Consider the following 120,758-nt stretch of genomic DNA (forward strand, 5'->3'; position numbering starts at 1 on the left):
TTCGAATTTTGAAATATTAGAAATATATATATGAATGAATTGATGTTCTTACACGACACTTAAGTATATAATAATAACTTAAAAAATATATTTTCTGACTACTATTTTTGATATTGTCTGTATTATTAATGTTATAACAAACTTTAAGAGGTGACGCAAATATTTCACTGGATTCTTACTCTGGGTTACCCTCACTCTTTCCCCTCCAGCTCACAGCCCAATGAACTGTAAGGTTTCAGAGAAAATTAATAGTAAACTTTACCCAAATTTGAATATTTTCAACTTTGAGCTGAGCCAATGCAGCGTCGATCCTCTTCAGTTTGCTTACCAGCCTTGTGGAAGTGCAGCATGCTGAAACAGGTAGATAACTCTGACAACACTGCATTGGTTGGGTGTATTGAGGGTGGGCGGAAATCAGAGCACAGGAATCTGGTAAGGAACTTTGTTGAATGGTCCGGATGAAATCACCTCCTCCATCTGAATGTCAGAGATGTTGGCTGACTTCCGAAGGAAAAAAACTGGGACTATGCCCATCAACATCATGGTCGTGGAGGTCGAAACACTGGACAGATACAGGTACTCTAGCACTCACCTGAATGACAGATTAGACTGAAAGACCAGCAGTCTGGCACAAATCATGTGACAACTTGATAAAAATGTACTTAGACGAATGGAAACTTCAAAATGCTTCTCAAATGTTAAGAGTTTTCCAAAAATATAAATGTAATGGCAATCTGAGAAGAAAAATGAGTACTTTGTATGTTCTTTTCTGATTACAAGCAATGGAGTACTTCACTGTCCTAAAGTTAGTGCACCGAAGCAAAAGATCAGAATGCTTCTCCCAGCGCTGCTTTTGTGGCGTCTTTGGAGACCCATGAATCCAATATGGGAAACTCAGCTCAAGACAGATGCAATTATGTTGTGAAAATACCCGCAACTTCCCTAGAGCCTGCAGCATGCCAACAACAGCATCCACATAACAAACAAGACACAAATAGCATGTTCTCTGTTTGGCTTTTCCTTTACTGTCTTCACAACAACAAATATCCTGCAACACAACACAGCTTATAGTCAGACATGCTTAAAATAAAAATACAAAAGACTGAACAAAAGCAAGTTAGCTTTACCGCAAGAAAACAGATGCAACATTATTGCACATTTCTGTACATGGCCTGGTGTACAATTTGGCAAACTGGAGGTCTGTAAAGTCAGGCCTCAATGTTCTATATTTCCCCGTGTGACCCCTGCGATCGGGAACGGCCCTGTGTTAAGACTGTGTGATGAAACACAGGCAAACGGGTTTCAAAAAAATAAAACATAAGGCAGATTATCTGAACTTAAAAGATAATCCTCTTAGAAGAGTCAAGCCAGGAAACGTAACCATCAGCTAAACAAAGGCTCTGAAATACTCTGAGTTACATATTTGGCTAAATCTTTTTTAGGTAAATCTATGACATTGTCCTTTCTCTTGTCCTTTATAGCGATGAAGTATAGCCACTCTTATGTAAGACGAGTCCTGATGAGAACAAATATGAGTTTTGGTGCACACAAAATTGTCAACCAAATCCAACATCATTTAAGGCAATGTACTAGATGGTAGCGCACGCAGAAACCTAAATGCTGTTAAACTGGTAAAAACGTGTACACTGAAAGCAGTTTTTCCCATGCTGTAGGGAGCCTGCTATCAAAGATTGAGGACAAAATCCACAGTGTTCATATGATGCAGAAAGGCTACGAGCCTTCATTGCTCAATCATCCAAATAAGAGGATGACTTCAAGAGTTACAGCGTTTTTCTCCCCAGGCAGCGTTTCTGTGCTACTCAACAGTGAAGGTCCAATATCAAAAAAGCCATTTTCAAACATGCATTGCAGCGTGGGGCTTTTCTGGGACTTAAGACTGTGTGTGATGCACGCTAATAGCAAACTGGCTGGTCTTTAAACTGCCAGTTCCCTGGTACAAAAAGTGATGTCAGATTGCAGCAATGTGTGAATAATGCAGATAAAATTGTGAGTGGGCATCATGTGTGCTGCCGCCTGCACGCTCTAACCTGGCAGCACGCTCGCTGAAATCAAATAGTATTTCTAGTACTGCGAACAAACCTGAAGCAGACCATTTCAATACTGTAGAAAGCATCCCAGCCTAAGACTCCTGAAGCTTTTAAGTTCATATGTGAGGATATCTCCATGTGGAATGTGAATTAAAGAGAGGAACATTGGAAGACAACCTATAATTGTCAACTAAATGTATCAATCCAACCACTTTCTTTACTGCATTTCAAATTCACAGGAGTTGCAGGGTTGCAGAGAGGGTTGGAGATTGCTCCAACTGACTTTGGCAATACATGCACAGGGAGAATATTAAACCCCTTAATATTAAACAAGGTTTGAACCTGGAGAGTCTTTTGCCAATGTGAAACAGTGCTGACCACTGCACCACCCTAGCTAAACACAAAAGGAGGACTGTGGATTTGGTCCCCGATCTTAAAATAGGATTTTAGAGAAATGGCAAGCAACACTGATCCTTATACAACCGTTGCAAGAGCTTGGTTCGCCTAGCCGGCAATAAGTCATTCCCAGTGGGTGATGGGCTTCGCCAGGGCTGCCCTTTGTCACCGATTCTATTCATAATTTTTATGGACAGAATTTCTAGGCATAGCCAAGTGGCGGAGGGTTTTCACCTGGGTGGTATCATCATCTCTGCTTTTTGCAGATGATGCAGTTCTGTTGGCTTCATCGGGTGATGGCCTCCAGCTTGCACTGGAACGATTCGCAGCCGAGTGTGAAGCGGCGGGAATGAGAATCAGCAGCTCCAAATCTGAGGCAATGGTCCTCAGCCAGAAAAGAATGGAGTGCCGAACTCCAGGTCAGGGACGAGTTCGTACCCCAAGTGGAGGAGATTATGTGTCTTGGGGGTTTGTTCACAAGTGATGGGAGAAGGGAGCGAGAGATCGACAGACGGATTGGTGCTGCGGCTGCAGTGATGCAGATGCTGTACCGGTCTGTTGTGCTGAAGAGAGAGCTGAGTGTAAAAGCAAAGCTCCCAATTTACCGGTTGATCTACGTCCCTACCCTCACATATGGTCACGAGCTGTGGGTAGTGACCGAAAGAACAAGATCGCAGATACAAGTGGCAGAAATGAGCTTCCTCCGAAGGGTGGCTGGCGTCTCCCTTAGAGATAGGGTGAGAAGTTCAGCCATCCGGGAGGGGCTCAGAGTAGAGCCGCTGCTCCTCCACATCGAAAGGAGACAGTTGAGGTGGTTCGGGCATCTGACAAGGATGCCTCCTGGGTGAGGTGTTCTGGGCATGTCCTACTGGGAGGAGGCCCCGGGGCAGACCCAGGACACGCTGGAGAGATATCTCTTGGCTGGCCTGGAAATGCCTTGGTGTTCCCATGGACAAGCTGGAGGAGGTGGATGGGGAGAGGAAGGTCTGGGCTTCTCTGCTTAAGCTGCTGCCCCCGCGACCCGGCCCCGGATAAGCAGAAAAAGATGGATGGATGGCAAGAAAAATCTGTTGTGAACCAATATTATAAACCCCACCGATAATCAGTTCTTAGAGGTCATCAATATTGGCTGAACATGCATCAATGTATGAAAAAAAAAAGCATCTTAACCAGTACCTGGAGCTGCCTTAGATGAATGATTGAATGCTGGGCCACATGTGAACAACAGTAGACTATACCACCTAAGTGCTGCTTACTTAGTAAAATAAATCATGTATAATATTGGCAACTTGCCCTGTAAAAGTCTACACACGTGTTTCTTAAATGAAACAGAAAATGTCCTCTCAGTGATGGGAGCTCTGCGACTACAGCGAACATCAGTAACAGTAGTAAAGCTGAGAGCGCAGCCCCCTGAAGGTGTCGTCATCATGCCCGCTGGCCTGCTCTCCTTCAAAGAGCATGGACTCTGGAAGCACCACGCCCTCTAGTGGATCCGGCTGGCAGAACTCCACTACAAATTCCTCCTCGCAGTCCAGCAGCAGTCTTGACCACGCACTCATGTCCAGCTGGCCCGCGGTGCCGCCGTATTCCTCTGGCAGGACCGATCGTGGGATGTTCCGGTGCAGGGAGCGCAGGTCTGAACCGTGGAGGATGTACTGTGTAAGAAGACGACAAAGACTTGTCAGCGACCTGCAGCTTTAATATTTAATGTGATGAATGTAATTTTAGATTTATCAGGTAACTGCCTTCAACTTTCACCTTCCTACAAAGCTTCACCTTTGCCATTTTCATACTTGAGATGTTTTATGAAAAAGGTTCAGGAATTAAAATCAACCTCACATTCAAGAACACCTTCTCGTGCACCTCTGTTCGTTTGTTTTCAGCCCAGCTTTTTTATTTTTTTTACATCCCTCAGAGGAAGTCTACTTCTGTCCCTTTGTACTTCTGCATCTGCAATGCATGCTGAGCCTCCTGCAGTGTTAACTTGACTCTGATTTTATGGAAGTGTATGAAGCTTCAGTGAGCCAAATCTGGCAAGCAGGACAGGTGGTGAGAAAAGATTGTGTTGGTTCAGGCCAAAATAACTCCTGTGTTTTTAATGTGCTCTATGTTGGCACCGGATAACGTGCTGGCACGCACAACAGTATAGGTCGATTCTATTGGATGTTCGCCCTCACATGCCTCAGGACATCACACAACCCAGTCACTGTTGAAATAAAAATCACGAGAACGCTCCCGGTCTCATTTCTCACTTGACATTCTGCTTTTGAGCTTAGAAACTGAGGATATTTTGTCTGAGAACAGCATGGTCCTAGAAGGAGACTTTCAGACTCACCAGTGACAGTGAAAGTGGTCAAAAAAGGGCGTCCACTGAGCAAACTAAAAATGGCACTCACACTGCAAGCTGCCTGCACATGCCCAAGAAGAAGACTTGGAATGGGGGCTGGCCATGTGTAAATGTGATAAGTGTTGCTGACCACCCTTTGTATGCCAAGAAGCCACTCTTGTGAGCAAAAATGTGAAAAATGAAATAATCTGACCACTAAATGCCATGCACAGAATCAAATTTGAACACAGAGGTGCATTTACTATATCCAAACTAGTATCTATTTATTTTGACTGTACCTGCTGATTTTCTGTTGTTTTTGCTTATATATTAACATAAAAACAGATAATATGCCACTGTTGCATTTACAGCTTGTTTTTGTTGACCCCAGTGTTAATTACAGATGTGTTACTATGCGTTTTAATGAACACAACACAAGGCTTACCATACCATTTTGAAAAATTGTTGTTCGGTTTGACCATTTTGGTTTATTTCTCTGAAAAGGAAACATGCTTAGCTTTTCAGTTTCACAGATGAAAAAGACTATCGGTTTGAAACACAGGCTACAGAATAAAATGAGGGGCACGATTCAAAGCGGGCCTTTGTTCCAAACAAAAGAGTCAGAGACAGTACAAGAATAGTTACCCTCTCTGCCATCTTCTCCTTGAGAAACGGCTTAATTATAGCAAAGATCCCTTTGAAAATCCGCGGCTCATTAATTATGTTAACGGCCTTGATTCTGATTGGAAACCCATCCTGTGAATTAGAAGAGAAAACAGTCACAGCTGGGCCTTGTCAAATGATTCACACATGCTTTGTGTACTTATGTAAATATCAGACACTCTGCAGTCACGACAAAACACCACAGGCAGCGTTCAGGAGCTGCTGTGACTGACAAGTTTTTTTCTCAAGTGTTGCACTAATTCCATTTTTTACTGCTATATCATCAAAAATAAGAATCATTTTGAGATAGTGATTCATTAAGTAACCATCTCAAGGTGAAACTAGCAGAGTTAATCCCCTCTGACATAAGAATATCATCATCAGATAGTGGCTTTATCAAATAATACTCATTATTGCTAACATTCGATTTTTGATGTCATACCTGGAGGATGCTCACAACTTTTTTGGCGAGGAACGGGCCTGGATTGGATGCTTGTGACATGCCCACTCCGGTGTAGTCTGCTAAAATAACAATGCCGTTCACCTGCGTTTCCTCCGGCTGAATCAGCTTCTCCAGAGTCAAATAAATCGCTCTAACATTGTCAACAAATGGGTAATCATTTGGTTTCCATTTTCCTGTAAAACAGTTAGAAATGAGTAATCGTGCATCGTGAGCGAACGAATAATGCGTCAGATAAATCGAGTATTGCGTGAATTTTCCAGTGACGATGAAGCCGACACCAACCTGGGCGCAGACAGAGGATGTATCTTCCATTGGGGTCCGGCCGTGGCAGCACTGTGAGAAAGCCCAGGTCGAGGACGTGTTTCACTGTGGATGGCTTCAGGTCCTGGAACACCTCTGGCCAAGCCTTACGTCCTGCATGGTAATTGAGGAGCAGCTGCAGGGCACGGTCATAGTCGAACTTCCTAGCCCGCAGGAAGCGCAGCAGGAAGGCATCATCAAGTCGTGTCCTGAGATTGGGCTGTTCCTGCAGAGCCAAGAGGGGGAAAAAAGTTAACTGAAAAAAAAAAGAAAAGAGGGAAGGTCATGAATGGCAACAACTAGAATAAACAAAATACGGCTTCTGACTAAACAAAATAAAACACTGAGAAAAATGGCTAAATTAAGCTTGGTTAGCATCCATCTGTCCATTCTTTACTACTTCTCCAGGCCTGGGTTTCACTGGCAGCAGTCTAAGCAGAGATCCCCAGTACTACTCCTCCCTGTCCACTTCCTCTAACTTTTCAAGGGGAGCACTGAGGTGTTTCCAAAGCCAGCCGAGAGATAATCCAGCATCTCCTGGGTCTACCCTGGGGTGTTCTCCCAGAAGGATATGACTGGAAAACCCCACTTAGAGGCACCTGGGAGGCAGCCTGGTCAGATGTCCAAGCCACCTCAACTAGCTCCTTTTCAGCCTGTCTCTAAGGGAGGGCTCACCCCATACTGTACCTATCGGACCAATCCCCAGCTGGCATAAGTGGAACTAATAAATCATTACAAAAGAATCTGGTTAAAATAATCTTTTAAAAAGTTTTCAGAATAATTGTATCAATGTAACTGCTTGAATGTCAATGCTATTACTAAACTCTAAACTATTAGAAATTCAGCATTTAGCCACCAGTAAAAGGATCCTTTATTCTGATAACATGGGCACTTCAGTTTATTTTTAGTGAACCTTCTTTGTTCAAAGGACCAAACCTTTGAGACTTTTCCTTCACTAATAAAGAACATGTACCACCGTTTTAGGGGAAAAAAACAAAACCTTATTTTTAAAATGATTTACGTCCATCACACATTTTATAATAAATTTACTTTGAGCCTTCAGTGCTATAGGCTGAAGAGGAAAGAAAGAATTCAGAGGTGGACCACCTCATTGCTGGAAATAACAAAACTACAGATCATATTTCTATGAGACTCTATTTCTATGAGACTCCAACCACTGTCAAAAAATGTCTGCAAGACAAACAAAGATAATTCACATGGAATTCAGTGCTGCTGAAATGCAACAAATAAGAAAAAATATTTTAATTGACAAACAATTGAAATTTGGCCTTGTTCAATAATACCTTTATTCACTGCTTTTTAATGCTATCAAAACACTACAGCAGAAAAACACAGGACCTGTGCAGTTAAAATCCATACTCATTTGTCACAGGTCATAGTGTCATTGGAATATTGGACATTTGTCACAGGTCATAGTGTCATTGGAATATTGGACAGTGCAATCACACACTGTATTTTTTCCTAAACGTCATGTAGGAGAGTTACAAATACATAAAAAAATTAAAATAAAGGATGTGAAACGGGACAACGTGGAATCAGATCCCCACATCCACCTTCAAGAACAACCTTAAATCTGAATTCTGAACATCTAAAGCTTTGTGATATATTTGGGACAGCACTGACAAAATCTGTCCTCAGAGAAAAACAGAAACACCTGCCAAAGTTCTCAAAGTACCATTGTAATGGCTATGGCAGGTGTTCCCAAGTTCAAAAACACAAATAATACAATATTACATCAGCTTTATATTTTTAGGGTATTAAAAGTTAATATACTATCCTAAAAACAAATGGAAGTTTGTGTTTTAAGGAGAGTTTATAGACCAAGACCATAATATATGTATATACAGGCTATTTTATGGGACATATAACCTCCTTTGGATGCAACACAGGCAGCTATCCATCTCCAAATGGACCGGATAAGAGTCAGGAAATTGTTGCTGAGGAATTGCTCTCTATTCCTGCATGAATGTGGCCTGGAGCTGTGAACTGGTTACTGGCTCTGATGAACATAATGACCCAAGCAAGCAAGTTCAATAGGAGGCAAGCTGGCAAATAAAGTGTCTGGGTTTTCTTCTGTTCCAGAAAGGCTTGTTCTACTCTGACAGTGTCAGGCCATATGTCAAGCAGACACTGTCCTGCTGAAAAAGCCGCAGGGCGCTGCTGCAGGAGTAATACAAGTTCAGGTTAGAGCACCTCAACTCGGTACCTCAGTCTGGTCAGAATTTCACCAAGAACAATACGATCAGATGCTCTCATGGACACGCAAAGCTGCAGCAACAGGATCCAGAATGCCAAAAGCCTGGCCCCAGTCAACGTCAGTCAGTCGTGGCATGGTGTCACTCATAACAATGCTGTGCATACACTGTTTTATTGTGCCCTGATTCCACTGGCAAGAGAATACAGCAAACTGAACCAGTTCTCGGTTGTACAAGTGAGTTCATTTGTGTTAAACAAATTAACAAATCACCAATCTTGCCACTGACTAAAACCAAACAACTGGAACTAAAAACTACTTCACAATATAAAACTTGCATTTCTTTTTTTGAGTACCATATTAAGTTTTATCACAGTGGTTCTCAAATGGTGAGCTGAGGCACACTGGGATGCCTTGAGATTTTGCATAAACCACACACTGCAGATGTACCAAAAGTAATGAATGAGATTTAAATTCACTATTTTAGTGCTAAAGGATCTATTTCAAAGTGAGGAGATAAAACGGATCACTTTCCTGTGTAGAAAAAATTAACACCTATAGATTGTAGGTGAAATTTAGGCCCCAGTGCTGCAAACATGCCCTGAAAAGTGCCTAATAAAAGAACTGATTATTTTTCCGATCGCATGTAGGCTATTTTTGGCATATATGAATACACTTACATTTCATACTGAAAATTCCTTCCTGTATTTCCTTACTCACACTTCTCAAATTCTTCCCAAAGGTCCAGTTGAATGTTACTCAAAAGCTTTCCAATTTTTGCCCTCTTTTTTTTGCCGCTTGGTAAGGCATCATTGTTCTGCCCTACCTTAAGTATCATGTCCCTCAGTGCTTGGACATCCCGTAGACGCCATTCTGGCTTCTCTTGGAGCTCCTCACGTGCCTTGGCCACCAGTTCAGGGGTCAGGGTACAGGAATAGATGGGTGGTGGAGGACTGGGGAACCAGCTGTGCACTGCAGCTGCTGACGAGTCCACTGTAGGACCACCGAGATCGATGGACTCATGCTGATCGGCCATGGAATGACTGGGTGAAGCTGTTGGGAAATAAGCACGGGTGAGGAGAATTAACTTTTAAATACCATAGCTTTACTTCAAATAAGAACAGCGATACCCCACGGCCTGACACCTTCATTATCAATAATTAAAAGTCATTATCATATTTTGTACCAGTAAGCTGCCTCTGCACAGTAAATGTACAGCAGCACAAAATAAAAACTGTTAAGTGCCTGAACATTACAGTAAGTGTCAGGTACACTCACAAACTGCGCAGTTTTAGTAAGTAGCTCAATTTCAGCTAAGTTTAGCAATAGATGTGGGAACACGATGTTCCCAGATACACAAGAGCGGGATGCTCTCCAGTAACTACCCAAGACTGCAAACACTGCATGCATTCACTCAGTAATGAGTCACAGCGCCAGAGATTCTCAGCTAATACAGCCTGAGCCTAAACAGAGCATATGTCCGGATAATGACTGAATACTGACCAGAAAATGGGTCTAACGGTAGCCTTCAATGGCAGACATAGAGTGCTAAAAGGCTGCTGGTAAGTGATATATAAATTCAGAAAACATCCGCAAAGATCAAAGCTACAAAAACCACTGTCAAAAAAATCACAACGGACCTGTCAGGAAAATCCCTCTTCCGGGTACAGAGCCGGCGTTAGCTCATTGGTGCTTTTGTAACACGTGATGCACTGCGCCGATGAATCGTGCGTCTTTTGTTTTGATGCCGATGCTGCGTTCAAGTTTAATCGGAAATTAGGCAAACCTATATGTCAAAAAATTAATAGCGTGACTGTTATGTGAGCCTGTTGTGTTTCAAATTCAAATGCGATCTTGAAATATCCAGCTCTTTTTCTTTTAACAAATTACAAACTAATCCGTTTCAAGATTTACTAACATAAACACGCACCTGGGTACCTGAACCTCACATCTCTAAATCCAACAGTAACAGAAACGCACACTTTTCAAACACTGTTGTTTGATTCAAGCACCAGGCAGGTAATTTTATAGCTCTGGGGTTTTATAGCTGTAGGCTAACGTAATGATCTCATACTTGTACGCAGGTTATACCATCCTTGTATTGCATTTCAAAGCAGTAGATGGCAGAATTTACCTTCATGTTTCCGCGGCTGCTTCCTTGGCACTGTAGGCTTCATGTCGTCTCGGAGGCTATGTAGGTAGACAATTTTTTTTAATACAAATTTTATATTTGGGATTCGTTTCACTACAGGATTGGTCGTACAACAAGGGGTTGGTGTTTTGTTCTTTAAAAAATGCAAGCAATTGACTAAATGTCTAATTAAAGGGGACGAAAAAGAAAGAAAATATGGATATGAGCTTTAGGCTAATGTCCAGTACTTGTGTCAAACCAATTTAACGATGATGTATTGTGATGTACATCCAGGATATGTTAGGTATTGTGCTAAAGAGAGAACCAAGAACAAGACGGGGGGGTCCATGTAGGCCGAGAATAACTGATTAAAAATAAATATGTTGTAGGAAAGTGGTGTATAAAAGATGATTTTCATGGTGACAAGGCAAGAGAAATGGTTTGTGGACACCACATGTAAAACCATTTCATTTGTGAATGTTGGCTTTTTGTTGCCTGTCCAGTGCACTTGTCATCACTTTCATTTGCACAAATCCAAGTAAAATAGTTTACACAATAGTTAGGCAACAGTTAACAACAGTTCAGCCTTCCTAACCAGACAAACGCCTGCAGTTTAAGTGTAACTAAAACTTAAAATTAAAGGGTCTTGAGAACAAAGTACAATATATGCATTGTGATAGAGTGGATGTGGAAAGCATCAAAACATTAAACATAAAACAGCAAACATTAGACTTCAGTAAAGCGCAAGCACCTTAAAGCTGCACTTAAGATGTTGCAGATATGTGACTGCTATGTGACATTAGCTTTTCTTTCATTTTGGACACTTTGGAATGGTGACAGTGTACAGTCAATTGAATGATACCCCAGTCAGACAAGCTTAGAGACCAGCCGGTGACCATCTGGCAATCACTGTTCATGAGAGGAAAATCAGTGTTCCCCAACCAGTTGCAAGAGGTCACCAGCAGTTGCTGGGAAAATATTTGCTAAAGCCCCTAAAGGCCTAGAGACCAATCAGTGACTCTCATATTTCCCCAGCATCACACCTGTTGCTAGGGAAAAATGTGTATTCCCTAGCTGGTTGGAAAAACCTCTTTCTGATTGCTTTGCTTGCTAGCATATTGCTGTGGTCCCCCATAGTTTTCATGGGAGTGACAGAGTTGTCTACAAATATTGCCCAGTTGCTCTTAGAGCTGTGGTGAAACTGTGGCAAGTGCAGTATAAACTGGAAACCAGGACCATTCACCTTCAGAGTTAAAAGCTGCACCTTTTAAAACATGTTGACTACATCGCTGATGAACAACTTTTAATTGGAAGGCAAAAGTCTCAATTTCTAGTTTGCATCACACCCTTTTCACAAGTTGTACTACAATTTTTTGCATAGTTAGCAAAAATTGTGGGAATCTGCTTGCAACCAAAGCAATCAATATGTTTTTGTTGCAGGATCTTGTTTGCAACAGATTTCACCCAGCAAGAGCCAACAATCTCCAGAAAGTACAATTTTGTTTCCTAGAAATCTCAATAGTTATGTCTCACCAATGGTCCTGTTGATGCTCTCATTATGGGCAGTAATATTAAAAGTAATCCTCCTCTAGATACTTCTATTTTTGTACTTGTTTTGAATGTAATGCTTTGTTTCCATTGCAAAAAGTAAAATGAGCTTAACAATAGCACACACAGCATTCATTGTTTTCTAGATGCAGTGCACAAATATATCTGCATCTCTCTATCTGGAGTCAGCGCTATCTGTAATGATTTTATGGCAGCTTATCAGCCTGAAGTTGCAGTAGTCTATCAGGGACCAAAAAGCACTGCCACGTTGGACCTAATTTTTTTTTTTCCACCATTTACCTTTGAAAGAATGTGTAATGCAAATGCAGTGAATTCATTGGTGGCCACTTCTCTTGTGACCGTAGTATAAATACGTAGCAGAAAAAGCAATGTAAAAATAAACCGTAAGATTTATTAACTCAACTTCACATTGTAAGGCAAAACATTACCTGGTTTTGTAAGGCAGTACAGGTTAAAAGGCACAATTTATTCCATCAGTTAAACCATGACAAAGTACTAAACAAAACAAAACAAACAAAAAAACAAACAAACAACATACAATATACTTTTAAAACCGAGCACAACATATTATTGGGAAACTTCTTTAGCATGTCTGCCTGTGACTTTTTAAAAGTCTCTGTGTATACAGCCTGCCAAACTTGGTTATACTGGAGTAAATTTTAAAACTTGAAATTTCACTCCTGTAAATATGCATATCCCAGTGTATAAAACAAACCCCATATATTTTAGTTTTGCCACAAAATATTTGAGAGCAACTCGAAGGAAAAGCTGAACTCTTTAGAGGAATTATATTTAGCTTTTTTTCTGAGTTCATTTTATTGTTAAGAAACATAAAATAAAAAAATAAAAAGTTAAACACTAAATATATGACAGTGTAAGGCCTGTTGTAACATTCATGAAATACTGACATGATTACTTTGCCATTTCTAACATAAGCCTTACTGCACACACTGAGGACATGCATAGGACACAATGGAATTGAAGTTACCCAATAATGAGCTATAATATATACAGCAGTGTACTTCTAAGTGTCAGTCTTACAGAAAGGCAGTAAGCCTAGAAGATCACAATGCTTATGGTTTTATCTGGCCTTCACTGAACCATGAAGCTCAGCTGCAGCTGCATACATGTACAAAGTGATGCCTGAAAACTCAGGCTATCAATCTGTAAAGACCACACCTGCAGATTTTTATTATAGATATATATACAGTATTCAGCTACTTTAGGGTTCCAGTCAAGTTAACAGCTTCAATGCTGATTGTGTATAAACATACATGTAAAGACCCTGGTTTAATTAGAAAAAAAAACTGAAGGAATAAAGATTTAAGGGGTTGTTAAATGGCCTCCTGTTTTGTAATAGTTGGTTGAGGGATGGAGGTTGGCTGCTTGGGAACAGTGGCTATGACCCCCTGAACCATTTTATAATGTTCTGAGCTGGAGGCAGCGGGTGGAGATGGAATTGGGGTTTCAGGAGTGGCTGAAAAGTAGAACAGAGAGAGCAGTTACTAATGTGGAGAAACTACAGCACAAGCAGGTGAATATTTATTATCTTACAGTGTGACGCAGGGGTAACACAAGATTCCAATAAGGAATAAGCACTTTTGTGAAATTTGTCAGAGCATTAAATATGCTCAGAAAGAATAACAGAAGTTTTCTTTTACAAAATAAGCCAGATTAGTTTCTGTGAACAACTTAGGGGATTATTTTACCAAGCTTATTTGGTCTTCCAGCTACCTGACTTGGCTGCACATGGAGCTGCGTGAGGAAAATTTGATGGGCTCTCTTCATTAAAATACAACTGATTAATGATTGTGATCACCTTCATTAGACTTGAAGTTTTTACCATATGTAGCAATAAAAAACCCTGACAGTTTTAAGCTAATTACAGACACCAAATCTTAAATGTAGCAATGCATTAATGTATTTTGTGCTTACAGATTTGACCATTATGGATTGGCGTTGGCATATTGCTGGTCACTATAACATTGGTGCTGAGGTGCTCCTGAACCAGGTGAGGATGCAGAGAGTGAGGTGCATGTGGTGCTTCATTAGCAGAACCTGGAAGAAAACCCCCAACAATTGTCAGTTAATCATAATTTATTACTGAATAGTGGTTTGATGCAGTTCTGTCCACTTAATGCAATGCCTACTGTTTCAGAATTCATGCTATAGTAAATTTTGCTAAACCTATCTGTACTGACAACCATTTCTCACCTCCAAGAAGCATTTCTTGAAGCAGATTGTCAATCTTGGCCATGCCGAAGAGTTTCACAAACTGGATCTGTTCAATCATTTGCCAAGTGATGCTCTGTAGTGTCGGCAGGAGCAGGAGAAGCTCTCCAAAACGGCCTCGAGAGTCATATTGCCTGTCGTTGATGTAGTCCTCCAGGCTCACCTGGACCTGGTATCGCATCCGCTTGATCTTTCCAGGGTCACTCAGACCTTTAGCATCTATGGGCAAATGTTAGCAAAGAGAAATGTTTTGATGACCAACATCTGTATATAATGTGGTCTAGCTGAGTTTTTCAAGTTTTCACTCAAGTTAATGGCTTGGAAAGAAGCTCAAGAATCTGAAATGTTTGTCAGCACTAATACCTGGGTCAAAGAAAACTATGGCTTTTAAGCAGGCATATTCATTGTCATCTATCTGAAGCTCTTGGAAAGGAAGCACCAGCTCATCCAGGATTCTCACTGCTACTCTGCCCACCTCCAACTCTGGGCAGTTTCTGGGAATGATGTGGTCATTTCCTGCAGGAGAAACACATTGAAAACGCACCATTGGAATAGGGAAAGAGCATGATTATATGCAATATGAGTGCAGTATCACACTGCCTTGTGTGTCAGTTTTACCTAATAAGAGGATGTCTTTGTAAAGCATGGACCTCTTTGCAGCACCGAGAAGGAGATGTTCTCCTGCATGAGCTCGAAGCAATGCCACCTGCAATGAAAGTGAATTAAAAGACAGTTTGCTATGAAATAATAACTCCTTTATGTTATACGTGTTTATATTATAAAGTTCTGTCTGGGGTTTTTTAAACTCCCCTTGCATGAATCTCACTGGTTGAACTAAAATTGGCAAAGAAGGCCATCTCACTGCATCAGCAAATCAGTTACTAAGGCTCGGTGATCACACTGTTAATGATTCTGCAGTTTTGTTTTGTTTTTTTCAAGAAGCAGTGTGACATTAAAACCAGCTCATCATGTTCCAACTGAGGATTAAAACACATTAACCATTCTGGTTGAAAATTTTAAGAGAGAGTGATGAAAAACCCCGTCATCCTTAGAGACTGGAAAACTATTTTCTCCTCTTTTCTTTTTTCTTTTTTTTTTACTGCAGTGTTATTTGATTAAGGAAGAACATAGTCAGTGACAGTCCCACAGCCACGTGTCCCTCAACCCTCGTTATGGTTTTGAGTATACTGGTTGATGAATGACTAGAGTGTCTATATCACTGTGTGCACTCTGTCTGTGTATGGGTCTCACCTGGTCATCCAAGGGCAGGTCACAGAAGGCTGGGATGTACTTGGCCCACTCCACTAAGACCAACAGCTGCTGTTTCATAGACTCACACACATCTGTGATGGTGGCGATCTTTTTAGTCCGTATGTCACCATTGAGTATAGGAGCAGGGGATGTGATCTACACAGGAAAATGCATTTATGAAGTCATTTGAGGTCTTGTTACAGTTACAGTAGATATGAGCCCCAAACATGATGTACGGCCACCTTACCTGTCTTGACAGTACGTCTGCCTGGATGAGTGCGTTGATGGATGGTAAACTGCTGTCTTCATAGCTGGATCTCCTGGTGCTGATTCTGTCTCGTTCGTTCTGTACAGCTAAAAAAAAAGAACATTCACAGATTTATAATGTGGCAGCAAGATGTAGGTTGCATTTGCAAAGCAAAAGATAAAAGTGGAACTTTCATGCAGTTATATTTTTGTAAATGCAAGAAAAGTGTTGAATTTTCTCATTTCCTTTGTTGCACAAACACGGAACACAGAGTGATTTGAAAGAAAAATATGTCTTCCAAGGTTGTCATGTTTATCAGTATATGGCTGTTATTGCTTGGAAATGTTTGCTCAGCATAAGCTGGTCAGAGACTTAAGCACTCCGTGGAGTGAACATTAACAAAGTAGTCCCCTCCTGGGTGTTGCAACACATTTAGACAAGTCATATCAATTTAGTGGAGACAGCTCAAGCTCTGGTAGTGATTTGCTGATTAAATTCTCTTTTGTTTTGAGAGGCAATAGATTCTATTGTTTTGAGAGGCAATAGATTCTATTGTTTTAACACTAAAAAATTCACATAGATTGACTTTTTTGACTGGTTTAGTGAAGAGATAAAAGTCATCTACCTTCTTTCTTCATGCCAGCTCTGAAGCACTTCTTCAGTCGGCAATACCTGCATTGATTTCTCTTGTCTTTGTCCACAATGCATTGTCTGTTAAACCTGTAAAAGTGAGTGGATTAAGTTTGTTTGTGCTATCACGGATTTAAAAAGGAAACTTAATGAAGGAATCAATACAAAGTGAAGCAATTGGATACAAATTGAAATAGATGAAGTAAAAATTCCAGATGCTTTCTTTTTCAAGTAGCTTAAGCATGAAGAATATATACATATATATATGTAATGATTGCATCCATCAACATTTAATCACGAGACTGTAATCAGAAGATTGCAATCTTTGCTTGTCTACACAGTGGCACATAACTGAGAATTAATTGCATTGGCTAGATGTCCATTGCTTTTTCATTGTCACACAAACAGTAGCAGTATTTTTTAGTTGAAGAGCTTCACTCACCTGCATGAATACATGTGGTTTTTCCGGACGCTGCGTCTGAAGAAGCCCTTGCAGCCATCACAGCTGGAGGCACCATAGTGTTTACCTGTAGCTCTGTCTCCACATATGGCACACAAACTGCCTGCAGCCAGGTGGCTCGCGGCGTTCATGTTAGTGCTTTCAGCTGGTGAGGAGTCTGACATGAGAGAGAGAGAAAGGGAAAAAAAGGCTCATCAGGCCAACAGGCTTTTAGGTGATTAGCTTTAAATCACCGGAACAAGATGACCTGAAACTCGAAGAAGCGTCTTTTTATTTTTTTTTAATATGACTTTATTTCTAATCATATGCCAGACAGCAAACTTGAACTGCCAGGTTGGTTTAATTCTAGGCGTGAAAGACCGAAGTGAAGACACTCATCAGCTCCACTGACAGCTGATCAAAAGCAGCCCTCCAGAGAACTGCAGGGATCTGTTAGCAGCCTGAGTAGCTCAGATAGCGTCAACAGAGCTCAATTGATGTAGGTTTGATTACCTATGAAAGGCAATCGATGGAGACAGTTTTTGTGTAAGCCACTCTCACAGTCACCAGAACAAAGCTGATTATCATAGAGTTTGCCATGACACATGCTAAAGAAATGTACAATATATAAAAGTGGTAGGCTGGTTCTTGGAGAGTCACTTTTACATATTTGTTCAATGACAGAATATAATTGTGTAAATTATTTAAAAAAAAGTTTTGTGCTTGGATAGGTCCCCATTAGGCTTTCTTTTTTTTGCTTCTTTGGAAATTTTAGAATCAGGATCAGAGCCAGATGTCATGGGAGACTGCATATACAAATAGGTTGGTGTCACTGTAAGCGCATATCCAAAAACGACATCCATTCTCCTCAGTTTAGACTCTGTGGGAACAGACCGTTTGTAACAAGAGAAGGGTGATCATGATACTAAAGCTACTGCTTCATCACTGAATGAAGATCAATCCCCTGTAATCAGTCTGACACCACATCCCTGTACAAGCTGGAACAGGTTAAAATTGGTTGGGCCAAATGACCCAAGTGCACTGAGAATACATCAGTCTCGTAAAACAAAATCTCTTAATGTTTTATCACACCCAAGGTGATAAAAGAAGACCACTGAACAGGATCATCTCTCTACGAGCAGGAGCAGATGGACAAATGACCCCTTTTATCACTTCACGCCAGAACTCGCGCTCTCCTCTCCCGACCAAAGTTTTAAATCAGTAAAAGTTTCAAAGTTCAAAGGCAGCGCTGCTTATATGACACTCACCTGCACCCAAGGGGAGCACTTGCATGTTTTCGAACTCTAGCGTGGTATAGGCTGGGTCCAGAGCTTCGCTGTAGTCTGCCATGTCCATGTCTGCTAGTTCTTTAGGCCAACAAATTCTCAACTACTTGACTGTGGGACAGAAAGACTTGTCCAAGAAAGTAGAGTGCCCCCCTCCTTCTCCACCTTCCTTTCTCACACCCCCACACACCTCAGCAAACCCCCCTCCTTCTTTCTGGGTCTAGCTCCGCCCAGTGACAGGACAGCTCCTTGGCCCAGTTGAGTGGTATATGGACCTACTGGTGTTAGAGAGGTGAACAGTGACTGACAGCAGAGCTGGTGTCCTTCTCTTCCTTCCCTCATACCACTAACCAGAGAAGAGGTGGAGTGTCAGTCCGGTTGATGGTTAACCAGAGTGTTCACTGGTGAATCACAGGGTTGTTTTTTTTTAAGAGATAGCACAGCTTTGATATCTGCCATCGCTGCATGTCAGTAATGGATAAACATTTCCTCAACCTGAGCTATGTCAGTTCACTCCTACTACATCATTTGACACCATTTTGAACTTTTCATTTTATAGCTGACACTTTCCTTGCATGCCCATATCACATGCACACCAATTAAAGCTTGGATATTGGTACAAACGAAAGTGCCTGCAAAAAGACCTGGAATTAGGCGGAAAGTAACTAATTCCAATTTTTATGAAATTTTATAAATTTTGAAAGCACTTCTGTTTGATGCTACTTTACATTTCTGCTCCACTGTGGAAAAACATTACAACTTTTTTCTTGCCTTTTAGCTCAGCAGCCCCCCTTGTCTCCCCTCTGCAGGTCAGCTAAAACACTCAGAGGCTGCCTTTTGTTGCTTAAATATTCAGAAAGCTTGTATGACTCCAGGTCCAAAGCTTCCAACCGATCCTCACAGATGCTCCTCTGCACAGATAGAATAAAAAATATCGAAACATTCCTCTGGTTTTGTTTTTGATATTTAATATTAACTGAGGCTTATTCAGGAATCACTCCATGACAACAGACATAGTTTGCACATCAATATATTACGGAAGTTATTAATTATTATTTTAAACAGAGGATAAATCATTATATCGCCTAACTGCTTATAAAGCAGTTTAACTTTAGAGCCAGCTTGATTACCTTGACCTTGAATAATTGCACTGTACTTTAATGAGATAAAAAGTAGAGGAAAAATACTTTTACCACCACAAGATAACCACAATCAAATAAAATTAACCACTATATTAAAAACATACTTCCATGTGTATTACATTGCTCGGAAATCTGAGTTAATTCTGCCATAATTAGCGGGGGAAAGCACAAATGATGCCTTTATGTAAAAGCCGTCATTGTTTGTGCAAGGTTCACGTGAGGCTTTTTCAAAAGCTCCAAGCTTGTTGTAAAGGCGGCTGCTCCTCTGAGAGACAGCTTAGATGACTCAGAGGAGCCTAAAGAAGCCTTTTAGAAAAATAAAAAGAGTAATGGTGGGTCAATTAATCATTCTTTACAGAAATTTTACATTTAATGCCACAAAATATGCAATAAAATGCAGTGAAGTGACACCGGCTTGTTTTACAGTTTACAAGGTTACAGATTTATTAGTTGTGGGTAACATAAGTGGGTATAAAAAAAAAGCATGAGCAGACAGAGTGAATCTTTTAGAAATGCACAAACATACGCAATTCTGAAACTGAGATTTTTAAAGGTAAACAGTGACCAGAGTTAATCAAACATCTGGCCCCCTCTGCCCCCGAGGATGGAAAATAGTTCAATCAAAACCTGAGTTACAGAGTAGAGAGGCCAGCTTGATGCCTAGATTAAAATCTTTCATCCAAGCCACCAACTTTTGCTCCTATCCAGTTGTCTCTTACAGGAAAAGGCCTTATTCATGACAGCAATACAATGCCAAAGCACAGTCTGCACACATTACAGCAGCATGTCTCCCCAGTAAAAGAGTCCATGCTAAACTATCCAGTCAGCAGTCCACATATGTATTATGAAGCAAAAACTAACACAGAGGAACCTATTAAGGAGTTCATTTAAAAAAGTAAAGCATTTAATCTCCTCAGTTGTTTTCTATTTACAGTTATTAAAAGAGGTGATGATAAGTAGCATTAATTATGCCTAGTGCAAGCTTTGTTTTTTTGTCAGGTTTCAACATTTGATATATTCACTTTGTTCAGTTTTTTAAGTTATAAGGTAAATCATTTGAAAATCATTGAATTTTTCTTTTTTTTACATTTTACAAAGTATCCTAAATCAGAACTGCTGTTTACTAGATAATTTCTCTTTTTTGGTCCATAAATATAGAAGAAGTATTACGAAGCCATTTCTAAGGCTCTGGGACTCCAGTGAACCATAGTGAGAACCTTTATCCACAAAGGGAAAAAACTTGGAACAGTGATGAACCTTCCCGGGAGTGGCCGGCCTACCAAGAAAAGCATCAACGACTCATCCAGGAGGTCACAAAAGAACCCAAAAACCTGCAGGATTCACTTATCCATGTTAGGGTCGGGATTCATGATTCAACAATAAGACAACAATAAGAGACCAGGCAGAAATGGCATCAATGGGAGAGCTTCAAGCAGAAAACTGCTGCTGACCAAAAGGAACACAAAGGCTCGTCTCACATTTGGCAAAAAACATCTTGATGAACCACAAGACTTTTGGGAGAATCTGGACTGATCTGGAAAGTTTGAATCCTGTTACATCAGGCGTAAAACTAACACTTTCATAAAAGAACATCATACCAACGATGTGATGGTCGGGGCTGCTTAAGAACCTGGACGACTTGTTGTAACTGACGGAACCATACTTTCTGCTTTCTACCAGAAAACCTGAAAGGTCATGCATGCTTGAGTTATGCAGCAGGACAATGATCTGAAACACTCTACCGTTCACCCTCCAATGTGGCTGAATTACAACAATTCTGCAAAAAAAGAATGGTCCAAAATTCCTCCACAGTGATGTGGAGGAATGTGTGGATATACAGTGGGGCAAAAAAGTATTTAGTCAGCCACCGATTGTGCAAGTTCCCCCACCTAAAATGATGACAGAGGTCAGTAATTTGCACCAGAGGTACACTTCAACTGTGAGAGACAGAATGTGAAAAAAATAAAATAAAATAAAATCCATGAATCCACATGGTAGGATTTGTAAAGAATTTATTCGTAAATTAGGGTGGAAAATAAGTATTTGGTCAATAACAAAAATACAACTCAATACTTTGTAACATAACCTTTGTTGGCAATAACAGAGGTTAAACGTTTACTATAGGTCTATACCAGGTTTGCACACACAGTAGCTGGTATTTTGGCCCATTCCTCCATGCAGATCTTCTCGAGAGCAGTGATGTTTTGGGGCTGTCGCCGAGCAACACGGACTTTCAACTCCCGCCACAGATTTTCTATGGGGTTGAGGTCTGGAGACTGGCTAGGCCACTCCAGGACTTTCAAATGCTTCTTACGGAGCCACTCCTTTGTTGCCCGGGCGGTGTGTTTTGGATCATTGTCATGTTGGAAGACCCAGCCTCATTTCATCTTCAAAGTTCTCACTGATGGAAGGAGGTTTTGGCTCAAAATCTCACGATACATGGCCCCATTCATTCTGTCCTTAACACGGATCAGTCGTCCTGTCCCCTTGGCAGAAAAACAGCCCCATAGCATGATGTTTCCACCCCCATGCTTCACAGTAGGTATGGTGTTCTTGGGATGCAACTCAGTATTCTTCTTCCTCCAAACACGACGAGTTTATACCAAAAAGTTCTACTTTGGTTTCATCTGACCACATGACATTCTCCCAATCCTCTGCTGTATCATCCATGTGCTCTCTGGCAAACTTCAGACGGGCCTGGACATGCACTGGCTTCAGCAGCGGAAGACGTCTGGCACTGCGGGATGTGATTCCCTGCCGTTGTAGTGTGTTACTGATGGTGACCTTTGTTACTTTGGTCCCAGCTCTCTGCAGGTCATTCACCAGGTCCCCCCGTGTGGTTCTGGGATCTTTGCTCACCGTTCTCATGATCATTTTGACCCCACGGGATGAGATCTTGCGTGGAGCCCCAGATCCAGGGAGATTATCAGTGGTCTTGTATGTCTTCCATTTTCTGATGATTGCTCCCACAGTTGATTTTTTCACACCAAGCTGCTTGCCTATTGTAGATTCACTCTTCCCAGTCTGGTGCAGGTCTACAATACTTTTCCTGGTGTCCTTCGAAAGCTCTTTGGTCTTGGCCATGGCGGAGTTTGGAGTCTGACTGTTTGAGGCTGTGGACAGGTGTCTTTTATACAGATGATGAGTTCAAACAGGTGCCATTCATACAGGTAACGAGTGGGGGACAGAAAAGCTTCTTACAGAAGACGTTACAGGTCTGTGAGAGCCAGAGATTTTCCTTGTTTGAGGTGACCAAATACTTATTTTCCACCCTAATTTACGAATAAATTCTTTACAAATCCTACCATGTGAATTCATGGATTTTTTTTTCACATTCTGTCTCTCACAGTTGAAGTGTACCTCTGGTGCAAATTACTGACCTCTGTCATCATTTTAAGTGGGGGAACTTGCACAATCGGTGGCTGACTAAATACTTTTTTGCCCCACTGTAAGTAGTAAGTAAGTAACATTTATTTAACTCTCCTCTGCAGCTGTGCACTGTCATTACTCTGGCAGCTTCACTTTATATCCTACTTTATTTATATAGCACCTTTCGAGACAAACAAAGTGCTTCACGAAGAAACACCAGAGCATTTCAAACAAAAACAAACAAAAAGTTAACCAAACACAATTCCATTGCATGGATCTTAATAAAGGAAATCATCATCTTAAAACTGCATTTTGTATTTAGTCAGGCTATTTTTGATCTAAGATTAACATTAGTTTAACGATCTGAAACATTTGAGCGTGACATATATACAAAACCTAAGAAATCAAGAAGGGGGCAAATACATTAAACACTAAGTGTAGTAAATCTCATGGTTTCCCTGTACAGTGTAAAGACCAGATGAGTAGAAGTTGACGGTAATTTAAAAACTGTTCATGAGTATTTTATTTAAGCCTCATATACAAAAATATTTACTGTATAATTTAACAGTTTTCATTGAATGTAGCTACACTTTAAATTACATGTGAAGGTAAATGTGCCACTTTTAAACTGAAAATAATGCAGCATTGGTCATTAGGCACACGTGCACTCAGTGAATGATTTTCATGCCCAGAATCTGATTGTTTACATAAATAACTTTTGTGTTTGCGCAAAGCAGAAAGCAGGCTCATCCTGCATGTCACACAGCAAACAAGAGCCTTGTATTTGCAGAAAAAGTACCTAGTACATAGCAATAGGTCAACGATCTCAGGTTCAGACGGACCTCAAAAGCACTAAACCCCATGTAGGTGAAGTTGTTTGTCATGTACTCAAATTATACGGTGGGCTCATAAAATTATTTTTCTTCATGCAGGCAAACATCCATGCCTGTAGGCTTCTGTGTGTGACTGAGAGATGATTTGCTTAATGATTGATAAAAACCCCTCTTACTAAGAGCCAATCAGAAAGGAAAATGGAAGCAATCAAGTTCTGATTAAACTACTGTTTTTCTGAATGTCAGGAAAGGTCACAGATTCATTTACAGTTAAGCTTTCATGGTAATTAGACACTATAAACAATGCAATTAACGTAGACCAATTATCAAAAAATGATTAGCAGCTTTGTGCACACTCCTACAGTGTGCACAGGTGATTGTTCTGTATCAGACTGGAGCATGTTGTTTCACTTGTGTGTGCAGAGGTCATCCATTACAACATTGCTTCATGTTCGATCCATGCTGCTCTTCTGCAATGCCCATATTTGCTCAAGAAGTGTGCTGATTATTTCAAAGCAGTCAGCGAGCGGGGGGAGAGGGAAGAACTGATGATTGGAGAATCAGTGTGGAGCTTTGAATGAGTCACTGCAGCAAATCTTATCTCCCCCTATCATTAAAGTACTTGTATCATTGCTGCTATCTTAAGTTTCTGTGAACTCCTCAAGGAACAGTCATATATGGGACTATAAAATATAATCTGCATGGTTATAGCTTTCTTAATCATAAACCCACAAACTGTTTTGATATGTTAGAAAGGGCAGGCTGAAATTCTTCCGTGACTTATCTGTGATTTGTGTGTGTGTGTGTGGGGGGGGGGGTTAACATACTGTACATTTCCTCAAACTGGACTGACACGTGCAGGCTCTCTGGGCAGCTCACGTTCTTGCTGATGCCAAATTCTAATGTAGCCACTATATTTAAATTAATTAATTAAAGACTACAACTCATCTTAGGCAACATTTTTCTAAAGGTATAGTTTAATATGACTGTAAATGTCAGTTTAGCTTGTTTAGTGTAGCATAAAGACGGCAATATAAGGAGAAGCAGCTAACGCGTGTAGTTAAAACAGCTCCAGTAGCTATGCTAATGTGTTACTAATTTTATTTCATATTGCTCATACAGTCATTCAGTCTAATGCTAAGAAGTAAATCATTCATTATTCATTAATACTGGTGGTAAGAAAATGTTATATAGCTGTGATAAAACAGCTCAGTGTGTCAGTGTTCCTGGACACAAATTTCCTGTTCTTGTTTTCGTGTCCCTGAAAATAATGTTTAGTTATTTTTTTTATTAATTTAGAAAATAATAATAAATTTCACTTTCTTTTTTTCTTTGTCCATCTAAATGAAAACACAAAAACAATGTCAAACACAGCAACAGGTGGCGGTATAACCCTAACTGTATAGAAATGTTTGCAAAAATAAATGATTCGATGGTAAACAGCCTGACTGTAAACAAGGAAATGAAGATGCAATGATGAGTTTCTGAAAATCTTAAACCTGGACAAAGTTTTTCAAAAGCTTACATTTCTGGTTCAAAATGGCAATATACATAGAAAACCTATATTTACCAAGATATATGTGTACGTGAGAAAAGGGGCTCAATTTATAGGCTAATGTAGTGAAGTATGAAGTCATACAGCATGACAATTCATTGTTTCCATGAACTTGAATAAATACACATCTTTTAGGTAACTATTTGACGTTTTTCCACTTGTATTATTTTTCAGTGTTTTTTCTTTTTTTTTTTTGGTTTGTATATTTTGTTATAGTTAGCATGGTGATGCAGTAAAGAAACTGTGCATTCACATGCTTCTCAGATGGTCATGTTTCCGTAGTTTGGGAACATTCTTCTGACTTTGTTGTATGTTTTTAAGTGATAAAAACACACGTGTTAAAAGAAGATGTGTTATTGTGTGTTTTATTGCTGTTTTATTACACTGAGCATTCAAAATACATACTGTTGGCTGTTTACAGTAAAATATTGCACTGACCTGACCTGTAGGATTATTGCAACTAATCTAGGTCACTTAACTCGGACAGCAACTGTTGTACTAAAACTGGCTACATTTCCTCTCCAGAGCACTCATATGATCCTTTATAAATAGGAGCAAAACCACCAAGGTCAGATTGTGTAGTGTTCTGAGAAATTACAAAAAACCAAGAGCATCGCAGACTCTGCAGGCCTCAGTTCATGACAGTACAGTTAGGGAAATGTTGAACAAGTGTGGCTTGTTTCTAAGCCGTACTTGTGCAGGAAAAATGCAACGCTGCATCTGAACACACATTTGGTGAAAACACATCATATCATCACAAACATTTCATACTAGCTGTCAAACACAGTGGTGTAGTAGTAATGATTTGATTTGGAGCCACAGAATTTGGGCACCTTGCAGACACTGAGCCTACTACGAATTCTTGTGCATACCAAAGTATTCAAATTAGAGGTCTCCTGTGCATAGAGACAGTAATTGCAGGTACACCTGTTGTAAACAGAAGAAATCAAGGTATTGCCATCCTGACTTTACCCTAACTGAAATGTTATGGTAGGACTTTAGGAGAGCAGTGTGAACCAGTTCCTGCACAGAGCAATGAAGCAACATTATAAAAAGGGTGAGCCACAATTCTTCTACACTTCTGCAGTTATAAATATTATAGTTATACAGAAAATTATTACTTTAAGTTATTGCTGCTAAAGGTGGTTGTGCAAGCCATTGAATACTTATTGTATGCTTAATTTTCACTTTCTTTTTCTTTTCTCAATGTTAGAGCATAGATAAGCCGCAATGGAAACTTGTGTGCATGTGTACTGCATACAAAACAACTACTATCAGGTAAGTGCCAGAACTTTAAAGCCCAGGGTCAGGTCATAATGCTTGTGGTGCTGTAATACTCAAAAAAAATCTTTATGACAATTCGAACCCCCCAAAAATACAATCAGTGACTTCTATTTAAAATATAATCAAGAATGCAAGATGTGTAGTCAGTGATAACATGATAACTTTACTAGTTATTTTCCAAATTGCTGAACTCCATTTTCCAATAATGTTCACATGAAATGGCAAGCAATAGAACTGCCAAACACCTCATGAAGCAGTCAGTGATTGAGTTAGCATGCTAACATTGTACCTTTCTATGTAGAGATGCTAACATATTTGAAGACTCTTTTTTTTAATCGTGGCAACAAATCTCATTCTTAAGGCTGTTACACAACCAGGTTCCCAAGACAACAAGCCTATAACTCGGATTATACATGTGATTTTGATTAGGTTTTTATTACCATGTTATTGCCTCTTTAAATATAGGAAATTTTAAAACCATAAAAAAGTTAAACATTACTAGTTGGGTTCAGTATGTAGCTGTCATGTGTATTAAATCCTGACCAGACATGGCTACAATGACAGTTACAATAACACACCACTGTTGTCATTTGTTTCTATTGGTACTTTAGTACTGGAGTTGTGTTGATGTGCGGGGACCAGATTTACTTGGCAATTGTGATGCAGCAGTTAACAAAACCACTCAAAACAGTCATTCATCAACAGTAATCACATTTACATGTGACAGCTTAAGCTTATCAGCAAGTCAATAGTGTGTGATTCAGCTCCATGGGGGCAGAATATGCATACAATTAATGATTTTTTTTAATTTATTTGTCTTGTAGCAGCTTTTTCTCTGGTTGTATTAAATGCCGTTAAAGGATGATTGTCTTGCTTTGTTTTTTAAAGTAGTCAAATGCAGGGATTGTTTGAGTGCTATTTATAACAAAATATAATGAAATAAAGTGAAATAAGTAAGGATTTTTTTCTTTTTTTAATGTAGTGAACAGAATATAAATAGAGTCTTAAGCCAAAACTGAATTTTGATAAAAGCTGCAGCTCAGCTGGCAATGGCCATTTGACTTTTAAATGAAGTGGGAGGCTGCCATGTTAAAATGTGATGGGCTAGACTGAGCTGTCTTATAATCAGTCACCCAAACTCTTGCCCCGAGGCTAAAAGTCAAAGGATCGCTGAGACCTGATGTAATACATGTGTGATTCTCCCCTTTGAAATTTCAAACTCCAGTTTGTGAACAAAGTCCTGTCTATCTTCTGAATAGGAATCTCCGACCACTGACCAAACTCCATTTGTAACCACTGCCTATTTGTACCTTCTCCTCAATGACTACATTTCATTTCCCCAAGTCCGATCTCAAAGGCAGGCGGCAGGGAAGCAGCATAATAAAATCAAAATGCAGAAACCAGCAGCTGGGAGGAAAAAAGACGAACGTGGTGGCCTGGAAGAGTTAATAAGATGTGGAATATAAACTCTCCGGGGACTTATTTTGCTTCTTTCAAAGAGAGCTTCACCTTAGTGGAAAAGCAAGGCATAACCAGGAATGTGTTGATGTTGATAAGAGGAAAACAGAAGGAAACAATGTGCTGGCTGCAGCAGATTTAAGGCCGGCAGAAAAAGCCTGCTGCAGTAGATGGAGGAGATAGGTGAGTAGAGTGTCATGGCAAAGACCTTGTCAACAGATAGCTATCTGCAAATAACACAGCTTATGCAAGCCCGTGTGGTTGAGTGGGGGAATATCATATTTTCTGGGCTAGTGGAATATTCTGTTCCTATAATAATGCAGATTTATCATTTAAGAAGATTGAATTACTGTCTTGCATCATTTTCTGATGGTTTTATGTGAGCATGTTTATTCAGTAAAATTGTGTTATGCGTTACTCCCGCCTCTGTAGTGGAAATTACTTTGACAAAGCTCATATAAATATCTTATTTTTCCTGTCAAATATTAGCATTCTACTTACACAGAGAAGATAATGCAATCTCAGAGGCCCACGAAGCCTTACTCATTAAAAGCCAGTTTGTCACCTTTATTTACACAGTTTTTAAAGTTTTGTGCTAAAATGACAAATCGGATTGCCAAAGAAATCCTCAAAGAGCCGTCTTCATGTTAATTAAAACGATTTCAAAGTTTTATCATTTAATGTTTACAACCACTCTCAGTTTACTTTTAAATTAGCTTTCTGAAGATGATTTTCACCGCGGCTGAAATAAAATCTTTTCAGTGAAAGAGCAGGCAAGTTGTCAAATCGCCCTCATGATTACTGTTTGCTCTCATGTAATGATAAACCAAGAGCGTCTATTAGTTGTGTCATGATATTATAAGAGGTTAAAGATTTAGCTAATAAATTAGATAGGCTGATGGAAAATTATATTACAACACCCTTTTCCAGTTTCTCTTTGTGACTTCTACCCACTTAGCAGACCACACTGTATTTCTGTTTAAAGGCACTTTACTAAGGTGTATTTCTTTACAGATATTAACTTGGGCCACCAGTATTTCTTTATCTCAAAGATTTATTAGGCCATTCAACCTTTCGGTACGTCTTTCATAAATATAAAACTGAAAGCGACACACTTTACAGAAAAACAAATTCACAAAAACATGTTTATACTTCAGTCAGACTGAAAACCTCAAGTAGCCCCTGTGCACTAAATAAGTAAACAATTACATCAATAAACATGAAGACCTATGCACTACGTAAATCAATCACAGCATGTGATAAGGGTCTGTAATAATTAACCCTGTTTTGCTGAAGATTCATTTTGACTGCTTTTCCAATCCACTCTGTCAGCAGCTCTGCTCGGAGCACCTTTATCTCTCTAATTCTCTATAGGTCCTTCAGTGAGCAGCAAATCAATAGACATTTAACCTAGACAGCTCGAATAACAAGACGTGAAGTATTCAACGCTGCCCTGTCAACGTTAAGTCAAGAGTGCTTTTTGTCCAGCATCTTAACTTGAATTGTAATGAACACAATACACACAGAGTGTTGTCTTTATTTAGCAAGACGTTATCATCACAGCATCTGTAACATCAAATATTTTTTTTATTGTTAAGTGAATTAACTCAGTGAGCTCATTTTTCTCACTCATGTTCTCATTTTAGTCCTTCTGCCTGTCACTGAGGTGACCTGATGTTCTCATTTTATGCAGCACCTTAACAGGTCTGTCAGGGGTGGTGAGCAAAGTACTGAAAGTTTGGAGTAACAGTACCCTCACCAAGTGAAACAATACTCCACTCTCGTTATGTTTGAGAAAATTCTCCGCTTTTTAATTTCAGTAAAAGTAGCCACTCTACGGTGGAGAAATACTTTGTAACAAATTGCTACTATGGTGCAGTAGAGGATTACTTGGTAACAGTTTGTTAGAATGGTACACTGGAGAATTACTTTTTAACAAGGCGTCACAATATAGCACAGTGCACTCACCTTGTTATAAGTGAAAGTACTGTATGAAGTGCACAGGAATAAGTATCAGCATAGTTTATTCTATAATAATACATTACATGTTTTCTTTTTGATAATCTCAGTAAGTAAACTGTAACCGCAACTAGCAAATAAATGTAGTGTCGTAGAAAGTGTAGTGGAGTAGAGGGAAAGCAGCATAAAATATGGAAACAATGTAACCTCATCGGGTATTTTGCTAAATGAATCTGCTAAACTATGTGAAATGCAGTCAAGTGGAAAGTACAGTATTCCCATCTGAAATTGAGAAGAGAAGAAGTCATATGTAGAATTAAATGAAAAATTCTCAATTGAGGTTAAACTGGAAGGAAGTCCAGTTGGTGGTTAAGCATGGTTTGCTTCTTTCCATCACTAGGCCCTCTACTTATAGTCCAGTGTTTGTGTCAGTGCTGTTGCTTTCATCAGTGTCAGGTAATATGAAATCATTGCTTATCACTGCCATCTTGTGGACATTCAGCAAATCAACACTCAATCCACTTCTCTGTTAACCAGGTTCTTACTACAGTAGTTGTTTAATGCACAAACTGTTGAAGCTCTGAAACGTCCAAAATATTCATGATAGAGTCAACTTATTGTAACACATGTTCAAAGAAGCAGCTCTGGTAGGAATTAAAATACCCTTTTTTGTCAAAGCAGCTTTGCAACATGTTTCTTTTGAAAGCCTCGAGCAACAACAGAATATACAACAGAATATTGTGTTCATTTTCACAGTACTGTCTTCAATCTTCCAGGGGCTTTACCTCAAAGATTTTAACACACACACAGCAAGAAAAAAAACAAACTACAACTAAGTTTATGTGTCTTTTACCTTTACCCGGGTTGGTAAAGTGGAGGATTCCATCCTGGCCATACATCCCTGGGAAAGCTGAGCTCTGACAGTGCGCCGACCAGCTGTGTGAAGGCCCATGAGCCTCGTCGCCTCTCCCAGGCCCGGCCAGGCTGAGGCAGGCTGGGAGGAAAAGCAGCTACTGGATAGTGTTGTTTGCTGGGGCCACCAGGCCGACTGTAAGGGCCCAAGGCACATGGGGATAATCCCCTAATGCCTGTCACAATGAGATTTGATTGGAGACTTGAACACTCGGATTATTAGTGTCAAGAGAACAGTGTGTAATACCTGCTCTCCAAACAGGTTGCTAATTGGGCTTTCTGCCTCTGTTAAATACCCAAGAGGCACACTGAGATTTGTTAAATGTCACATTTGATGTCAGCACAGATTAAGTTTCATTTCATTAGCTGAGTGGTTCCTTTACCCACTAATGTAACTTTAACATAATGCAAGCTTCTGCTATTTATATTATTTCACCATACAAAGGGTCATGTCCCAGCATAAGGAAAAACCCTTACAAGCTAGCTAAAGGGAAAGATCAACACAAAGTTATAAAATGAGGTAACTGATTTATCAAAGTGATAAAAGGAATGGAAAAGAAAACAAATATTTCATGGTGGCAAAAGTGGACATTAGATAAGCCTTGCTAAAAAGGACTTTTCATTTCATCACACTATGGCTCCTTATGGAGAAAGCCCACAATAACTCAATAATAGCTGAGTGATTTTATCTGTCATTTGAGTCATAATCTGACTCAGACCTCATAAGTCTTCCTGTGCTGTTAAATCTTGCACTTATTACATAATATGCAAATGCTGCAGCTTATTTCTTGGTTATGTCTGACTGAAGCTGTGAGGAACATTAAAGTCAAAGTGACACATGTCTTGATTTGACCAAGAGCACTTCAATTTATGTAATTTAGTTTGATTCCTCCAGACAGTCTTACCACATGGGCAAAGTGGGCATGATTTTTGATTTTTAAGAGTGTGTGAGTATCTGTAAAAGCCCTACATTTGCAAGTGAGAAGGCCTAGATGTAAATAAAAATGGACAGAGGTGGAGCCAGAGAGTTTTTATAGGGGTGGCCAGGCAAACAAGTTAATGATTTTTTTCCCCCTAGGCAAGTCACCGTGGGCCAAATGTTCAGGTTTGGTCACTTATTTTGACCATATTTCTGGACATACTATAAACTATTTCTTGTTTTTGGGTATTCATATTTTTTTTTTATGTGACAATAATCTAAATAGTGGCTGGTTCTTGTTAATATGTGCGAGACCATCAGCTAGAGAAATTGTAACACAGTTTGTAACAATATGATGTAACTTGATGTAACTGTTAACATGAATGTAGCTACAGTACAAGACAATACTAATCTTCTAGTGTTTTGAGAGTGTACATTAGCTGTACATGTATAAACTGTTAAAATGATTGCTTCAAACAATACTTTCACTTTGAAATAAATACTGACCAGTAAATGCATCTGTTTCTGTATTTGCTCTTTTTTTAAGTGTTTCCTTCATTTTAGCTTTGCTCTTTAGCTCTAGACATAGTTAAATTATATAGGATTATATAGATTTAACTCTTCAGTAGCTGCTTTTCCACCAGCTCACTGATTGCTTTCACTTTTAGAAGTAGGCTAACGCAGCCAGAGGACCCAGGTGAAATCCATGCAGGTACAGAGAGAATAATTGAACTTCAAACAGGCCACAGCCAGTTGCTGAACCAGGAGGCAGCAGTGTTAATTACCAGTAGCCTGTTTTGTTAGGAGGACATCTCCTCAGTGTACTAATTTTTTTAATTTTACTGCAAGAGATTGAACAATTACAAACTCTGCTGCACATTGCAGTATTAAAACTTTTCATAGAAAAGTTCATTTTTGACCTAGAAACATTATCTTGAAGTTGCCAAAGCAACGGCCACATCAATAAACACCAAAAGCAACAAAAAAAATGTCATTTCCCTGTCCATACTAACTCCATCTACAATGATATTTATAATCCAATCCAGAGCTGCAACAAAGCTGTAAATGAACTTGACCTGTTTATAACCTAGACTTTATGACATTGCTTCACCTGAAACATTAAATGCATGACTGAAGCAACGAAAGTGGCTGTTCTGCCACCAACATTTGAAAAATGTGACACATTTTTTGACAAAATTACTTCTTTAGCGACCTATCAGTAACAACCTCTGCCTGTAACAGAAAGTTTCATTATTTAATTTGTAATAATAATAATTGATAATTGTATAAATTTGAACTTTGTAAGCATTACTTTGTTTATGGTTCATGCAGAAGTTATGAGAAGGTTAAACCTTTGCATTGCAATGTGTCAGTGTTTAGAAGTACTATTTTTTTTTTTAAAGATGCCATTATCATGAGAAATCCTCATCTACATGCCAGTATGATGACAAAAAAAAAGAGTGCCTTGAAAAATATTTTGTGTGCATAGCTTGATGTGTCTAATGTAGAATGTGCCCTGCTGTCAAGTCTTTCAGCTTTTTAGGCAAACAGATATCTGCTGAGGGTCTGTTCAACGGCTGTTGTCATGTTTGCATTCACCAAGTGTCTCTGCCCCTCTGCAGGGCTTGGGAGTTTGTCCAGGCTGCGACCGTTAAGCAATTAATCCCATGTGTCTGACACAAACTATGTGTGTTCTATGAGCTATAAGTCACCTTGCTAAGAAGGTTTGTCAGCTTGTGCCCACAGCTGAGTGTGAAGGAGTGAGAAACCTGCTAAAAAAATACATAATTTATCATAATATATTTTATCATCTTGATAAAATCTCAGTAGGAAGCAGACTATTTTCAGGATGTGGAATTATACGGTTTTGCAATAGAAGTAACATGAGCAGAGGTTTGTAGCTTGCTTGGACAAAGAAGCATAGTTTAACCTGAGCTAGGCCAAAAAGAAGCTTAAACTACGCAACTGCCAAAGAATGTATTTACAACATAAATGTCCTGGTTTTGGAAGATTTGTCAAGCATATACTGTAAACAAGTCCTCCAAGAAAAGCTTACTATTGTATTCATTAGAAGTCAGTACTCCAAACAAAAAGAAAAGAAAAAAAAGAAAAGAAAAGAAAAGGTTTTCTGCTTTTAATGTTTGCTAGTTCTGTAAATTAGCAACCAAGATTATAGTCTGCATTGACTCGATAGGGTGTAGCTTAAAGAATCACTTTTCATAGTTTTGCTTTTGTCAACAAATCATATGAAAACTAAAACTGTATTTCTTAGTAATTCAGCCCCTCCCCAGCCTGTCTGTGCTGCTTAGTCACTAGAGACTTGGTGGAAACTTTAGAATAAGCACATTCATAAATTTTAACTAAGTAAAATATAAGATCTCTGTGCTGTATTTTTCTTCTTATTTTACTTTTTTTGAATAAAACTTGGGGTTTAATGTACATTTGGTGAGTATTTAGGCAGCAAATTCACATTCAGTTTGCATTTGCAACAGCATTGATACCAGCACTGCCGTCTTCACCTGCTCCAGATGACACACACCTTTACTAAGTAAAGGTGCACAACCTTTCCCCCCTTACTAGAAGCTGGACACATGAACAGTAGCACTACAAACACGATGAAGCATCTTAAAGACTGATGCCTTGGTCGTTATTACGACTGTTGGGAGGTCAGTAAGTCTCCTGTTTTAACAACAAGTATTAAACAGTTATCTGAAGTGTTGACCTTGCCACTGTCCGCATAAACATGAACAATTTAAGTATTAGCAGCTACCTGCAGGTAGCAACTGGTGGCTATAATAAAATGGTAATGTTAATGTGGTCTTGTCTGTCTGTAACATTAATAAACAGTATAAATTTAACAGGATAACACAGTTAACTGCAGTATTATGTTATTAGGTTATTACTGGGCACGATTCAAAAAACAGCATGAAAATCTGAATTTTCGGATTCTGAACTTGTCATCTAACACACACATACACCGAATGCACTGTGTTGTTGAGGAAAATGTGAGGACAAAGAAGTTGATATTAAGCGGTCCTGTTGTTTCTAAACCCGGAGAAGGAGGAAACAAAGATGCTAGGTTCATTCAAGTCTCCGAAAAAAGCAGCAGCAGGGAGAATTTCATACTTTGAACCAGGAGTTAAAGCTGTATCACAACTGCTTTCATACATATGTCAGGATGTCAGGGGGGCAGTTTGAACTCTTGTTGGCAGAGTTGGGACCACATCTGAGGAGGCGGATGAATCATTTCAGAAAGCTAAAGAAAAATAAATGCTGCAAATTCATCCAGTGAAATTACGCGGTCGGTGTGAATTTGCACATTAAGAATGGGTGAATCCAAAAACTATTTTTAAAGCACAAAATATTCTAACAAATTTTACACATCTGATGTGTAAAGCCTTCAGGATGTCAGTGGAACTTCCATATTATGGTCTCCTAATGTGTCTTCAACTGTGCTCAAGATCAAGGTCAGATTTTACTGAAACAGGATTCATTTGCTGTGGACACGACTGTGAGCCTGCTTAACTTCTCAGTAGATTTAAATTCTCATGGCTTTGTGCGATACAACCACTGAAAACAAAATGCACAGCTTTCTTTCTGTGTGTCACGCATGATGATCACCTGTGACTGTAATTCTAACTGACAAAATAACACATCAAACAAAACTGTATAACTGAACAAAATCATGATGCTCATTGTTCTATACAGTTTCTCTTTATGCTGCATGTACTGTGTCATAATGAAATGAAATCATCTAGAGATTTATGCCGTAACAAAAACCCCTCACAAAACATGAATTGTAAATATAATTAAATAAAAATATTGTCCTGTCAGCAACTAAAATAGCAGCCTGGAAATCTTATCCCTGTCGCTTCACTCTTAACTGAAATGGAAAAGTAAATGGAGCTGGATGTAAACCGGCCAATGCAGAGAAAATTTAGAGAAGCATGGGGTGTTCATTAGAGAGATTAGTGTTAGTATATTCCCAGTTAGCTAGCCCATAGGGGGTTTGCTTGCCAGCTACAAAGTCCTAGAAGCAAGCCTGGCAGCGACAACCTTGAAATACTGCTGGACACATATATGAGAAGTTATTTTCACTATCTGAACTGACTTTCACTTCAGTGGTCACTAGGACTGAAATGTATGAAAATATCACCTCCTTCCTTTGTACAATTCACCTTTTCTGTGTAGCTGTTCCTTTTGCTGAAAAAATAGCCTACATATAGCGATTTGGCATAGTGGCACGAGAAGAAATGCAAGGAGGGAAGGAATAAACGAGCAAAGGCAGACTTAAAACATTGGACGGATATTTTCATTTCTCATTTGGCCAGAGCTTTGTTTAAATGGATTTGCATCCCTGGTGTGACATGCAAATTATTTAATGAATGACCACAGAAGCAAAAACTAAACTCCCACCAACTGCTGCATCAGACAGCTGGTATGATGCCGAGTAAGGCCTCTCTTGAGATGGTTCAAAACAGTTATGACAAAGGGGCGGTTTGTGTGCCTGTAGCAGCGATGTGTCCTTCTGCTGTTTTGTGTTTGCACAGCACCTTATATTGTAGCCATAAAATAATGCAGAGGCTTGTCACAGTGTCATAGTGAGGTTAAAATGTCAGTCTTTTTATGGATAGTGTAACTCTACAGAAAGAATGTTTTCAGAACTCCGTAAAAAATATCCAGTCCATGAGCACAGCTTGTCAAACAGAGCAAGCTTAAATCATTTCAAATCAGCCTGTGAGCCCTGTCACACTCACTGTACTCTTACAGCTCTTACATCTCAATATCTCTGAACCATCATCTCCATCAGGCCCAGCTCCCATGGCCTTTTTTTAACGACCTCCATATCTCTGACACACCTCCTGGATTACAGCCGTGTGAAAAAGACAGACATGTATGGTGGTGATATTTGCACCCTGAATCCCTTGTGATCCAGCAGAGCTCTGGAGCCAAGCAGCTGTTGCACAAAAACACTGAATAAGAAGCAAAAAGAGGCAAGCAGCTGCCATGCTTAGCCTCTTTTTAAACTAGTCAGCCACACGGATAAAAGCAAAAGTGTGTACTCACCAAATGGAAGTTCCATACTTGAACTGACTTGTGAGTTTACATTGACCATGTCGTCCTCTCCTTCCTCCCGAGCATATGTTTTAAATCCACTATTTTCTCCCCTCACCATAAGGTGTAAAATGTGGAAGTCTGGCGCAGGGTGCTGTAGTGCGAGAAGGGTGTTGTTGGTGCAAGGTAAGGCCGGTGTTGCTGCTGTTATCTTATTGATTTTCCTAATCTGGGCAAATGTGGGTGGGGAGGTTAAACAGTAACCAGGCTCGTATGGACACCAATCTATATAGCAGCTGTAGCTATGGCAACATGATGATAGAAACTCAAATAGACATAAAGTTATTGTGCTCTTTTCCCTCTTTCTCATCACCCAACAGCCATTTCTCAGTTGAAGATGAAAATTGTGTAAGAATAAGAGTTTATGTAAAATAGAATGAAAGAAAGAGGGTGGGGAGGGACATAAAAGACAGAGGAGTGGAGAATGTACTGAGGGTGGCAGCAAGCATACTGTATGACGAGTGACATCATCAGTTTTGTTTTGACTGAGGAGAAAACATTACTGCTTAGCCGTTATATACCTGGGGCCTGAACTCTCTGCGGATGCCAAAACATCCTCCCAGCAGAGATGGAAGCCCACCTTCATTTCATTGGAGAATGAGTTTAAATCAAATATATCGTTTGATTTAATTTCTTTGGCCTATAAGCTGTTGAGATGTCTGCCTTCTTTGAATGTAATGAAGCTAGTTGGCTCTTTGTCCTGTGCAGAAAAATACTCAGTTATGACACAGGTATTCTAAAACTACATTCACCAACCAAAAGAAGGTGCTCAGCATGATAAATGTGGCAATCATAAGGTCAGTGTGTGGCTCCTTCGCTCTACATTTGGGAAGTTCAACATTATTTTTCACCCCAATGCTTAAAGGTAAAGAATATGTGTGTCTGTCTGAGGGGATTATAGTGTAAAAGTGTAAAATCACTTTTAATGGCTAGCAAGAGTTGAAAATCATAATACAGCTATCAATTTACAATGTTTACATCCTGTTACAGTGTCACAAGCCCTCCTCTGGCTTTCTTCTGCTAAGTGAGACGGTTGGCGTGTAAACATGGATGCCATCTCCTCACCGGAGCTTTAAAGTTTGCAAGCTTCACGCTTCAGTTGGTTGGCAGGTACGGCTTGGTAGACAGAGATTAATTCCCAAATGAAATTGCTCACAAAATGTTATGTTTTCATCCTTGAGCTAACTGGGACACACACCAAACAATCTAAATGGATAAAAAGAGACAAAATCTGTACATTTGATTTGGAAACAAGCCGTCCTTTACGATAATTCTATATCGTGCTGGCACATTTCAGCTGCATGCAAACAGACATTTTTGCTTCCATAGGGAAATTTGTCATATTTTCTTTGGGCACCTTCAAAAATATGTATTAATTCTTTCTAGTTGCTTAGTTTAAGACTGGCTGAAGATTGCAAAATCCACTCTCTGGCACCTCTAAAGCTCATTAACTAACACACTGATACTGCTTGTTAAGTTAAAATCGCCTAAAATGTAAAAAACAGTAAGTGTAACAGCATCTAAAGAAAAACCAGGTTAAATATAATGTGTTAATTTAATAGGATTAGCTTTACAAGGAAAAGGATTTTGATGTTGGTTTCTTCCGAGTTCAGTTTCTCTTGCTAATCGTCTGCAGGGATGAGGCGGTGTGGATATTCTCATGAAAATTTCATCCAGCGAGGATAACGGTGTTTTCCAAACATCTAACTGTTTGTATCAGTGGAAACAGATTGATTGAAATTCTGAAAACAGTGTATGCAATTACCTGTAAAACCACACCTGCACAAAAATGTAGAGTAAGGAGAAACACCTTGCACAAAGAAAGAAAATTACACCCACTCTCCATTTCTGAATAGAGCTGCTAAATAAACAATCATTACAGTCAACAAAGTGCTGATCTCAGCTGCTCTTTATACTTGTTTGTGAGGGACTTTGTTTGCTTGGGAGAGACTGGTTTCTGTATCAAATGTTTTACGTTTGGGTGTGTGTGTGTGTGTGTGTGTGCGTGTGTGCGTGTGTGTGTGTGTGTGTGTGTGTGTCCACAAATCAGTTGAGCTGGGAGGCACAGCTGATTCCCTCGTATTTTAGGCCATAAAAGCTGCATTAGGCTCGGGTTTATGACAGAAAAAGTCTCTGATGGGTAAATGCTGAGCTGTAATGAGGTGAAATGCAGGACAGAAAATTTCCTGCAGCTGCAGTGAATAAACACAAGTGGTGAACAGCGAATTACTTGTGCTGAATATACAGCCTCATCAGTTATTTATAACTTAATTAATGTTCGGTCAGGCAAACAGGCAACCATAAATGCATTGTCATTTACTGTGGGAACAGGTTCACAGTCTAGAAAGACAATCAAAGATGTATATCAGGGCTAAAATGAGCAACTTGTAGCATAAAACTGCTTTTTTTATTATTATTAAACAGGTTCTAACAGTGCAAAGCTCCTGAAAGTCAAAGGAAATAACAGTTTTAACATTATTTTGTAGCTGGAATAGAAATTCAAGTGTTGCAGTAAATAAAGTATTTACAGTACAAATGGTAACAGTGGTAACTGGACACATGCGTCATTTATCCAGATTGTCTTGTTGTACAGCTTTTGTGAGTCACATTTGGAACTGTTGCGGATTCTTTTTTTCAGTTTACAAATTAAAACACTGTGTTGTGTTAATAGCTTCTTTCTTGTGTTAAAGTCTCCTGGGTTTTTTGTTCAGTGTGCACTGGTTTCTCCAGCAGGAGCCTCTGTAGCTGGATGGACAGAGAGAACATGGCTTTCCAGTCTTATACGGAGCTTCTCCTACCCAGTTTCCTCTGAAATACAAAGAAATATATTTAGCTAATTAAAAGGTGAGATTCTGAGTGTAATAGTTAAATGAGTATTTGCACCTGTGAGAGCAGGGTTTGGGTCTGTATTGGTTCTTTCTTTTTTACTTAGAACATGGACGAAAACAGCAACCGTCTATTTTCAGTTTTTGTTTTTGTTTGTTTGTTTGTTCTTTTTTTTTGCCAACTTCATTAAGACATTTGTATATACAAGTAAAGCTCACTTTTTGTTCTTGAAATCTGCCTCTTGTGTCCTATTTGAACCTGGTTTGAACTAAAAACATTAAACTGATCCCATATGTGTGAAATAAAACAGATCATTTGGATTTAAAGCATTTTCAAGATCTAATAGTAGACTAAAACTGAAACTACAACCAACAATGATTAGCTTATTAGCATTTGCATAGAGGATACTTATTTTCTACTTTAAAAAATAGGCATCCTATGTTTCTCGGAGGAAGCCACAGTTTTGAGCTGCATCTTCAAACTTTTGGTGAAAAAGTGAATGAGCATATTTCCCAAACTTTACTTTATCAAGTAGTTGCAGACCAGCAGCGTTGCTTCCCTCCAGGTGCTGCCGAACACGTCCATGTTGGAGCACTTCCTGACAGCACATCCCACTCTGTTGGTGCTCGCCCACACCATCTGACACAAACCATAGACACATGTTTTCTCTTCATATGCACACAAGTCAAAGCACACACATTTACAGAGGTTAGCGCTAATTTGAAAACACAACTGTTAGGCTGCTTTAAACCCAGAAATATGCATTTTAACCCTCCAAAGCAAGAAAGTAGTGTTTAATAAAATAAAAGAGAAAAGGATCCGACCTTTTCCAGAAAGAATAGATTATAAATACTTGATTATAATCTAAATGATGAGTTTTTCAATAACTGAAGCCACATTTTTTATGGAACACATACACTGATGGTGCTATATTTACTGTTTCAAATGTGCCTAAAGAGCTGCACACACTTTACATTATTACATTATTATGATATACAACAGAACACAAGACATCTGATGGACGTGCATTGATTCTGTGTAAAATCAACAACCCTAAACAAAGAGTCCTGAGCATCACCATCATAGAGTCAGACTGAGAATAGATGAAGAGACAGAAAACACAGAAAAACTGTGAAAAGCTCTTCAAAGTGCCGAGAAAAACCCACCAGATAAGTGCTTAGAAAAGCTGTGTGCTATTGTTTCTATAGGTGAGCTGAAAAAATATTTATTTAATTCAGGTTTTCACTGTTTTCTGCATTTTGAAATTAATGAAATTGATGATAAATGTATTTTTTAATATCTTAACACTTAGTTTCACAGTATGTACAAACATATAAATATCTAATGGTTATTATACAGCATAGGGAAGAAAAACACATGTTTAATTTTATCTCACTCAAATGTACTAAAATGGAATCACTGAGTATATCATACCTGAGTGTAGTGAGAGCACACTGACCCACTGCATCTGTTTGGGTAGGAGAAGTGATGCCTCTCATCGTTCCAGGACCTGACCAGATCTGTGATGGACTGGTACCTTTTAAATTATGAATCAACATATCATACATATAGTGTTTGTTTTATTTTATTAATAAAAAAACAATTTATGATTATAATGAGCATTCCGTGTTTCCGCAGTTTGTTAGCTATGTACTACCTTCCTGAAGTGACTGACAGGTTTTGACCCACGTATTTCATGGCCTGTGTCGGACCGTGATCCCAAACACATCGTGAAGCCCATGAATCAGCTGACTTAGCAAGTCCCTCATCCCACAGCTGCATAAATAGCAGAAAAGGAGAACAACAGAGGAGCTGTCACTAACAACCAATCCCTAACATGACATGACATTTTTTCCTATTCTGTATAAAACACCAAAGCCACACAAAGTCAAACACCCAAACTATGCAGGCAATGCTCCCAAGTCATGATCACATTATTATTGTTTTTCTCCATGGTTACTTTTATTGAAGGGCCAACAATAAAACAGTAATTTATCACTGTAACTGATTGCAGTGACTAGTGCCTGTAATGACTAATTCTGCTATTTTATATTGTTAGGTAGCACATGAAGTAAAAAGTAGCATAGCCCTCTGAAATACAATGAAGAACTTCAAAAGAACATAAACAAAACTACAAAAATACCACAGAATTGTATTTAATGCAAAGTTATCAAGAAGATATTGTTTTGTCTTGAGCACTGTAGAGTATTTTTTTAAGTTATTTGTTTTCTTGTCATATTTTATGTATTCTAGACTCTGACTGATTAATCAGTTGGTTGATATTATAGCCGATATTGGCTTATCACCAGTTTATTGGATTCAGCTTACATGGATGGATTTGGGAATTCTGTAATTTCATAGTTTGTCCAGCAGAGGTCTCTGACTCCCCATTTTCAATTCGTTCAGCACTGTCTGCAGCACATGTAGCAGAGCTGGGGTCTTCACTATAAGCTGCCTGCTAGTTTGTATAATGAACTGCTGGAGGTAACACCTCACTATTTAACCTTTTTAGTGCATTTCATACAAACAAACTGTCTATGTGTGTCCATATATATACAAGTGCCTCACCATGTACTCCATATTAGCAGCAGGAGGAAAGACCTGAGAGCGGACTCGGTTATGGTAATCCAGCAGGGCATTCATCTCTCTGGGTGAAATTGCTGGTTTACGTCTGCTGCGATAAGTATTGACGCCTCCAGGCATCATCCACAGGGTGGCAGCCAGCATAAGCTGAACACAAGCATTCATCTGAGGCCTGTGGAGGAGGAGGCAGCAGCTCTGAGGAGCAGAGCAGATTACATGATAGTCAAATTTACAAGTAAAAAACACAGTCAAATCCCAGGCATATGGTAATTTAATAAGTTGTGTGCTGAATTTGGTTAATTAAACCAGATAAGAGGCAAAAGAGTGTCTCATCAACATATTTGTAAAGGTGACCCTTTTTTTGCAACTATTCATAAAAGGAAAAGGAGCCAGTTTAACTCTCTGGGTTGAGCACGTGACCTTCTGCTGCAGAGATAAATACATCAGCCTGGGTTTGAGTCTGACCTCAGGGCCTTTGCTGTGTGTCTTCCCCCACTTTCTCCACACTTTACTGTCTCATGTTTCACTGTGTGCTCTCTGACAAAAGTGAAAAAAGCCCCAAAAGGTTTTGAGGTCACTTTGCAATGTGTTTTATTTCTATTACCTATTATTATTATACTTATTATTATTATTATTTAATAACAAAATTTGAGAAATATCATAAATCATATGGATTTTATAACAAGTCCATATCAGGTTAGCAATCACACAATTAACCTTAACAACTACTTGAAGGACAAACGAAGTATAAAGTTGGTGTAAGAAGAAAAATTTGTTAAATAACAAGAATGTCAATACATTTCAGTATACCTCAATTTAATGCATTTTCCCAGTCAGAAAATATCATTTTACCCATCCACTACTTGTTTTTGTTTTGTTCTTAGTTTTGGTGGTCTTCAAAAAAACACACAGCAAGGTATTGATAAAAACTATTAGAACAGGTCAGAAACCATGATTGCTGAAAGATTAAACGTTCAATTAATTTAAACACTTCATTATCACATGTTCATTTTCTTTGCAGTCTTCAATCATGCCTTGTACACAGTGCGTGGAATAAGCTGAGCCTCGTACCTGCATCAGTGGATCCTTTCACAGTCAGACAAGCTGCAGAGGAGCTCCTCACTTCAGAGTGCGCGTTTGCAAACAAGCCCGTTTGTCATGTGTGGCAGGCAGTTTTAACTGAAGCACAAACCCTCCTGTATGCTGACTTCTTCTTCTTCTTTCCTGAAAATTTATTGTCTGTCTCTTTCGTTCTCCTTACTTCACAAACACAGGAAATTGCGTCTGAGAACATGAATCTCAATCATAAAATATTTTACCGACCGCCATCCTTTTTGACAGGGTCAGAACCACATCTGATTTAATTTATGAAAGGACTTTGGTGGACTTTACTTTATCAGCAGCAGCAAGTAAACATTTTCACAATGAATCATGCATTTTATATGTTTTTACTGTATATTATTGTACATTATTCTTAATTAATAATGCAAGCTTGGTTATATTATGTTGTTGCACATCTGACTTTTCAGTAATTTCTAAGTGTGGACAAGAGGAGTTAGAGTTGTGGTTTTAACACCTAATGATAAATACTGTTCCGAAATAATTATTACTGGAATCAATAACAGACATCTTTATATTAAATAAAAAAGGAATTCAGAATTTCAGAGCTTGAGGCTGGTTTACGAGAGATGTTTTAGTTTCCTTACCTCGCTGGATTTCTTCAATAAAAAATACAATAAAAAGCTGAATAAGCAGGATAATAGGAAGCTTGTAGGAGATGGGCAAAGAATGTGCATTTAAGAAAAAGGAGGGAGAAAGTGGCTGCAGACTCAGGGTTGTTGGTTCAAGAGATTTTGAAGATGCACTGCATCACCTGGATCTACAGGTAATGGTGTCAGAGAGATGACACAGGGGAAAGCACAAAACTGGACTACAAAATTATGAAATCTTTACTAGATATCAATTTTGCCAGTGAAGTCATGACCATATCATTGATCATGTCCAGACTGCATGCAGTGCAGCTGATATTTTTTAGAGCTCTCAGTGAATGTCCCCTTGTATTTATGCTTCTGCTCTGCATGCTGGATCTTCTCCATTGTGTCAAAAAACAGAGATCCTACTAGTTTAGGGATGAAGCTGTAAGGATGCACGTCTAGCAAGTAGGGCAGCGGAATCTGCTGGTTTTAAATGCATGCACTACAATATTTTTCCAGCACATTCCATACTTTATATCATTTCTGCTGAATGTTCAACTCTCGACCACTTAGGCATGAATAGGATGTTCTCTGCAGTGGTGACAGTCTTACCCTGAGAAAGCAATTCATGTTCCAAATTATATTTTTCTATGGAGATCAAGTGATTATTATAGCAGCTAACATAATAAAATACTTTATTTCATCTTGAAGTTTCATCTGGTCTTCAAGGTCATAATTTATCTTTGTTAGAATTTTTCATTTTAGGTTTTTCCTCCAGTGTGATTACCTGCCCTGTTTGGGTCACCCATGTCTTAATGTCCTGCCCACTCTTTGTTTCTCCCTTTTTCTGTGCCAGTATTTTGCTTCATCTGTCCTTCATCAAGGACTCCAGTCACCCCAGCCATAAACTGTTCAGACTACTTCCATCAGGAAGGAGGTTCTGCAGCATCCGGTCCCGTACCAGCAGACTGAGAGACAGCTTTTTCCATCAGGCCATCAGACTGCTGAACACGTCATAGACACCTCAGCTTCACTACTGGAACTTTAACATTATGCACTCCACACTGTATATAAATGCCACTTGTTTTGCACATATTCAACTCTGTATATTTTATATATTTTATTATTATTATTATTATTATTATTATTATTATTATTTATTTTTTTTTTATTTTTTTTTTTAACTATTTAATTTGTAAAAATGTGCATACACACACACACCACACACACACACACACACGTAGGAAAATATTTAGTATACACATCCAGAAATGCATACACTATTATATATTGTACATATATTTATTAGTTTCAGGTTGGCCATTCTTGTATTTTGCTCGTTTGTGTTGTTGTGTTTGCACATCTCTGTTGCTTGTGGGGCTCGCACACAAGAATTTCACTCGCATGTGCTGTGCCAGTGTGCCTGCACATGTGATGTGACAATAAAAGTGATTTGATTTGATTTGATTTGATTTGAGCCTTCAAGTGATTTTATTCTGTTCTGCACCATCTTACTGAGATATATTTGAGCGGGTTTCACAGAAATCCTGTTTACTGCACATTTTTATTATACTTTATGCACATGGCTCTGCTTTGTGCATTGGAATACTGTGTACATCTTTACTTGCTGTCACAGTCAGTAGTCATAGGTGCATTACTTAGCATTATTCTTGCCTAGATCATCTACCCCTGCATTTCCTATTTGCCTTGTTAGTACAGCAGAAGAGAAAGACTCAACATCAATGGCCACATTTTGTCTGAAGATTCCACTATGTCACCTGGCTGGTCAGGTAACATAGTGTAGCCTTCAAAGTCATGCTGCAGCATACGTCCATATAGGCTCCCAGACGTTGTGATTTGTGTGTGAAATGCACAGAAAGGCAAAAAAAAACCTTGAACGCACACAAGGTCAATGTCACATCGTGTTGTCGATCCTTTAAACTCAAGCACTTTTTCCACTTGCTTGTCTATAACTGGCAACTGTTTATTTTTTATATCTACTTTTTATCTACTTGCACTTTATCATATTAGTATTGTTCTTGATTTTTTGTTCAAATCTCTTTAGCATTCTGTCAGTGGAGCTGAATGAACAGATTAGCTTGAACTTAACGTACTGAATGCAAAGACCCAACTTTTAAAATTAGCATCAGCCACATGCATGACAGTTTTTGCACATAGTTGATATATAAGTCGTCACACATCAAAGAAGGGAGAATATATCCATCAAACCTGGCTGTTAAATATCAAAAAAGAAGGAAAGAAAAAGGTCAAGCAGCACAGGCTCAAAGTATATTTATTCAGTCATCTGGTGCTTCCCACTGACAGAGGAGAAAGGTGAAAGTGTGGCTGTACTGCAGAGTATTTGCCAGCCTCAAAGGAAAGAAAGGTATTGTGATAAAATCTTTAAAGCTGAGCTACTATTCACTAACATTGTAGGAAACATCACATGGGGGCTGCAGCATAAACCAGATATATACAAATATAAAACCATAACACTTAAAATACATGCAGAGGCTGTTTGACATTAGAATAGTGTGTTTATAAAAGCAGGGATCAGGGTAACTATGAGAAAATGATAAGTGGTGAAAAATTGTTTTGCTTTTACAATTTTAGAAAAATCTCTATTAAAACAAGGTGGGTGTGATTTGCTAAAACTTTAGTTTGCATCTTTTCAGTTGATTAGTATTTAATTTAAACATTTTTAGCTCTTTTCAATTTTTTTAAACATATATTTATAGATATTTATATACTTTTTAATGGAACTTATTGGCTGTCATTTAATAACAATGAATACAAATAAATCAGAAGTTTATTTTTTCCTAAATGCACAAATGAACTGCAGAAAGGAATTTAAACATGGTGCACCATGGGGTATTAGTTCTCAAGAGTCTGGAAATTTGAATGGTGAAACTTCACCAGGGGGGTCAGAAATAGGTCAAACCTTGGAGAGGATAATTATCTGGCTGGACTAGACCAGTTTTATTTTGGTTTTTGGAGTCCCTCTCTTACTGCCTGCAGCATGACATCATCTGGTTCGATGCACTGCAGGACAGTTACATGCAAACTTCCCTGTGACATTGCAGATCAATCTGAAAGGAGATGAGAAGAACTCAGTGACCTCTATATTTACCTCAAGAGAAGCAGAAAACACACCTGTGCAGTGATGATTACTGCAGGAGATTTTTTTTAGTTTTCCATCTTGTTCTTTACATTTGCTTACGTCTTTATCACTTGAGTAAGGCCCTCAAAAGTTTAGTTTCATCAAATGTTTTGTTTTGCAAAAAGATTCCTTTTTTCAATCTAACTATAGAAATCTGAGGTGTGATTCAATCAGTTCTTGAGCTGTCTGAAATGTAATCTGAAACCATTTAATCTGGATGGTTTTTTTTTTTTTTTTTGCCTCCTGACAGAGTTTGTAGTTTGGCAGCAATCCTTGAAGAACAATCAGCCAAACCGGAGGCATGCTTGGAAAATAGCTTTTTAGAGAGGCTTGTTTGCCAAGTCAGAGTGCACTGGGGACAAACTTTGTCCTTCAAGGGGAGATTTATTTTATTCCAGTATAATCACAATCAATCAGCAGGAGCAGGATTCAGTTTTACAAACATCAGCACCAGCTCTCATCAACACTTCCATTAATTACCTTAAATTGTATGTGTAGACAGTGAAAATATATGTATATGATTTGCATTTATATCTATTTTTTTTAGTTAGTATTATTAAATACATTTTTTAAACTGTTAATTACAAAGTATGAATATATTGTGTTGCATGTAATAACAGAAAAACTGGGAGAAATAAATTAAATTTGACCCAGAAACAGAACTCTTTTAGCAACTTTTCCAGTAGATAAATAATGTAGATTGCATCACAATGATGTCAGTTTAATGAGGAAGACATACCACATGTGGAAATAAGGGGAATTTGACCAGATGCTGTCAAAGAGGTCTCTTTTAAGGTTCAGGGAGACAGGATCACATTTTTTGAGAAATATACAGAAGATCTTTCTTCCGTTCTTTCTTTGTTTTTTCTTGGATCATCTAAGTGAGTTCAGTGAATTCATTGTACTGAAATGGCCTCAACAGTCCCAAATCCAACAGGTAGACGTGGAGATTCACAATATGGAGCTGCAGCCGACATACCGGCAGGAACTGTGTGATGCTCATCTCAGAAGGAACCAAAATCTCTGAAGCACCCCCTAGGGTAGCTGTTGCTCAGGAGTAGAGCAGGTTGCCTGATGTGCAGATGTGTATAGAGGTGTTCCTTTTTTGTTTTCTTTTTTTTTCCCTGTCCCGTTTGGATCTTTAGCCATCAGAATTGTTGTTTTAAAGCCAAAAAAGATGCCTGGCAGGTTTACTTTACCAAGTGGATCATCATGGCCTTGCCTGGCTGGTCTTGGTTTTAGGACTGTGGTTTAATTGTTTTCCTCCATTTATTATGTTATTTTGGATTAATATGTATATCTACGAAAACATATGTCAGATACAAAGAAAGTGAAAGGAAAGTTAAGAAGAAAGTAGCACATCACCCTGTACGGTGGGGGCGCTATCCATTTGAATTTACCGTTTGTAGTCTGCCGTTAAAAACACAAAGAAGAACAATAAAATCTCATTGGTTGACCTGCAGTGACGTCAAAGCAACGTACCCCTCCCCGCCGGTGTAGAGCAACGGTCATAGCGTCAACATGGCGTCGTTGGATGTCATTGTGGATAAGTTGGTGGTACTGTGGAGGATACCGGCCGTCCGACAGAAGTTCCCCTGGAGTTTTTTGCTCATCTCGGTCGTGGGGTCCGTCCTGAAAGAGCTGGAGTTCGTTCCGCAGACGTATTTCAGCAGCAGCAAAAACGCCCTGAACGTGTAAGTATGACGACGCGATTGATTAGCTAACACAACCGATTCATTCAAGCTCGTGGGCACACCTGGCGTTCACTTTAAGGTGACTTAAAAGCACCTTTATAATTTTCCTTTTTTTAAATGTTTTAATGAATTTGGCAAGACTGGAGAGATGTAGGTCAAGGGTGAACTGTTCAACTGTCGGGCTAATGAAGTCCTATTTGTTGAACACAACTCAAAACAAACAAAAACTGCTTGGCTTACCTGGATTTTGTAGGAGCAGAAACTGGCAATTGTTATTATTTATGTCCTGCTATTTATATTTTTGTTCCATGCACAGCTAGTGTGGAGCATCCACAGTTTCGTTGTACATGTACAATGACAATAAAAAGCTATTATATTCTATTCTAAAAAGAAATCTGTACATATGTACCAGTATATGTGCTGGTGTTACAGATGGTTAGAAACAGAAGTAAAAACCTGGAGTATACAGAATGTTTATGCATAAACATTCTGTATTGGCCCAGGAGTATGAAATATACATTCTGTGTACATATGAGATTAACTTTATCTTGAAGTGGTAAATTGTTTCATCAGACTGCTCTGTTTGTCTTGCAGGTATTTTGTTAAAGTGTCCTGGGGCTGGACGCTGCTGCTGCTAACCCCCTTCCTCCTCCTCTCCAATGCCTCCTTCAACAGGAGTGTCTCCTTTCTCGCCCGGCGGCTGCTTTCTCTGGTGGTGGCAACAGCTGTCTGGTACGTCTGCACAGAGACCTTCTTCTACATCGAGGATGTGACCGGTTCTTGTTATGAAAACAGCTTGGTAAAGGTTGATTACAAGGAGTTCACATCGAAAGCTGTCTGCAGGCGGGCTGGATTCCGCTGGGTTGGCTATGACATCTCAGGACACTCCTTCATTTTGGCGTACTCCACCCTCTTCATCATGGAGGAAATTGCCCCGATGAGCTCTCTCAATACCACCAGCTTGTCTGGACTTCCCAGGAAGGTCTTGAGCCTGCTGTATATAGCCTTGAATCTTATCATGATCATTTGGGTGTGGATGTTCACGTGCACCTCTGTTTATTTCCATGACCCATCTCACAAGTTGTTAGGAACCATATGCGCCCTGCTGGGGTGGTATTTAACATATCGGGTTTGGTATGTAAAGCCAATGTCACCAGGACTTCCCCCTCAGCGCCACCCAAAAGAACAGAAGCCGCATGCCTAAGCTAAACACTCAAGTAAAATCATCCTCAAAATAACACACTACATTTGACGCTATCTGCATCCAGGTCCAAGCCAGCAACTCTACTTGAAGCTATTTTAAGTAATTCCCCTCTTCATAGGCTGGCCACCTTGTACACAATGACTTACTTGCAATTCTTCATCTGTTTGGCAGCTGCTGATCCCAAAATGACTTGTAATCTGAGATAAAAGCACAGAGCTGCTCTGCTGCCCAGCTTCAGTCCTCTCACCTTCAGCCTCAAGGTTCGCTATTATTTGCCTGACTTATAGTGCGTTATTCCAAACTGAGTATTTGCAGTTTTTAGATATGTATGGGAACAGTTGAGAATGTTTACAGCTCCAGTTGTATAGCACTGATGATGTGTGTTTTTTGCAAACCAATGTACAGTAAATGTTCATTGTTATTTATTTAGAAAGCTTTGAACAAGTCATTGTAATCCAGTGAAGCTGCATTTCATCCTACGTATAATATTTGAAATCTGTTTTTTTTGATTGTGAATGATTTGGGGTCAAAGTAACTGTGTGTCAACATTATGTGTAGTTTAAGTTTGTTCAGGGATGTAGAATGTGGTTAGGAATAAGAATTTTAATATATTTAATTAAGAAATATTATTAAGGTTGGAAATATTCAGTATTGAGCTTTAACTAACATTTATTTTCATCATTAATTGATATAAAGAGGGTTTTTTCCTGTTAATTATTTCATGAAAAAAAATGCCTAAACTGTTTAAAGGAAACTATTTTTCCCTACAGCAAAGATATAATTTAAAAACATGGAGAAAAGCAGCTTTATGCTTATGTTGCCATCAGCTTTTGAAACACTATCAATTTTTATTTTAACTGGTCTTTAAAAGACAAATCAGACAAGATTAATATTCCTCTGTGCCATAAGTTTCTGAACAGAAGCTATTAAAAATGCTGAACAGTGTAGTTTACTGGTGCTGGATTGCTTTTTAGGATTCAGCTTCAGATTTTCCTTTTCCATAAAGTTTATAGTTAGAGTTGGGTGACCCTGAATCATCCCTTAGTTATGCTGCTAGACGACTTCCCATGATCCACTGAGTACTCTCCACTTTACACGTATTTATTGGTCACTGCTGCATGTCATTAACTTCTGTAGTTTGTGTTTGGACCTGCTTGCTGGTCGTGATCTCTCTGTATTCTCCCTGTCTTGCCCTACTTAACCCTCAAACCCTAACTGGCCTAGGTCAGCCCTCTCTTCCTTTTTAAAAGGGAGTTCTTCCTCCTCGTTGTCACTAAGTGCTTGTAGGGGATCATCTGATGGTCCTTAGCTCACACTATGAAGCACCTTGATCTGTGTGATTTGGCCTTATATGAATAAATCAGAATTCCCACTTACACAATCTTGCTTCCTTAAACACTCACCAGTACATCTCTGGTAAAAACCACAGCATAAATTTCACTTTAAAAGCTGAACTTTTATATTTTTGATTTATACAGGAAGTAGGAGCCAGAAGATTTGTGTAAAAAGAGTGACTTTTTTGAGCTATGAGGAAAAGTATAGAATGACACCAGTCATATTTTGTTAAAGTTCTGTTAAGCTTACAAATATGTAAATCACAGAAGAATGTTTCAGTTTTCTACTGTTGGGATTTATGTATCAAATATAAAAAAATCGACTTTCTCCTCCGTGCAGGAAGCTCTGAGTTTTTGTCCAAATAAACCAACAAAAAAAAGTTCCATTAATTATTTTCATTATTTATTGGTCATTGATGGCAACTGAATAAATTAAGGCTTATGAACAAACATCATAAAAAGCACCATAAATAAATGCATATATAGAAATATAAAAAATAAAAAGTAAAAAATAAAAAAATACTATAGTGAAATATAATGGCCACAAATCACAACTGGGATTCTTTCGACTTGAAATCTTTGTTGGATCCAAGAAGTACAGATCCGACCCCTCGGGTAGTGCGATTCAGTCAGAGGAAGCAGCGGAATCGTAACAGCTGTGCTTGCAATAATCAAAATGTACCAAGCGTTTACAGTGATTGGCTGGTTATGACGTTTCTTGGCATTTTCGCCCACAGTGTCAATTATTGAACCGTTTTAGCATGAAAATCTCAACATAAATGAGAACACAGTTAAGCTAATTATTTGATTTATTTGTAACTGGACACATATCTCCTCTTTTGCTTGCTTTCAAACTTTGGAAATCTCATTTACCTCCCTTCTGAACATCTTGAAATCAAGTACTTTAATGTCTACTTTAATGTGTATCTCAAATGTCTTCTTTTCAGACAAAAAGGATTTATTGATCTCACTGGCCGCCCTGCACTCTCCATATCAAAAATTAAACTGGGTACACTTTGGTTTTCTTAATAAAAAAACAGATTCTGCTACAAGACATGAAACAGCAACAAACTTATATTAAAGGAGTACTGATCATTGTCTTTGGTTCAGCCTTTTCTGTTGCAGTTAGATGCTAATCACCACCTGCACAGGTGAGTTTGTGTGACAGTAGAAAACTCTCCATGACCTCTGTTATTTATTAATATCTTGAGCAGCAGTTATAATGAGAGAAAGAGTCGCTGCACTGTGAGTTCTTACTGCAAGAATGTCGGTAATAACCAGCCAAGAAAAAGCAAAAGCAGCTTACAACTCCAGCCAGCACCTCACAACAATGAGTTAAACCCAAAGAGCGCACATGATAACATGGTTTTTTTTAAAAAAGCACAGACATCTGGTAAAGAAACACAAAGTGGTTCCCGTCAAGGGTTAACTTAATGTGGAGTAAGAAAAATAAACTGCATTAAGAAACAACGAGACGGCTGGGAAGGCTCTCTGTTTCTCACCATCATGCTCCTTAAGCCTTCAGATGAGTCAGCTTTTTCCTTCCCTCGTTCCCGTTGTTTAACCTTTAAGCTCATTAAAAATTAAGCATGGTAAAATAAATGCGACCGTGTGTAATTAAAAATATCTATCTGTTAAAAACAATCTTGCATCTGTCAGGAGGAAGTCAGCAGAGACAAACAAACAGCAGTGAATTCCAGTGCGTTTTTTTCTTGCTCAGTATTGCTGAGGGACCGTCTCAGACGCGGTGCAGTGCAGGTGATTCAAAGGTTACAGTTACCAACTGAATATTTAGAAATCTGTGGCTTAGTCATGTCATAAATTCTGCCTCTGGGCCACAAAAAAACCCCTCAGTGTACACAATATGAAAGTAACCCATGCAATGAAACATACATCCTAACCCTAAGTCATCACTATTGTGCCATAGATGCAGAATTTATTATTTTGCTATCAGTAGAGCCAAGTGTAACTTTTCAAACACCCAGATTTTCCTCTGCTCAGCGACAAGATAGTGACAGTGGACCACTGTGTGCTGTGTGATCTGTGGTGCTCTAAATAAACTGACTCTGGACACACGTGTGCATGTCTCTGTGTGTTATTACATATTGGGTGTACAATAAGTTAAAGGAGCACTTTTATAGTTTGGGAGATTTTTCCACTTTATTTCTGAGGGTTAGATGAGAAGATGGGTACTGCTTTTATTGTGTGCATGATCATGAAGCTGCTACAGCTGCTTAGCTCAGCATTAAGACTGGAAACATTTGCATGAAATGACAGTCTTTTCAAAGACCCACACACTGTTTTGCACCTTTAGTTTCCCTAACATGCTTCTATCAGGAGCAAGGTTTAGTCCCCCAAAAGAAACACAAATAGACAAAAGCAGATTTCTTCTTCTGCTCTTGTTTTTAAACTTTCTTTTTTAACCTTTCCCCTTTGTGATTCGTTGTGACACTGGAAGATATTCATATCTTGTAATGTGACACACTTTATGTATGTTTGATACTCTACTTGAGATTAAAAAATAGGGCTAACAACCAGGTAAAGTGGAACCGACACAGTCTGACTGGACCATTCAAAGCATTTCCACTACAAACCAAACATTCACATTTTCACTTTGTCTTACTCACATCCACATCTATGGCCAATTTAGAAGCAAAAATTAACCCAACGTGAACATCTATGGAGCTGCTGAAAGAAAAACCCAGCACATAGTGAGTGCTCCCAGTCAACAGTGCAAACCACCACACCGCAATGTCATGCCACCCAAAGTGGAGTGGCAGTTTAATTCATTAGAAATGTGTTAAGTGATTTGCACCACTTAAGCACAATATTGACTGAAGCGCGCCTTCCATCATTATCCTAATTATCTTCTTAGTTTTAATATATCAGATTCTACTGTCCCCACGCCGGCATATTGCAAAATATAGCTAATGTGTTTGTGTTTAATCAAATTACACGTGGAGTGTGACAATTTCACTGAATTATCACAAGCTAAGTGTGATAATTTGATTAGACCTAGTATGTTAATAGTGAAGCATAATTATGTTTTTCATATTTAAATGAGACAAAGGCATTTACTGGTGTTGGCTTCTGTTTCATGCTGTTTAAGTGAAAATCACGTTCTATACCTAGCTGATGCTGGTATTCACATTTCTGTGACAGAGCGGCTGTTTTGCTTGTTTTCAGTGTTTAAACTAAGCTAATCACCCTCTTGGCCTGTAGCTTCATATTTAACACCTACACAAAGAGTAGTATCGATCTTCTCATCCACGCCTCATCAATAAAGCCAATAAGCACATTTCCCAAAATGTCAAAGCATACCTTTAAAGTTTGCCTCCATCCTTTCATCATTACATGTGGCAGTTTCTGGCAGCACAGCACTTTTCAGAAAGTAATCGTCATGTACATGTCCCTGTGGTTTTACTGGTTATACCTCAGGTAGATGGAGGAGTGAGGAGCAGGTATGAGTAGTGACTATAATAGTGGCATGCGAAGGTCAGTTAACCCCTGTTGTTGTTGTTGTGTTTAAAGTTTTATCTGGGGGTTTTTTTCACTTTAAGATTTCAGTGTAGGTGGACCTGATGCATGCCTTCAACAAAAGTTAAATGAGGACTTGCATGCACAAGAGCTGCAAGTTTCCAGTAATTAAACTTTAACGAAGGCCTTGATTACCAGAAAATGTGCTGTTAAGAATTTCTTATTATGGAATGTTTTAATATTTCTTTGTTCACCCAGGTAAGTAATAGTGTTCTCTATATAGATTCATTATGTTTTCCTGCAGTCATAAAACATTACAGAAAAGTTTAAACATCACACAAATACACAGACATATAACACAACAAGTGGGCATTCACTACATGTATTTCTTTTTTAAATACCAGTAGGCAAAGTAGCCCATCCCGCCCAGTGAACCCATGAGAAAAGAGGCCCCGAAGAAGGACGGCGGCTTCTTTTTTACCATCCGGAAGGCGTTGGGTAGGACTGCCGACAGGAGGGTCGTGTGGATGTCACCCAAGACCTTTCGAAAAGCGTAGCGTTTTTGCACACGCACAAAAAAGGACTGCAGGTTGGGCCGGCTGCCGTCCTCCCAGTATTTCTTAGAAAGTCCCAAGAACTTGAGCCTGTGCAACAAGGCTCCGAGGCAGATGTCAGCTAGTGTAAATTCAGGTCCACAAAGCCACAACTCACACTTTTGGCCTGCGAAGCAAAGAATGCGATAACATCACTATAGAAAACGTCTGGGTTGTGCTTTGATATTCATCATTTGGACATACCTTGATACTCTAGTTTTCTTTTCTCCAGTTCAGCTTCCACTTGATCTAAAACCATGGCTAACTCCCCCAGAATTTTCTTCAGGTAGTTCACATTATCATGGTCCAAGATTTTTGCCTGTCAATTAAACAAGTAAAAAAGTAGCACGCATTAAACTGATGTTTTAATGTTAAATTCAAGTGATAAATTGTTATAAGTTGACATAAATCAAGCCTTTCCCAGCCCCCTTTTAGGCAAGCGTGGCTTCTTATTTAGCAGGACTCAATTTAAACTGTTTTAACTGCAGATGGTGTAATTGTTAAAGCAGCAGTAATTACTTTTTTGTAGTTTTGATAACACTGAAATTTTAGCTAGCAGGGAACATTCCCATAAAAATAACAAACCTTACATAAACTTTGTAATTCTGTCTTTAAGAAAACATTCATTTGAAGCACTATTTCAAATCCTAACAACGTTCAAAGAATGGTGTTAAGTTGCAAGTTATAAAATGTCCTTATACATATTTATGACAATAAAAAACAAAAACAGTATTCTGCATTATTCTGATTTGAGGACATCACTGGTGTCTGAGATGACGGGGTTTTTAAAATGCTCCTCGAATGCAATTTCTGAACAAAAGGTATTCTGAATGCAAAATTATGAGACTGTGTCACAGATGTTACTGGATAACATAAACTATATCATTTAAATCAGGTTTTATGATAGATTGACACATTGCAGTGAAATGATTTCTAATGCCACGAGGAAAAATATCAAATTTGGAGACTACACTAAAAGTGTTTCACATATTTTCAGGAAATAAAATGTGTCATTTTAACATTTAGCCTAAAATGCTGAAAACATACATTTTAAATTTGATATTTTGACATGCAGTGAGAAACAGCTAGTGCTAGCACTGCGACAGCAAAGCAAGAACTTTCCTGGTTCTTATATATGCTGATCAGCTGGAGCCGTTCTGTGTGCAATTTGAATGTTCTTGCTGTACCTGCACAGGTTCCATTCGAGTACTGTGGCTTCCTCCCACAGTTCAGTGCAAATCACGTTAACTGGTGGCTTTAAAATGGCCATAGGTGTGGATGTGACAGTGTGTGGTTGTCCTACTCTGTTAACCAGTCTGACTATCTGCCTCAACCAAAGTTAAACAGGGAAAGCTCCACTCACTCCAAAAACAACATCAAAAGCAACATTTTCACTAAACATTTTTGGAATACTTTGCAGAGATTTATTCAACCTTTAAAAACATTTTTTGGAAGAAAAGAAAAAACTTACAGAAAAATAAAAAACATCTCAGAACATTATTTCAGCCAAAAATATGTATCTAGTTAAATGCTAAAGCCAAACGCCTAAACTGCTTTTTATTGCTTACAAAAAATACAAATAACCTTAATATGAATTATTCTATGGGGGGCATGGAATCTGTTTAAAACTGTCATAATAATCTAAAGTAATTGCAGTGTACTTGTATTTACATAGAATTAGTCTTAAAAAACATTTAAAGCACTTTAACTATATGTCACATCCAGTAGCTCTAAAGATATTTCACTCAAAGCCACAAATAGGAAAACTAACGGCACTGAAGGAAAAGTCAGGATTTCTTCTCTGATCATAAATGACGCAATACCTGTCAGTTTAATAGAGACTTAAACTGTTTGTCCCCCCAAAAAAGCATTAAATACATAAAAATCATACTCGTTACATTCCCGTTCAGGGGTCTCAAATATATGTAATTCAAAATAAGTATATTTTTATTCAGGATTTAAAATTTTAAGGGTTTCACTCGATGAAGCTAATCTTACAGGGTGTTTCCTGTGTGATAACCTTCACTTTGTACCCATGAAGGATATTAATACATCAGTTTAAGATGCTAATTCAGGCAGCTGCCCTAAATAAGTATAAATGTATTACACATTTAGAGGATTTAATGGATTTTCTATGTGCTCTATAATTTCTTGAAGGGATAACAACAATTTAAAAATGTACAATACACTAAGCTATTAATTCTTACAATAAGTGAGAAATTTATTTAATTTTAATGCATCATTTAATGGATTAAAGGCCCTGAAACTTATGCAAATGAACTCCTATGAATTGCAGTATATGAATCACACCCTGAAAGTCATCTTAAGTCTTCACTTCTGAAGTGTATATTAATGAAATCTGTAGTTGTGAAGGACACTTAAAAGTTAAATGTTAACGTTAATGAAAACACGGGTTCACCATTAGCTTCTTCTGTTTGGAGAGGTACGGTTCTGTCAGCTGAGGCTCCTCATGGTCCAGCTTCATCAGCTCTGTCGCAGCGTTGGCCAGATGTCCTGAAGTTACACACAAACACAGTGCATGCATTCACATTAACTGTGTCCTCTGTTGTTCAGGAAGGGGAAAAAAACACTTTGAATAATATTTAGACACTGTGCTGTCTGCCTGGCATATTTTACTAAAAGCAAATACGCCAGAGTCCAGTGTGTTTAATCTCCAAGGGGATGTCTGACAATACAAAGCTTATTCCCATCTGAGCTCCATTCAGTCTCCCGAGGGCAGAGGAAGAAGCTTGTGTCATCAGCTGTTACACATATTGTTTTTATTTACGTCATCAAGGACATAAGATGTGTCCGTGGTGCACTATAATTTTTTATATTGCTAACGTACAGCACTGTGCAAAACACTTGAGCCACCTCTCATTTCTTTCATTGGGTAAATATAACACAGTATATAAGGCTAAAAAATAGTTTGCACAATTGAACCAAACCTCAATATTTGGTAGAATCATGTTCACAAAAGACTTCTATGGATTTTGGGTGCCTTTTAGTCTATTCTCTGTCGAGATGAGCCCAAACTGCTTAAATAATGTTGAGGTCTGGACTCTGAGGAGGCCAGAACATGACTGATAGTTTTCCACTGTGTGTTTTTCTATCCAGGTATGATATTACAACATTAACAGTCAGTCAGGCAGATAATATCTGCTCACATTCACATAACTTCTTTTGTTAGAGATACTATTTTTTTTGTTTTGTTTTCAAAGGAGCTTGCAAAAAAAAAGCGTCTGGACTTCTTTAAGTTGCTTGAAGGCGTTTCACCTCTCATCCGAGAAGCTTCTTCAGTTCTGATTGTTTTGTTTTGTTCTTTAACTACTGCTGTGGACAGGAAGACAGGCGAGTCCAGGATTAAATTTGTTTTTGTTACCTAGCACAGTCCGGTATGGCTTTTACTGTACTACACTTTTAATAGAAGCTGTTTTCATTTTGTTTCTCTGGTCTGAATGGCATGAATCCACTCATCTGTGTTGTTTTTTTGTTACCCTTCTTTTTGCCATCTGGGTAACTAATGATGAGTCAAAGTAAAAGATTGATGTTTTGTCTTAGTGTTTAACCTACTTGATTTAGCTCTACTCAGGTAGTTTTATGATTTCCAACTCAAAGATCACTTGAATAATAAAAAAACATGCAGCTAAAACAAGTTTTTAAGGCATACCAGATATAAACCTTTAATTACAAAAGCATTTTTATGCATTTTGTGACCTAATTAAGGCAGTTTGGTAAACTAACAGAACAAACAGAGGCAGGTGTAGTTCAGCGCAGGCACCATTAATTCAATTCAATTTTATTATGTAGCACAAATCACAACAGTTGCTTCAATGTACTTGATATTGCAAGGTAAAGTCCCTGCAATAACACGGTGATTGTATTATGTACTTGGACACTGAAGTTTATATTTTTAGCCAAATCCACATACAATACTAACAAGTGTAGTTAGTAATGACATTTAGTGTAACATTTGCCAAAAACAGTGTACAACTGTGCTCTGAGATTCTGTTTTTACAAAATAAAAGTCAAACCTTTGAAGTTTTACTTCTTCAGAGTTAAGCAGGAAGATGGAAAAATTCATACGATAGACTGACACATTACTGAGTTTGTTGTTTTTTGGGGAATTGTTAATAATAAAGATGAAGAACTTGGCCAGGATGCAGAATCTTTTAGTCTTCTAATATTTTGTCAGTCTTTACTTTAGCTGCAAACCTGTGACGCGGCCTATTTTTTGCATATTTTCCATGAGTCTGCTGGAATGATGATGACAAGATGAACCCAGAAAGATAAAAATGTTTGTGTCTGAACTGTCCCTTCAGTCTGAATCATAATCATCCAAACCAAAGTTTACCGCACAGAGAACACTGATGCGTTCAATGAAATACTCCATAAAGTTGATTTTGCAGGTCCATCACAGACTGGTCAGGATTTCACTGGATGATTAATTCTCCTGCAGACTTTCTTTTATATCTCATCCAGCCTGTTGCTCTGATTTACATGACAAGGCCATTACCTGATGTGAAGAGCACCACAGTTCAGGCTGGGAGGTCTAATATCTGCCGTTAAAAACCTGGCATCACTACAAAGTGCTGTGTTAAGGGTTTTTGGTATTGAGTAGCATCAAATTACACAGTATGCTAATCACGCTGTGCACATAAAAACCTGGGATTTGTTTTACCAATGATGTGGAAAATGCTGCAAGGAAGATGAATTGCTTTGCATTCAAAATGCATGTGGTTTTCGTCGTAGGAGTCTCTTTGGTACCAGAGCTGAAGCTGAGTCACGCTGAGTGTGTGACAGTGTTCAATATAGCGAGTTAAAAGCACTGAAAAGTTTTTATATCTTTAAAAGAAGAAAGTAGTCGAGAAAAGATGACAAAACCAAAATAGCATCTACCTTTCATCCTGTCAATCCACAAGAAAACTTTCTTTACCTCAGGGATGAGCACTAGGGACAAACATGGGACACTTTTTTTCACCAATGAGGGCCCAGTATACACTTCAGTGGGTACCCCTGTTTAACTCCTCATCAAAATCACCGCTGAAGTTCAAACTGAGCATCAGAATGGGGACAAAAGGTGTTTTAAGTGACTTTGAACATTGCATGGTTGTGCCAATGATCTACCTAAATATTCCCACGCAACCATCTCCGGTGTTTACGAAGACGACTTTGAGCTGATAGGAAGGCAAAAGAAACTCAAATAACCACTTGTTAACACCACGGTATGCATAAGACCACCTCTGAACACAGAATGTATCAAACTTTGAAGCAGATGGGCAGCAGCAGAAGAAGACCACACCTGGCCCTGCTCATGTGAGCCAAGAACAAGAATTTGAGGATACAATTCACATGGCTTCACCAGAATTGGACTGGCAAAATGTTTCCTGGACTTATGTGTTTTGATTTCTGCTGCAAGATTTGGACAATAGGGTAAAAATTTGGTGTAAACGTGAAAACACTGATCCATCTTGCCTTGTATTAACAGTTCAGGTTGCTGGTGGTGCAATGATGTGGGTGTTATTTTCTTGGTATACTGTGGGCTCTTTAGTACCAAATTTAAATACCAAGCCTTTCTGAGTATTGTTGCTGACCATATCCATCCATTCATAACCAGAGTATACACAGAGTGCAGTGGCTTCATGCATATTAAGTTAAGTTCATGAGTTCATAATAAGCAGAGATGGACAGTAACGCATTACATGTAACACATGGAATGTGCAGAAAATAGGTTTAAATGTTAAACTAATTTCTTCAAGTCAGAGAATGGTGCATATAATTTCATTTTTTGCTTGATGCATAAAGTTAAAAAATTAAAACTGATAAAACAAGTTTAAAAAAAGAGACTTTTCCATTTGATTAATTTTTGTATGATGGATTATGCAGAAAAAGTAGAATTGGGCTGAAAGATCTATCGCTTTATCGCCTATTCAGGTTGTAACTAAGTAACTAAGTAATTTATTACTTTTGAAAATAAGTAATCAGTAAAGTAACAGGTTTACTTTTTTGGGGAAGTAATCAGTAATTAGTTACTGATTACTTTTTTCAAGTAACTTGAACAACACTGATAATAAGTGTAACTGTATTCCAGAGTGAGCAGATCTCAGTCCAATGGAGCACCTTTGAGATGTGACGGAGCAGGGGACTCACATCATGAATTTGCATTTATTTTAGGAACAATCATATGATCCCCTATGAGCAAGCACTTTGGCGACAGTGGGAAGGAAAAACTCCCCTCTTACAGGAACAAACCTTTGACAGAACCAGGCTCAGGGAGGGGCGGCCATCTGCTGCGACCAGTTGGGATGAGAGAATGTTTCTAGCACCTTGTTGAATGCTTACCACTTAAGGCTATCCCTAATTCTGTTGTTTGTTTTAAACTTCCACTGTTTTCATTCAAATTATGTTCTTTTCATTCTAATTCCATTGTTTTGATTCAAATTCTGGTCTGTTCATTCTAATTCCGTTGTTTTCATTCAAATTCTATTCATTTCATTCTAATTCCATTCTTTTCATTGAAATTCCGTTGTTTTCATTCTAATTCTACTCTTTTTATTCAAATTCTATTGTTTGTTTTAGAATTCTGTTGCTTTCATTCAAACTCTGTTTTATACATTCTAATTCCGTTGTTTTCATTCAAATTCTGTTGTTTGTTTTCAAATTCCGTTGTTTTCGTTCAAATTCTGTTGTTTTCATGCAAATTCTTTGGTTTTTGATCAAATTCTGTTCTTTTCATTCAAATTTTGTTTTCATTCAAATTCCGTTGTTTCCATTCTAATTTCGTTCATTTCATTGAAATTCCGTTGTTTTCATTTAAATGCTGTTGTTTTAATTCTAATTCTACTCTTTTTATTCAAATTCTATTGTTCGTTGTAGAATTCTGTTGCTTTCATTCAAACTCTGTTCTGTACATTCTAACTCCGTTGTTTTCATTCAAATTCCATTGTTTGTTTTCAAATTCCGTTGTTTTCATTCTAATTCCGTTGTTTTTGTTCAAATTGTGTTGTTTTCATGCAAATTCTTTTGTTTTTGATCAAAATCTGTTGTTTTCATTCAAATTCCATTGTTTTCGTTCAAATTCCATTGTTTGTTCTCAAATTCTGTTGTTTTCGTTCAAATTCCGACATTTTCATTTTAATTCTGTTGTTTTCATTCTAATTCCATTGTTTTCATTCAAATTCCATTGTTTGTTCCAAAATTCCGTTGTTTTCATGCAAATTCTTTGGTTTTTGATCAAATTCTGTTCTTTTAATTCAAATTCTGTTGTTTTCATTCAAATTCCATTGTTTGTTCTCAAATTCTGTTGTTTTCGTTCAAATTCCGACATTTTCATTTTAATTCCATTGTTTTCATTCAAATTCCATTGTTTTCATTCAAATTCCATTGTTTGTTCCCAAATTCCGTTGTTTTCATGCAAATTCTTTGGTTTTTGATCAAATTCTGTTCTTTTAATTCAAATTCTGTTGTTTTCATTCAAATTCCATTGTTTGTTCTCAAATTCTGTTGTTTTCATTGAAATTCTGTTGTTTTCATTCAAACTCTAGAAGGAAGCATTTTTGCTTTTATTTTGGAGCCTTTTTTTATAATTTGACCTTTTCACTCTGTATTAATTGATAAATGTAATATCTTAGAAATAACAAAAGGGACAAAAATATATCATTAACTCACCACACACACAGACACACACACCTGCAGACCCACATGTATCTATTCAGATATTAAACGTGTGTGAACATGCATTGTGAAATGGAGCAGAGCCCTCTGTCACATTAAATTAAACTGAGTCAGTGAACACTGTGATTCTATGGACACTGCGTGCCTTTGTGCTACACACACTCGAGTGGACTCAGTTGCTAAAATTTGCAAATCATCCTGTTTCTGGAAAGACCCTGAAGTCTTGCTCAGTTTTTCGTGAGGAGATCAGACAGTCTTCATATTGTACCTTTTTTGGGGAACAAAGGTTTGGTCGGTTAAAGCTATTTTGGCTTTTTCACATAACTGACCTGAAAGGACAGAGAGCTGCGTCTGTCCTTTAGTCAAATTTGATAAATGTTTTCTTTTCAGATTAAAGTTACTGAAGTAATGGGATCATCTTGACAGATATTGGAAGAAAAGGAAGCTCCTAAGAAGAACTTGAATCTCCTTCGGGAAGCCTGAAGAACTGTTTCTGACGATTACTTCAAGACATTACACAAAAGCTTGCCTCAGAGAGGTCAGAGCATAATGAAGATAAAGATGGTTTTGACTTTCCGGTTATAGAGTTGTTTTTTACCTCAAACAACATCCTGTATTTCCATTTATTTTTGCACATTTCATTAAATCTGCACTTCTTTCCTGTTTGTTTTTGTTCGTTTATTTTAAATCTCTTTGTGAACTTTCAGGATGTAGCTTGAGATTTACCTCTTCTATAGTTCTGAATTAAACGCAGGTCAGTCTTGGTGATGTATGTTTGTCCTTTAAATAAGCGGCTACAGAAGCAGCAGAAGGTCAGCTGACGTAACACAGATGAAAACAGCTGATCTAGCTATCAACTGTCTTGTAAAGCAGCGGTCCCCAACCGTTTTTGCGCCACGGACCGGTTTATGCCCGACAATATTTTCACGGACCGGCCTTTAAGGTGTTGCAGATAAATACAACAAAATAAAACTAGTACCGGTACCGAAAAAAAAAAAATTTATTCATAACACACATGAAAAAACTCAGGAAAACCGAGTTAACGATCAAAACGATAACAAAATAACGCTGAAAACCAATAAAAACCCTGAAAACCACACATTTCACACCTGAGCCTCAACTCTCGCGGCCCAGTACCAAATGACTCACGGACCAGTACCGGTCCGAGGCCTGGGGGTTGGGGACTGCTGTTGTAAAGGTATTTACTTAATCTGTTAAAATTAACTGAATCAAAACTGATGTGAAAACAAAAAATAAAAAACTTACTTGAAAATTTGAAACAATGCTTCTTATTTCTTACATCTTAAATATTGGAGGAACCTGAACTTTTCTAACACTGAATAAATTTGTTATTCACAAGAAAATCAAATCTGCACTCACAAAGCAGGGAGGCAATCTAACTGTCAAGAGCTATAGGAATGTTTATAGACATCTCAAAATACAATAAAAATGCATTTGATTAAAAGGGATCCTTTATTTCTTCTATTGACCTTACACTATGTTTGCAAAATAAACAACCCAAAAACCATTCTCTAAGTAACACAAACTGTTTTGTAATTCCCAAAGATGCTAAAATACGAGCATTCGTGCCTCCGCAGTGCAGTGAGCTGGCTTCACTTACTACGTATTTCTGCTGTGGCGTACTTTGGGATCATAGAGTCAGTCGTGAGCTCTGGATGAAGGATGCAGCCATGTGTGTACGCATCCATGGGCAGACCATCCAGTAGCTGACGGTACTGCTGCACACGATCGTAGAGAGGCGAGTCTGCGTCAGGGATCAGCTGAGCCACTGTGTCTGTGTGAGTAAGACAAGAGCATGAAAAAGAGAAAACATTTTTACAGGAATACAAACTGGGCAAAATGTAGTGAATCATAATTACATGCTGCAGAGCATTATTCTGTGGACTTTTTCTTAATCTGTCCAAAACCCCCAAGGTCTCTAAGCAACCACACAAACCCAGAATAACACAGTTGTGCCAGATTCAGCTGTCAGACACACAACATGGTAACCTGGTAACAGGTGGAGGACTATAATAAACCACCCGTCACCCCCAAGTACATGTTTGTGCCAAATGTAAAGAAAATCCCTGAAAGTGTTCCTGACATACTGAGCTTTCAGAAATGATACAGATGTTAGGGCTGGAGGTGAGGTCACAGTGACCTTGATTACCAAAATCTAACCAGTTCATCCTTCAGGTGAAGGGAACAACAAGATCAACAACAATTTATGTTGAGTGAAAACACTAGACTATGGTATAACCCAAAGGTAGGCAACCCCGGGCCTCAAGTGACGGTGTCCTGCAGGTTTTAGATGTGTCCTTGGTCAAACACCGCTGATTTAAATGGCTAAATTACCTCCTCAAATGTCTTGAAGTTCTCCAGGCGCCTGGTAATGGACTAATCATTTGATTCAGGTGTGTAGACCCGGGGTGACATCTAAAACCTGCAGGACACCGGCCCTCGAACCCTGGAGTTGCCCACCCCTGGTATAACCACATGAGATTAAATTCCCGTTCCAGATCAACAAAAACACAAATTAAACATTAACACTGTAATTAGACTCCATAACTTTGTTACATCATCCGCCTACTGACTCAATCTGTTCTGCTTACCTGCCGTTACAAGAAAAAAGCTGCATTATTATTATTATTATTATTATTATTATGATCGTGAATTATTATAGACTTTCTTGCAGACAGTTGCAGAAAAGATGGATTTCACTCTCATCAAGTTTTCATCCAACAGCTTATTAAGGCTTTGTTGCTAAGAAAATATAAAAGATGGAGGTACCTTCTCCATCCAAGACAACTTGGAGATGCTTTAAGCCTACATACTTTTTAAAGGCATACAGGACTCTGCTTGCAAAAAGACCTTGGTTCCAGTTCCTGGTAACTATATTCTCTCGGTCGCTACTGTCAGGTCAAAATGAATAAAACATTAACTCCGTTTTATAAATTATGTTCACAGAATAAACATAAATGAAGGTAATCTGGAATAGACTCATGATTATATCCCGTGAGTATGTAGTTTTTCTCTTTTACACCTGTTTTTAAAACACTAAGTTAATGATGGCAAAAAAAACACCAACCTGGAGGATTAAAAAAAGAGCCCAGAGACTCCAAAATAACTTGTGACCCAAAGAGGAGTCGAGTTGTTTGGAGAGTTTTCTCTTTTAGTGACTTTAGCTCAGGCAGGTCCTCCTCACACAGCGACAGGGAAGCACGTGAGGCATGTTGATTTTGTTTCCTGTTAAAGACTGATTATCAACATGTGCCAAATATTTTGTTACCAGAATTTAAGAGTGGATTTTTTCTGCCTGCTATCATATTAAAATGTTTTATATTGTCTATCCTTATAGCTACTGTAAACATCTAAAATGGCCTGCAAACATAAGCTTTATTAAAACAAAATACTTTCATCACATTTTCAGGCTGTAAGTCGAGTTTATTCTAACTATGCTGCACAACGTGGGTTTGAAAAAATAATAAGATGAACTCTACAGTCTGTTTGCACCTTAACACACATAAAAACACTTCCAACAACTTTTACTACCTCAGAGAGATCCCGCTTTTACATTTTGCTGCCCTAATTCTCGTGTCTGACAGCGCAGCGCCTGGCTGGGAGCGATGGTGTTCAGCATAATGACCTGCTGCTGAGATTCGGTACTGAAAGTGCAGAACAGAGGGAGCTTTTATCTTTCTGCAGGGTCACAGCCAGCCACATGCAGGGAAGGCATCGCTGACAAGACAGAGATAATCAGATGGGTGCTTGACGATGAGGAGAAGCTGAAGGAGGGTGGAGCTGCACGTGGCTGAGCTCCAGAGAGCTGAGTAATCAGTCTCTGGACCTGCATGCTGACCTGGGCATGCCCTGCAGTGGTTCTCTGCAGGAAGTCTGCTGCAGCACTGGTGATGGAAAGATTAAATTAGCAGCAAACTGTCAAGCAACTTCCCGACTGAGTTCATACATGTTCACAATGAGCATGACAAATATATAAGAACAACTCGGGCGATGATTGACATCTTTTTGCAAACAGCTTTTGCCCTGCTGTGCCTCAACAACACTGTAAAACTGTTGCCACTGCTCCACACTGCATATGCCTCCCGTTTCTGAGAAATCTGCACTTTGCAGACCAGCTGCAGCCCACGTTGCCAGGTTTCATTAGGGATTTAAAGGCAGAGAAAAAGCATGCCTGTAACTCATCCCCTCAAATTGACTCCTGGATGAAAGCTTCTGGATAAAACATGCATCAGACTTGTTTGACATTCAGTAGACAAAATAAACAAAACCAAAAAATGCAACAATAACAGCTTAACTAAATTATTAGAGTATAACTGGAGACTGATGAATGATTTTATATCTCTATGACTAACTTGCTCCAAAACAAGTTATTAGCACACTATCAAAAGACTAAAATGAAGTTAGCTGAATGAGATCATCAGACCCTGGGGTCAGCTTATGCACTCTAGCCTTTTATTACTGAGCAAGCAGTGAACCAGATCTTCTGCTGTTGAATTCAAAGCTCTAGGCGCTGCTCTAGACATGTGAGCACTAACTAAGCAGGAAAGCCATGAAGTTTTTCAGTTACAGACCTATGTCCCCAGGCATTTTCTGATCTGAGGCTCCCAGTTTGTTACATAATCTCTCAGCTGATAATCCTATAGAACGTGCCACCTACAGATACTACAGCACAACACAGATAATAGGATTCAGTGTATGCTTCTTAACATTTGCTTATTCTTTGAGCTGCATGTTTGCCAAGCCCGAATGTCTGTGTAGGCTCTCAGTCATCCAGGCCATGGCAGTCTTGAGAGCCTAAAAAGAAGGCAACTGTCCTTCTCTAGGTTTTTGGACACATTTAACCTCTTATCCAAGAGGGTCAGGACACCTTTTAAGGGTTTATTACCTGGGACTCTCTGCCACTTGTTTTAGAACTGAAGAAACTTTTTAGATGTCTTCAAAATGTCTTCAAACATGTAAAGAAATCCAGTTGCCTCCTTTTCAAGCTCAAGAGTCTGAATCTCAGTCATTACCTCACAGCGTACGTTCCTCCATACCCATCACAACTTCACAGCTACAGATGCCGCTTCTCTAAATATAGCTTTGATGGACTTTTTGTTTCAATCATTAAATTATGTCTCTTGTGTTTATATCTGTGTCTCGTTTGTGAGTGCCACAAATGTTCCCCAAGGGGTCACTCCAATTTTGTCTAATCTAATCAGCAAGGATCGTCTCAGTGACATTGGTGCAAAGACGTTGATGCAATGAGTTACAGTTTCACATTATAGTATGCACTGACACAGTCTGCACAAAGAAAACAGATGGCCTCCAATGGCTTCCAACAGTCTTTGTCACTCCAGCTTCACAAACTGGGCGAATGAGGCCTCAAATTTTCTATAGCTCTAGTCAGAGATATAAGAGAGAGATGAAGAAGAAGAATCCCCTGTGTTGCATATCCCGCCCCCTTATAGGGCCGATATACTTTAATTTCAAGTGAATTTTATTACATTTTCTTAAATCACAACATCAATTGCCCCAAGGTGCTTTCTATTTTACGTTAAAGACCCTACAATAATTCAGAAAAAAAACAACAACAATCAGACAACCCCCCTATGAGCAAGCAGGCGGTGACAGTAGGGAGGAAAAACTCCCTTTTAGCAGGAACAAACCTCCAGCTGAAGACTTCAGGGAGTATCAACCATCTGCCGCGACCGGTTGGGTTGTGTTTATAACAAACAAACAGCCTCTAGGAGTGAAAAATGAAGCCAACATACAAGTGCCAAAAGTTAAAGTTTCTAAAATGTCCACCTTAAGTTGACCCCAAATGCAAATTCTTCGTAATAGACTCTCATGTTAAAAGGCCTGACTTTACAGCATTTTAAAATATGTTTATAGCTTGATACAAAAAGCAGTTTTGGCCTCTATGAATAGTTTCGTAAAAGCTCTAAACTGGGTCAAATTTTTATACCAGATTCATCTTAGTACTGCAGTTAGTGGTGTGGCAGCACTGATTGAGATGCCACATGTGTAATCAATCTCCGTCTGCTAGGTTAAACTTCTGCTGGAATTTTTGCTGCCTTCAGTTTTTACACCCACTTAACCTGTACAGCTGGTAACTCACAGAGGTGGCTTACATCAGAATTACAAATACTCATCCTCATCTTTATTGGTGATTACAGATCACAAACCTTTGGCAGAGCACGAGGCGGCGGTTGAGATGAATTAGTCTGGTATAGGTGGACTAATGCAAAAACGAGGAGTGCAGCACACATGCAATGAGCCGGCTTTGAATACTACAGTACCAATTTTTATAGTCTAACTTGGTACAATTAGCTAGTAAACATAACGAATTTTACTGGTTAACAACTCTCTCTCTGGTGGACTCTTTAAAAAGTAGATCTCTGTAAAAGGGCCTCAAACATGCACTTGATGGCTACATAAATATGTCAAGATAAAATAGAGAGGCTAAAGCTACGTCCAGACAAATAGCATCTAGACCCATTAATGATCCATGAGGAAGATATGGAAATGAAAAGAACTTGGGGGGTTTTTTGCAGTGCAGCGTAAAGATGATTTTTCCTGCTATAGAAAGGATGCTTGTAAGTTAAGTGGGACCTATGCAGCTTCCTTATTCCTCTATTATATAGTTACTGTTATCATGGTGGATGCTCATATGGCCAGTTTTAAATAACAAGGTCTTTGTAAGTGATTATCACTGAGAGAAAAAGCATTTTTTCTACCCATAGCTCTGTGTGACGTCAGAGAGAGGGGATGTTTCTTCAAGCTTTAGCAGTGACTACAGAAGCCCAATCAACCTACTGCCAAAATCTTTTGTTTTTGTTTATGAAGGGAAGCCAATAAAAAGAAAGTTTTAAAGTGAGAGCAAAAGGAGCTAAAACAGTGTTTTTCAGACAGTAAGCAGGAGAACTGAACGGCCACAGCAAGCACCAGATTAATAATACATGATAAATAGGGATTATTTTGAACTATGAATTATGCAACGCTTCTCTAATGGAGCATGAATGAAAATAATGAAAATATGCAAGTGGAAATGACTCTGCCATCTTTAAACAAGAGAAAAGAAAGACAGCATTGTCCTACCTCCCACAAAGGTTTTCTCCATGTAATCTATAATCTGGTTGTAGTCACTAATGATGGTGTCTCCATGGAGGAAGACGGGCACCTCCTCGCCCAGGTTCAGCCTCATGAACCAGGGCTCCTTGTGCTCCTGCAGTGGCAAGCTCACATCCCTCTCCTCACAGACAAGACCCTTCTCATTAATGACGAGCCGTACCTGAAATTACAAAGGACGTGATTAGTCCAAACACATCCCCTGTTTTTTTATTTAATCACAACATGTATGTCTGGAAATATATTCAGTGGGTGAACATTTGCAATTTGTTACTAGACTATGAAGACAAAATAAGAGGACATTTCATCCATTTTTGGTTTAAGAAAAAAAAACTGCACAACAAAAAAACTGCACAACAAAAAAAACAAATGTAAAATTAAACTCACTAAAAGCTTCCGCTCAGTTCATTACATTGCAAATTGCTGTACTGTAGAGAGAGCTGGTTGTTTGTGTGGTCTGCCAAGCTAATGAGATACACAGGGTGCTAGAGTTTGAGAAAAAAATCCAGGACAATCAGGATACATTACTAACAGCATGAAGGATAAGCCAAGGTCCATGGAGAGCTATTACTGGGAATAAGATTAATGAAAGAAGATGACACTTGAGGCATAAAGTGCTACATTTGGCGGAACGACAAAATGGGAATTTTGCTGAACACGGCCAGACATGGTGTAATGAAATAAACCTAAAGAATGTAGTAAAATAAGCATAGTAATTACAGCAGGACCAGTGGTTTTGGACACCAGGAACAAATCGATGCATGCAACTGAAATGTCAAAAAAAAGAAAAAAACTAAGCCTTTTATATCTCCATCAGCGTGGAAAAGAAACACTAAATCAGGGACTTCTATATAAAACCGCCAAATATTTCAGGTCCCTGTGTTATACTGCTGAGCTGTCCCTGGATGATACCCACAATAACACAGTCACCGTTGCATCGAGAGTTACATAATATTATTAGTCACTTCTTAGCAATGATGCCAAGTAGTTCAGCTGCTTGGGAAGCATAAAATTCACTCCTCTTACACTATACAATAAGTGAACTTCATCTGCAGCTTGCTGTTATTAGGGATGAAAAGCAGTTAGTACTGCAAAGACATGATGCTACGTAATACATCTAAGTACACTTTTCTTTAAACATACGATGTACTATTTAAAAAGTCTAGTTGTGGCACTAATCAGATCTTAGTTATTAGCGTTTCCACCACCTTCTCTTATAATTTCATGTATCATCTTAGCGCCAGATATAATATTTTGCTAGAGGAATGCAGCATGAAATGACGCAGTGATTAATGCGAAACTGCTCTTCTGATGGCACCTGGGGCCCATAGAATCCTATGTTAAAATTTGACACTATTTTACACCCTCTAAAACAATGTTTATGCCTTCAACGCTGCTTAATGTTGCTTGAGAGGCACTGCAAGCTCACTTTCAGTCTTCAAACTCACTTTCTGGTATTTTATTAGCCTGTCAGTTACTATTACCTTTGTGTCTGTGCACCACACCTGTACAGTTTATTGATGAAACCTGCTAACAAAGCTTGCTAGCTTTAGTTGACAGCGTAGCACTTCACCCTCTCTTACAGCTGACATCACAGCAGCTAACACTGAGGTTTAAAATTGCACCACCTAAATTCCATAAAGCGTGAATAAAGTAACAGGGACTACTTTTCCACAGTGTCCACAGCTGTCCGAGTGCCCATTCCCAACTGAGATTAATGCCAACTTCAGAAAAGTCAGAGTCAGGAACCAGGTGAGTGAAAAACATTAGCTAAAACATAGAAATAGCATTTTTACACAGTTTTAGCTTTTGTTCAGTTTCACTAAATGTGTGTGTCTGAAGTTTTTTGGGTTCTTGAATGTAGCGATAACCATGTAAAAACTGCCAGAGACAGGCTAATTATTTTATGTGCACCTTTACACTATGACTGCATATGATTTCTTGGTGAGCCTTTGCAGGTCCATTTAGCCATAGCATATCTTCCTTAAAATCTCAGTATTTAAATAGATAAGTCACTGGTTGGTAAGTCACAGATTTTTAGGTTTCTGTATTTTGTAGTGTGAAAAACTCCTCTTATACAAACAAAGTAGACAAATTAAGCAGTCTGGTACCCATTAATTCAGGAGACACAACAGCAGCTGTCTGGCTGAACATAGTGGACTACATTTAATCAAATTCCGGGTCTTACTATTGTTTCAGTCAATCCCTCCCTCAAGTTCTTAAGTCCTATTTTTCTTCTGTCAGTAAAACCTCCACAACTAACGAGCCAAACTGAACAAACATGAGGTTCTATGGCTCTGTTGAGAGACGTCTGTCCCCATCAGGACAGACTGAGTAATAAAGAGATATAATCCATCTAATCAAACTTGAAATTGGGGGCGGGGAATCAGCCTTACAGAAATGATACTCTGACATTTATTTTACTAAACCTGCTCTTGATCATTCTGAAATGCACCAAACTTGATCAAATGTATAAAGCAAAGCTGCACCCATTTTAATCATAGTAGGGCCAAGTAAGCCAATGGCAGCAGTTCGAATTTTAATAAATGATATGGCCTGGTCCCAGAACAGAGGATTTTACTGGGAACAGGTAAAGAAAGGTCCCAGAAAATAATTTATTTCCCTTTATATATTTTTATATTTTGTCTCATTGCGTTAATCCTATCGCAACCCTTGAGGATGAGATTTTAGAAACTAAATAGCTCCAATTCGACCAGCTCTGTGTGTGTGTGTGTGTGTGTGTGTGTGTGTGTGTGTGTGTGTGTGTGTGTGTGTGTGTGTGTGTGTGTGTGTGTGTGTGGGTGAGTTAAAAAGTTTTAAGAAAAGCTTCTTTCGTTTAACACATTATAACCAGGTGGCACTTGCTTTGTTGTGTTTGTTTTTAAATCTTTAGTGTTATTTTTGCAGGAACTATTTACATTCCTTGTATCGTACTGTATGTGGTTTGGTGTTTCTTTTAGCTCCTACTTCAGGGGTAGGTACTCTCCAACACAAGACAAACCTCTGAGTAATGTAAGTATACAACGACTGGTCTGGACTTAAACTTCCATGCAAGTTTCACTGAGCCTTACGTCTGATTACAGCCTTAACACGAGTTTATGTTTGGTGTTTATATCAGAATCAAAATTAGAATCTGCTTTTTATCATTATGTCAAAAGCACAACTAAATTATATGATTCCCTATATCACTTTCACGCATAGTGTTGTTGGACAACATACGTTTTGAAAAGTCTTTGAAAAGTACATGTTTGAAAAAAAAGAAAAATCGTTTTTCATGCGTGAAGATGAATAAAAATACTTAAGAAAAAAATCCTGATTGAGGTTGTCATAATTCATGCATTAAAGGGTTAAAATGCAAAGAAAGCAAACTATCTTAAACTTTTAATCTATCTAAAAATAAATAAATAAAAGAGTTTCTAATAAATCAGTACAGTCCAAATATAATTAGACTTTCCTTTTTAACAAATCTTAGAGCCGAGGCTGGATCAGGTGACCCTGAACCTTCCCTTAGTTACACTGCAATAGGCCTGGGATGCTGGGGGCTTCCCATGATGCACTCTGTGTTTTCTTCACTCACCTCTTTTCAGTCTGTGTGTTTATTCACCACTTTGCATTTAGTTATTAGTCATTATTAAACTCTTTTGTCCTCTCCCTCAGCACTCACCCAGTTCCTGAGCCTGGTCGTACTGCAGGTTTCTTGCTTTTAAAAAGAAGCTCTTCCTTCCCAATGTCACCAAGTGCTAGCTCATAGGCCGTTGTCTGATTGTTGTTGCTTTCTCTGTATTATGTAGGGTTTTTACTTCACAATATAAAGCACCTCGAGACAACTTTTGTTGTGATTTGGCGCTGTATGAATAAAGCTGAGTTGAATAGAATAGAAGAGTGTTGACTTGATTCTTAAGTTGTCATCTCTGTTAGTGATTCCCTGTTTAGTTGTTAGTCTCTTATGTCTTGTATTTAGTTTGACTTCCTTTGTGTCATTTGTCTTGATCAGATTTAGCTGTTTCTTGTTGCCCACCTGTATTATCCTCCTTTACATCATGTGTACATATAGCTTCAGTTTCCCTTTGTCTGATTATCTGTTTGATGGTAGTAAACAGACAATCAAATAAGCTTTGACAGTGTTCACGTCCTCATTGCAACAGTTACACTTGAATAGAGAGCACAGCAAAATATGGCATTGTGTCTGTTAAAGGTTTCAAAGAAAGTGTCCAGATACTCACTGCTGTCATGATATACTGCCCCCCACACTGAAAGAAAACAGCAGTTTGTTAAAGCCTCATCACTAAAGGTGTAAATTTCTACCCTGCAGACTCTGAGGTTGCCAGAGCTGTATCGATCTGTGCATCTGGCCTCTGTGTCACTGCGCCTTTTCTGTATCTATCATTACCATATTTGTTGTGCTCAAAATTCATCCCTGGTGTGAGGTAAATAATTATAGTGCAGGGCCACAGGATCAAAGTTACAGTGATGCTAGATATGAAGCTGTATTAAAGCAAGACAATAAAGTTAAAGTGTGGTGCAAGAGAAGTTCGACGGTACATTGTCTCCTTCCTCATAAACTTGCCGAGGTATACACAAGCTTGTAAATAATCCCCTGCACATTGACGACAATGGAGTCGGCACAGAGAAATGTTGATCAGCTGAAAATGTGACTCCTTTATCAAAAGCTGCCTGTCTCGCACTGCCAGTGTGTTTACGAAAGGATTCATTTCTGTCTTTTCATACAGTGGAAAAACATATTTGGCAAGTCACAAAAGATTGACTAAATATAACACATCTTTCAAAGGTGCAACAAACTGATTTTGACCAATTGTGTTATATTAATGTGTAACATTTTCAGTAAATTTCTAGTGGAGCAGATAACCAGGTGCACGGCCTCTTAATCTCATAAAGGCCCTTCCCATCATCCCATGCTTCAGCTCACATAACAATAATACAACATCGTACATGTAAACATTAGCAAGTTTGTTGCTCGAATTTCTTTCAGCATCTTAGCTGAAACCCATGTGTTACTTGTGAAAGAGGCAGCGAGTTCACTGACAGCACAATCACACATGATCGAGGAGTCACTCCAGCTCCTCCAGCTCCAGGACTGAGGCGATAATCATGACAGTGAGCTTGGTGTTTACCCTCTGCTGAGTGACAATCAGCTCAATCAGCAGCTCAGACTCGAGTGGCCATGAGCCAGAGATCCTGAGCTTTATAACTAACGTACAAACCTGAGACTGAGCATGAACTCAAAGCTGATGTGCTACAGTGTTTCTAAACAACATTTCTGACTTCGTCCTCAGTAATATGCAATGATGACAGAAAGGTAGATCTATGTGTTGAATCGCATCTTGAGACTTGAATTTTTAAAGAATCCTAAGAGACTGAAGCATTTCTCACAATAAATTAATCTTGTAGTGAAAATGGCCATCACTGTTTATCAGACAGTAAGGGGTTGTCATCAGAATGCTCATTTTTCCCAATGAATAATTTAAAAATTTAAAAGAAAATAGTTGCAGTTTTACTTTTATGCGCATCAACTCATCTATAAAACTCACTGACTGTACAAAGATACTAGTCATAGTCATGTAATCCATGTGCACACATTAGGCACAGATGGTGGCTGATGAGGACAAAGGATGAAATGCCAGTTGCCATTGCATAGCTGAATCCACTTTTAAAGGGGCAGTTTAGCAATTTACCTTTTCATGTACATCAATTTACAGGTGTGACAAGGTGAGCAGCAAAGTCCAAATGTTTAATGACTTATGTGGGTCAAATCTCAAACTACTGGATCTAATAAATGGGGCCTATAAAGCAGCATGATAGTGGAAAGGGAAAGCTCCGCTTGTTCTTTTAGCATTTTCCTTCTCTGCGTCCTCATATTAAATCTCACACTGAACAATATCCTCATCGTGTTAACACAGAAATGCAATTACAAGTGATTATGTCATGACCTTCACCTTGTCTACAGCGTTTGCATGCTGTCACCTCCGGTTTGTTTACATGTGAAAGAAGTTGTTTGTTATCCAAAATTAAACTTCAAGTATCATAAAAACTCTAAAGCTCTGGAAGTTCTTAAGGGGTTTTCTTGCACATTTGTGTGACAGATGTGCAATAATGAGTAATGAAACACAAAAGTTTCCACATCATTCAAAATCATCTGGTGTCCAAGTCCAAGCTTGAATAACTCTCACGGCGTCTTGCTTTGGTGGCCTCCTGAGGTCAGCTCCACTTCCATGTTAAAATACACTTTAAATAAACATATTTGCAGCCTGGTACAGATTGCAGTTTACGACTACAGCTAATTGCCCTTCGTGACATCAGATTAATTGCTGTAAATTGTAGCAGTTAAGCATTACATGGCTGCTTTGAGTGGCAGTTAGGCACCACCTGTCACTCAACATCTCAAAGTCTTTTAAAAATGTCTAATTACCACAATCTGTTATACTACGGCTTTATCTAGTGAGAAAAGTAACTCTTTAAGCACCCTTTCCATAAAATAAACAACGCTTTGCAAATAGCTTCTGTGTTTTGGTTATATAGGCAGTGCACCCTGCTGTGCATTCACCTTTGAGTGCAATGACTGTACTTCAGAGCATATCCAGTTGACATTGACATTATTACTGAGCAAATGAATGATGATCATGACATATACAGACAACGGTGTAAGCTCTATGTGCAGGCAAATACTATTGCACGCAAATTCAGCTTTTGTTCACTTCCAGTTAAAGTGGCTTTGTTTAAAGCGTATTGCACACCGCTATATACTGCCCCCTTGTGGTCATCCTACAAACAATGTAGCATGCAGAAGCTGCATGTTGCATATAATGATGCGATGAGAATCCTTTGCAGGATACCTAGAAGTGGTAGTGCCAGCCAGATGTTTGTAGCTGTGGGTGTTTGGACTTTTAAAGCACTTTTAAGGAAGCTAATGTTCAATTTTAGAGAACGACTGGATGGTTCGAGTAACAGTATAATTTTAGCACTCACAGATCCGACACTGAGTGGTTCCCGTTACTCATCCAGTCTCAGAAAGCACTGGTTAAAGTGTTTGTGTATTTATTGATTTATTTTAAGTAATTGTGTTTTATGTATATTATGGTTTTATATTTTTACAAATGTTTTAGATACTTATTTATATACATATATATATATATATTTAATGGTTTATACCTTGTGTTGGGGGGGGGGGGGGGGGGAGTGTTGTGTGTGTGTGTTGTTTTTTTGGGGTTTTTTTGTCTTGTTTTTATGGACATGAAGTCTGCCAATAAAGATTGAATTGAATTGAATTGAATTGAATTGAATTGGTTGAACCTCTTCCAGCACATAGAGAGTTTGAACCTAAAGGTGAATATTATGGTTTTACAGCTGTAGCACTGGTACCATTCTCCTCCTTAGTGGGCCAAACCACTATTATTGTCTAATTAGCACAGTTCTTCTAATGTCCATATGAGGCTGGTTTTAAAATTGAGTCAGTCCCCATAGACTCCCGTGTTAAAATGCCTAACTATAATACACAAATAAACATGTTTTCAGCCTGGATAATGAAACTGTTTTGGTCTAAGCTTCATGATACGAGAGTTGGCGGTGTGCACGACAAAAGGAGCTGTCGCCAATGATTGTCTGCTAACTGGAGTCACAGAACTGAACCTCTCCACCATGTTTATGCTATTGGTGCATCACAGCTGCACTATTTGACAAATACTGCATCTTACCTGCTGTTCAGAAAGTCTATGGTTCAATTCTGGTGTGTGAAATTCCAGTATATTATTAGCCTGTTGTTTAGCACTAATTAAATGATAACAGTTTCTTTGCATTGGACCTGTGAAGTTGATTGGTTGTGTCACAAGTCATCGGTGACATCTCTACAACTGTTTCACAGTTATACTGCTGCTGTGCTTCATACTCACTGCAGTGTTCTCAGTGCTAGCAAAGGAGTGGAAGTCAAAATGAAGTTTTCTCAAGAAAGTTTTATCTTTTTAAAAATGGTGCAGGATTTTTGTATAATCTGGGAATATCTGAGCTTTTTGCACTGATATGTCATTGAAATATGGTAAAACCTGACATAATGATACACTCACGTCTTCAACCGAGCCACATCAGCTGCGCTACCTGCACAGAGTTACAAAAATCGAGAGGTGCACGACCAGCCTAAGCAACAGTGAAGCGTGGCTTTCAAAATGAGGACAAAACATACCATGACGACTGAGTTCATCTTTTACATCTTTTACATACAGTCTATGCTTTTTAAATGTTTAATGTTTAATTGTTGGAGCTTCATGGTACTGAATTCTCTATATGATAATCATTTATGTTTTCAGAGTTATTTGTGTGGCAATGCAAAATTTTTATAAACACATGCTCATTTCGTGGGAGCATGCATGTTAATAAATCACAGGTAGACTGAAGGAAGGCATGAAAATAAGAACATATGGTGTGATTCAGCTGCAGAAGGTGGGAGATGGCCTTTGGAGTTTGTTTTGCACAGCATTTTGATCAATTATTTAGGATGTCATGTGTCAAAGCCCATAGTAGCCTAACCACGTTCACCAGCATTATGGGCAGATAATAGCCCCAACGTGTCAATCGAGGATGGAAGCAGATAAGATGTGAAAGGTGATCTATGCGGTGACTAATGATAGAACATTGATCAAACACACTACTCTCTGTCGAAGAAATGAGACCCCCGTGCTGCAGCGTTGACGTCTCAAACGGGAGCTCTGCCCAGCTGCAGGATGATATTCATATTCCGGAGGTATATGTGCAGGACAAACATGCACTGATGCAAACACGCTTTGGTCACAGCAGACAAACAGAGGCAGCTCCAAGCTGTAGCATCGTGTCATGCAAAGAGACGTGGAGCCACCTCCATTTTCAAGCTCTGCTCTTTTTTTTTTTTTTTACCTTCTGGGAGGTGAAAGATTGCGTCCAGTGGTACAAAACGAGCCTGTCTTTGTTGAAGGGTTTGGGCTCTGCCGCCGGTTCTTCGCACTCCTCCCCGTCTGTGATTTTGCCGTCTTCATCCATGGCTGAGATGGGCCACCAGCTACAGTTGGTAGGGGTAACATGGTTGGAAGACGCCATGACAGAGCGTTTTGTGCGTGTGGAGGAGAGGAGCGAGGAGGGAGAGGATGGAGAGAGAGTGTGTGTGAAAGGGAAAGAGAGCGAGCAAGCGAACAAGAGAGAGAGAGAGAGAAAGCTCAGCGGCTCGAGCGCAGCAGCATCACCGGTTCACGCGGCAGCAGCGACAGCATCCATCAGTTTGGGACAGCTCCACGCTTCCCAGGGAAAAAACACGCACACCCTAATCCATATGCAAATACCGACTTACTCGAGCATGCCGCTGTACTTGCAATTAAATCGATGGGTAACCGTATTACATCACATGATGCGTTACGCACAAACATGCGCCGTGGAAACCCCTCGCAGGGAGCGCTTCAGTGGAAGGTCAATCGGCTCCTGTAAGGACAATGGAGGCTGTGGGCCACGGTACGCACGCAAATTTTCATTGTGTGGAGCGTAGTCTGCCTATAGGAGCAGCTCATTAAATAATCAGAGGACTTCAAGTGCTTTTCTTTCCGTTACCGGGAAACTATTTGGACTAGGCCATGGTGTCAAACTCACTTTAGTTCGTGGGTGACGTGCAGCTCAATCTCGAGCCACACCAGTAAACCGATTACATAATAACTTTTAATATTCCGAACTCCTGATTTACTCTCTTAAAAAGGCACGTAGGGCCTAATTCCCCGTGACCGTAAAATCATTTAAAGTCTTCCGAAATTAACGGAGATATCGACAAAATGTGAAGAAACAAGGGACGCAACACAATAGAGTAACATTTGTTTTAATTTGGAAAAAAACAAAACAAAAAAAAACATTATCAACTGAAGTAGAAGTAGAACCGTGCTGCACTTTCATGTAATACCAATTTACACCACAAGATGACGCACTGGGACAATCAATCCCCCCCAATCAGTCAAGACATTAAAAATACTTTATTTACAGTTGCTAAGTAAACTGAGGTAAAGCTAAAAATAAATGGCCAGATAAAAACAACATACATCCCAAAATATTTCAACACACAGCGAGCATTTAGAAAACGTAATGTAGAAGTTCACAGTAAATACTTTGACCAGATCCTAATTTTATTTTATTTTTTTAAATCTAAAACCATCTGTCCAATAAGAAGATAAAACTTACAACAACAGAAGTTATTACTTCTTGTTAATATTTTTCTCACTTAATGGGTGATTCATCTTTTACATAAAATAAGTCATGCTCCAAGAATATTTCCAAATTGTTTTTTCCCACATTTGTGAGTCAGATCAAAGTGAAAAAGCACAAAAAACTTCACACGCAGATGGTTTTGTAATTAAACATACCAGTGTTATTTCTTTATGAAACAATGTGCCTATAGATCTAGAAACACTTCAGTTTCCATCCATTTTGTCTCCTGTGGAATAAACCTGGCCTCGACACACCAAGAATAGAAATGCATTTTATGGAAACAGAATGAAGTAATTAGGCAGCATAGTGGTTAGCACTGTCACTTCATAATAGGAAGATCCTGGGTTTGAACCCACTGGTTCCCTGGGGCCTTTCTGTGTGCATTTTGCATGTTTTCCCTGTTCCTGTGTGGGTTCTATTTGGGTAATAGTGGAATGAATAGTGGAATTGTACAGTGCTTTGAGGGCCCCGAAAAGCGCTATATAAATGAAATCCATTATTATTATTATTTGTGAACTATGCTTAAAAGCCAGGCCTGTGCCAGGAAACCAACCAATTTAAATGAGCTCTATCAATTGTGCCACGAAGAGTGGTGAAATATCCAGTCAGAATTATTCCAGACGCTTGTTGGTGGCTACCAAAGCATGTAGCTGAGGTGCAGTTTCTTAAGGCAGGGATGTCAAACTCATTTTACATCAAGGGCCACATACAGCTCACGTATATATCAGTTTTTTTACCCCCCACATACAGAGCGGTGAAACTCCACTTTCTGTCAGTGTAAAGACGTTTAATAAGAATAAATAAAGGAATGATAAAGAAATGCTGCTGTAGTAAATGAAAGAACTGTCAGCAGGACTTTATTTAAAAAATAAAGGAGAATGTTTATGTTACTTTATTACTGTAGTGTAGTATAAATGGTAGAAAACAGTAGTAAAACTAAAACATAGCAACTAAGAGTTTTTCCTCTAAAGTTATCCAGTCAGCTGGACTGGAGTCTTTGCTGGGCCAATTCTGGCCCCCAGGTCTTGTGTTTGACCCTTGTTCTAAAGGACATTTAATTATCAGTGGGTGTGCATGTATACTTTTGATCCTGTGTGAATTATAGAAAGTTTCAAATTCACACTTTTCCACCTAATTTTAAAGTCATAAAAGAAGTATGCTGTACGATGATTCCAGTCTGGAAAAAGAAGAGTTCAAATTAAAAGCCCAAACTAACCATGACGTCCATGAGTGGATGTAAACATTTGACCACAACTAATTGAAACTAATCCCAACCCTGGAAATAAATACATAATTTCTTTGCTTTTTGACTTAATTAGCATTGAGATTAGAAATATATTATTGGTTTTACAAAAAAAAAAAATATGTTAGACATCCTGCAGCACAGTAAACTATATTCATCTTTTTAGTAATATCCAATAACAGTTGACTTCTGTTTATGTGCAGAAGTCTACCTTAAGTCAGGGTGCTGATTTTTAAAAATGCTATTCAGTGTTTTGTTTCAGTGTTAGACACAACAAATAGAATAATTTGCAAAGCAACAAACACTTTCCTGTATGATGTTATAGTGTTTTTGTTCTTTTAAAGAGCATCATTTTTCAGACTTATTTATGCTACTCTGAACTGAATATGTGCTCTACCAAACTGACTGCATATGCAATAAATGCAACAGCTTACTATAAAGGCCAGTTCTCTGCAAAAATTCTAATAAAAATTGAGAACTTTTGAAAATGTTTTTATTAATTAGGTGCAAACAAACTGGAGTAACCATGTAAAATAAGGTGAATGATTGAGTGTAATCTCCAAAACAGCAGCTCTCATTGGCAGCCTAGCACATAGTTTGGGCTGGTTGTTCCATATCCTGGGGACATGGTTTGCTATAGAAATGCCAGCCCAGTCCAGAATTTACCAGAGATTTAGTCTGTCTCAGTCTCTGCTGGTTTCCTGCATAATCCCAGACAGACTCCAGGAAGCCAGAATCAGGGCTCTGCAGGGGTCTTACCATCTGTTCACAGGACTCCTTGTTCTTTTCATGACCTGTTTGTTGTAGCTCAGATGCCTTTCTAAATGCACCCTGTGAGGACTGAAGAGTTATGCACATTTCAATATAGTTTAATTTTTATCTGACAAAGTCTAAGCAATCCTGTCCCTAAACCTATTTTATTAGCTTGAGACTCTACAGTTTAAACATGTGTAACTAAACGTGTTTTTAAAGAATAAACTGGGAGGCTTGGGTCTTTGGTTTGACTCCTTAGAAAAAATATTCCACATATGATTCCTCCTCTAGGCCTTTCACGTGAGTTTATTTCAGTAATTATTCAAGACTGAGGGAAACAACTAAATGATTGAGCCTGCAGCTGAGACAATGAGCTGCTAAAGAAGTCTGCTCAGATTCTTTCTGACTTGCTACCTCAAATAATAGAAGTTAACATTTTTCAGATACAAAAAGAGTAGATGTTCTTACCAAGACTTGAAAGCAGTTTTAAGCAGTCAAATTGGGTAACAATAATTTCCTAAAAATCACAGATTCATGTTCTGACCTTTGGAAGCAACAAAAACAGACCCCACTGCCCAATTTTGGATTCATTAGACAAAAAACAACAACAACAAAAAAAAACAACCCCAAAACACTAGTTTAAAATGGCAATTGATTAATATCAAGGTCAAGCTATCAAAAGCTTAACATTGTATGTTAGACAGGCATTTTTCTACCTTTTTTATCTTAAGCAAAGGAGTATAAGTGCAAACCCTTTCCTTGTAATAGGATACTTAACATGAATGCACAAACACCGTTACTCAATTAAAATAGCTGAGTACATATTCCTCTTCTACAGAACCCAGTGGTTCAATTGATTTAGGATATTTTAAGCCCAGTGTTCTTAGGCCAGTCTGCAAGACAATCTGCACCTCTATAACTTTTTGTCCGGCGCCATAAGCAAGGAATTCAGTCTGCATGGTAGATTTCCTTCATTACGTAATATGATACAACAGAATGAGAACAAGGGAGCATGGTCCCTTCAGACTGAACTGTTCTGTTTTAGTAATCAAAGCTGACTAAAGCTAAATACTGATAGATGCAGCTGATCAAGATATGTCACCTCACTAATGTTTCAGAAATATAAATCAGTGATAAACTGACTCAGATTTAGTTTAAGTTACAAACACAGCATACTTCCTTGTGCAGCCCTCATTCGTATGCTGGCTCCTGAAATTGGCACAGAGTCATCCCAAGTTTGACAACTCAAGTTTTCAAGCAAAATATGTTGTTACCAAAACGCTCCAGCAGAGGGCTGAAGAGTGATACATAACTGATGCAGATCTGATGTCTCATTGGAAGGGGCATAAGTGTGAGTGTTTATGTTGGATTTGTTTTTCTCCTGTTGTTACATTGGCTCAGATTTTGGACACACAAAAAAATTAAGAAAAAGAATTCATGGTTGTTCACAAAGTACACAAAGTCATACATCAAGTCTGGGAGTTAAAGCAAGAATCCATAAAAGGGGTACATTAAATCCAAGGTAAACACACAGAGCACAAGCAGACAATCAGGAATCAGGAATATATAACATAAACAGAAGGAAACAGAAGGAAAGAGGAATATATGCGCACTGGCCACTTTGTTAGGCACACCTGTTTAACTGCTTTTTACTCCAAATAAATAATCAGCCAACCACAAGACTGCATTTACACTCAATGCATATACAAATATAGACATGGCCAAGACAACCTGCTGAAGTCCAAATTCAACATCCGGATGGGTAAGGTGGTTTCAGTGACTTTGGATATGGCGTAGCTGCTGGTGCTGGTTTAAGTATTTAAGTGTTTAATTATTTAAGGACCTGCTGGGATTTTACCAAACAGTGCTCTCTAGGGTTTGCAGAAAACAGTTTGAAAAAGATAAAATATCCAGTGAGCACCAATTCTCTGTGTGAAAATGCCTTATTGATGCCAGAGATCGGACTCCTTTGAGCTAATAGGAAGGTACCAGTAACTCAAATAACAACTCATTATATACAGAAGAGAATCTCTGATGTACAACATGTCAAACCTTGAAGGAGATAGGCTATAATTCATACAGGTTCACCAAAATTATACAAGAGTAATTTGGAAAAACCAGACCTGATGACATTTGTGTTACCTCACCTGAATGGTAAGGTCAGAATTTGCCATAAACAACATAAAAGCATGACTCCATCCTGCCTTGTATTTACAGGTCAAGTTGTTGGTAGTGACATAATGGAAACAGTATTCCCATCTTCTGGTGGCTGCTTTCTGCAGGGTAATGCACCATATCACAACGCTCCAATCATCTCAAACCTATACTGTACCTAATAAAGGGGCCAGTAAGTGTAGCAGATAAGTGTGATTAGTGATGACAGTCAGGTGGGCAACAGGTGAAACTGATGAGGATGAGGGATACAACCACAAAGGAGGAAAAAGGAAGTAAAATACAGCAAAACTAACTTTCAAAGTAAAACTGGAAAAAAAAAACTAAAAAAAAAATGACAGACAAGACGGAGACAGGGGAACTAGAAAGCAGAAGAAACTAGACAGAGAAACATTTTTTTCCTAGTAAAACAGGAATATATAACATACTAGCAGCACACATGGTACCAAAAGGGATCTATATGCATGGCTACATTTATGGAGAAATAAACCACAGAGACACATGCTGAAGCCTAATTTGCACTGGAAATATTGCACTTGACTTAATGTCACGAGAACCACAGGCGCTTTTCCGTCATACAGGAAGATGAATTGGATGCAACAGTGGTGCATGTGCGCTCACATATCTCTCTGCTGAAGCTTAACAGCCTATTAGAGAATAATTGCGCTCCAACTGCATTAACTGGGCGCACCGTGTGTGCAGCAGTAAAACCTATAGAGAGCAGAGTCCTGTCCCGAAGTGGCAAGACTCTCTGGCATGGCTCCTTGCAGGCAGCAGAGTAAGGATTGGGTTGTATTTTTGGAAGGGTGTGTGTGTGGATTGGTCGCCTTGTTAGGTCTGCTAAAATATTTCCAACAGCAGCGACTGTCGGGAGATAGCTGGGTGGCAGGGACAGGGGGAAAGGGGCTTTTCTCTGTGGCCACCTGGTAAAGCCATGTAAGATCCCTGGCTTTTCAAGACAGAAATACAGAAACAATTCCGATTCAGTAACCGGTAATAGGATCCAAATTTGCAACGAGGTATAATTTATCCTGGAGGGAATCTGTGGAGTGGGTAGTTAATTAGCTTAATCGACGAATCCAATAAGACAGTGGAGTAATCCGGAGAAAAGAAGGGAGGAAAAACAGAATAAAGTGTGAAGTGCGCCCCGGAGCTTCATGGACACGCTCAGAAACCCCCAAACCCAAAGAAGAAACCAAGTTCAGCACTGAGGGTATCTCCTGCCAGTTTTAATGTCAGGTGAAGGTGAAGTCAGACTAACGGAGCTCTTATCTTTAGACAGGTAACAGAAAAAAAAAAATCAGCTTTACTTTCTGTGCGTTTTTCTGCGGTGAGGAATGAGTGGAGGTCGCTTTGAGTTTGATGACGGTGGAGCTTACTGCGGAGGCTGGGAGGGGGGCAAAGCCCACGGCCATGGCATCTGCACCGGACCCAAAGGACAGGGCGAGTTCTCGGGCTCCTGGAACTACGGCTTCGAGGTGGTGGGAGTCTACACCTGGCCCAGCGGGAACACCTACGAGGGATACTGGTCGCAGGGGAAGCGTCACGGTCTGGGAGTAGAAACCAAAGGACACTGGATTTACAAAGGGGAATGGACTCATGGATTCAAAGGGAGATATGGCGTCCGGATCAGTGTTGGCAGCGGAGCAAAGTATGAGGGGACATGGAATAACGGGCTCCAGGATGGATATGGCACAGAGACGTATGCGGATGGAGGTGAGAGTCGCATTAAATATGCCCACAACGACCAACAAGTGGGGGGGAAAAAAAAACTTTGATGTTTTTATATTTTTCGATAATGTGCTGTTAGAAGTTTGATATGTGAAGTATTCGTTGTTTTAATTGAATATCACATATTTTGTATGCCATGTGTATCTAATAATTATCATTAGTCTGTAAAGGCTACTTCTTTGCAAGACTTGTATGATAGACTCGATACTTTAATTCGCAAATAAATGTAAGAAAATACTAAAGTTGCCACATAAACAGTGCAATGGAAAGCGAAATTATTACCTCTACAAAAATCTATACAGAAGGATAACAAATATACAGCAAAAAAAAAAAAAAGGGGGGGGGGGCACCTTATAACTGTGAAAAAGTGAAATATTCACATATATGCACTTTGTTACTATTTAAAGAAAGACGTGCACATTAAAACTGCCGATTCAGATATTTTAAATGGAGAACGCTTTACATATAGAAAGAGTACCTGAAAACCATTGTGAAATACTTGAGTATATGTACTTAGTTACCACAGAAAAGAGTTACTTATAGTCATTGAAAATGCTAATGTGCCTCTAAAGCTAGTGCTGATAAACGTATTACTCCTTAAATATAGAAATAATCAAATAAATTACCATTTACTGTACTACAGCAAGTAAGTACACATGCTCAAGCACATCCACTTATCTATGTTTGAGTACATCACTTGAGTACATGGCACTGAGATGAACAGATGCTTGTGGTCAAACTGCAGATTCATGTCTCAGCAGGATAATCGGGTTTCTGAATCTTTAAGTAAAACTAATAATAGATAAATGAAGGACTTGAGTATTTTTGTTACTGTACTCAGTAAAATACCGATTTAAATGTACATAGTTACTACTAAATAAAAAATAATGCTGCTGCTGTAGGTCTCTGCAGAGTTATGAGTATTCAGATTATTTTAATATTAATCAAGATGGCTAAGGGCAGCTAAGAAATATACTGTATATATTAAAACTGCAGCAGCAGACCACAGTAGGGTCAGAGGTCATCGTGTGGCTGAACCTCTTCACAACATTCCTCTCAATGAGGAAACGTTGCTAGTTTGAGGATTTTCAGTCAGTATTGCTGAGATTACTGATGCACTTGACAACTGAAAAGGTTTAGGTGATTCAACTTCTTGATGTGCTTTTAAAAGCTGAATTGAACACATCATGACCTTCATGGTTTTAACTGCTATCTATAGCTATAAAATAAATGTGAAGTCCTGAAGTGCAGTACTTTATTACTATTGTTCTGCTTGTAAATCTTGCAACATCAAAAGGAAACTCCCGCCAAGATTGTTGGAGACAAATCCGTGAGTGCAAAACAGACCGGCCTGATGAACTCGGTGGTCTTTAATGATGCCTCTGTAACAAGAAGAAAACACCACCCTGCTGCTGTCAGTCAAGAGGTGCTCAGAGTTTGTTGGAGCTAAAAACCCCTACATGGATGTTTCCAGTTTGTTACACTACACGTCACAGTGGCAAAATAAGTACTCAAAATTAATAAAAACACAAAAAGAAATGCCCTCAAGTCTACGTCTTACACAAGTAAAAGTACTAAGCATACAAAACGTGTAGTAAAGTGAGCAGTTGTGCAGCAGTACTAGTCCTCTCAACTGTTATACGTTGTATATTATGTCATTTGTATATCATTTATGAATGCGGCCACTGTGTTAACAGTGTATCAGGAAGGAAACATTATTATCGAACTTTGTGTGTGCATTTTTTTGTACACTTTCTCTGGGCGCTTCTCTTGGTTCTACTTAGCCCGTCAGCTCACTTACTTAATAAAATGAGTTAGACGAATAAAATTAATTGTGTTTGTACAACAGCAGTGGTTTCCCTCCTTAACCTCTGACTCATCAGCTTTGAGGTGCGGTGCGTTGGAAGATGTGGTTGGAGGCGGGTGGGTGTGAGAGCACCAGATGTCAGGATTTAATAATAGCCCACATATTTGGTGCCCTCTTGGCCTTGCAGGCTGAGGCCTCGCTGTCACTGTAATCCACACACATCAATTTTAGCATGAGAACAGACACTAAGATGACTTGTCAGCGAGGGTAGTACTGAATGAGATGTGTCACTCTAAAGATATCCATGACATTTTGGCAGAAATGAACGTTTAAACAACAGTCTCCAGGAGCGATAGCAGCTCTGTGAGCCTGGACTCAAATAGGCTAACAGGCTAATATGTTAAGAATGGCATTATTAACATGCTAATGAAGCTAAAGTGCTAAGATTTACTATTTTCACAATCTTCAATTTAATTTATGGTAATGCACTGAATCCCTGCTGTAGTGGGTGATTCCATTTGCATACTGTGAGCTGGTGTGTTTCCACTGCTGAACAGTAACTTCTGCTAAGACACAGAAAGGAGCAAAAACTTAAGAGCTGACTTTGAGTCAATACATTAATTGCAGGAGCTATGAAAGCATCACATGCTTTTGCATTAATGTAATGAGCAAATTAGAGATAGTTGCAGCCTCTTAAATTATTTCTGAGCCATTATCCTTCTGCTAATCAATATAATGTGTTTATACCGCATATTCTTAACAGACAGACTTATCAAAGGTGTTGAAGTCTGTATAGCTGTGATGTTAGGTAACATTTCTCAGATAGTGAGCATCAGGATAGGGTATAAGATACAATGTAGGTTTAACACAGTGCATTCCTCCTTCATTAGCACAAAATACAGACGGCACAACAAATAAAAATCATACTTTTTTCGCAGGTGCTATTTACATAGCACACAAGCTATCTCGAGGTGCTTTATAATGAAAGATCAACATGATCACGCTGTGTGCAAGCACTGGGAGGAAGTGCTCCATTTTAACAGGAAGAGACCTCATACACACTCAGAATTAGGGAGCTACTGTAACTGACTGGTGAGTGAGTGGACAGAGAAGACAGAAAAGGAGAGACAACAAACAGTAAACAGGATGAATCACAAACTACAGGAGAGAATAAACAAAAAGAAAGAACAGGCGGCACATGCTGCTGCGCTTCCTGTCTGTCCATCAGGCAGGCTGTCACAGGGCTTCTCCCTCTTGGTAATTTCTCGACTGTGTCTTGATTAACTGGATTGTCTCACCGTCACGTGTGACTGGAATGTTTAACAGCAATCATTTCAAAATAAAAGCAAAAGAATCCTGTGCTTTCTGCCCAGAGTCTATGACAAAGTTCTTAATGATAGTAAGCTGTTCAAACCACCTTCTTGCAGTTCCAGTGGTTTTGCAATTGCTTGATCAGAAATAAAAGTGTACGAGGATGGGGAAGTCAATAAAATCTGCATCTCAAAATCTTAAAGTTCTATGAAAACTTCTTTCTAAGATCAAAAAGCATTCTTGAACAAAAGATCAGGGAGTCTTTGACCTGATTGTAAATGTCATTATGATTTCCAGTGTTAGTGGGGTCTGTCTTCTATGTCCATAAAAAGTGCAGTGCAGTCTTTCCCAATGTAGATGATTTGGTGTTGATTTCATCCTGATCAAGGTGGAAACACGTTTCTAGGGTTAAATACCTTGTGCTCAGGATCTGCGGTGTAGTAACAAAATATTTACAACTTATTTTTTTAATGGTTTCCAGGTACATTTCAGGGTCAGTTCACTGGTGGGATGCGGCACGGCTATGGTGTTCGACAGAGCGTCCCCTACGGCATGGCAGCAGTTGTCCGCTCCCCTCTTCGTACCTCCTTGACCTCCCTTCGCAGCGAGCACAGCAATGGCACCGTCCTGCAGCAAGACGTCCCAATCATCACCACCACCAATGCCTCAGGTGAGGAGACACCCGTCGCCACTCCTACCCAGCTGGGACCGTCTCGAGGAGGCTTTGCCCTCACACTCCAGGTGGACCCTGGGGCTGTTAAAAACAAGAAGAAGGGCCTATTTCGCAGGAGCTCCCTACTGGGTAAGCTGAAGAAGTCCGACTCAAGCACATCGCTGTCCAGCCAGAAGAGCAAGATCAGCTTCCTGAGGCCGGATTCAGCTCTCAGCTCCAACGCCAGCGACACCAACTCCACAGTCAGCATTGGGGATGAAAGTCTGGCTGGAGCTGAGGATTTCCCCCCAGTGGAGGCTGACATTGACGCCACCACCACAGAGGTCTACATGGGCGAGTGGAAGAATGACAAGCGCTCAGGATATGGAATAAGCGAGAGGTCCAGCGGGCTGAAGTATGAGGGTGAGTGGCTCAATAACCAAAGACACGGCTACGGATGCACCACGTTCGCTGAGGGAGGGAAGGAAGAAGGCAAGTACATGAACAACATGCTGGTGAAAGCCATGAAGAAGAGGGTGATCCAGCTGAAGGGAACCAAGATCAAGCAGAAGGTGGAGCGGGCAGTGGAGGGTGCTCAGAGGGCTGCAGCCATCGGCAAGCAGAAGGCAGAGATTGCTGCTTCCAGGTAAGAAACCAGAGAGATCATTCTTCTCATGCCTTTTTTTAAAATCATATTTGGTCTATTATGGGTATTTTTTTCTATCCTCAGAGCAAAACTATGATTTCGACATGCTTCTTAGGTTAACTGGTGATTCTAAATTAGCCTCAAGTGTGAATGTGAGTGTTAGTGGATGTCTCCCTTACAAAGGACTTGTAATTTTTCTATGGTATATCCAGCCTGTTGTCCAGTTGCAGCTAAGATCAGCTTCAGCCCCCTGCAGTGAGGCTAAGCTGTCAAGAAAATGGATCGCTGGATAAATCTCCAGCGATCTTTAACAGTGGTATTAAATACCACTGAGGGTCGCTGGCTCTGTTGTTTTTGTAGAATTTGGCTACTTTTGAAGTATTTGCACAAGTGTATTTTTTGTCAAACTCGGCACAAACCCAGCAGATCAGCAGATATCGGTGCCTTCCAATTGGAAAATCCCATGTGGGTGCTTCAGTCTCCTTACAGTAGCTGCACATAAGCATGTTGCTTTGCACTACACCTGCACTCCTTCTCTTCTTTTAATGTTGTTTTTGACTTAATATCTGATCTGTTTTTGATTGAAGCCCACTCTGTTCTGTCCTTGGGTCCTTCTGCTGCTCTCACTAGCTTGTCCATTACCGATATACACATGGAAGAGCGATGAGAGCCGTAGGGGTGGGGGAAAAAATCGATACTGTGTAGTATCGTGATATTTTGTTTGCTAATAATGTATCGATACAGGGACAGCAGAAATCGATATTTTGTTACTAAAAAGGTTTTTGTGCTCAGAGCATGTTGATCCTTTTTCTGAGCAAGAATCCTGAAATTCCTTCACTGTCCAAATGTGTTTAACTTTTTTTTGGCAGCAATAAACATGACAGTTTACTTATTTTAATTTAAGACATGTTTTATTTTAATTAAGTTTAAAACTTTTTTATTTAATGTAAATTTATATTTTGTTTTAATTTACTTTCAAATTCTTCAGTTGCTGAATGGGCTGCATAGTTTTCATATTGCATAGTTCAGAATAGCTATAATTGTACCAGATGGTTGCATTCAGTTAAGTTGGACTAGACTGTAATACAAACCGTTCAGTTTGTCAACAATAAAACTAACTGAAATGAGAGAAAGACTGAGTGCGAGACTTTATCAATATTCATTTTATCTAATATCAAAGTTTACCTTTATGTACAGAATCTGAATATTGCAAAAAAAAAATTTTTTTTTAAATCGCAATAATATCGTATCGTGCGTTAAGTATTGTGATAATATCGTATCGTGGGATGTATGGTGATTCCCACCTCTAAAGAGCCGACATCACCAAATATAAATCACAGCAGATGGAAATGTCAATCTTCTTTTCACTGCACTGGTTCAGACAGAAATATCTATAAATAAAACAAAAATAAAATCAATTATTTTAAAAATCCTACAAAAGGGAGTAAAGACAAGTATGTAGGCACCCCCCAAACTGCAATCCACATAAACACAAACACACTATGTGCTGTAATTGTCTTAGCTACTATGATTTTCCGTAATGTGAATAAGGATAGTTTTGAATTGTTTGGCAACCTTTGCAGTAGAGCCGATGAGATATTTATTTATTCAGATGGCTGAAAGAGTCTTTTATGATCCAGGAAATGCCTTCAGAACCTTTCAGCAGCACTGCTTTTATAACAGGTGCTTAGCCCTGTGACTTATATGTAAATTAAATGGTTAAAAGGCTTAAAGTCGTGCAGTGTGTGTTTCTCAGTTTATCTGCCTGAATTGGCACTGTGTACAACATATTCAAACAGTGAGACTGGAGTGACCTTTAGAGCTCCACTGCACTCAGTTACAGGAGTGGCTGAATATCTGATAGCTTTCTGATAGATTTCAACGTTAGGAGGAGAATACATATCTGAAATCTCTATATGTGCTTCCTGCTGCAAGCCCAGATCGTAGTCGACAGAGGATTTAGTTGAATACCTGAGGAGCAGAAGATCTCTGGATTTTTCTAAATGAGTTTGCTTATAGTTTAACACAGAGCCTAGAAACAGGGGAACCCATAAGTCTCATCATCCCCATGAAAGAGAAACAAAATCCAAAATCTCTAAAGCTGAATAATTAACATGATATTTGAGTTGTGAACAGAAGAGTACTTATCATGGAGTCGTGCAGGGTATTTGAGTAATGGCGATGCTGGCCTTTTAGCGAAAATCTTAGATGATTCACAATCTGACACTTTTACTCCCTGCAGTTGTCAAAATGTTGATGTATCTTACAATAGTTGGAATGTAGCAAGCAGCTCCACAGTATCAGTTTCCAGCTCACCACTGTTGGCCTTGAACACGACTTCTCAGAAATGACTCCCCGCTGGGATCCCAGGGTCCTTACAGCCATGCTCCTCCTGGTGTGAAAACGCTAAAGCATGTGTGGACGTACATGCTGTAATCTTATATTTGTGTGTCATTGTAAGAGGTCGGGTCATTCAGAATTTTTGATTTTAATAGTTTGAGGTTTCCAATAATCATTTGATCAGTGGTTCAAATTCCTGAGCTTATTACACCCAAAGCCTGGAAGTAAAACAGGTGATCTTCTGGAGTATTTGTAGCCAGAAGTATCATTTTATGCAAGACTACACGGCATTTTTATCCTTTGTTCGCCTGTTCTACAATGATCATGTTCCACATTTTGCATCTAGTCTTCTAAATTTGAATATTTTTAATGGAGAGACTGTGGGGAAACCACCAGGGACTGTCATCCTGGGAGTCCTGTAGGAAAACATGATGTCTTTTCCAAGGTGGAAAACTACAAGTAACAAACTATGCCAATTTGGGAAGGCTTCGGTGAAAAAGTAGAACAAGTAAAAAGCAAATTCAGCTATGTCAAAGATCAGAAAGTTTGTTTTTCTTTGTTTTTTAGTCTCACAAGAAACCTGCAGCTCAGAGATGTTTCAGTTGATAGATGCATCCCTGCTAAAACCCAAAGGATTTCTAGATCAAAAAAGAAACTGAAATAACAGTTAAGAACAGTTTAGTGAAATAAAAAAAGAGGCCACATGAGAGTAAGAAACAACTTCCTTTTATGTACAATGTATTTATTTAGCAAGGAATATATTCACACAGGAAATGTGCTTCACATGCTAAATTCCTCTGAGCATTTGTAACCTGCCCCACACAAACATAGTCTGACCCTATTATAACCCCCTGTGATGCCAGAAATGGCCTTTGCTGAATCCTATTAGAAGGGAAAATGTACTTAATTGTATGACTGCATATAAAAGATGGACACTGGCACTCAGTGGTTTCTACACTTTACCTTTTGAAGCCTGAACCTTAGTTTTTTGGCTGCTGATTGTATTTAGATGAGAAGGTGGGAGTACTAAGTTAAGCCAACAGTACCGAGCTTGGTTACCAAGCTGCATCCGTAAACAGTGCAGCTGCAATGCACAGACAAAGATGCCTGCCACAAATTTTTTTGGAAGGTCTGTTTTTGCTAACATCCCCACAGCGAGCCATATTATCTGTCAGATAAATTAATTAAAAACACTCCAAAAGTCACAAAATTCAGTAGAGAGTATAAATGGTAAATGGCCTGTATTTATATAGCGCTTTACTAGTCCCTAAGGACCCTAAAGTGCTTTACACATCCAGTCATCCACCCATTCACACACACATTCACACACTGGTGATGGCAAGCTACATTGTAGCCACAGCCACCCTGGGGCGCACTGACAGAGGCGAGGCTGCCGGACACTGGCGCCACCGGGCCCTCTGACCACCACCAGTAGGCAACGGGTGAAGTGTCTTGCCCAAGGACACAACGCTCGAACTGGCAACCTTCCGATTACAAGACGAACTCTCAACTCTTGAGCCACAATCGCCCTAAGAGTAGCATTTCCCATAGTGTCAAACTATTCCTTTAACTAGGTGAAAAACCTTTTGGATGAGCACAGAATGCATGAGTGTGATTATGTTTAAGTCATTATTGTGATTAATCGCTACCCCGATTTGTCTCACAGATTTATTTAAACCTTTCTCTCACACATTGCAGCACAATCTGATTTAAAATTAATGCAGGAAATCCTTTTTTATTATGTGATTCATGTGTGCACAAACATGTCTACCTTCAGATTGTCTGACCATACAAGGCGGTGGTGTTTTTGCCGTCTTCAAGACCTGAAATAGGCTGAGTGTTTACAGCAGTGAGACTTGCACTGATGGACTGCAGACCCCCGTCCCTGGAGATTGAAATCTAAATATTGTACTGCAAAGATAAGCAGTATATGAGAGTTACTCATTGTGTCAGTGCTTTAGGATCACCTGAGGCAAGTCTGAACAGAGAAAAGCAGATTTCACATTTAACACGACTGTCATCAGGAAGAGCCTAAAAAAGTGCTGGAAGGTCAGTGCTGAAATTTCAGCTGCACCGCATTTTACAGGCAAACTTTGGTTTTCATTACATTTACTTGGCAGTTTGAGTTACTGTTTACGTTTAAAATTGACTTCTACTATTTACATATTAACTCTTTAGGATTCTGAGTATTTTTGGCTCTTTAACCGTCCATAAAAACAGTTTTGTAAACTGGTTGTAAACAAAGTTCGGACTGGAGCTCGGGACTCTTTGAGGGCTGTCTTGTTTAATTTGAGGGGAATAAAATAACGGGTCAGTAATTAGAAAAACAGATGAGCTCTCTGTACTATTTCTTGTTATGTGACCTCCGAGCAATGTTGCAATAATGAAGTTTCCATTAGCACTTAATGTGTGTGTATTTTAGCCAACAGATTCAATTATATTTAAAGATGCTGTCATCTAATCACTCTTTCATGCAGTCCCTTGTGCACACAGTGTCTTCTTTAGGATTACTTCCCATTTCCACCAAACATTAGATTATCTAATAAAGTGGAATTGCACTGTAATTAGGTCGTAGATGTCACTGATGGAGAGCTTTTTTGTAGCAAGCATAAGCCATGGCCATTCCAGGTGGTAAAAACAAACACTTAAAAGGTCTCAAGAGAAATTACGCTTTTTAAAATGTACTTTGAATAGCCCTGTTTGGTGCAAGTTCTTGTATAGCGAGTTTTCTGCAGAGTTAGTGGGACCCACAGAGAATAAGGGCAGCATTATTTTCCATCGAACACCATCCGCAGAACTGAGAACTGTCAGTCCTTTTCATGTCCAGGCCAGGTGAGACTGGGTCAAACTAAGCAGTAGACTCCAACCGACAAAAATATGTTTCCCTTCTGTCAATTCAAGTTTCAGATGGAATTCTTTTGCTGCATGCGTAGGAAGCACAATCCAAAAGATAGATAAATAAATGAAATGGGTACGGGTTAGGCAGTAGATAGCTCTGGCTGTAATCCTCTTTACTGGCACACATTAAAAGCAGAGGCCAGTGCTGACTCTGAGCAGGTCTAAGTGACCGTGGAGTCTTTTTGCTAATGTGCTTGGGCTGATAAATCATTTATATTTAAAAGTTTCTGTTGAATGAGCTTGTTACCAGCAACTAGCTCAAGCATGAGATTTTCCTTTAACCATATCACAGCACTTCAAATTCCTTGACGAGTGCAGTCTGAACCACTTTGAGTGTCTGGTAAGACCAAATAAGCACAGTATAAATGGCAATCCTTTTTCAGTGATGCAAAACAGGCATCTATTCAGTGTCTTTATGGTGAATACCCACTGCGTGAGGATTCATCATCACATCATTATCAACAGCCAGTCTGGTACCTGCAAAGTGAGACAAAATGCATTGCAAGATGTAGCAGAAAACAGTGTACATGCCACTGACATATCAGTGCTTTATACACTCAGTGTCCAAACATTTAAATCAGATGGCAGAGGAGATGTAAAGTATTGTTAACAAATGCCCTTCTTCTGTGGAACCGGCTTCCAGTTTGGATTCAGGAGACGGACACCATCTCTACTTTTAAGATTAGGCTTAAAACCTTTTTGCTAAAGCATATAGTTGGGGTGGGATCAGGTGACCCGGAATCATCCCTTATTTATGCTGCAATAACGCTAGGCTGCTGGGGACTTCCAGACTTCCACTTTTTTGTCCAACTCAGTGTGTGTTTATACACCTCCTCTGCATTTAATCATCAGTTATTATTAATCTCTCTTCCACAGCATGTCTTTGTCCTACCCTCCTCCTCTTCACCCCTAACTCGTTGCAGCAGATAGCCACCCCTCCCTGAGCCTGGTTCTGCCAGAGTTTTTCCTTCTCACTGTCGCCAAAGCACTCGCTCATAGGGGGTCGTATGATTGTTGGGGATTTCTATGTATTATTTTAGAGGCTTTACCTTACAATATAAAGTGCCTTGAGGCATCTGTTGTTGTGATTTGGTGCTACATGAATAAAACTGAATTGAATTTGAATTGAACTGAAAAAGTGGATTCATTGTTTTTGCAGTAGTCTAAAATTCTGATTGGTATCAGTGCACATTATCTGCTGGAGCCGTGGCTGATAGGGAGCAGGTGTAAGTGACTGAGGAGTTCCTTGCAAAAGTGCATGGAATGCTCTTTATTTTTAGGAGTTTAACTATGTCACAGCACCTCGAATTTATCTTTTTATCCTACGTAGACAGCTACTGGAATAATATTACATCTTTCTTATTCTCTTTTTGACAATTTAATGTCCTTTGCACCCTCTAAAATCTGTTTTTCTTGCACTGGAGTATTTTTATATTGTTGCATTGGTCCTAACAAAACAGCCTTCCTGTAGTCCTGGATATTAAACTGAAATCCAATATTATATAAGCAGAGGAGACATGACACATCTGTTCCTGGCAGTGGTTTCCTCACACTATGATCCTTTGGCAGTGATGTCTTGGATTTAAAAATACACATACAACCAGGACACTGCATGCGATCCCAGACCAGGCCTCTTCAAGCCCAGTTAGTCAAAGTGTTTGCTGACACTCAGACAGTCTGTGGACATTGTTCTGCTTTGTGGACTGGCTGCTGGGCGTCTGGAGGAGGACCTGTGTGGCAGGACAGGGTGTAAATGACGCACTCATAGGGGCCTTGTAGTCACGGAGGAGCCCTGACTAAATATGGACAGGCATACTCTTGCTGTATCACAATCGCGGGGGAATGCAACAGCTGATTGTCCCCCTCCCCCCTTGCTGCTGTCAGACCCCGTCTTTCCTATCTGGTCACAAACACCCAGACAGCGATTCTTCTTCTTTTTCCCTGCAGACAGAAATCAAATACTTACCCATACACCACACAGCTGTGCTCAAAAACAGTAATCTGCTTGCTGTTTTTCTCTCTTTCTGTCACCTCCTGCAAGCCTTAGCTCCGCTAAGAGCCGCCAACAGTTCGAGATCACAGATCTCGATCCATCTTGCGTCAGCAGTGGTGTCAAATGCCTCCATGGATATAAATATGGCACACCTCATAAGCAAGTGCTTGGGTATAAAGGGTTAGTGTATATATGTACCACACCTAGCTTTAGTTGTGGGGCTTGGATTACATACTGTACTGCTGATACTAGCATTTTGTGCTGGTGAGCGATCAACTGGTCATAAAAGTTGTAAACAAAGTTCAGACTACGGCTCAGGACTCTTTGAGGACTATTTTTTTTATCAAGTGACTTATTTAATTTGATAGAAAAAGAAACTGGTCAGTAATTAGAAAAATAGATGAGCTCTCTACTATTTCTTGCGACGTGACCTCTGAGTAATGTTGCAGTAACGAGGTTTCCATTAGCACTTAATGTGCGAATATTTTGGCCAACAGATTCAATTATATTTAAAAATGTTGTCATCTTTTTTATTAACAGCTAATCACTCTTGCATACTCCCTCGTGTATGCACACATAGTTGCTGCAGAGTTGGAAAGGACCCTCCACAAAGATCCAGTGGCACATCTCTCTCGCCATCAGTAGACTCCAAGACGATGGTGGCGGGAGAAAAAAACTGACATTACAAAACAGCAGAGTACCAGGACTTATTTAAAGAACTGTATCTATACTTATATATTAGGCCAAATTTAAGTTTTACATTAATCTGTGATCTCATAGCTGTGGGGAGTTATGACGCACAGAAAATAAAGTATATTAATGTACTAACACTAGCACATGCTTTTTATTTTTAATTCAAAGTACACACAGTTATTTTTGCAGTGCATTTGTGTAAAGTGACCTTTACTGTACTTTTGTTTCTGCAGCTGAAGCCTCTGAATGCTTCCTTCGCTGACTGTATATAAAAGCTGTCTGTGTCTGAGAAGTGAACTCAGTGCAGAATTCTCTTACACTTGTGGGGGTTTGTTTTCTAACAAACAGTAGAGTGCAGCTCCTCTGGTTTCAAAAAGACTTGTATATAAACCTATAGAATAACAGCCCAAGAAAACTTTTGATCTGTGACCTCACTAATCTTAGCGTTATGGGCTGACTTGATCGTTTTTGTGCTTGGTGAAAACAAGGTTAATTTTGAAAATTTGGGCTCAATTTGAGCCAGAAAGAAGGCTAAAGTATTCTCACTGACTAATGTCATGGCATAACACATTGGTTAGCCTTAAACTATTCATTTAAGTGTTTGCTGAGGTCACAGGTGGGATTTATCAATCAGAACATCCATTGACTGACATTATGAGGAGCTATGATATACATTTTTTAGCAACTGTAACCAGACTGGAAGATATATAATTACACCAAAAGCCCCAAACAAATATAGTGTTCCAGCAGGAAAACACTGCTCAGTGCTTGGCTGCTTTAATCCTTCATGCCAGGTTCTGGTTTATTTATTTATTTATTTTTTGTTATTATTATTTTAGTCAGTGATTTGCACAAATCTATTCATTTTGATTATATGACTCGTAATTTACAGGATTGAATTTGATTTAACCATGCAGGCCTAAGTTCCTACTTTTCACCTTGTGCTTGTGCTAAAGATTTCACCATATTTATGGTACTGAGAGTTGTGTGGTCAGTGATGGACACGCTCAGTGAGCTGTGAATGGATGTGAGGCTGCTACAGGGGTCAGTTTATATCCGTCTGCTGCCTTTAGCCATTTTAGTACTTACCAGTAGCTCTGCTACATGCATAGCACTTTATAAAAAAATGCAGGTCTCATAGGTGTTTTCTAATAAAGTGCACAGTGAGTTTTCATACTTAACCACTGTATTTAAGCATAGACTGTATATAAAGGATACATGCAGTCACTTTCAGATTACCCTTTTCTTTCATAATTAGCTTCCTGGCTGTAATGTCCGTCTCCTATGCTACAACTGAAATGGAAAGAACACAGTATTTCAAACTGAATTCAACCATTTATTATGTTAAAAGTAGTACAAATGTAATATCAGTGGTGTAAACGTGGTTCTGTGACTATTGTGCGATGCCATGTTTTGTTGGCAATAAGCTAAACTAAATGGGAAAACTGTGGAGTTCCCAACAGGAAGGAGAACAAGAGAGAGGCAGGAAGCTGAACTGAGCCCGGTGTGTCAAATCTGCTGATTGCTTCAGCTTAGAATTACCCTGGTGCTTCCAGGCATACTAAAGAAAATAGCTGTTAGCCACTAATCTACCCAAGCTCACATCAAGCTATCATAGTAATAATATGAGCTGGACCTGATGTGGGTTACAGTCATTGTTGTTTGAGCCAGATGTCCAAGACATCAGACATCTGGACCATATAGGTGTATCAGAGGTGAAATCAAGCAGCCGGATTCCCCCTTGAGTTAATCCATCAGTCAAAGTCAACTATGGCCAATGGAAAACTGCAGATGTGGTCCACATTCAGACCAAACATTCAGTGTTATCTGAATGAAGCCCCCCTCTGCAGCCTCCGCAGTTAACAAACAGTTGAAACTCTATTCCTACTCCTGAAGACACTGAGCCACTGTGAGGTGGAAGGTAGAGTCAGTTTCCAGGAAGAAGCCATCTGTCGACATCTTTCTCTTCCAACTGGCAGTTTACCCGTCCACACTGAAAGGCTGCCATCTTGTCTGCTACCTCACACACCACTCTGTCTGCAGGCAGTCAGGAACTAAATTGTAATAGTATATTGTTAGGTAAGGGAGAAGATGGTTGAGGCTTTTCAGAGTATATTTTTATAATAAACATGTATGCATATTGTGTTCATTAGCACTTTAAATAAACTTAGCACAACAACTAAGTAGTAAGGACATTTTTGGTTGGTCAGTTATTTCTTTGCTGCAAAATTGCTTCTTGGCAATAAAATTGATACCAGTGGAAATCCATTCATGGGTTGAGCAGCAGAGTTAAGTATGTGGGTTGTGCCTTTAAAAAAAACTTTATAAATCTTCTCAGAATAAGCCAAACAGCTTATTCTGCTATTGACTCTTGTTTTGAGCCTCTGGTACCCTGGTGCTGACAATCTGGCTTGTCATCATTAGAGGCATCTCAATGCAGAGAGATATCAAGATGAGTCTCTGCAGCCAGGGGTAATCGCTCCACAGTCTTGGACCAAATTCTATCCTCCAACATAACAACGATCGCATAGACTTTGATCATCTGGTCAAATAAATGATACCAAACAAGAGCTGATAGCAGAATAAGCTGTTTGGCATTGGCAGAGGGGATTTTTTTCCAAGATTTTCATGAGCACAACCCACATACTTTACTCTGCTTTTCAACACACAAAAGCATTTTCCTCGCAAATGTGGCATCATCTAAGGGGAAATAAACAGGCTTTCCAGTGGTACAAGATTTATTGCCAAGAAGCATTATTACAACAAAGAAGTAATCGACCAAAACAAAGTTTCCTTACTTTTTGTGCTAAGTTTAGATATTGTTGAGATTGCTATGGAAACATGTTGTTAAAGATCAGCTGTTAGAATAACTTTGAGGAAAAACAGCTTCCTGAGTAGGTGCTGAGTCTGTGTGGACAGGTGGAGCTCATTTATATCAATCAGGGGACCTCAGGAGCCTCTAATTGTTCCTGGTGGAAGCATCTTCCCCACCTAAGAGGAGCTATTTTCATCTTGGTGTAAAGTTACAACATGTTGAGTATTTATAGAGTAATCACACTCAGTACCTGCAGTTACTGGGGACAAACAGCAGCAGCTTTTAACTCATTTACCTCTCGAGTTTTTGGATATAGCAGCAATTCATCATCTAATGAATTGAGACCGGACAGTGTGCGCACCGCGGATGACGTCAGTGCGCACACTGTGTCTGAGGAGGATGTGCGGAAGTGCTTCAGGAAGGTGAACACACGCAAAGCTACTGGTCCGGACGGGATTCCCGGCCGCGTCCTCAGGTCATGCGCGGCTCAGCTGGCTGGAGTGTTCACGCACATCTTCAACCTTTCCCTCTCTCTGTCTGTAGTCCCAGCCTGCTTCAAAATGGCCACCATCGTCCCTGTACCCAAATCCTCCACCATCTCCTCATTGAACGACTGGCGACCTGTAGCCCTGACCCCCATCGTAAGCAAATGCTTCGAGAAGCTGGTCAGGGACTTCATCTGCTCTGCACTACCCGACTCACTGGACCCTCTACAGTTTGCATACCGCCACAACAGGTCCACTGATGATGCCATAGCCCTGACACTACACACTGCCCTGTCACACCTGGAGAAGAGAGACACGTATGTGAGGATGCTGTTTGTAGATTACAGCTCAGCATTCAATACCATCGTTCCCTCGAAGCTGGACAGGAAACTGCAGGATCTAGGACTGAGCAGCTCCCTCTGCAGCTGGATCCTTAGCTTCCTGTCTGACAGACGCCAGGTGGTCAGACTGGGCAGCATCACCTCATCCCCCATCACACTGAACACTGGTGCTCCACAGGGGTGTGTACTGAGCCCTCTCCTGTACTCACTCTACACCTACGACTGCACAGCCACTAACAACTCCAACATCATTGTGAAGTTTGCGGACGACACTACAGTGGTGGGTCTTATCACCAACGGTGATGAGACGGCTTACAGGGAGGAGGTCAGCGCCCTGACCCACTGGTGTCAAGACAACCATCTCACCCTCAACGTCGCAAAGACAAAGGAGTTGATAGTGGACTTCCGGAGGTGCAGAGAAGTACACACCCCCATCACCATCAACGGCGCTGCTGTGGAGAGAGTGAGCAGCTTCCGGTTCCTTGGTGTACATCTGGCTGAGGATCTTACGTGGTCAGTACACACAAACAAAACAGTGAAGAAGGCGCAGCAGCGCCTCTTCTTTCTCAGGAGACTGAAAAGATTTGGCATGAGCCCCCGCATCCTCAGGACCTTCTATCACTGTGCCATTGAGAGCATCCTCACTGGATGCATCACCACCTGGTATGGCAACAGCACCGCCTACAACTGCAAAGCTCTCCAGCGAGTAGTGCGGTGCTCTGAACGGATAATTGGAGGTGAGCTTCCCTCCCTCCAAGACATCTACAGGAAGCGCTGCCTGAGGAAAGCGGGGAGGATCATCAAGGACTCCAGTCACCCCAGCCATAAACTGTTCAGACTGCTTCCATCAGGAAGGAGGTTCTGCAGCATCCGGTCCCGTACCAGCAGACTGAGAGACAGCTTTTTCCATCAGGCCATCAGACTGCTGAACACGTCATAGACACCTCAGCTTCACTACTGGAACTTCAACATTATGCACTCCACACTGTATATAAATGCCACTTGTTTTGCACATATTCAACTCTGTATATTTTATTTTATTTTATTTTATTTTATTTTATTTTATTTTATTTTTTTTTACTATTTAATTTGTAAAAATGTGTATACACACACACACACACACACACACACACACACACACACACACACACACACACACACACACACACACACACACACACACACGTAGGAAAATATTTAGTATACACATCCAGAAATGCATATACTATTATATATTGTACATATATTTATTAGTTTCAGGTTGGCCATTCTTGTATTTTGCTCGTTTGTGTTGTTGTGTTTGCACATCTCTGTTGCTTGTGGGGCTCGCACACAAGAATTTCACTCGCATGTGCTGTGCCAGTGTGCCTGCACATGTGATGTGACAATAAAAGTGATTTGATTTGATTTAATATCATCCTCTTTCATCACTAATGATGAAAACATGATTAGATTTTTTTTCTTAACTATTAACTGATCCTTTTGTGATTGCCAGATGTTTTACTTTATGGTTTTGAGGAAGTATATCAGCAGGTGTTTTTAATTGTTTAATTAAAAGTTCCCTGATCCGCTTAGCTGAAATTTGACTGTATGTTTACAGAGGCAGGAGGTGTATCAGATTAAATTAATTATATGTGTACTTTTTCACTGAGATGATATGATTTTTGGAACTGTTTGGTTGCTGTTGCAATGTGTTGGGGCTCATTTTCCATGTAACATTCCCCAAGTGGCTTCCTACTGATAATTTTCCCTGACCAAATATTCCAAATAATTGGTTTAGGCACTTAAGGCTACAAAAAAACAATCCAGTTTCTTTCCACAATAGAAACCCAACACACAGAGAGTAAAGTCACACTGAGCTGAATCGTACAGTAGAAATTAGGTTAAATGTAGTTATCATAAAACATGTGCAAAGTCAAAATGCCTGACACACCGCTATGTTCCCTCTAAGCTGTGCGCGTGAGCAATCGCGCACTGCTGACACTGCTAAAGAGCTACCATTAGCATGCTAACAAGCTAAACTGAGATGGTAACCACTGAACCAGTTAAACAGCTTTTATTCTACAAAACTTCAGTATGGCTACAGTCTTTACCCGAGTAGAGAAGCATAATAGTATTAAAATAATAAATTGTGCTGCCCTATTTTCGTGGTATAACTAGACTGCATTTCAGGTTTAGCAGCTGGAATTAGCCTTGTTTTCTTGGTTGCTACCTGTTCTTCAGTGATTCTTTTTTTTTTTTTAAGGGGAAATCCAGAGTGAAAGTTCATGAACTCTGCAATGCAAAGTGTTGCATGATAAGTAAATTTTTCCAGTGTGCAGCAAAACAACTATAAATATACAAATGTACGCCTGTCAGGCTGCAGTGCTTTCTGCCTGTCACCCACACAGACATTTGTGTGATGATGGAGGCCTCAGTAGCTTGCCAGCAATAACTCATTGTCTCACTCATGGTGGCAAAAGTGTAATTTATTTCTGTCCCAGGCAAACGGTAGAACAGGACAACCCCTTTCCTCCAAAGCTAATAATACTAATGAGCCATATGACCAGCGACTGCCCACCCCAGCATCCATTTGACCATGATTGAATACTATAAACAAGCCTTGTACTGCGATATTTTTGGTCACTCTGTTTAAGGCCCTTATCTCTGAGAGTGTTTGTGTAGGAAGGTCGAGGTCAATGTCTCATGAACCATTAAACCATTATAGTATGACGTAAATGAATAGAAAGCAGAAAAAGTATGTAGAACTGAAACAGGCTGCATCCTGGTTGATGCATGTGCTGATCACTGGTGGCTGTAAAGAGGTTAAACAAGAAAGTGACAAGTAAATGCTCAATTGAGTGAGCGTATCCAACCCCTCAGCTGTGTTTCCTCACACAAGAAAAGCTTAAAGCTACTTAAAAAGGTGACACAGAGGATAAATAGAAGGGATTTCCCTTTTTGTTTTGGAGCGTAAACGATGGACAATTAAAATATAATTTTTGGCTTTCTAAAGGTGGTTTCTGTCTAACAGTGACTCCAAAATGAACTGATTGATGATTTAATGATGAGACGAGATCAGCAAGTTATAGCGTAGCCTTCAAAATAAATTGATTTTGGTATTTTTCCTCAAATATAACCGGTTTGTTTATTTTGGTTTTTGTCTTTCCCTGTTATTTGTCAATGGAGGTGTCGCTGATGAAATGGTAATATCAGTGCTAGGCTTACCTGAGGGAATCTTTTTTTTTTTTTTCTTTTTTTTTTTTCCCCTTCTTTGGCTTTAATTATTTTTTATTAGTAAAATTAAGCCTGGTTTAAAGTTATAGACCAGTATAAACCGACATTTGTGAAACTGCCCTGCTATTAAAGGAATGGTTTTATACATTCTGATTTATATATTCCAATTCACCAATTCACAGCTGCTAACAGGTGGACTTTGTTGCCTCCTGTGGGGACAAAACCAGGTTTTGTAGTTTCACATTTAAATTAATAGCATTATTCTATTTGGGAGACACTCTGACTTTGCTTTCTTGATGGTGAAAACACACTCATATCCCACTCTTCCTCCCGACAGCTAAGCCAAGTGTGGTACTGATTGTGTCATTTATAAAACACACTGAAGTGAACAACAGATGCTTTCTGAAAACAGCATGTTCATTGCCGGCATATAGGGGGGGGGGGGAAGATTAGGATTCAGACCATTAATGAAATGAGAAGATGAAAGAAGGCTGAGTGACTTGTGTTGCATCTTTCCACTGCAGGACAGCCCATGCCAAGGCCAAGGCAGATGCAGCTGAGCAGGCTGCCCAGGCCTCCAACAGAGAGTCCAGCATTGCCAGACTGGTGGCCAAAGAGCTCTCCCCTTCCTTCTACCAGCCAGGTTAGTCGACATCTCCACACCACATTTTAGAAAAAAATCAGCAAAATTAATTTAAAAAGCATCTAAAAGGGCCACCTTTTAAGGCATCATAATGTCACTCACGGACTTTGCAGCTGTATGCAAGCTCTGAGTTTCACTAGATATCACGGGAATGCACACTAAAAAAGCTAATTCAGAAAAAAAATTTTACCTACTTATGTATGATACTGTATGAAGGAAACAGCAAATGTAAAATCCCAACAGCAGAGCTACTTCTCTACTTTGTCTCTGTCCTCACAGCCTGTGATAGTATATCCTTCTGCTGAGGCCCATCACAGGGATAGTCGCGTTTGACTGTCTAAAAAAAGGACCATCTTATTGGGTCGAAGGGATCGTATCAGTTTCATTGCAAGTCTGTCGACACACACATTGACACAAAAGCAAAGGGGCTATTTGGGAGCCTCCTGCATTTCACTCCTGCGCTCTCACTCAGCAGAGAGCTTAAAGAAGTCAGATGCAAACAGAAAGTCGTCCAGCTTTCTAAATGAATTGTCTCTCACTTTCTAAATGACTAGTCTTTCACTAAAAGTCTGGTTGAGACTGGCGCTGGCTGAGAAACATCTGCTTCAAAACACTTCATAAATTTAAGGATCGGACTTTTGATATTCTATACTTTTCTTATTTTTAGCATAAGAAAAGTATCATATGTACAGCTGTCCTACAGCTGTACGTGTCCTACAGCTGGTAATCATCATCATCAGCATGTGTATTCATCCACAACAAAAAATGTTTCCCAACAAATGGTAATTTCTTCTGTTTTAGTAACATTTGCTCAAAACTACAGTGTTCAGCTGTTCAATTCAAACCAAATATGAAGAGAAAGCATATCAGTGCATTGTAGGTATGGATTGTCTGACAATATCAAAAATATTAATTGTTTTTAGTATATTTCATTTTGGGACAAATTTTCTCCTTTGGATTTTTTTCTGAAATGTGAGCAAACAGAGAATTTATTTGTGTTTAATGGAAAAATGTGTACTCCAGCGAAAGCTTATTAGGAAGGGCATGCAGCAGCTGAATGCATCTCTAATATCCTCTGTAGCTGCTTCCTGTGCTCTCAGGAGGTTTAAGGGGATGATACTTATAAAGACAATCTGTGACCTCTCAGCCCTGCAATACTTGAGCTAACATTTTTATCAAGGGAATCTTTTTTTAATGGAAAAATGTCCGTTTTTAAATTGAGCTCCTTTAGCTATTTTCGAGCCAACAGGAATTTATCTAACAGTGAGCTGTGCTCCATGATAATTATGAAACAGCAGAAAGATATTAATATAAATGAATATTTCTAAAAAATATATTTACCTGCAAAAATAACTCAATAAATAATAATAATAATAATAATAATAATAATAATAATAATAATAATAATAATAATAATAATAATTCTCACTGTAAGCTAAAGGTTCAGGCCTCACTGATGTGAGCACTCGGTTATAGACTCCTTTTGTACTTAACCCAATACTGCGCTATGCGCCATGAAGTGTGACCTCTCTGTGAGCACAGTAGCCACACCCATCTGCTGCTCAATTATTCTGTTTGTGAATGGCAGCCAATCAGAATAAAGCTGGGTAAAGTGAGAGGCACTAAAACAGCTACTTTCACATGGTGAATGACTGAAACCACTAAAAACAAAAGAGGATTATTTTGAACTTTAAGTCATGACACTCACATGATAAATCATTTATAATAATAATAATAATAATAATAATAATAATAATAATAATGGATACTTTATTGATCCCCATGGGGAAATTACTTGTTTTTCTCTGCATTTGACCCATTCACTCAGTGAAGCAGTGGGCAGCCCACTAAGCAGGCGCCCGGGGAGCAGTGTGTAGGGACGGTACCTTGCTCCTCAGGGGTACCTCAGGGTAGCCGTTAAGTGGATTCGAACCGCCGACCTTCCGATCATGGGGCGACCACTTTACCTACTGAGCTATCCCTCCCCCTGAGCTATGATGTTTGTAAATCCCTAATGGATTGAGGCATTATTACTTAGTGTTAAAAATACCATGGCCTTTTTATGGAACATTAATTCTAATTATCGTGATTAGTACATACCCATGCTACAGTATCTCTAATTTCGGTCCATTGTTAGGTGGTTCCTTGGCAACATGACATCATATATAATTCATAATTCAAGTTTGTGGCTATAAATTACATGTTATTGTCATTCAAATAATATTATTTTAATGAGGCATTGTAGGTGCATAAATGTTGGTAGATGGTTGTAGGCAACATGATGGCGTCATATGTTTTTTAGATAAGAACCTACACAGGTCTAAGACGTACCTGTGTGCCAAGTTTCATTAGTCAGTTTGTGATTGTGTAGGAGGAGTTTGAAAGCCCACATTCTGTATCTATTATACATTTTAAATTATGGAAAAAATAATAATTCCTCTGACTTATAATGACTGATGGTAGAAACCAGTGATTGAAAAGTATTTGAACTGGCTTTCAGGTCCTGAGTATCTGAAGAAGAGAGCGTTACAGTTGGCCGTGGAAGGCAGTGAGAACACAGAGACCATCATGCATGAACCCCTGCTAGCTGAGGAGGAGCCACTGCCTACACCACCTGAAAGCCCGGTTATGAATGAACTGGACAGCCTCATGCCTAGCTCATCCCCAGGTCGCACGCCTTCTCCAAGCCCAGGCATCATGAGCAAGGAAGAGCCCAAACTCCTCAGTCCAGGTAGCTGGAATGAAGACAAAACCAGTAAAAGTGGTGGAAGTAGTAAACTCAACGGCAAGCAAGGCAGTCGTCCCACTACTCCCCCTGCTCCTGCTTCAACTGTATCTGAAGGAGGAGGAGGGGCCACCAGCAGTCGTGGCCCATCTCGTACCCCGAGCCGCCAGAGCAACAAGAACGAGCAGGGTTCTGACATGGAGATCAAGCCACTGCAGAAGTTTGACTCTGAGGCAAAAGCATCAGATGCCACTACAGCCCCTGCTGCCCCTGTAAGGAATAGCCTCATCTCACCAGAAGAAGAAGAAGAAGAAGAAGAAGCACCACGTCCCATCTCCAAAGCTCCCTCCAAAACGCCTTCCAAAGCGTCTTACAAATCTGTAACTCCTGAGTCTAAAGCCTCCGAGGTAAAAAGCGAAAGAGCACCACCAACAAAAGAAAGAGTGACGCCTGTATTTGAGAACAAAGTGGAGTCCAGGGAACCGAGCAGGCCTCCCAGTAAAGCAGAAACAAAACCGCTACCAAAACGGCAACCCAGCCCAGCTCCAGCTCCAAAACCTGCTCCGAGTCTTGAACCTAAAATGGCACCAAAGCCAGTGGAAGCAAAATCTGTAGTTGCCAGACCGGCAGCAAAGGTGGAACCCAAAGCCGAATTCAGACCCAAGCCCATCCTGTCGAGCCTCAGCAACGAGGTGACCCCAGAGTCTTTGGACATGGAGGTAAGACAGTAAATATACACAGTGACTCACTCTTCATTATTTTTTGCTACATCAATATTGTCACAACATGTATGGTGGTGTCAGTCTGTCAGTCCAAGACTTTGGTCAACAGCTATCAGATGGATTACTGTTAAATTTTCCACACACATTCAGTGTCCCCAGAGAGTAATTCTTACCGATGCTCGTATAAGCATTTAGCTCAGTACAGCCTTAAAAATATACACTAGCATTACTGCTGACATTAATGACCATAAGTCCTAGTTTCTAACTAAAGAGCACAGCTTGACACCATCATAGTCAAATAAAAGTGTACACCATATCCAGTCACGTTATTTACCGTATAAGGGCAAAGCCAGACTACTGTTCTGGTTTGTTGGAGGGGGAAATAGTTGTAAATGAATGCTATGTCTCCTTTTTCTCTATTTTAAATGTGCATTTGCTTTATATTGCCTGCCAATTTCAGGTATTAATGTTACATTGGTTTTAAAGTTTTAGCTAAGCATGTACCCTAAGCATCAGCATTAAGTTATAATTATGGCTATAAATATATCAGCCAAACATCTGTATCAGCCAGTACTAACCTCCACCAAATAAGATGACATTTACTAATCTCAGTGGACGATAATTATCTGTTATGTCCAAACAATTTTCTTTTAGTTTCCCTGCTGGCTAGATGGGAATAAATAAATAAATAAAAATACACTTAGAAATAGCATGCATGACAAAGAAATGCTCACTTTTACATTGTAAATATTTGTTATAAGCTAGGATTGAAGCAACTTTTATTGAAATATGCTTAAATTGGTTTGTATTCGGGAAGTAGAAGACAGTGTACACAATGTACCTGCCAATATGAAGCTGGAATGTGGGAGGCTGATTATAGCTTAGCATAAAGACAGGAAACAGGAAGAAATGGCTCGCCTAGAGCTAACCAAAGCTAGCAGATTGCTCCCATCTGCACCCGTAAATCTCACAAAAGGGATAAGGGGTGTTAATTTCTGATCTTTAAAGGTGCTGGTAGGACAATTTTCTTACCCTTTAACTAGGCTGTTCTAGATGTTAAACCCCTTTTTTTGTCTCTTTTTTTTTTTTTTTGTCTTGCTCCTCCTGCAGTCTTATTTTGAACTTGCTCACAAGATATGTTTTGGGTACAACCATCTCCTATAAATAATAATTTTGATAATCCTTTATTAATTCTTTGCATTGAAAAGATAAAACCCAACATGAACAGCCACAGATTAGGAAGGTTAAAGAAAAACAAACAAAGTGTCTTAATAAGGTTTATGGCCATCACATGCAATTAGAAAGGTTTCAGAGCACTCTGAGTCTTTGTGATTCTCCAGCCTGCTGGAACACTATAAACACCATTCATCCAGAGGATTTTGCCTCATTTGGTGTGTTGATGGTGGTGGGGAGTGCTATGTATGACGTAAATTCAAAATCTCCCACAGGGCTTCATTAGGTTCAGATTTAATGTCTGTAGGGGAGAGCCAGTAGACAAGCTGACCCACGACCTTTATCTGGGCGATCTCAAACACTGTTTGTCATTTGACCCTGAATTTAGTTAGCATTTTCCTTTTTTGTGGGAAAGAAACTAAAGTCTGTCAAAATCTTCATGAGTATCCCAAGTATCATTATCAATTTTGTGTCAGAAGCTAATTATCTCAGGTTTAAATGTCATCACATATGTTCATGGAGTCCCATTGTACAAAAAGGGGTGACTGCATTACTGAAAGTGGAGCTCTGATTTGGTAGAGTATGCAATTTTCACCACGGCATCGGGTTGAGCTCGCACAATATTATTCCAGGATAAATATGTAGTCTTAATCCTGTAAAGCCTGAACCATGAAATAATTCCCATAAAATTCTATTTTTATAGTGTTTTTTGAATCTTCTGACAACTTTTTTTTTTAAGGAAATCAAATGTAAATTTGCATATCTAAGTTTTGATTTGTAGTCAGTACACTCAGTGTTGTACAGTTTAAGTTCATGTAGCATCATCATAATGAATAACTGACATTATATTTGATGTTGTATATGTCGCTTAAGATTTTTCCAAGTGATAACAGTAGAAGAAGAGGCAGGGGCTCTACTTTCTTTTTCCCCCCAACGTAGACATCAGGATACATTTTCTCAAAAATTTCTAAGAATTTTGCATTTTAAGTAGCATTTATGTTACATGTTGGTGTTTAACACCTCAAAACTGAGTAAGTTTCCATTTGTTTCTTGAATCTTTGCAGAATCACTTGCAACTTTAGAGAAAATAGTTGTAAGACTTATTTAATAATCAAATCATTATTATCAGCATTATCAAGGGTTCAATTATCAATATTTCTTTGAGTATTTTATTTTTTTAGCTCTACTTAGAAACTAATTTCTCTGATGACTCATTGTCCCCCTTTCATGTGGTAAGCTGATCCACGAAACCACTCTTTTGGACCTTGTATTTAATTGTGTGATTAACTTAGGCTTAATTCTAAGGTTTTAATTGATATGAATTTATGAATTTTCTGAATTTGTTGTTTTATTTTTGTCTCATATTTCCTTAGCTTTTGACTTATGGCAAAAAGAAAAGTAATTTGGATTAATTTTAAGTTAACTTGCACATCCATGGAGGCATTTTACTCCTGGAAACCGTTCCTCCCATCAGGACACCGTAATGTACCCTTCTACATAACAGGACCACTGGGTCCCTTTACTGTTGGAGCTAAGGTTTAGGTTTTTCCTTTAATTTTTCACTCATCTCCAGTTTTGACTGGATCCGCTGTCCTTATTCTGCATTGAGTTCTTTTCCTTTTTTAAGGGCCCAAACACCATCATGATCTGCATGGTAATCCTGCTCAACATCGGCCTGGCCATTCTCTTCGTTCACATTTTGTCATGAGACATTTTCCACCTCCTCAGGTAATAAACACACCATCAAAATGTACTCAGAAGAGGCGATACAGTAAAAATAAACATGAATCCACTAATATCAGTTTGCTACAGGTTAACAGCAGTGTCAGAGAGAGATGGGCTTCCTCCTCCTCCTCAGTAAAGACCAGAGATCAAAGACAACACTGAGGAGGAACAGAAGCCTCACGCAGACCGCTGCAGCTCCTAGGATGGTTTTTGTTGATATGACTTCGTGAGGCTCTGCGAAGCTCCTCTCTTTCAAGAGGTTAGAGAAACTGAAGGACATTGAAGGGCTGGCACTGTTCAGTGCATCTAAAAATGATTTGTTTAGAGGAAAAAAAAATTGGTGGGTGAATGGTAGGTTATGTCCCGGTGATGATGCTGAGGAAAGAAGGGTGGCACTCAAGAATTCAACTTTTTCACAGTGTGTCATGAGCGTGTCAACATTTTTGCAATATGGCTTTTAAATAAACACTTAATTGGCATTCAGACTATCTGGATCTCACAAGAGTGAATCAGGCACATAAGACAAACCCACCTAGATACGTTTTTAATCGCCAGACTGAATATTCTCTCTATAATGCCTTGAACTTGATTGTTTAGACACAAAAACTACAGCAGATGTGTGAAGGGTTTGGGCGTGATAACTGTTACTGTCAGGAGTAGGGATCTCGCGTGTGTTGAGTCTCATCAAGAAGCTCTCCGAGTGGTACTGTAAAAAAAAAAAAAGGGGGGGTTATTTACTGGCAACATTTTCAAAGCGTTGTGAGTTTCTGCAAAATCTTTGAGACTGTGGTGTACTACACTGTGAAGTTTTCAGTTTTCACTGGGATTTATGTGCATTTCCTGTCATTCTGCTGCTTTGCTTTGGGGAAGCTGATAAACCAAATAGAGAAGGGAAAATAAGAAGCTTATGAGTGCCGCTGCTGCTGCGTAGGTTCCTGTGGTGTCGTGCAATGCTGTTTAGCACCCAGGCAGCTTTAATACAGAGTTGTGCAAGTTTTGCAAGAGGAAAATGATGGCTGGAATTTATCTAATTTGAAACTGTCCCTGTATGTTGTTGTAAGGTTGCTGGATCTACATAATTATCTTGCAGCAGGGAGTGGGTTGGGTTCATTATTTTATGTGTCAGTGTAGAAAACTGTCCACTGCTTTATTTTCAGGGCCTGTTGTAAGATCAGCTTTTGTACACATGAGAACACTTTGTATGCATCTGTGTTTTTGTACCTTTTTTGAAGTGCACATCTTTACAGCATTCAAAATATTCTGTTGTAGGATTTTGGGGGGAGGGCTCATTAGTACAATCAGAAGTTGTAATCCTAAAATTTGTTTCCCAAATGAGTCAGATTACCTCATGTTTGTGAGATGGAGGAAAATAGAAAGATTCTTAACTCCATGTCTTATATTGAGAAGAAAGCTTTTATTTTCTTAACCCAGTTAGGATTTAAAAGGAACAGAGTTTTAGCTGCAGTTTTTTGTTGTTGTTTTTTTTGCCTTTGAGTTTGCAAATGTACACACAGACCACTAGTGAAAAAGTCTACAAGCATATAAAACTGTTTTGAAAGTAGTAAAAACCAGTTTAAGAAATTCCCCATTGTGGTTTACCTGTAATCTACCAATGATTCATACCAGTGTCAATGCAAATGTGGAAGCCACTTTATTTTTTCTGTTTTAGAGCAGAAATACAGCTGAAGTCAAATTAAAAACTTTTACACTTGTGAATCTTTTATTTTTGATGATCTGTAACAGCTCCCACTGTTAGCGTTGAGATTTTGAACGTACTCGTCATCATTCATTACCCTGAAGAAATCCAGTCTAGTAACAGAAGAAGAAAGTATTTTTAAACACCACCTGTCTGCCAGCATGAGACGCCCTCTGTCCCTGCCTTGCGCCACAGTGAATATCACACCCAATTTTAAACCAAGGCAACGTTTGGCCTTGGTGGTTCTCAGTCAGGCATGTCAAACCTCATCCGAATGGTAAATATGGGTGTAACAATCCTGAAATCTACACCAAAAATCAAACAGTGACAATAGATCATTGTACTGTCTATTTGGAAATTGTTCAGGTATGGAGAAAATGGACAAACATCAGAATAGAGGGGGTTCTGCCAGCAATAAAGACTTTTGTTTTTTGTTATTCCTTTCACATATAGTTCCTTATTACAGAGCACTGGACTGGAAAGTGAAAAATAAACTCAAACCAAGTCTTTTATTCTGTGATATTAAATGGAAAATGAATCAAACAGAATAGGTTTCCACTAAGATAACGCTATATGTAATGCAAGTGCCCTCACATACACACAGCCTCTCCTCCTCTCTGGTGGGTTCTCTTTGTCTGGTTGCTGATGTCCTCACCTTTCGTACCAAAGACTTCTGTATTCTTCCCAATGTTCTGTTATAAAACTATAAATACACCTGTTTTGGTAAATTGAAAAAATAATTTAATGCCAGACCATGAACAGAATGTAGATTGAATAATCCAGCTCAAGATCTGAGCCAAAACTGAGGTGTGAATTGAGCCATGATCAAAGGAGAATTGTCACACTATTAATTGTGATATCACCATTCTAATGCCTCAGGTCAGGTAAAGTACCTGCAATAGTTTGAAATGTCAAGCACTTCAACATGGTGTTGAGTCAGCATGTGTGGAGCATCACTGCCCTCAAGTGACTAGAAAGGAGTATGAGTCCCCATGCTGGCAACATCCGTAAAGATAGATTAGGTCATGTTAAAAGTACACAGTGGATAAAAGTATTTGATTCCAGCCAAGACATAATTTTGTTTTTTGCTAAAACTGAATAATCTGAAAATTATAAAGAAATTCTACTATCCTGTAATTCATTAGCACAAATGGTGCGTTCAATTAAACTTTATGAAACTAGATGGTAGAGATTAAGAGAAGGAATATGCTAGCACTTAATACTCTTCTCCCTCATCGTCGTCTACCACGCTGTCAGCGCCCACCTCCTCATAATCCTTCTCCAGAGCTGCCATGTCCTCTCTGGCCTCGGAGAACTCTCCCTCCTCCATACCCTCACCCACGTACCAGTGAACAAAGGCACGCTTAGCGTACATCAGATCGAACTTGTGGTCGAGCCGAGCCCAGGCCTCTGCAATAGCAGTGGTGTTGCTCAGCATGCACACAGCCCTCTGGACCTTGGCCAGATCTCCACCAGGAACCACAGTGGGGGGCTGGTAGTTGATGCCAACCTTGAAACCAGTGGGGCACCAGTCCACAAACTGGATGGTGCGCTTGGTTTTGATGGCGGCAATGGCAGCATTGACATCTTTGGGCACCACGTCACCACGGAACAGCAGGCAGCAGGCCATGTACTTGCCATGGCGAGGGTCACATTTCACCATCTGATTGGCTGGCTCAAAGCAAGTATTTGTGATCTCAGCCACTGAGAGCTGCTCGTGGTAAGCCTTCTCTACAGAGATGACTGGAGCATAGGTGGCCAGGGGGAAGTGGATACGGGGGTATGGCACCAAGTTGGTCTGGAACTCTGTCAGATCAACATTGAGGGCACCATCAAAGCGGAGGGAAGCAGTGATGGAGGACACAATCTGACCAATCAGCCTGTTCAGGTTGGTGTAAGTAGGACGCTCGATATCGAGGTTCCTACGACAGATATCGTAGATGGCCTCGTTATCTACCATGAAGGCACAGTCAGAGTGCTCTAGGGTGGTGTGGGTGGTCAGGATGGAGTTGTAGGGCTCCACCACAGCAGTGGACACCTGGGGAGCTGGGTAGATGGAGAACTCCAGCTTGGACTTCTTGCCATAGTCGACAGACAGACGCTCCATCAGCAGGGAGGTGAAACCAGAGCCGGTGCCACCGCCAAAGCTGTGGAACACCAGGAAGCCCTGAAGACCAGTGCACTGATCAGCCTGAGGACAGAGAGGAAGACATGACAACCAGGCATGAGTTACTTCATTCAATAATTTAATTCTTATATACATTTTATACTAGCTGCTTTGAATTCACCCACCAGTTTGCGGATCCTGTCCAGAACCAGGTCAATGATCTCTTTGCCGATGGTGTAATGTCCACGGGCGTAGTTATTGGCAGCATCCTCCTTGCCTGTGATCAGCTGCTCGGGGTGGAACAGCTGGCGGTAGGTACCACTGCGCACCTCATCTATGCAAACAACATTACTTTAGTTTTGCTTTAAAGATGTTTTAATTTTCCTACATTAGTGTTCAGCGAGCGGTGATGACACTTACCGATGACAGTGGGCTCCAGGTCCACAAAAACAGCTCTGGGGACATGCTTTCCAGAACAAGTCTCACTGAAGAAGGTGTTGAACGAATCGTCTCCTCCTCCAATGGTCTTGTCACTGGGCATCTGTCCGTCCGGCTGGATCCCATGTTCCAGGCAGTAAAGCTCCCAGCAGGCATTGCCGATCTGGACACCAGCCTGACCAACGTGCACTGAGATACACTCACGCTGTGGAAATGAGATGGAAAAGCCATTTATTTGGTGACCTCATTTTTGACTTATTATCCAAAAATTACATTGTTAGACCTGCTCTTCAACTAACGTAAAGTTACCTGGGGGAATATGGCTTCATGATTTAGGACTGTGATTTCAGCAATACTGGAATTTTAGTATAGAACATTAAAAATATTTAATCGTTCCATCAGTCAGCTATGTAATTTGTCCCTTGCAACAAATGAATCCCACTTGAGAGAATTCTTAACACTGTTAATGCTTTAGCGAGCCAAGTTGAACTTGAAGTCAGTTTTCACTGTCACTTGCATAGCTCTCTTAACCTAATTACATCGCAAAGGTAACTTATGCGGAAGTCAGGCCAGGTTATGTTTAGAGTTTTGGTTTAAGGGAAGTTGAATTCATCACTGATGTAATTTTTCTTCTGAAGTAACACCTTTTATACGCAACCTGTTAAACCACATCCTACCAACAAAGGACCAGTCACAGAAATTTGCCTGTATTCAGGAATGTCAGCTTTATTTTTTCTATCATTTGCATCTGATTTGAGAAGTCGCTGCTCAACTAATCCATTTTGGTGCAGAAGAGTCAAATGATGCACCAAACTTGCCTGTTGTGTAAGCACTCACAGACCCTGCAGAAGGATCATAACCACTGTCTGATAATAATCTCCGACTCTGACTTAGTTGGTTCTACAAAACCTAAAGCCTAAGGTTGGAGAACATGGTCTGTAGTACATCCTCCGGTCTCTCACTCTTCAGTAGTGACATCAGTTTTTGGTTTTGTCTCAGCTTTAACTTTCTTTAGACCCTCTTACATCAGAAACATTTTCGTCATAAATTAGCAGGTAGACACTGGAAAGAGATCACATCGATCACGGGAGAGAGACGGATAGATGGCAGCGTGTGCGCAACTTTTTGCGTATTTGGGGAGCGCACCCGCGCGCTATGGTCGCTGTGGCGAGAGCAATCTACAGGAGATGGCGACAGATTCAGGACGTTCAGAATGTGTGGGATCTTAAAAATTCCGCCCGCTATTTGCCGCTTCCGAAATCGCTACTCCAATTTACATAGCCTGTCCGCTACTCATGTGGTCACCTGAGGCCTTTTACGCTCTGAACTAACAACCCTTTAGAAATATGTCGCATGTGAGCCAGGACAAGACAATCGAGAACAAACAAGTGCACATCAGAGTTCAGCAAAGCAAACACAGCTGTAGACAATGAAAGACTTCTTTACAAAAAAGTAGCCCATACACGCCCAAAAACATTAAAGACATGAGAAGAAGAAGAAGAAGAAGAAGAAGAACAATTGAGCTTCAAGTGAGTTGGTTTGTTTGTAGTCTGCGGTCGCAGGTTCATAAAGGCCAGGATCCTTCAAAGAGTTGTTAGTCATGGGAATGCTTCAGCCTGAAAGCAGGATGACCTGTTGACAACTGGCTCAGTGCGCGCACAAGAAGCCGGAAACGGACACAAGCAAATAACTTGAATTTTGGATGTGTCCTGTCATATCGCACCAAAAATACAGTCAGGACAGCGTAGTCTGGTTAACAGTGTGAATTTTATCCTTTTAAAAATGAAATTGGTGTTGCTAAATCCTGCTGATACTTCCGGCTAATCTCAGTTAACGGTCTGCCACCTGATTATTGACTATTTCAGTAATGATTTTTGATTAAATCGACACTTAATAAGAGAAAAAAAATTTACTCACCATGTTTCCTGAAGTCAAGAAGTTTCAGAGCCGAAATGAGGAAAAAGAGGAGAAATTAGTTAATTCCTACAAACAGGCTTTTATGAATCCTGTGTAAGAGATAAATGACCAGCTCCTGCTACACGGTGGTTTTTATAACCCTAGATCCTCCGGAAACAGTCTGCTGGATCTGATTGGTTTGATGTCGCATGAGACCTGCGCCTATTGGTTAAAATGGACCAGACGGTAGGATGGAGATCTCTGCAGGTGCTTTCTTACGATTTCTTAAATATTTGTGGAGTACAACATGGTTTTAACAACTTATTAGGGCTATTTCATTATATGAAGAATGGATATGTTACACTTCCATATGAACATTTGGCTTTTATAGACTTCAGAATTATAAAGAAACATTATGAAGATCTAACATCTGGGCTTAATGGATCTGGTCACTTGCCACCTATTTGCAAAGAACACTGATTCGTCCAACCAGAAGGTTTTGCATTAAGTTGTCCAAGCGATGCAGGAACGGAAGAAAGGAGTCCTGATAGTGGGATCTGGAACTTCTATTCTCAGGTTTGTGTGCACCTCTTTATTAAAGCAGTTATTAAAGCCTCCTGCAGTAGACCTGCTGTTTTAAATGTAATGTAAATCCAACGGGTTTTTCTGCTTTGCATCTTTGTTTATAACCTCTCTTTTATGGATCTGTTACGTGACTACAAGTATAGCTTTGAACATCAGAGTTACATGTTTCTTTTATTTGTATTAATTTTTATTTCAATTAAGTTTACTTTCCACAGCGTATTGAGTCATTCTGTTTCATTTTTATTAATTGAAAATATTCAGTTTCACTGTTAGCTTTATATTTTAATGCGTATATAAACATTTTCAGGTTATGTAGACATCCTTGTCTCAATAAACTGATTTACAAATTTGACCTCATCAAAGACCAAAAATAAGATTTAGTGTTTATTTTTATTTTAGTTAATCTTGTAAGTGCATTATCATTTTAGTTAACCTTCTTTTTAGTTTGTATTTTTGTTTCAGTTCATTCTTTTTCTAACACCTAGTTTCAGTTTTTACTTCACTTTTAGTACCTATAATAACCTCCTGCACATAATGGACTTGAAACAGTAAATTGATGTGAGCCAAATCCACCCCTGTGAAAGCTGGGTTCCCGCCCAGTGCTTATGCTCTGGCACTGCCCCTGCATGAAGGGCTTCTCTCAACGCAGATGTCCTTGGCTGGTGGACGATCTAACTTATCAGGACATACGTGTAGAATCAGATTTTGGCCTCTTGTCAAGCAGGGGTGCACCGAGGGGAAGGAATGCCAGGTGGCAGGGTGCTGTTGCCATTATTGACAGCATGAAATTTCCTGCATGATGATGAATCAATTACTGTATAACCTACATTTTGGTTACCCCACATTCTGCCTTTAGGCCTCTTTTTGGTGACGTTACACGTCCACTTCACAGGTTTAATAAGAAATAAGTTGTATGAGGCTGCTGACATTCAGTTTTCTATACTTAACAATATTTCATCTCTTACAGTTTCTGACAAACTTATATTGCAGTGTCGGGGATATACATGACAGTATAAAAGGAAATAATGCACCATTTTATTAGAAAAATATTAAAGTCCAAAAAGCTAAAATTGCCATTGGAATTCATCTTTTAAATCCTTTCTATTACTTGGAGTCTCTGAAATCTGGGCTATTTTCTGCTTTTCTATTTTTTATTTCTCATCCATCCTATAGAACTACTGGAGGTATGAGCAGAGGTGGCAGCAGACAATATGAACGGGGGCATTTTGCTGAAGTCACTTTGTTATTCCATTAAAAATAAATAATCATCATAAAAAAGATTCATGTTTTAAACCTTATACACAGAAAAATATAGGCAAAGTTATGAGAGGGCAAACATATCTGTCTCAGATTACATACGGAGACAAAGCTGGAGACAAATGGGAGAGAATGTTTTTCCAGAGTACACCACTCACTAAAACATTTGACTGTGCTCACAGTATCCTCGACACATTTACATTTTGTTTTGCAATTTTCAAACAGTCCTGCTTTAAAAATAGCTGTATGACCTGATGAATGGCACCTTTATTGTTTTATAGATGTGAGGGGTACTTCAAAGTCTGACCCATCTGCTCATTGTCCTCATCAGTCATGGTGGTTAACACGATTCACCGTAAACT

At 39.3% G+C, this 120,758-nt stretch overlaps 7 protein-coding genes across 10 annotated transcripts; 2 read left to right on the forward strand and 5 right to left on the reverse strand.

The window, feature by feature from the left end:
- Positions 1-1,008: 1,008 nt before the first annotated feature.
- Positions 1,009-10,121, reverse strand: ttpal (tocopherol (alpha) transfer protein-like). 2 transcript variants are annotated; one of them, XM_086278219.1, is made up of 6 exons: positions 10,052-10,121; positions 9,238-9,464; positions 6,179-6,422; positions 5,876-6,069; positions 5,416-5,526; positions 1,009-4,099 (listed from the first exon to the last, which is right to left on the reverse strand). In XM_086278219.1, the coding sequence occupies exons 2-6, from the start codon at positions 9,445-9,447 to the stop codon at positions 3,821-3,823; spliced, it is 1,038 nt and encodes a 345-aa protein (XP_086134345.1). In that variant the 5' UTR covers positions 9,448-9,464; positions 10,052-10,121; the 3' UTR covers positions 1,009-3,820. The 2 variants fall into 2 exon arrangements, with proteins under 2 accessions (XP_086134345.1, XP_086134344.1); XM_086278218.1 differs by lacking the exon at positions 10,052-10,121 and adding an exon at positions 9,915-10,045.
- A 2,361-nt stretch (positions 10,122-12,482) lies between these two features.
- On the reverse strand, positions 12,483-36,852 carry hnf4a (hepatocyte nuclear factor 4, alpha). 2 transcript variants are annotated; one of them, XM_086276513.1, is made up of 10 exons: positions 36,695-36,852; positions 16,914-17,088; positions 16,467-16,561; positions 15,842-15,948; positions 15,595-15,750; positions 14,962-15,049; positions 14,707-14,859; positions 14,326-14,562; positions 14,047-14,169; positions 12,483-13,588 (listed from the first exon to the last, which is right to left on the reverse strand). In XM_086276513.1, exons 1-10 carry the CDS (start codon positions 36,801-36,803, stop codon positions 13,446-13,448), a joined length of 1,386 nt encoding a protein of 461 aa, XP_086132639.1. In that variant the 5' UTR covers positions 36,804-36,852; the 3' UTR covers positions 12,483-13,445. The 2 variants fall into 2 exon arrangements, with proteins under 2 accessions (XP_086132639.1, XP_086132640.1); XM_086276514.1 differs by lacking the exon at positions 36,695-36,852 and adding an exon at positions 18,179-18,376.
- Positions 36,853-39,426: 2,574 nt separating this feature from the next.
- r3hdml (R3H domain containing-like) lies at positions 39,427-43,228 on the reverse strand. Its single transcript, XM_086278932.1, has 6 exons — positions 43,223-43,228; positions 42,137-42,346; positions 41,226-41,344; positions 41,003-41,105; positions 40,092-40,207; positions 39,427-39,550 (listed from the first exon to the last, which is right to left on the reverse strand). Exons 1-6 carry the CDS (start codon positions 43,226-43,228, stop codon positions 39,427-39,429), a joined length of 678 nt encoding a protein of 225 aa, XP_086135058.1.
- Positions 43,229-48,467: 5,239 nt separating this feature from the next.
- Positions 48,468-53,314, forward strand: fitm2 (fat storage inducing transmembrane protein 2). The gene is made up of 2 exons (XM_086277114.1): positions 48,468-48,699; positions 49,294-53,314. The coding sequence occupies exons 1-2, from the start codon at positions 48,527-48,529 to the stop codon at positions 49,901-49,903; spliced, it is 783 nt and encodes a 260-aa protein (XP_086133240.1). The 5' UTR covers positions 48,468-48,526; the 3' UTR covers positions 49,904-53,314.
- gdap1l1 (ganglioside induced differentiation associated protein 1-like 1) lies at positions 51,624-79,580 on the reverse strand. The gene is made up of 6 exons (XM_086277113.1): positions 79,011-79,580; positions 70,083-70,275; positions 64,603-64,776; positions 57,727-57,821; positions 55,512-55,626; positions 51,624-55,434 (listed from the first exon to the last, which is right to left on the reverse strand). The coding sequence occupies exons 1-6, from the start codon at positions 79,188-79,190 to the stop codon at positions 55,091-55,093; spliced, it is 1,101 nt and encodes a 366-aa protein (XP_086133239.1). The 5' UTR covers positions 79,191-79,580; the 3' UTR covers positions 51,624-55,090.
- A 5,310-nt stretch (positions 79,581-84,890) lies between these two features.
- Positions 84,891-114,133, forward strand: jph2 (junctophilin 2). Of its 2 annotated transcripts, none has more exons than XM_086277110.1 (6): positions 84,891-86,217; positions 89,832-90,648; positions 105,954-106,072; positions 108,573-109,516; positions 112,320-112,420; positions 112,495-114,133. In XM_086277110.1, the coding sequence occupies exons 1-5, from the start codon at positions 85,839-85,841 to the stop codon at positions 112,398-112,400; spliced, it is 2,340 nt and encodes a 779-aa protein (XP_086133236.1). In that variant the 5' UTR covers positions 84,891-85,838; the 3' UTR covers positions 112,401-112,420; positions 112,495-114,133. The 2 variants fall into 2 exon arrangements, with proteins under 2 accessions (XP_086133236.1, XP_086133237.1); XM_086277111.1 differs by having other exon boundaries at positions 112,505-114,133.
- Positions 114,024-118,700, reverse strand: LOC147305750 (tubulin alpha-1C chain-like). The gene is made up of 4 exons (XM_086277112.1): positions 118,576-118,700; positions 116,641-116,863; positions 116,406-116,554; positions 114,024-116,304 (listed from the first exon to the last, which is right to left on the reverse strand). The coding sequence occupies exons 1-4, from the start codon at positions 118,576-118,578 to the stop codon at positions 115,330-115,332; spliced, it is 1,350 nt and encodes a 449-aa protein (XP_086133238.1). The 5' UTR covers positions 118,579-118,700; the 3' UTR covers positions 114,024-115,329.
- Positions 118,701-120,758: the final 2,058 nt, after the last annotated feature.

Source organism: Aulonocara sp. 'chitande type north' Nkhata Bay, linkage group LG20, assembly GCF_057382095.1.
Source record: "Aulonocara sp. 'chitande type north' Nkhata Bay isolate Kocher_YH1m ecotype deep benthic linkage group LG20, A_spYH_male_GT1.1, whole genome shotgun sequence".
NCBI classification, from domain to species: Eukaryota; Metazoa; Chordata; class Actinopteri; order Cichliformes; family Cichlidae; genus Aulonocara; species Aulonocara sp. 'chitande type north' Nkhata Bay.

What these genes read in the sequence shown, in the direction of transcription:
- ttpal (XM_086278219.1), bottom strand. Translation starts at nt 9,447, where the DNA reads ATGGCCGATCAGCATGAGTCCATCGATCTCGGTGGTCCTACAGTGGAC. An exon ending in AAGTTGTGAGCATCCTCCAG is followed by an intron (nt 5,527 to 5,875) that starts GTATGACATCAA and finishes TCTAATTCACAG; the next exon opens with GATGGGTTTCCAATCAGAAT. An exon ending in AGGAGAAGATGGCAGAGAGG is followed by an intron (nt 4,100 to 5,415) that starts GTAACTATTCTT and finishes CTTCTTACACAG; the next exon opens with TACATCCTCCACGGTTCAGA.
- hnf4a (XM_086276513.1), bottom strand. Translation starts at nt 36,803, where the DNA reads ATGGTGAGGGGAGAAAATAGTGGATTTAAAACATATGCTCGGGAGGAA. An exon ending in AAGTATGGAACTTCCATTTG is followed by an intron (nt 17,089 to 36,694) that starts GTGAGTACACAC and finishes CTCTCATGTCAG; the next exon opens with ACTCCTCACCAGCTGAAAGC. An exon ending in ACCTGCCCTTGGATGACCAG is followed by an intron (nt 15,050 to 15,594) that starts GTGAGACCCATA and finishes CTTTCATTGCAG; the next exon opens with GTGGCATTGCTTCGAGCTCA.
- r3hdml (XM_086278932.1), bottom strand. An exon ending in CTGCTAATATGGAGTACATG is followed by an intron (nt 41,345 to 42,136) that starts GTGAGGCACTTG and finishes CTATTTATGCAG; the next exon opens with CTGTGGGATGAGGGACTTGC. An exon ending in CTGTCAGTCACTTCAGGAAG is followed by an intron (nt 41,106 to 41,225) that starts GTAGTACATAGC and finishes ATAATTTAAAAG; the next exon opens with GTACCAGTCCATCACAGATC.
- fitm2 (XM_086277114.1), top strand. Translation starts at nt 48,527, where the DNA reads ATGGCGTCGTTGGATGTCATTGTGGATAAGTTGGTGGTACTGTGGAGG. An exon ending in AGCAAAAACGCCCTGAACGT is followed by an intron (nt 48,700 to 49,293) that starts GTAAGTATGACG and finishes TTTGTCTTGCAG; the next exon opens with GTATTTTGTTAAAGTGTCCT.
- gdap1l1 (XM_086277113.1), bottom strand. Translation starts at nt 79,190, where the DNA reads ATGGCGTCTTCCAACCATGTTACCCCTACCAACTGTAGCTGGTGGCCC. An exon ending in AATCTTTCACCTCCCAGAAG is followed by an intron (nt 70,276 to 79,010) that starts GTAAAAAAAAAA and finishes TTGTAATTTCAG; the next exon opens with GTACGGCTCGTCATTAATGA. An exon ending in GGAGAAAACCTTTGTGGGAG is followed by an intron (nt 64,777 to 70,082) that starts GTAGGACAATGC and finishes TTACTCACACAG; the next exon opens with ACACAGTGGCTCAGCTGATC.
- jph2 (XM_086277110.1), top strand. Translation starts at nt 85,839, where the DNA reads ATGAGTGGAGGTCGCTTTGAGTTTGATGACGGTGGAGCTTACTGCGGA. An exon ending in GCAGAGATTGCTGCTTCCAG is followed by an intron (nt 90,649 to 105,953) that starts GTAAGAAACCAG and finishes TTTCCACTGCAG; the next exon opens with GACAGCCCATGCCAAGGCCA. An exon ending in CAGAGTCTTTGGACATGGAG is followed by an intron (nt 109,517 to 112,319) that starts GTAAGACAGTAA and finishes TCCTTTTTTAAG; the next exon opens with GGCCCAAACACCATCATGAT.
- LOC147305750 (XM_086277112.1), bottom strand. An exon ending in CCTGGAGCCCACTGTCATCG is followed by an intron (nt 116,555 to 116,640) that starts GTAAGTGTCATC and finishes TTGTTTGCATAG; the next exon opens with ATGAGGTGCGCAGTGGTACC. An exon ending in TGGACAGGATCCGCAAACTG is followed by an intron (nt 116,305 to 116,405) that starts GTGGGTGAATTC and finishes CTCTGTCCTCAG; the next exon opens with GCTGATCAGTGCACTGGTCT.